At 45.4% G+C, this 144,179-nt stretch overlaps 1 protein-coding gene and 1 long non-coding RNA gene across 4 annotated transcripts; one reads left to right on the top strand and one right to left on the bottom strand.

Annotated features, from left to right (window-relative positions):
- Nucleotides 1–26,423: 26,423 nt before the first annotated feature.
- NTF3 (neurotrophin 3) lies at nucleotides 26,424–93,314 on the bottom strand. Of its 3 annotated transcripts, none has more exons than XM_042945591.1 (2): nucleotides 93,226–93,275; nucleotides 26,424–27,583 (listed from the first exon to the last, which is right to left on the bottom strand). In XM_042945591.1, the coding sequence occupies exons 1-2, from the start codon at nucleotides 93,241–93,243 to the stop codon at nucleotides 26,789–26,791; spliced, it is 813 nt and encodes a 270-aa protein (XP_042801525.1). In that variant the 5' UTR covers nucleotides 93,244–93,275; the 3' UTR covers nucleotides 26,424–26,788. The 3 variants fall into 3 exon arrangements, 2 of the variants coding, with proteins under 2 accessions (XP_042801525.1, XP_042801527.1); XM_042945593.1 differs by lacking the exon at nucleotides 93,226–93,275 and adding an exon at nucleotides 74,867–74,953; XR_006204661.1 differs by lacking the exon at nucleotides 26,424–27,583 and adding an exon at nucleotides 75,611–75,783 and having other exon boundaries at nucleotides 93,226–93,314.
- LOC122224136 lies at nucleotides 52,383–55,629 on the top strand. Its single transcript, XR_006204662.1, has 3 exons — nucleotides 52,383–52,446; nucleotides 54,038–54,144; nucleotides 55,577–55,629. It is a non-coding gene; the product is annotated as an uncharacterized LOC122224136 (long non-coding RNA).
- Nucleotides 93,315–144,179: the final 50,865 nt, after the last annotated feature.

Below are 144,179 nucleotides of genomic sequence, written 5' to 3'. Positions count from 1 at the left end.
TGGCCGGCTGACCACTCCTCGTGAAAAGATGCGGCCCCTGGAGGCGCCTGCTTATCTACCAAACAGCCAGTCTGAGGAGGAATCTAGAACCGGGCACAGTGCCTTGCAAGTTATTTTCAGGATGCAGAGGAATCGCCAGCAAAGATCAAGAAGGTAAATGTAGTGTTTGGGGTTTGCTATTATTATAACCTTTTTAGATCAATTAAGGTTGGATTTTATGGGGGTGATATGGGAAATTGTGGTATCTGAGGCAAGGAAATAGTCAGGAAAGTGTGCTGATTTCACATGGTGATAACAGTAAAACCCACCCAGGACTCAACGTAGGCTAAAAGAGGTCCGGGCCTTTGCACCTACTGTAGTCATCCCTGCCCCATCCCCAGCCAGGGAAGCTCTCTCCCTCCATGCTTTCCATGACATTATGCTCCAAACCTACTGTCTCTATAGCTTCTACCCACACACTAAAAGGGCTGGTGGGATCCAGGGGACCATGGGGACTCATGGTTCCCAAGTTTGGCTTCTTCTCAAAGCCACTGTAGGTATCTGAAAAATTATAGACTCTGGGATTGTGCTACAAGTCTACTGACTCAGAATCTCTAGGGGCAAAAGTCCAAGAGAATGTATTTTTAAAAACTCCCAGGTATTCTTCCAAACACCCAGACTATAGTAACCCTGGCCCACCCCTATTCCCTCATCACACAACTGAGGAATGAGGCTGAGGGGTGAGGTGGCTGGCTCAGGGTCAGAGCCAAGCACGGCAGGACTGGACAGACCCCTGAGGGGTCCTCTGGCTATCACACGATCCCATCCCTATTGCCCCCCCCCCCCTCAGCTTGCTGGGTATTCCTATGTATAGGTGTGCCTGTGGCCATGGTGCTGGGCCCTGAGGTCACATCGCAGCTGTGCATCCCATCTTTCATCTGTAAACAGGGGGTGGGGGCAGGCATGTACTTTCTACTCTCCTCTGATCCTGTCCAGGGAGACTGGGATTGGGCTCCGCCTCGGGGGTCCAATTATGTGATCTTTCCAACTCATTTTGCCTCCAGGAGAACAGGCCATCGAAAATAATCTGTGCCATTCCAATTTTGGAACATTTGAGATGTGCCCATTTCCTCATTATTTTTGAACTCTACCATAGAATACATATTCCTCTTAGAACAGGCCACTCAGGCTGACAAAGCCTTGAATTGTCAAGGTGACTCACTCACTTCTCTTCTCCAAAGCATAAAACACTTACTTGAGCACCAAAGCTCCTCCTTGGCATGCAGGGAGGTTGAGGAACAACGAGGGGGCACGGATTCAAAACATCTCAGTAACACAGGAGAAAGTTGGTACTGGAATCTTTTAATTCCTTACTTCTGGATGCTAGTATTCTGTCAAACATGGACAATTCACATGGCATCCTAAAGTAAGGGAAATATTTTCTGCATCTGATTTCACAGTAAAGAAGACAATATGTCCACATGGCTTTTATGTGGTTTTTTGTTTTGAGGATGAAAAAAGCATCAGCCCTTCTACCCTAACTGAAAAATCAGCAGGTTTCAGAGTTTACAAAATGCTTTCACATGCATTATCTATCAAAATCCTGTAAGATAGGTATGTTCTATCACCCTCAGACTCTGTGGAGGAAACAGAGGCCATCCAATCACTGTGTTTCTCCAAAGGCAGGGCTGATCCTCTGGGGCCAGTCCTGCTATGTAGTCCCGTGTGGCCTCAGGACCCTACCACTACCCCTCTGTGATCTGGAAGTTCCTTGCTCTGCTGCCAGCAGTGGTTACTTCCACTACAGCTCTAATATTGGCTCAAGGATTGGGGCTGCCAAAACTTGGGCAATTTATACACATTCTTATTTTTCCCATATGAAAACCTTGTATTTTGGAGCAAATACACTGAGAAGGAAAGAATGTCCTATAGACTTTCCACGTGCCCCTTCCAACCTCTTCTCCATCCTATGCTACAGGGCTGACCCACAGGGGCACACAAGGACCACACCAATGGGCTCCCTTGCCCACCAGCACGTAGTTGGGTCCAGTCCATGCAGAACACCGGCAGGAGATGTCAGAGGAGAAGGAGGTTGGGATGCTTTCCTCGCTTTTCCTTGTTGAGGTCCCAGCTCCTGTCAATTAGTCCTGTCCACTCTATCTGCAGCTTCCAGGAAGCCCCTCCTAACTTTCCCCTCCAGGCCAGGGGATGGGCATGGTCGTGTCCTGCACAGCCACATTGGAGCCTGAGGTCTCAGGAGAACTAAGGGCCCTTATATACATACTTTTATATTGTTTTTAATGGTTATTTTTTCTAGAACATTAGCTGAAAAATACTGAAAAATTGAGAAGTGGATGTATCAAAACTCATGTTATTTTCATATATTTTAAATATTTTATTTATACACCACACTGAATGTATTCTAATTTTATTTCCCAAGTTTGAATGGAAGAAGCTCATCATTAATATTTCGAAAATCTATTTCTTGGCTTATCTTATTTTTAATTGAGAGTTGTGAGTTACAACAAATAAGAGGAAATGACTTGGGATATATGTTTGATGAATATAAGACTTTATCAGCAGATATAAACATGCTTTCTGAATTTAGGAAGAAAGGAAATAAGAACTAAGGAAATTGGAAATGTATGCATCACAGATCAGACTATCAGGATGAGGTCAGTGCATATTAAATAGAACTTAAAATTTTAGATGTCTTACTTCTACATTTGAAATGGAGATATGAAAGTTATCTACAATGAATCTTTGGATTTCAAATTTTTAACTATAAAAAGTAATTTTCCATAACAGGATCTGATTTACAAAAGGAAGTCATTGGTTTAGTTCTTAAACATACTGATGATATGAGCATTATAGAAATTTCATCTGGGATAGTTTTAACTAACATAATATATCAATCATTGACAATATGAAATTTGTATTGGCATTGTATTTGGATCTTCTAAAACTGATTCACACATTTTGCATAGTGCAGTCTTTTCCAAATTTGGAACAGTGGCCTTGAACTTTTTTTTTAATATTTATTTATTTATTTTGAGAGAGAGAGAGAGTGAGCACGCATGCGAGCAAATGGGGGAGGGGCAGAGAGAGAGAGAGAGAGAGAGAGAGAGAATCTCAAGCAATCTCCACACTGTCAGTGCAGAGCCCAATGTGGGGCTCAAATTCACACAAACCATGAGATCATGACCTGAGCCAAAATCAAGAGTTGGATGTTTAACCAACTGAGCCACCCAGGTTCCCCCTGAGAATTTTATTTTAAGCCATCCCAGTTAGTGTTGCCCTGCAAGAGACATTTTGGTGAGCTGAAATTAACTGAAAGTTATTTAAAATAGTCACTTGGTTAGCAGATACTGTCAAACACAGTAATTCTCTGAATTGAAAATGACATAAATCAACAAGTAGGCTCTGAAAAAATTACTGATGAAGTTGCTTTCATTTTAAGCCAGGGAAGTAAAAATATGATGCAATCTGGTTTGATGTGAATAAAATATTTAAGTTTCAAAGAATGCTGAGTTATATCTACTTACTTTTAATTTTCAGTATTTTAAAAACAATATGCTCTGGGAAAACTTAACCATTATAAATACACAGAGACATGTATCTATAGGTGTGCACATTTCCTTCTGCCTTGGTCTTTCATCATGGCTCAGCATGGCATCGCTGGAGCTTGGTTTTATTTAGGGATTTTGATATTTTGTTCACTATGGGTTTTTTAAAAATGCTCATTTACTTATTTTTGAGAGAGACAGAGAGAGAGCATGTGCACGTACAACTGGGGGAGGGGCAGAGAGAGAGGAAGAGAGAGAATCCCAAGCTGGCTCTGCACTGTCAGCACAGAGCCCAACATGGGGCTCCAACTCACAAACCATGAGATCATGACCTGAGCCCAAATCAAGAGTCAGATGCTTAACTGATTGAACCACCCAGGCACCCCTTACCATGGATTTTCTATGTTGACCTTAATTTGAAAAGCTATTGCTTTAAGATATTGTCTGATTTCTGAGTTGTTCGGTGTCCCTTCACATGCTCACACTCGTCCGGTCCGCCCTGGACGGTGCCCCACTGTTCCCAGCCCAGGCATGCTGCACCATCTCTCATCCCTTAATACAATTCTCTTCAAATTATCCAATTTGACTGTTCCTCTGCTTCCTGCTGGAGTCCTGGCTAATACAGCAAGGTCAAGGAATTTGCCCAAGGTTGCACAGCTAGCAGGTAGCAAAACCAGGGTTCAAATTCGATTCTGTATGACTCCAGAGTTCTTGCCCACTGCCCTGTGCTGTGTGGAGTCTGTCGTTGGAAGGAGGACTTGGAAAACGGGAGGCTGTCCAGGAGACAGCTAGCCTATGGAGGCACCTGTGCTTTCTTTTCCTGTCTGGAAGCGCAGCCCGTGCCAGGGCAGGATTGCATAAGCTGTGTCCCCCGCTTCCTTCGTGGGCCACACTGCTGGCTTGGGCTGTTCATCCTCCACCTGGGAGTCCCCAGGCCTCAGGCAGGCAGACTTCAGGAGGAGATTCCACACTAGACTTTTTGTTCTTTTCTAACTCATCCTCTAATTGAAAATGACCCCATGCAGCTATCAGCCTGAAGGCCTTGGGTGTCTGCACCCCAGCCTGTGCCAATTGCAGAGATCCTTGTGACGACATCAAGCGCATACGCCCAGGAAGACATTAACAACTGGTTATTTGCCCCTGACAGGAAGGCGCTGGAGAGCATAGCCTTGGGGCTCCTGGAGACTGGCAGTGCTCCTAGAAACCAGAGACCCACATGCCTGGTGTTTGTTCCCAGACACAAGCAAGTCTCAGCCCGCCCTATGAGGGGCGGGGATAGCTGGACAGAGGCAGCTCCTGGGCAAGGGGCCCTTCCCGTGTTGCAGGTGTTGAGGACACAAAGTGGTGCCTTAGAAGGGAGTCTCAGAGTGACTTTCTCTGGCCACAATTTTGGGACAGAATTTGTCTTCTAGAGGCTCGCCCTATTGAGGAAGCAAAGACTAAGGCTGACTTACCTCCTTGGTAAAATGGAAGTAATGACAGTGTCTCTTAGGAAGGGAGGGAGGAAGGCATGATTTGAAGAAAGAAAAACAAACAGAGAGGCAATGGGATTTAATTCACACCTTCTGAATTCCAAGAGTAATGTTTGAGTTATGCTGGAGACTTGCCCATTCAGTTAATGATTATTTTACAAATCAAAACATCTAGAAAGATTAAAAGAATGAATGTGAACCCATGGGCATCCATTCCATAAATGCCTATCGTGCAGTTAGGAAGGACAAGGTACTATTCATGGTGCTGGGATATGGAGAGATGCAAGGCAGTTGGGACCGCTGTGCCAGGTGGCCCACATTCAGCATCCAATCAGGAAGTAAACAAGTACAAATACAACATTAATATGGTGGTAAACACTGTTCAAAGGGATAGCAAATGAAGGGCATTGCAGAAGAGGAATGGGTAGTGGGGATGGTGGGTTTTAGCGCTGGTGATCAAGGGAGTTCTTTCTGAAGAGGTAGAAATTGAGTAGAGATGGAAATGTCATAAAAAACAGTCCATGAAGAAAGCTGGGTCAGCAGGGTCCCAGGCAGAGGGAACAGGTAGTGCAAAGGCCCTGAGGTAGGAATATTTGGCAGACGTAAGGAAAAGCAGTACTTCCCAAGTGACTAGAGCAGGGCTGGCTCTAGGGGGAGAGTGATGGGGGGATGTGGTAAGAGAGGTAGTCAGGGCCAGGTCATCTGGGAACTGGTAGGCTCTGATGAGAAGTTTGGATTTTATTGTAAGTGTGGTTGGAAGTCACTGGGGGGTTTTGAGTTGAGAACTAACATAGTTGGACTTTTGTTTGAATGGGATCTTTTGGCCCTCTGGTTACAAGAGTAAGTAAGGATGGAGGTAAGAGTAAGAGAAGATGGAAGTAGGAAGACCAGTTAGATTTGTGCGGAAGTCCAGGGGACAGGTGTTGATGGCTTGTACCAGGGTGGTAGTGGTGGAGATAGTGGGGAGTGGCTGGCTTTGGTGTACATTGTGAGGGTAGAGTTATAGCATTTATTCATTTTTATTTTTTTACATTTATTTATTTCCTCTGAGAGAGCAGGAGAGGGACAGAGAGAGAAAGAGAGAGAATCCCAATCAGGATCCACGCTCAGTGCAGAGCCCGACTCCAGGTTCGATCTCACCACCATGAGATCACAACCTGAGCAGGTATCAAGAGTCAGATGCCTAACTGACTGAGCCACCAAGGAGCCAAGAATTATGGCACTTACAGTGGATAAGATACAGTGCAAAAGGAAGAATAATAGATTTTATACACAAATATATATGGTTTTGCTTTGTTTATACATGATGCCCCTCTATTTTTGGCCTGAGCAAGTAGATGAACAGAGGAATCACTTACAGAGGTGGGTAAAGATGTGGGAGATGGGTTTTGGGAGAGGGCTGGAAATCAAGAGTTTGCCTCTGAGTATTAATAGCATATGCATAGAGAAATGCAGTTTGAGTATAATTTAAAGAACTCTAAACTCAAAAGTAATACAAATGTCCTACTAATTGATCTTTCTAATTGCTGATCATTGATTTGGCTTTATCGCCAGACTTTTAGAAGGAAGAACTAAATCTGAACCTAGTGATATATTGGCATATACTCCTAGGGCTTTTCTGATTATGAACTAGCAAGCTCCTTAAGGCCAAGGACTCTGCTTTATTTATTTTTGTCATCTCCTGGGCTTAGCCCAGTATCTACCTGCTTTAGGTTAGACTTCTAACAAATGGTAATTAAACTCAGAAGGGAAATGGAATGCTTGTACCAAAACAGGGTCAATCCACAGCAAAGCTATGAGCACTCCTGCTTTTTCGGCCTGCTTAGTTCCAGTGACCCTATGGAGGCCTTTACTGGGACACCCAGCCAAATCTACAGCCCTGACAGGAGCCCTTCCCAACCACAGAAGTAGTAATTCCTGCATCTCATTCCCTCCTCACCTGCGAGCTCCTGCCACTGAGACCGAGGTGGGCTGTGTGTTCATCTACATGATGTGCAAAATCTCTATGGTAATTCAAGAGACGGATTCCTCAGACCATAGCTTCAGATACCATGGCTGGTCCAAGTGGCTGATACTCTATGCCACTCAGTTTTTCCGAGACCTTGAAAAATAAAATTACATCATGTAGACAGTTGTCTGTATGCCTTTATACATAAAGCTGAATTCTGGGGTGGGAAATTGTATTTTTAAGAAATAAAGCAGTCATTGCAGAGGCAGAAAGGGAAGCTCATGTACAAGGATGGCCAAGGGTGCAACACTAGGGAGAGTTGGGATGCTGTGGGGGATGAGTCTCGGTGTATCATCTATCAGCCACCGTGCAAGGACCATTTATCATCACTCACAAGTCTGTGGGTCAGGTGCATGATTCTGCTGATCAGAATCGGGCTTGGCTAATCTTGGCTGATGTTTGCCGGGCTTGGCTAGTCAGTTCTTCTGATGGTGGCATGGGGTCATTCATGTGTCCCACCCTCCAATAGGCTAGCCTAGCATGGCAGCTCCAGGAGTCCAGGAAGGAGAAAGGAATTGTGCAAAGCCTCTTGAAAATGCTCCAGATTTACTGATCGATACTTCTAGGGCATTGTTTTGGCCAAAGCGGCCACAAAGCCAGTCCAGATTTAAGGAACACAGGCACCACGTCTAGATGAGAAAAATATGAACTCGCATTGCAAAGGAGTTGGATACAGGGTAGGGTGTGGAGAACTGGGGCCATTTTTGCAGGGAGGCAACTCTGCTTCTTGTTTCTTGTCAAATATATTGGGTCCTCATGATGCGTTGTGTGTCCAAGGAAAGACAGATGCAGGGGGTAGTAGGCAGGGGGTCCGGGCACCAGGAAGGATGTCCTCTGCTTCCTATAATTCCCAGAGATGCTGAGATGCTAGGAAGTGAGGCTTTCATTGAAGAAGCAGCCCTCTTTGTGGATGTTATCTGGGCATGGGCATCAGAAACTCACTACTTTCTAACTTCCCCTTCCTTAAGAGAAAACTGAGGCCCAGAGAGGGAAGTGATTTGATCAAGGTCACACAACTACTGCTGGCTCCAGGAGAATCCAGGTGTGTTTGGAGGGACTGGAAGTGGGGTTTTTGTTTGTTTCCTTTTTTTCTTTTTTTAGCTTTTGTAATGTGAAATGACAACCCATTCCAAAGTGAGGGAGGAAGTTAAAGTCATTAGGTTTCAGGAAAGCATTTTAGAAATGAGAAAGGGATTTCAGGACCCTATAGGATAGGGGTGTGATTGACAAAGGGAGACAAAACTGGGGTCTTGATGTCACCATCAAGTGAAGATGACATCAGGACACCATCCGGTGCCTCTGAGCAGCCTGGCAGGAATCAAAAGGGCATCTGATCTCAAGGAGCAGGTGACCTTTGAAGAAAAAAAAAATCAGTATTATTTTTCGTTCCTGATTCAAGTCCCTCTCCTTATCTTCTCCTCTGCTCTACCGTGTTATATTCTCTCCATCTCTTCATCGAAACAAAATGCTTATTTCACATAATAAAGTATATTTCTTGAATGTCTGCCATGTGCTGGGTATTCTTACAGGTGCTAATAATGTCGCAGCAGAAAGAAGAGACAGACCCTGTTCTCAAGGTGCTTGTATTCTTGTGGGCACAAGAATACCAGGCGGAGACAGGTGCCAGGAGGGGGTACGGCAGGACAGAGACGGAGCGCAGGGAAGGTATCCTTGGAAAGGTGACCTTTAAAGTTGCCATCTGAAAGACAAGAAGGCGATGGCAAGTGGAAATCCAAGGAAAGAGCATTCCAGGCAGACAGACCAGCTAGTGCAAGACCTTCCGTGAGCCAACCGGCAGGGGAAGGTCCTGTCTGCAGCATAGCCTGAACTGTCACCTCTAACAGGGACCAGGTTTTGGTCTCTAAACAAAGAGTTTTTTTTTTTTTTTTTCTTAAAACCCTTTTCCTATTTGAAAACAGGCTGTCAGAATTGGCTCAGAAACCATTTGCTCGCCTAATGGGGAATAAACACACGGCCCTTGTGCCTTGATCGCCTTTAGTGGAGCCAGCGCCCTGGTGTGTGGGGCAAGAAAGATTTGAGCCCTGGAACCGCATCCAATTTCCCCCAACCCCAGTAACAAGATCTCATGTATTTGACAAGTGAGCCCTCTCCCCACTTCCCGCACCATCCCTGCCCCCTGGAATTCCTGGGAGGAACAGCTGCACTGGGGGCTCAGTTTTCAATGAAACAATAAAATACTCCTGCGTGTCCCTAAGAGGATGGCATTTATGACTGGGGTGGGCCAGATTCCCTGCACAGACACCCCCTCCCCGATTCCCAGGCTCACCAGCCCAGACGTCCACATGTCCCACAGCCTGTCTTTAAGCCTCTGGGAACTGCGGCCTGGGTGCCCCAGAAGGTCTTGGCCCTGAGCATGCTGGTGGAGAAGAAAGCCATGCCTATCCAGTAAACACAAGGACCTCTGCCAAGAAGTACAAAGTGCACTTTTGCATCGCGGGCCATCCAGCAGGGCACCCTCCTTGGCACCACACCCCCTCCCAGAACCCCAGCACCCCGCCCCACACACACACAGCTGCCTCAGGGGGACTGTCTGCTCTCTGGTTCAAGGACAGGAAAGTCCTCCCTGACTCTGAGAGGAGCGTGGGTGTGGCCCACATTCCACCAGCATCGAGAACCCCTCCCCCACACCCTGTTTCTGCCCTGCCGTTCTTTAATGCAGCAAGAAGTCCTTGACTTTCATAAATTTCTCTTGTACTCAGCATGCACGTTTGGTCACCGTGCACTGATAACCCACGGACTTCCTTCCGAGTGCCAGACTGGAGCTTCCACGCCTAGGGGCCAAACCTCGCAAGCTTCCACGTGGGGGCGCAGCGTGCCAGCCCGCAGTTCAGGGTCCGCCGCACCCTCTGCTTCAGAGTTTGTGCAGTTATTTTACATATTTAATTCAATTTTGAACTTACTGCTTTGTAAAAATAGAGCCGCGGAGATTAGGGGAAGGACACGTGAGTCTCCCAAACATAACAGATGAGACAGAGAGGCATCGTGGGGCATGTTCAAGGAAGAGCAAAGAAACGACCCTTAGGAGCTCACCCCGATTAAGACGACGCACTGTGTTCCAGTGGAAGCCAGATGTGTTCCCATTGTAGGCCTTCTACCCAGAATGCTCCTCCCCTGACCTTCCGCAGGGAGCTCACCCTCACCAACCTTGCAAGTCTTTGCTTAGAGCTCGGCATATCAATGAGGCTTCTGGACCCTCCTGCCCACCCTCCCCTGCCTTCTGGGACCTCTTTTTACTCTGTTCTGCTTTCTCTCTCCCACTCCCCATGACACTTAGCACCATCTAACACACTGACTTATTTATTATGTGCCCTTTTTATTATCTGTCTCCACCCATGAAAGATATATCCCAAATACCTAGACTGGTGTCTGGTCCCTAAGACACCATTTTTTTTTTTCATATTGACATTTCATTGTGCATGTAGCATTGTAAAGGAAACAAATTAGCAAATATGTTCAAAATATGGGTAGCATATTGCAAAATATTGCAAAAAAAGGTGAGGTGTAATCAAGATGTTACATTCTTTTTTAGATCCTTAGGAAAATGCTCACCTAGGCCATGTCTATGATCATGCTTGTGAATATTTGATTTTAATGCACAGTTTCAGAAACACTATACATGACAGTAAGGGACAACTCTTGAATAAACTGGGTCCAGGGTTAGAGCAGATACAGGCTATGACCAGAATTCAACGAAAGAGAGTAAAAGCCAGAAAGACTTCTTGGAAGAAGCAGCGGGCCTGCCTTTCTAGTGGTTGATGGGTCAGGTTTTGCAGTGAGCTCTCGTCAAGCAGGGATGGGCTGGGGATTACAGCCTGTCTGGAATACTCAGTGTTTGTCATCTGGCCTTTTTGGGGCATATAACCTCACACACTGGGCCTGATAGAGACTGGGAGACAAGACGTGTGGCTGTTCCCCAGGGCAGAAGAGCAGAGGGTGCAGTTTTCAATGGGGCCTAAGGAAGGGGAATGGGTAGATCCCCTGGAGCAGGGACAGGGTCTGTCCGCACTATGAGTTTTCCCTGATTCTCCCTATCACACCCTTATTTTTAAAGTTTATTCTGAGAGAGAGAGAGGGGAGGGGCAGAGAGAGAGAGGGAGAGAGAGAGAGAGAGAGGGATACAGGGAGAATCCCAAGTAGGCTCTGCACTGTAGTGCAGAGCCCAATGCAGAGCTTGAACTCACGAACTTGAGATCATGACCTGAGCCGAAACCAAGAGTCAGATGCTTAACCAACTGAGCCAGGTGTTCCCCATCACTCTCTTAATAAAAACATTAGCTATCCTGTAGTGGGCACTTGTGAAGTGCCCGGCCCTGTGCTAAGTGCTTTACCTGCAACAGTAACTCACTAACTTTTCACTGTAACAACTATCCTGTGTTATTGGGTACCTTTCCCTCCATTTTACAGGTGAGGAAAGGAGGGATCAGAAGAGTTAGTTTGCCCCTGTTGCACAGCTAGTACAGGATGGAGTTCGTGTCAGAGTTGCAGCTGCCTGGCTCCAGAGACCACACTGTTAATTACCTTGAGGACCACGAAGGACAGGGACAGGCTGGGCAACCAATGGGACCCCTCTCACCCACCTCTGACAAGTCCCTCCTCTGGAGGGAATGCAGCGGTTCCATGTGGAATGGATAACAAAACCAAACCCTTTCATCCTGCTGAAAAGGACAAACAGCACACCCTTACGTGGGAAACCAGAGAAAATCTTATTTTGGTTGACCAGATGAATAGAGTAGACAATGCCCTCAGAGTCACCTTCATTTTGGATTCAGGAAATTGTTTCCCTTTGTCTACACACAAACACAGAAAACGTGCATCAATTCATCCTAATCTCACAGAAATTCACTGCAGCCTAAGACTGTGGGACTGAACACCGTTGTTGCTGGCTGGGACAAGTGATAGTGACCGGCTTAGGGAGTGGGGTGTGCCAGAGATGTGTGTTGGTTCAGTTCTTCTGAGCCCCAGCCTTCGACCTTGACCAGAGCTGATTTACCAGGAAGCTAATGAAGCTTCAGTTTCCCTCACTTGCTCCAGCCCCTTCCAAAGACTGGGAGGCGCCCTTGAAATGCCTTCATATGTGACATAGTTCTTAAAATCTGATGGAAGTGAGTATGGTTATTCTGATATCAAGAAACAAATTGTAAACCCCTCCCCCCACCAAAATCCCTCAGATCACATTAAAGTATTAATTCATGAAGAGAAAGACAAATTTCCAATAGAAATGATAGATTTCTGTTAGGAGTAATGAGCGGGTCTTGGGTTATTACATAATCCAGTTAAAGGAAAGGAATGAATTATATGCTCACATGGGAGAGAGATTTCTTTTCTTATGCTGATTCAACAAAAACTAGCATCATTAACAAAGATAATGTAACACCGCAATGGGATGATAGACTGGTTAATGAATGTTGGCAATTCGGAGAGCAGGTAAGATCAATCACTGTATTTTAAAAAATGGACATTTTTCAGCTGATATGTGAAAGAAACCTAATAGGGGTTTTCCAAAATTTGATGATACTTCTTAAAAGGTACATGACATTACCAAGGAGAAATTGTGAGCCTGGAGGAGACTTTCCTGAATATCGCTATTAAAAAGCAAAATGTGATCACCCGTGCTACCAGCGAGGCCAAGTTCTCTTTCTAGTCTCTCTCTAGAAAATGACACGATGAAACTCTGACCAGATGTGAAGAATACTCAGACCAAAAATATGGGAAAGAAAGTATCATAGAAGCTTGATAGGCAATTAATGAGTTTATTTGTCTTAGGCTTCTCATATTTTCTGATTGTTTAATGGTACCTATCAACCTTTAACATTCATAATATGTTGTGATTTATTTTTCTTCTTTAACAACCTGTGCTGGTTTGTTCGGGCTGCCATAGCAAAGACATGCAGCCTGGGGCTTACACCATGGGACATACTGCCTCCCAGGTCTGGGGGCTAGAAGTCCAAGACCAAGGGTGGGCAGGGCTGGTTTCTTCTGAGGGCCTTGGGGGAAGGGCTGTTCCAGGTCTCTCCCCTTGGCTTGTAGATGGCGGTCTTCTCTCTGTGTCTTCACACGGTGTGTCTTCCTTCCATGTGTGTCTGTGTCCTCACCTCCTCTTCGTATAAGGACACCAGTCATATTGGATTCAAGCCCACCCTAATGACTCTCTTTTAACTTCATTACCTCTTTAAAGACCCTACCTCCAAATGCAATCACATTCTGAGGTACTAGGGGTAGGATTTTAACACTTTGGATTTTGGGGGCTGAGGGAGGTGTGTGCATAATTACGTCTGTTATGGTACTCAATCTTTTTTTTTTCAGTTTATTTATTTTTGAGAGCGAGAGAGACAGAGCGTGAACAGGGGAGGAGCAGAGAGAGAGAGGAAGACACAGGATCAGAAGCAGACTCCAGGCTCTGAGCTGTCAGCGTAGAGCCCAATGTGGGGCACAAACTCATGAGCCATGAGATCATGACCTGAGCCAAAGTCGGATGCTTAACTGACTGAGCCACCCAGGTGTCCCTTTACTCAAGCTTTTGTTGTTTTTAAAGAGGGTTTCAGGGGTACCTGGGTGACGCGGTTGAGCGTGCGACTTTAGCTCAGGTCATGATCTCACGGTTTGTGAGTTGGTGCCCCGACAGTTCGGAGCCTGGATTCTGTGTCTCCCTCTCTCTTTGCTCCTCCCCCACTTGCTCTCTGTCTCTCTCACTCTCAAAAATAAATGAACTTTAAAAAAAAAAAAGAAAGAGGTTCATATATTTTCTCTAGTTTCAAGAACCAGGAGATCTGGACATATGGGTATCACTTTTGTTTTTAGAATCACCTGTTGTGAAGTTTATAACCCCTTGCACACAAGAAGTCTTTTCAATTCAGTAATGTTTATTGAGGACCTACTATCTGTGGGCACTGCTCACACTGGGGCTCCAGCAAGGACAGCCACGGGCCCTGCTTGCCCAGCCCCCAGTGGTGGTGAGTGCTGGGAGAGAAGAACCCAGTGCTCTGGAGTCCAGACCAGGAGCCTGCAGGCTTCACAGGGTTCCACGCAGACAGTCACCCAGGGCCCTGCCTATAGAAGGGCTCTGTGCTTAGGGTTAAGATTTGTTTCTCATTTATGAATAAGAGACTCCATGTTTGCCTTTTGCATCGGGCCCTGCACATTCTGTCCCCAGTCCCGAGGAGGGAAATGGCAGCAGCTTCTGGCAATGGCCAAGTTGTCCTGATACTGGCTAGTGTTTTCCCTTCAGAAAAAGTGCGTCCCCCACATCCAGAAGGGGTCCGGTGCGTGCAAGACACGTGGGAGCACTGTGTATGCAATCCAAAACTCTCTCCCTCCTCATGAGTTGGAGGACATGAGTTTTGTATGGGGAGCATTCTGAGGCTTGTGCTCTGGAGTTGGAGGGTGCAGGACTAAGTGCCAGCACTCTCCTGCACGTACTGTGACTGCGGGCGAGGTACTGACCCTCCCTGGGGTGCAGCATCCTCGTCTGTCTCAGGCAGAAAGTCATACATTCAAGAGTCCGTACTTCACACCTGTGTCACGTCTCCTTTTCCAGGCATCACGTTCAAGTCAGAGCAGCGGGGCGGGTGGGGAGGGGGAACCATTGTATGTCAGGGAAAGATCCGCGTTGGGCATGTGCACCGCAGGTCTGAGAAACAGGGAGACAATCAGCGGGGCTGATCCCAGTGCCTGTGAGAGAAAGAAAGAGCCAGAAAAGAGGTTGGGCTGCACTGTCAGTGACCCCAAGTGCCCAGCCAGGAAGCTTGGATTCTAGCAATGGGGAGCTCCTGGAAGCATTTGGGTGAGACCTGATGCAAGTGACAATTGATGAAAATTCATGTCTGGGAATACTCTCGTTCAGCTCCTTTGAAAGCTGAGAGGAAAGCCGGCCCTGCCGCGGGGCTCCTGCTGGACACGGTAAGACCTTACCTCTTTTGATCAGCAGCACAGGATACATAATGCAAAGAAGTCCATGGGGCAGCCAGGAGCCTTGTGCTCTGAGGGCCACCAGAACTGTGCTGTCTGTCTTCCTACCCTTCTAAAGAATCATAGCCTTGCCACCCGCAGGCTGAGAAGGGAAGTGTGGCTTGCCTGCCTGGAACATGCCTGTGGGCTGCAGAGGTAGAGGAGGCTGGCTCCACTGGGCTGACTGTCAGGTTGACACGAAGCAGGGTTCATGTCAAAAGTTCAGGAGGAAGCATGACAGGATAAGAGGGAGAGGAAGCAATGTGGACAGTGTAATCATCCCGGGACTGCGACCCAGCATCTGGACTTCCAGCTGCAGGAGACCACAAAGGGCAGTAACCAGAGCTGGTCCTCCCACCAGGACAAGGGGACCAGAGAATGCACGCGGGATGCCGAGTGATGGTGCAGAGCCAGATGATGGCGTGAGTGATGCGGTGGCCCTGCCATATGCGGAGTCTTGCGTCCCCTTTCTCCAAACCTGGCTTTCAACCCACCAGGATGCCTCTGGGGCTTTCCCTTCAACCTGACTTTGAACATGTCTTTCCTCCAGAGAGGATGTAATAGCCCATTCTGTAATGTACACTGGGGCTACCACCTGGCTGGCCACATGTGCTCCTCCCACTCCAGGCAGGCCTGAGTGTGCACGGATACAGTGAAACAGCTGGTTCAGGTGGTCCAGAGCACCAGAGGGTAGAGAGACGAAGCTCAGGGCCCTTCTCGAACAATGAGACCCTTGGACCCCTCTTAACCTGTCTACTGAAGGCCATTCTTCTGCTTCGCTCCCACAGACACAGACTCCCCCTCTTCTGTAGGACTAGGTTCAAGTTCCTTACATGGCACAATTGGCCTCCATGATGGGACCCTTGCTGTCCTCACTATGTTCCAACAACACAAAGCTATTGGTTGGCTTGAGGCAAAGAGCCTCTTATCTTTGCCTAATCACAGTCTGCCATGGACTACCAAAACATTGATCACATTGCTATCTGTGCCTCTCTCTCCAGAGGAGTGCTGCAGTCTCAGGTGGGTTCCTGACACAGAGCCGGTCCTGAGAGAAGAGAGCATGGATGTGGCCAAGAGACCCTTGCCTCATCTGAGTTCCTGTGGTGGGACCAGTGTAGGAGGGTTCACATCTGTAGCTCCTGATGGGCGCATGAGCTCTCACCTGTGTGTGTTTCTCCCGCCTCTTGCTAAGCAGAAAGGACCAGGACAGGGTGATGTCTCACCAGAAGCAGGGTCAGACCTGAGCCCTGGTGGAGCTACTGTCTGCTAGACCACAAGGAGGAGAAAAGGTAGATGTTGCAAAAGAAATCAGGAGAAATGGGGAATCCTCTGCTTTATGACCTCCTCATCCAGTTGGTACTGGGCTTTTGGAGCCATACACACACACACACACACACACACACACACACACACACACACATATATATGGTTTTGTGTTTTTTACAAGGACTTCAGAAAGCTTTCAGATATGGTCTGGACTAAAAAAATCACAAGCACTGGAATTGGCTTGAGCTGTAGCCTGAAGGATTTGGGCAAGAAAAAGAGATGCCTCCTCAGAAGTGAGTGCCATCCTCAGAAGGATGCGTCCTCCTCACACGTGCCTCTGTGCGGTGCGGCCGGCTGGATCCCCAACCTGTGGAACTGCAGGTGCAGGTCCTGGGTCTCAGGGGGAGAGAGCCTGTGTTCCTGAGAGCATCCTGGACACCAAGCGTGCTGCCATGTGCCTCCCATGTTTGCCTTCCATCCTGACAACTTCCCAGTGGGGGAGGCAGAGTGGATGTGAGGCTGGAAGGTGTCGATACAGCAGGGCAGGTGTTAAAATACCAAATGACTTCTGCACCAGTTAGAAATAACTGCTGCCCCAGGTTCCCCCGAGGGAGCTCCCACCACCTTTCCTCTGGGGTCCTCAGGAATTCCTTTTACTCCAACACTCGGAGAAGATCCAGGAAGGCCCCCAGCCTCCCTGCTCCAGTCTACCGCCATCCGCTGGTCCACACTGCCTGCTCCAGCCACAGACATCTTTACTCTCTTCCAAGAGGCAGGTCCTACACTGTTTCCATTTTATAGGAAACTTGAGACTGAATGAGATCAGGGAACTTGCCCAAGATCACATGGTTATGAGTGGAGAGATCAGGGGTCAAGCGTAGGTTGGCTGGACTTGGGTCCCCACATCTCACCACAGATCTGAGGGGCAGTCTCTGGAGGGTCTGATAGCCATGGATGGAAGATTCCATGTGGAAGAATCTGGTCTCTGAGAAGTTCCTGGAAACAGCAGAAACATCTGCTGGCAGGGCAGATGCTGGGATGACATCTTGCAAATGCTTTTCTGCTGGCCCAGTAGAAGCTTTTAGGCTGCTCCTATCCATCACTCTTGCAGCTTGGTCAAGAAGAAGCCTATTGAGGCAGTGTGGAGGGTTTTCTGGACAAGATGACAGAAGATCTAGTTCTCATTTTAGCTCTGCCCTGCATATTGGCTGTGTGACCTTAGCCGGGTTGTCTAACCTCTCTGGAGCCCAGCTGACATAGTAGGGTGGGGAGGGAAGTAGTGCTAATGGCCTTTCTGGAGCTTCCCAGAGGCCTCCCCACTTGCCTCTCCTTCTTGCAAACTCAAATCCTTACCCCAGCCACTCATTTTTAAGGTAGGCTAGCATAGCATCCACGATATTTTATAATTGAATGAGGAATGTTTTTATACCCACTTTTCAGGAAAGGAAAACTGAGGGTTGCAGAATACAAAGGACTCAACTACAGTCTCAAGAAAAGTCACTGTGATGGGGATGATGTCTTGAAATATGACTTAAACGAAAAGAAAGCCCCCTTGGGGTACCAGAGCCAGAAACCTATCCTTGGGTGGGGCAAACCTCTCCCCCCACCCTGGTTGGGGACCTGCTAGCAGGAGCCAGAGGCACAGAAGTTCAGAGGGAGTGGCCTTGCCCACCCCCTGCGTTCCCCACCCCAGGACTTTCAGCATCTGGAAGGGGACCAGAGGGCCCTCCCTGGCGGCAGGAGGGAGTGACTGAGTCTTGTTTCTCTGGAATGGAACAGGTTTGACAGGGTAAAAAGTCCCTCAGAGCGAGGGGAGGCTGAAGAAGACCCTCTGGCGAAAAGCAACACCATGCAAACAGGAGAATGGGGTGCCTAAGGTCTCTGATAAAAAGCTTTGCCCAGAGATGATTCATTCATTGGGCCCTGTTTGCACTTCTATTGCCAAAGCCTGACTTTTGACTTTTGGTTACAGATTCTCTGCTTCAATTAGGGCCACTAATTGCTTGGATCTAGGAAATGTGCTTGGCTTCCCTGAGGTATACCAATGTTTGAGGCTTGAAGTTCAAGCAGCAAGCCTTTTTTAATCATGACAATGCATGGCATGTGAGACCACCATCCCCCTGCCCCACCTGCTCCCTGTTCATTCCTATCCTTTGCCTGTTTTGTGTTTCTTCTTAGCAGTTACCACTGCCTGGAACAATTTTATATACATATTTGCTTATTTCTTTGTCTTTTTTCTCTGTCACACCCTCCAGACAAGGAAGCTCCACTAAGGTATGGGCGTCATCTGCTTGTTTGTCATTATACTAATCAATGCCCAGGAGGAGAGCTGGCATGTTGGTAGGTTTTTATGAAAACCTGTTGACTGGATGTGTGCTTGAATGGTTGAATGACTGCTCAACCGGTACCTGATTGTGCTTTATTTAAAAAGTGTTGGGGCGCCTGGGTGGCTCATTCAGTTGAACTTCCTTCTAACTCTTGATTTTGGCTTAGGTCATGATCCTGGGGTCATGGGATCGAGCCCTACATTGGGTTCCTCGCTGAGCGTGGAGCCTGCTTGAAATTTTCTCTCTCTCCTTCCCTCTATCCCACTCCCCTGCTTATGCTCTCTCTCCCTCTCTAAAATAAAACTAAAAAAAATTTAAGAAGTGTAAACATAGCCCTGGTTCATGCCCTTGTGTTTTGCTTCCCTTAATTTATATTTAAAAGTTGTTTTCTTCCAACTCGGGTTCTCATCCCAACATTTCCACCAATGGAATAATGGAGTCTCAAAGCTTAGGACTGAAAAAGACATTATGATTGCAGAATATTGGATATTAATAAATTTAGAACTTTTGCCTCCCAAACATATTTTCCTAACTCATCATCAACATCTAAATGACTAAAGAGCAATACCATCATCCATACTAATCCACTCTCCCTTAGGTTTGACTGAAATCCTTCTTCCTGTTGTGATCCCAGTTTATGAAGGGGACTCCTTCATTTGTTTGTACTATAAATATTGATTGAATGCCTACTGAGAGCATAGTGCCCAGCGTTTGGGATAGGCTGTAAAACCAGTTTGGTATCTACCTACAGAGATTACAGCCAAATGGGCAACATATCCGACAAGTGATCACATAAATAACTATGTAGCTCATTTTGGTTGTGCAATGTGGTAGGGGATAAAATTCCGGGTGCTATGGGAACATAAAACGGTGGGGAGGGCTGGGTGATGAACTCAGGAGAGGATTTCAGGAAAGGTCCCACAGGGAAAAGGAATTTACAAACTGAGATCTGAAGACTGAGCAAGAGTGAATCAGACCGAGGGAGGGGAGAACAAAAGAAGAGCATTCAAGGCAGAAGGAATGACATGTCTGCACCTCCAGAGCAGAGGGTGTTTGGCTCCTTCCAGGATTTTCCTAATACTGAGAGAAATCTTTTATTTTCCTGATTGACCAAGAGGCTTTCAAGGAGGCATGTTAACAATTGGTAGAGGTCCTGGCCCAGAAAATAAAACCACAATAAGTCCTCTTTTGACAGAACCTTTAGATTTCAGCTTCCCAAGATCGGACTTCTCCCTTTAAAACGTACCCTGAATTGTCTGTGATGGTAGTATCCTCAAGCTGATTGCCAAGACACATCTCCAGGGAGTGACACAGCCCTGGGCCTCAGCATGTTCATTTGCTTCTCCGCAGTCATCTCCAATATGTCTGTCCAGCTTTCAAATTGATAAAGGAGGCAGGTGGAATAGAACACATGCAATGGAGCCCTGACTATAGATCCCCAGAAGAATCCAGATTCCACACCCTGATTTGCTGATGCGCTTCAACCCATCCACAGAGCTTTGACTAGACCCATTTACAAATGGCTCATCTATGCTGGATTATTCCTCAATAAGTAAGAATTGTTCTTTTATAACCCCAAGCATAAGGCTATCTTGAAAATCAACTCTCTGTTGGCTTTCTCGACCTTGATGTCCCATGGCCCCCTCAAACTCACTGTCTATCATTCCTGCCATCAAAACCACACATCTTGCTGTCCTCTTGAATTTAGAACCACAATGCCTTGAGAACATTGTGGTCATCTTCCTTAACACCTTCCTCTCTCATCTTCCACATCCATAGGTTACCAAATCTTACTGATGGCATTTCAAAAATGCTTCTCCAACCTGATGTTTCTCCCCAGTCCTACTGCCTTCTCCTTAGCCTGGGTTATTTATTTGCTGATCTACCAGCTAGCACTCTATCAACCTATCTCCAGTCTGTCAGTTATATTGCCACCAAATCATCTTCTTGAAAAAAAAAAAAGCTGAAAAAGCCCTTATTGACTCCTCATTGCTTAGCAAACCAGTGATTCTCAAAGTGTGCAGCACCATCACCTGGAAACTTGTTAGAAATGCAAATTCTCAGGCTCCACACCAGAGCTAAGGAATCAGAAAGTCAGGTGACAGGACCTAGCAGTCAGTTCTAAGAAGACTTCTTGGTGATTATTCTGGGGCTAAAGTTGGGGGTACCCAAGTAATCAAATACAAATTTCATAGCCTTTCACACATGGCTTTGAGTTATTTGGTCCCAGCTTCTCCTTCCAACTTCCTATAGTCCTGAAAATTCTTGTTACCCCAAGTTATTTACTCTTCTCTATGTAGGTCAGACCCCTTCACCATCACATACTTTTATAGGCTATTCTTCTGTCTGGAATATCCTCTCATTATTCCTGGTCAAACTCCTACTCATTCCTAAGAGCCAGCTCAGAGGTCACCTCCTCAGTGAAGCCTTCCTCAACGGTCCCAAGCTACACTTAGTTGCCGATTTTCTGGGCTCTTGTAGCCTTTTTGTTGACAATTTAGTTAGAGATGTATCTGTGGATGTGGCTTTCAACATAGGGAATGGATTTCTATCAGATAATTAGAGGAGGTGCTTATGGAAAAGATGTGGAAATGATAAAGGTCAGTCAACGCTGCTATGCCTTAAGGTCCCATCCTTTCCACTCACTCCTCTTCTGGGAAGGATGACATCTCTTGTGCTGAGTCCATATGGTTGGACAGGGTGCACGACATCTCATAGAAATTCCACAAATTAAAAAGAAAAAGACTGAATGAACAAAAGACTTTTGCCTTGGAAGGGAGGATGAGAGTTTCTAACTAAATTTGAAATTCCTGTCCCCAGAGAAATAATACAGCAATGCTGATCTTTATACTTCACGGGGAAGCCGCAACCACCTTCTCCCTAGCACAGTTGATTGTTAAGCGGCTGGATGGGGGAGGGAAAGTGTGGGGTAGGAGGGCCACTCATGTTCCCCAATCTACTGAAATTCTCTGCTGCTGAGAGCTGCTGCAGGAGTCTGGCAGCTCCTTCAGGTGGAGCGATTGTTGGGGATCTCCGCTGTACTTTAGCCCTTCAATCTCCCCTGTGTGCCAAGCACATGCCATCCTCCTCACGCCCCCCACCCCATTACGATTGAGCCATCAGGGTCCCCTGAAGCACTCAGCATCTTCTCCATTACTGTGTTACTCAGTTAAAAGCCTTGTGCCTCCAAACTACACAGACCTCCGGGGTGCCTATCTGGGTACTTTCCCTTACTAGCTGTTCAGCCTTGGGCAAGTGATAACTTTTTTTAACCAGTGTTCTCAACTGCACAAAAGAGTTAAAACTCCCAGGTGCACACGGTGCCTTACACAGAAAGATCAGCCAGTAAATGATCACCATTACTATTATTTATTCTTTGGTCCTTATCTTCCACCCACTAAGCCCAGTACCAGCTTCCAATGTTTTCCTACCAAATCAGAAAGCCCACGATTCCAGATCCTTCTGTTTTGGCTGGTGGAGGATGCCTGATGCCTTTTCTGTCTGTAAATCCTCAACCCTGATCAGCCTGTTTTCTAGCCCCAAGAATGTTCATTTTCCATATGCTCCCCAGCTGGCTACCAGCTCAGTCTCCTAAAGGTTAAACTTGTGTTCCAGGGCATTCTTTTCCAGCATTACCTTCCCTTAAAAAAATGCAATACATCAGTGGTTAGGATATCAAAGCAGCTACACACACACACACACACACACACAAATGCATGCATGCACACACGCCCATCCACCTCCATGCATCTCCTTGTGAAAAACCATCTAACTCTTTAGGCTGTATTTCACAATTTCCCAGTAAACTTTTATGCTTTCTTGCCACAGAGACCTCTATTATTGACAGGCAATGTCATTCACTGAACTCTGTAACAACTCTGCCAAACTCCTCAGTGATAGCCAGCTTCTAGAAAAGGCTTCTGTTATCTCTTTGCCTTCTACTTCCTTGCTTGTCTGCACCCCTGGCTCCCACCACAGGCACGTCTGTGCTTGTTTCATTGGTCTTCTGTATACTGTAGCCTAATATAGGCCAGGACTGAAGGAAACAAATCCACTGCCCCTCAGAGTGCTTCTGACCTGCTCGGTGGTTCTGCTCTTCTCAGCTGGGCCAGCCTCCATCTGGAACCAAAGACCCAGAGGTTCCAGTCAACACTGAGGTGCCTGCATTGCAGCTTGTTGTGAACATGTGTGCCTTTTGAGACATCCACTCACCCGGTGTAACTTGAGAAGGTATGTGTAAGGAGTCTGGGTCTCCTTAGATTTGGGGGTTAGTCTGAAGAAGGTCCCAGTTGAGGGACCTTTCTGATTCTAGCCTGCAGTGGCTGTGGCTTGTCCTGGGTTTGTGGAACCCCGAGCACATTCAAGGACCTTGGGCCAGGGTTGAAGACAGTGTCGGGGGGCGGAGGCACGGGTGGGGTTAGAGTGGAAGGAGGGACTGCTGTAGGCTATTGGCTATTCTCCAGGCTTCAGAGCACCCTCCCTGGGGTTGAGCAGAGCTGGAGTTCTGGGAGGCAAAGCCAAGCCTAATCGAGGACCTGGCATTGGATTTGCACACCCAGGGCCGTCAGAGCTTGAAGTCTGGGGGATGCGTCTTCCTGGTGAAGCCAAACAAATCTCTAGGTAGCCATAAACTGACTACACAGATTTCATTTCTGAACACATGTTCAAAGGTGATAAAATAAATGCAGATGGTTCCTCCAAGCTGCAGTGGAGCGTTTTTACATTGACTAAATAAACTAAAAAGCACACATGAACACATATAGGGGAAAGGGAACAACAAAGAAATCCTCAAAAATGCCAACCCTCATTGGGTACAAGTGTAAAGGAGATGTAGCAAGAACAAGGTTATCTCAAGAATTTGCGAGAAGGAACAAAATACGCACTCATGCACATCGGAAAAGCACATAGTTGCTAGTAGTTCCACTGAGGAGGGTTAGGAATACCTTTCTTGGTTTGTCAACTGAGGATTCAAGTCCAGTTAGGAAGAGTGGGCCAGGGGAACTAGGTAAATGTTACCCTGAAGACTGCCTCCTGGGAGTTGGTGATTAACATACTTTAATCAGGGTCAATCCTCCACTGTGAAGTTTAGAAATTCCTACCAGAATTCCAGAATGAGGACTCCTGCAAATCCCCCAATAGCTAATCATCATCATTGTCATCATCAGTAACACTCAGAGGGACTTACAAGCCAAGAACTGGATGATTTGATTACATTGTGAAACAATCTTATGAAGTAGGCTCTATCCTCATTTTATAGACCAAGAAACAACGGTTCAGAGAGGTTAAGCAACATGCTCAAGTTCACACAGCCTGTAGATGGAGGCAGCCTGTAGACTTATGAGAGGGCAGAGAGAAGCCCCCACCAATGGCCAACAGAGCTTCTCACTGTTGCCATTATTAAGAAAGTGAGGAGTGTCCAGTCTGGTCACAGCTCTCTGTGCAGGAGAATCTCATGATGCTGAAAGGCCCCATCAGGACAGGTGAGCTATCCATGGACATGTAGATGCTGGCAACAAAGCTCAGCCAGAGCCTGTTTCCTCCTATTCAGTGAAGCTTGTCACACTGAATCACACCTCCTTGTGTCATGAAGCTCCAATAGGAAACCCGGCAATAAGGGAAGATGAAGGTGAGTGTAGAGTTTTCCTGGAGCCAGACACCAGCCCGCCAAGTCTCCTCAATCACAGCGATGAGTTTAACTTTGGAGCTATCTCAATGGCAAGTATTGACGCTGGATAGAGACGTGCCTCCTGGGAACCCTGAGGAAGGCTCCACCCTGGGCCCACAAGCCCAACATGTTGACTTTGGCAGCACTTGAATGCCCTCTTGTGCCAAAAAAAGTTACTGGAACCAGGTAATGCTTCATTACTCTGCCACCCAGCACAGGGGAGGCAGAGCCGTTCCAATGGGCTGAAGGCTGGAGTCCTTTCTGGAAGGTTTTCATCTTATCCTCAGGCTCACTCTCTTGCCAGAGCTGCCCTTAGCCCAGAAGCACACTGCTTCAGACTTGCTCTCAACGTGCAGGCAAACTTCTTCCGCTAGGGATCTATTGTTTAGGGATGGTGCCTTCCCAGACTGGGGTCTCTGTCACCCAAGCCCGTCTCCCCAGGTGGCCAGGCCCTCTAGACAGGCTCTACACTGACTTGGAATAGCAGTTCTAGAAAAGGAGCATTAGTTCCAGCCTGAGAACTGGGCTTGGCTCAATCATAAGACAGCTACTACTCTCAACTGGTCGGTTGTGTTCTTCTTCATGAAGCAGGAGCTACAAAAGGTTTCCACGCAGGCAACTAAGCTCTCCTTTTCCCTAGGGCTGTTAATGTTCATTCTGAAATGCAAAGTGTTGCACAGAAGGCGGGGGCCAAGGAGGCTTAGAGAAGAGGAAACAAGACTGTGTCCTCATTCAAGCTTGGATTTACCTCTTCACTCTGCCACCTGCCTGCTCAATGACTGTGGGCAAGTTAAACCCTCAAGTCTCAGTGTCCTCATGTGTAAACTTGAGGTTGTAATGCCTACCTCAAAGGGCTTGTGACAATGAAGGGTGGCAGTGTTTGCAAGTGCTTAGCAGAAGGTGGGCACAAGGCAAATTCCTCATGTCCTGCCTTCATATTTTAGGCATCCAGAATCAAGTGTAGTATAATGATGCTCTTAACCAAAGCCACTGCAATTTGTTGAATCTGTTTCAAGAGGCTCATGCCACATAAAGAACATATATTTTATTAGGCATGTGTTAGAGAAATCTTGGGGCCTGGGCTGCTCTAGACAGAGTACACACAGGCCCTGAAGGCAGGGGAATGCAGGAAAGGCACAGGACTGGGCTCCAGAGTGGGAGAGTGGGTATTTGTGCCTCAGACAAGATGGGAGATGAGAGTCCTTGGGCTCTAGCACCAGGGGGAAGGTCTGCTTCCCAGTGGGGAAGGGCTTGGGAGAACCACCTGGGGGAACTCCTTAGGCTTGCCTTTGCAAACTGGTGTGGCTATCACCATGGCAATCTCTTTGGGACTCAGTAGCACCTTCCTTCCATCTCAGAATGATGAATCCACCAAAAAATGTTACAGAGGGATACAAGAGCTAAGAAAGAAGAGGAAGGGAAGGAAGATGGAACTATGTTGAATGCCTACCCTATGCTAGGAAATCTAGTCTATAGTGGTTATTTAGCTGACTCTTCATGATAGCCCCATGAGTTGGCAACAATCCCTATGTGGGGACCTTCTGACCCTAGGAAACAGAGGCTCCAAGAGGCTTCAAAGCCTTGCTCCCAGTCACAAGGAAGTGAGGACCTAGGATTTGAACCCAGGTCTGACTCCAAAGTGCAACCATTTTCTAATTCCTCATGCAGCTCTGGGAGGGGCCCCGATAGGAGTGGGGAGGCCATGTGCTCAGAGGATCTCTGATGAGGAAGGAAGTTTGCTGCCGTGTGTAGATTATCCATGATCCACTTCAGCTTGCTTTTGGGTAACCGTACAATTGTTCTGTTACAAACAGTTAAAACATTTTTTCCTATATGCCTAAAAGGATGAAAACCACTTACAGAAAGCAAAACAAAAGGCAAAGCCAAAAACCAAAAAAGAATCCAACCCTTAACCCCAAACCCCAAAACAACAAATGTGCTGAAAAGAAACTTCCAAAACTAAAATTGCCAGGTTTGTTATTATTGTTCCGTGGCCGTAATGTTGGAGCAGATCATGATTTTAATTGGCAAAAGTGACAGCAGAGAAAGGAGAGAGCAAGTCCTTGATGGTGAACTTGCTGGCCAGAATTAAGTGTGGAGCTCAAAGCTACTGGGTATCATTTCAACGGACGTGGTAACAGTGCATTTAATGAACTAATCAAACATGAAGTATACCAGAAGGGGGGACATCACTGTGTCTACACACAACTCTGACAGCATCTGATTTTAACAAGTTTACTAAAACGACAGTCATGGCCTTGACAATACTGAATGCAGAATACTGGTGTACACAGATTTTACAGAGCGGCAGAACGGCTCCTGAGAGCCGGGTCACAAAATAAGGTTTAACAGATGGCAGAGGCCTGAGGGAAGGCAAGCACACTGATTTTATTGAGAAAAAAGCTTATATACTGTAGGGTTGCTGAAGTTTAATAAATAAAGGTCAACTTATAATATATAAAAACAATATAAACATTTATATGCTACATGCATATCATATAATTTAAAGTAATAATTTATATATGGGGAGAGATGCCAATTTATGTTCTTCCAATTTTTCTCGACAAGGCACACACACAGGAGGTGTCTATCCGTATCCATCGCCAGCCTACAAGTTTATTGTTTTCTGACGTCAGTGCGCGGACGTAGGTTTGGGACGTTTTGCACTGAGAGTTCCAGTGTTTATCGTCAATCCCCCTGCAACCGTTTTTGACAGGCCTGGCTTCTTTACATCTCGTCTCATAAAAATATTGTTTGACGGGAGAGTTGCCGGTTTTGATCTCCCCCAGCACCGTGACCTGGTGTCCCCGAATGTCGATGGCTGAGGACTTGTCGGTTACCCACAGGCTCTCGCTGTCGCATACCGAGTACTCACCTCGGTGACTCTTGTGCTCCGCGTACCTCTTCCTCCGCGACGTTCTGTTGGCCGCCACGGGGTTGCCCACGTAATCCTCCATGAGATACAAGGGAGGGGGCTCCAAGGGGGTGCTGTCACTCAGCAGGACCCGGGGCGAGCTGTAGCGTCTCTGTTGCCGCAGGAGTTCTGTGTCCATTGCAGTCACTGGCTGGAACTCCGACTTGGTGGGCTCTCCCTGCTCCGGCTTTCGGGGGGCTTCTGCTTTGGGCAGGGTGCTCTGGTAGTTTTCCTTAACGTCCACCATCTGCTTGGAGAGCTTGTTTTTCAAAATATCTGCCTGGATCAGCTTAATAATCAGGGAATTTAGCGAGTCTTCAGGCAAACTCCTTTGATCCATGTTGTTACCTTGGATGCCACGGAGATACGCGAGAAATATCACATAAAACAAGATGGACATCACCTTGTTCACCTGTAAGATCTGAAAAGGAAACGCAGGTGTTAGTGGCAGGCTGTGGCAGCTGAATCCATGTCATTCTGGGTTGAGTAACCCTGTGAGAGAGCAAGCAAGAGCAGGGTGTCACCTTCCAGAGTCTTCTCTGATGTCAGGGACCAGGGCTGTCAATTTCTCTCCTTGGGAAATACCGTCTCAATAGGAGTCCTCTGAATCTTTAAAGTACCTTTTTCTCTTAGACCTCTCAAATCTTCCCTCCAGCATTGTGGCTGTGTGATAGGGAAAGAAGTGTGTGTGTGTGTGTGTCTTGTGCAGGTGAGAGACAGAGAGGGCAAAATAACTTTTTTTAAACCAAATACATGAGTGGCGGGATCTACAGTACACAAGAGTCAGGGCTCTCCCCAGGACCCATGTTCCTAGGAGCCTCAAAGGCAGAGGGACGATGAGGTGAGCACTTTGGACTTCTGTCTCTGCTCTCAGAAATCCCCCACGGCATCTGCGTTTGATGTGTGCTCTATCTGCAGCCGTCTCTTCTGTGTGGACGACGTCCTGCTACTTCTTTAAACATCACTTGAGGGGTGCCTGGGTGGCTCAGTTGGTTGAGTGTCTGACTTCAGCTCAGGTCATAATCTCACCATTCGTGGGTTTGAGCCCCGCATCGGGCTCTGTGCTGACAGCTCGGAGCCTGAAGCCTACTTTGGATTCTATGTCTCTCTCTCTCTCTGCCCCTCCCCCATTCACGTTCTGTCTCTCTCTCTCTCTCTCAAAATAATAAATAAACATTAAAAAAATTTTTTAAGTATCACTTGAGCCTGAAAAGACCAGAGTCCAATGTACCTTGGCAAATTATGAAGAAACTGAATCTAAAAATTATAAAGGTGTGTTTACATTCTTTTAGCAACAGGAGCAGACTTGCAATTGTCTCAAGGAACAGAGCTCTACCGCCCTCCCCCACACCTGATGAAGCTTCTGGGTCTCTCAAAGAAATACCTGAGGATGGGGTCAGGTCGGCTGCCTGCATGATGTAGCCTCAGAGATGGGCTCCTCCCTCGCCAGGCCATGTCTGGTGGACCTGTTCTCTTGACCTTGTAATGAACTTGTGGGCTGCTCCCCACTCTGTGAGAAGGCCTAGCCAAGCTCTCCAGTGGACATGCTTCACCAGGGTGCCCAACTGCTTCACAGAGAACCCCCCTCCCCGCAAACCCTTCACAAAGGGGAGGCCCTGCCAGAGCGCTGCTTGTAGGAGATGGAGACAGAGCAACAACCAGCTCAAGTTAATGGGCTGGACTTGCCCTGAACAGCAAGCTTCCCTGTGGATTCACTTTTGTTTGTTTGTTTGGCCTTTTAAGTTTCTAGTACAAAAGGTTTCCTTTGGTGGCTGTGTCTTAATTTTGCTATCTCCTTGTTGAAGTGGCATTTTAACCCATCCACACTTTCCTTCCGTTGCCACAGCAGAACCTCTAGACGTGGTTTCTGTCGGGTCCTTACGGAATTATAGGGCTGGCCTCAAGATACCTTTCTGGCTGGTTCTCTCTCACTAGAGCAAAGCCCAGCTTTTCCGAAGGTCGGTGCTGCAAGGAGGCGCTTCAGGTGGGGAGGGCTGGCTACAGGAGTGATCTCCACCTGTACTCTGTGATCCACACCACTGCCTTGAGGTTTCCATCCCTTAGTTACCATCACTACCAACTCACTGGCCTCCAGGGCTTCTCAGTTTCCCCTTTAAGGCTCTAAGCATGGAAAATAAAAAGCCTTCCCTCGGTTCACCTTTGGTATTTGCAAAAAGACTTTACTAAATCCAGGGGGAAAATAGAAGGGAAATAAACAAGAGCGGCACAAGAAACAGAAGCAGCCCTGCTTACCAAGTACCCATGCCCGAGCTTGCCCACGCTAACTAGCTCCCGGGACTTCCAGACGCAGCCTCTTTCCCGTCTTGTCTGAAGCACTGCTCTCTCGTTCCCAAAGGCCAACAACGCTGCAAGCACTTCGCTCCAACTTCCTCCTCCTGGCCCTTGGCCCACCTCTTTGATAAGGGGACCATCTTCTTTCCATGGGAACCACTCTTGTGGGACAAATGACTCCTTCAAGGTCAAAGCCAAAAGAAGGATTCTAGCTTTGCTGCCCACCCCTAGAGACTGTCCCAGGAATTGTATTATCCTAGGAAAGTGGTTCCCACAGGATAACTGCTCTCCCTCCCACTCTGCGTATCACTGACATTTCCTTCAATACTGCAGGCTTGACAAACTGAAACTTGAGCCCAAAATGAATGGCATACGTGTAGCTAGAATTGCACGCTCATTCCCCGCCCCCAAAATGGAATACAGCTGCAATAAAATAATTGGGGACTAAGAGTCTATCAAAAAACAATTTATGAAATCCTCTAAAGGCCCAGCCACTGTAAGCTAAGAATACATAGGATACCTGCTCGTGGGGAAATAGATCAAGTAGGGTCAATGAGAGAGATCCTAGGGACATGGAGAGTAGATGTGTAGATTAGCAAGGTAATTTACAAGGGGGAACGGACAGGAAGCAAAGTGGATGGTGCCAGTGGATGGCCTTGAGATACAAAAGGAAGAATCTTTATGGTGCTTGAACACGGAAACAAAAGCTTGTAGGAGTAGAAGAGAGATATAAAGCAAGCATTTAATCCAAGTCCTGCATTTTATAGATGAGGAAAACTTAATTGCAGTTGAAAGAGGAAGAGAAATGCACAGGGTAGAGGGATCCCCTGCACTTCTGGCCAGGTGGCCCTTTTGGTCAGATTACAGCTAGGCTCACACTCCCAGGACCCAGCCTTGTTTGCTCTTCCAAAAGCTGCCAGGACAAGCTTTAGGAGCCGTGTGCACGTGTCGTTCCTCTCCCCGGCACACATTCATCACCTTTCCTGTTGAAGTTATTCTCATTCTTCAGTGCCCAGTTGGAAAGCTAACTTCTCCACAACCCTCCCTCCCCCACCCCAAAGTAGTAACCACCACTTTCTTTGCAATCTCTCAGTGTGTTTTCCAATTGCCTGTGGTACAAGGTATCACAGGCCTCAGGGCACTCCATGCTTTCCTCACAAGATCCCCTCTTTTCCAAGGCCAGGAGCCCTTTCCTGTCTGTGCCTCTCCCCTGCAACCTCTCCATGGTGAATATGAGGTGGAGGTCTGGGTGCAGTGAGCCAGGAACGGAAGTGAGGGTGGCTGAAGTCAGGACAGCTACCTAAGTTGCAAAGCCTTGTGTGAAAATAATGGTGGCAGGAGGTGTGACTGTATGTGAGCAAACCCTCCCAGCCCTCAGGTGTGTGCTCCATGGTCCCACCAGACTTCACATATAAAACACAGATTTGAAGATAAAATTCTTAAGAACTTCAAAATGGTAACCATAGAGCATTAAAGCGTGAGTGTGGGATCCCCTTCTTGAGTGCAGGACCTTGTGCTATGGCACTTGCTGCACACCCAAGAAGCCAGCCCTGGCTGCAGAGATTGTTTGAAGGTAAGAGTAGCCATCCATTTTTGGTCAGGAGGGACGGGCAGAGCCCAGTCCACCAAGGACTGCATGGGAGGGTGTCCTGTTCAGAGCTGTGGACGAGGGCTATAACGTCAGCTGCAATCTGGCTGGGAGAGCCTGGGGTTGTGCAGAGTGAAAAGGCCCTCATGACTACCTGTTTTCCTTCCCTGGGCAGTGACAACCAAGGAAAGTGGGAATTAAATGGGGGCAATGGGAGAAGTCAGGATCACCAGGAAGGAATATTTTATCACTGATATGGCTAAAAATCACCAAAGCATGCTGACCATAAAAAGCAGACCGACTTTTAGTTGATCTTATTACTATTTTTAGGTTCTCTCCTGACAATATTCACTGCTGTACCTGGGTGGACCTGCTCCTACCACCCCTACCTTGTTTGGCATTGCCTCTGGGAGCCCAGGGCATGGGGGGAGGGGGTTAGAACACAGGTCTCCTGACTCTTTTAGACAACTCTGGCTCTCTCTCAAGTCCCAAGCACAGAAACTCAGCACAGAAAAATCAGGCCATCATGGGTGGGGGTGGGGGTGAGACCAAAAAAAAAAAAGTGCTAATATAACAAAGCTTCCAAATGCCTCTTAGCATCAGTCTTACCTCTTTCTGGAGCTCCACTGTTTCTTACCATCAAATCCAAAACCTTATGATGATACCTGGGAATATGCAGTGGGCGGAAATCATCTGCAGGCTGCTCAGTGTTTCTAAGGCATTTGCAAGGCTGCATTAAAAACCCAGCAGGGTGGGGCACCTGGTGGCTCAGTCAGTCAAGCATCCGACTTCAGCTCAGGTCATGATCTCATGGTCCATGAGTTCAAGCCCCATGTCAAGCTCTGTGCTGTCAGCCTGTGCTCCAGCCTGTGTCTGGAGCCTGCTTCAGATTCTGTGTCTCCCTCTCTCTCTGTCCCTCCCCTGCTCATGCTCTGTCTCTCTCTCCCTCTCAAAAAATAAACATTAAAAAAAGATTAAAAAAACCCAGCAAGGTGCCTGTGGCCTCCACCTTGATAATCTGCTTGTAGATTTTCTGTAGAGGGCAAGTCTAAGAATGGTGCTAATAGAACTCTCTAAAACACAGATGTTTGAAGGAAACTGAGGCGTGGCGTGGGGTGGAGGGCGTCTTCTAAGGTTCGACGCCTCAGTTAACAGTAAAGAGTGACAGAGGACACCTGGTTCCTAAGCTCAATAAAGATCATGTGGCTCATGCATAATCAACATTATTGTGAGAGGTACATAATGAAATCTGTATGAAAGCACTGAGCACAGTATCTGGCATGTTGCAGTACACTGGAAATGTTATTGGGACATGAACTTGCATTATCTGTGGCAGCAGAGTCGCTGAATGCCTGTCCTCGAGGCACACATACAAGGTACCGAGCAGCTGGAGTCAGGAATTCCTTTTCCACAGACAACCCACAGCAATTTGCACCAACACAGAGCTCTCTCCCAAATGCCACCACTAGCAAGTGCTTGGATCTCAGACCAGCCACACTCGTTGTGGGAGAAGAAAAGATTATTGTGAGCTGGAAGCACAGAGAATAGGAAAATCACAAAAGCAAACAGGTATGGGAGGCTGGGAAGTGGTGTTTCTGAATAAGCCAGGGGCAAGAAGGGCCTGAATCTGAGCTCTGGCTCCTTCTGGTCACCAGAGCCTGCATTTTCCACCCCATCTTCTGGGGTGGGCTTTCCCCAGAAGACGAGTTCTCTGGAGTGGGGAGTAAGAAAAGGAAGGCAGCGCCAGCTTGACCCAGGCATGGCATGTCAGTGAATTTTTCAATTTAGAAGGATCTCTATGCTCCTTCTCTTTCGGTCAAGTATCCAAGTATCCTAGTGTGTTATCATCATCTGTATGTTCCTCTTGGTGAAGGGCCCATGTCCCCTTCATGTACACATGCCTGCTGCCTAGCACAGGGCTGGACCACTGCAGAGTCCCCATGTCTCCTTAGTGAATGAATGCCTACCATGATCAAGACCTGCCCAACACACTGCTCAGTGGCCTGAGATCCTGTATGGGCTTCTGCCAAGCCTGGTCTGGAAGCCACTCAACTCGGCCTTCTTTTCCCAAAGAAAATACAAGGCCTGGCTCTGAAGTAGGCCATGGTCCCCAGGCTCTTCTTGGCTATAATTGGAAAAAGACCTGTTAAAGACCTCAGTAAAACCCCCTTCCTACACTCTCCCCAGTGCCCATTTCCCCTGCTCAGAGTTTTCCAAGATCCTGACCAACTAGCAGATGCTATTTTCCTCACTTAGAAATGCTTTCCCACATATGGTGTTTTCTCAGTCCCCGGAGCAACATTCCTACAAGGTTTCACCATCCCTCAAAATACTCAAAAGAGAGCAATTTCTGATTCCTCCTTTCTGGCTCAGTTTACAACACACACAGAGGGTTTTTGGGCAAAGCAGCACAAATGGAAAAGAGAGCTGGGTAGAGAGCCAGGGTGGGACAGGACCTGAGCCCACAGCCACTCATGTCTGTCACACACAAACACCTGGGGGCGCTCTCTTTTGAGCTCCAATTTCCCACTCCAGGACTAGCTTCCCAGCACCTGTGCCTCCCCCTGAGCCAGCACCTAGAGACCTTGCTTGCTGCACACGTGTGGAGTACATTGTTAGCCTGGATGGAATGGGAGCATCAGGAACAAAAATGCTACGTGCCAGGGGCCGACATACATTAAATCTTTAATCTCAGTAACAGCTCCTCTGAGGTATGGACGAACGTTCCCCATTTCAAATGGGGGAGATTGAGGCACAAGACGGTGAGTAACCAGCTAATAAGCGGCAGAGCCAGGATTTGATCACAGTCTGGCTCTGGAATCGATGCTCTCAAAGATTATGCCATGTGGTCCGTCCGTCCCCGGCCTCAAACATTCCAGAGAGTTTATTTCCAGAGGAAGTTCAAGGTCCACGGCTGGGCAGAGTTTCCAGGTGTTTGAGGACACTGTTCCTATTTCTTCCTCCCCATATTCGCTATGAAAGTGTTCACCATGAAAGTAAGCAAACTCTGTCCTGCTGGGGCCTGATGCCCTCCAAGGTCAGTCCCTCTGAGGGTCACCCGTCTCTGCAGAGGCCGTGTGCTGTAGTGGACAGGGCACCAAACATACCATCTCAAGTCCTGGCTTTGGTGCCAGCACTGGAAACCAGGATGACTTACAAACAAGGCATAGAGGCTATGTTCTAGCTGTTCTCAAGGAGGAGGCATGAGATCAAATGTGGCGGCACTTTTTAATTTGCCAAGTTTTTAATATGCAAATTCAAGAGATTTCATTATTTCTGGTACAGCCACATCCTCTGGAGGCAAATGCATTTCTCTGGCTGGGTTAACAAGGACACTGTCCAGCTGTATCCAAAAGGGTTTAATTCTTTGGAGAATTTCTGAAGCTATGACATGGTCTCTGACTAATACTAAGGGCTCAAAAGACTCCATCCTGCCAGATAACCCTAATATCTTGTTCAGGGACTGGAAAGGGGGAGAGGTGGGAAAGCGATAGATTTAAAGTAGAATGACAAAAGGGAAAGGAATGTGGTGGAAATATTAAACTAAGGCCATATAAAAGACTGGCAAAGCTTGCTCCCCATATCTTAATTAAAAAATTAATTTAAATTGGCTTTGTTCTGAACCCAGGTCCTGGGGCCTGAAAATTAGTCAGTGGGGCCACATGAAGATGTTCTGACCCATGACAAGGCTTGTTGCTGGAAGAGAGAGCAAGAAAGAGAGAGAGAGAGGGAGAGAGGGAGAAAGGAAGAGGGAGAGGGAGAGAGGGAGAGAGAGAGAGAGAGAGAGATCCTGGTGGAGCCTCTGCTGGGGATTGGTCTGGTTTTGGTTAATCTCTTTATTAATGATCCGGAAGCAGGAGAGAGGAAAAAGTGGCAGATTAATTAAAATGCACAGATGACGCTCAAAGGGAAGGTGCTGCAAACAGCGGTGAGGACAGACCAATTATTCCCCAGCACCCATGGGGGTTGGCAACCTGGAAATAGCATGATGAGATTCAAACTGGAAACACGTAGGTTAACTCACTGGGGGCAAGATGAATCCAAAACCAACAAGGGAGGGAAATGTTTGTAAAGGGATGAAGGGAAGGAGTGACTTGGAATGGCTACAAGGAGCAAATGAGAAATGAACTCACATGACCAGGGCTGTGTGGGTTTCCACAGCACCGTCTTCTCCTATAACCCTATGTTCTTTTCTAAATCTCGCCTCATACATTCTGAGCTCGCCTCTGCAGTGGCAGCAACTCTTCCGTTCCCTGTCTCATGAAGCATAAAGAATACATAAATTGAGCCTTAGAGAGGGCAAGAAATGGAGCCAAGATCAGAGAGCAAGTGGATGGCTGTTCACAAAAGGTGCTGATGAGCATGCTCTGGCTTCCCCCAAACCAGAAGTGATCAGGGACCCAAGGAAGGAAGACGCACCTCTCCTTGCTTCATTTGAGAGGCCCAGTCCCTAGGCAGACCCACACCTACACAGTCAGAACAGGTGAGAGCAGGGGGAGGGATTTGGATTGCTCTCTTGTTCCTCTTGTTAGAACTTACTTAAACTCAGGGTTCTGAACTTGCCTGACTTGGACAACACTTGCCCCGAGATCTGGGACAGGACAAGGTCCTCAACTTTCAGGAGATGCTGGCTCCCCAGGGGCAACAAGGCACACAGTCATCAGGGAAGGCACATCCCAGGATGAAACAAAACAAATAGAGAACTTCAAAAGTCTACTCACCTCCCTCGGAAAGGAATCTCTGACACTGGTCCCTCTTGGAGGCCAGTAAATGAGGAAGAGAGACTCTTGAACTGACAAGGAGCCCATATTCAAAACCCAAGCTCAATGCCCTGAGATGGAAGTTGAAAGCTGTGAGTTTGCTTTTGCACAGCTGTTGGAAGAGGAATTTTACGTTATTCAAAGCATACCCTCTCCTGTGGCCCCAAGGCAGTGAAAGACGGAAGGTATGGCACATGTCAAAACAATGTGCATCAGCAGCTCCAAGAGCAAGGTAGTACAGTTATTCCCCAGGCCAAGGAACCCTCTGGCATGGCCCCCATCTTGGCAAAGAGATCTGAAAGAAGCCTGGTATGCCAACACAAGCCCCAGGAAATCCAGATTTTCTTTATCCTTTGCATACGACAGACTCTCATTTCATGGCCAAAGGGTGGACAAGGAAGGATCTGCAGAGAAAATCTGAGTCAATCCAGCTACTAGTTATAATGGCATGTGTTTACAAATTTAGTTTTCTTTGTTCTGGACACTAACAATCCCCCACCAGTGTACATAAAAGTGTGCATATATGGGCTCATGTGTGTGGGGGGCATGCTGCAGCCCCCTCAAGATGAGGATGGGGTACAGCCAGGCTATTTCTAAATGACCGTATCATTTAATATTCTAAGACATTTTGGTTTTGCTTTCTGCATCTGGGGAAACTCCATTTTCCAAGTGTAAAAACATGCAAGAGAAGGTTGCTTCAGTTATACAGACAGTTGGGGGTACAGCTGGCATTAAACTCTCAGCATCAGAGAATAATGGTCCAAGTCAACTTTTTGTTTTAGATTTATGCCTTGTGTTTGAATTGGGTTGATGTGTCAAGCATCTGCATTACCTGCAAAGTGCTATACAGCTGAAAGGTAATATTATTACAAGGTAGGGACTGCTGAGTGATCTTTAATAATGAAAATAGATGATGACAATGATGATGATAAATTACTTATCTTGTCCACCTGGCCAAGAATGAGTCTCAAAATGGCAGAAAAAGAAGTTGGCTTCATCTTGAGTGCTGGAAGCTAAGGGAAATCCCAAAGCACGACTTCCATTCACACTCCGGATGCCTCTTCCAAACCAAGACCGCAGCTGACTTGGCAATACCCAAACCTTTGTGCATCAACCAGGGCAGTGGCAGCAAGACCGGGATCAACCCAAACCATAATGGTTTGGCCCCATGAGGACTTGGCTGCAGTGTGGTCAGATGGCAGCCTTTCTCCTCCAGGCTTGGCAATAGGGCTCGTGTCAAATATAGCCTATGTCTCCCCCTCAGCCTCTCTGCTGGCCCCACAGCCAACCTCCTTTCATGAGAATAAGGGATTGGCAAATAGTCCGTGGCCATCTTTGGTCTGGATCCCCTCTCCAGGAAACTCATGGCTGAAGACTGAGTGCCACGGCTTCTGCCTACTTTCTGGGCACCTCTTCCCTCTGCTCACCCTGGCTGCCATCATTCACCTGAACACCCTGGCAGACCAGGAAACCGAGGCAGGAGAGACGTCTATGTGATTTCCTGGACCTCTGCTTGCCCCCTCGTGAAAGGCTACGGGATGTGCACACAGTAAGAAAATCAATCTTCCACCAAAGCTGGAGTGTGCGGTAGGCACTTTGTAAACATTACAACTCCAATCCCAAACAGTCTACTGACTCTCTTTCTGGGCAGCTGGGCGAGACTGAAAACCAACCCAGAGCTTGTCCTCTGAAAGCAATTTTGGCACCAACACTCTGCACCCGAAGCTGTCTTTGATCACAGACACAGTCGTAATAATCGCTTGTAATAACAGCTAGCATTACTGAGCCGCGCCATATGCTAGGGACTTTGTGGGACACTTTACATGGATTATCTCAATTAATCCTCACAGAGACGATTATTATCCCCACTTTTCAGTTGAGGAAACTGAGGCTCAGAAGGATTAAGTCATTTTGTCTGGGATCACATATCAACTGAGAGGCTGAGCCAGGATGCAAACCCCTGTCGGTGTGACCCCATGGGCCTTACTTGTAGCCAGTACCGCATAATGCCTCCCAATTCATTCCAGAGAGTCTAAGGCACCTGCCACTTGCTTGCAGTGAACCAGGCAGTGAGTGCCACACTGATATATTATTCCTTTCCTTTTTAGAGAAAGGGACATCCAGGACAGGGCCTCCGGAATGTAAAGAGTACATTTCACAGTCTAAGCCTGGTGTCACCAATTCACAGTGGCTGAAAAATATATCTATGGCATGTGTGGCTAACGGGCTCATTTATACACTCCCTGGCTTCCCAATATGTAAAACACTTCTTCCCTCCTTCCTTATTTGATGGTAAAGAAGACCAAGAACCCAGGGATTTCTTTGGAAAATTGCTGGATTTTCGAAGGTGAGACAGATTCCGATTCTATGGTTTTCTTTGTAGTATATTTGTGGTTGGCAAGCAAAAATAAAATAATGTGGACTCCTGGCACATTTCCTGCTCTGATTCATGAATAAAACCCACTCTGCCACTCATGAGCTTTGTGGCAACGGGAGAATCATTGCTCATCTTTGGGTCTGAATTCCTGATGATATTCCTCCACAGGGTGCTGCTGGTATTTGGGCAGGATAGTTATTCATTATTCAGTCTTGTCCCCCACACATGAAGCTCTGGTCCCCATCTACTAAATACCAATCATGTCCCCCAGTCATGGTGACAACTGAAAAAATGTACTCACACTTTCTGAATACCATCTGGGGAGGCTGTATCCCTCCCGGTTAAGAATCACATAACATAATGCTGGTAGACTGAAGCAGTGGTTCTTAACCATTTTTGGATCATTGACCCTTTTTAGAATGTGCTAAAAGCTAAAGCATCTTTCCCCTGAAAAACATGTTCACATAAAAGAACAACTTTTCAGAAAACTTTCAAGGCATTTCAGACTCCCTGAAGTCTAACCCAGAGGTCCACAGACCCTAGGTGAAGAATTATCAAACTAAAGGGTTTTAAAGCTTCTTTTGAGCTAGAGTCCTCCATTCTTCTATTATCCTCTGCCAACCCTGAGCCTCATTACTGGTCTCATTTTCTGGTCCTCCCCATTCTATGGAGCCAGCACCAGCATCCTAATCCACTAGGATTCTCATAGCATGGGAAGATTATGGCAGGAAAGTGATCTGCCCCAAACGGAACAACAAAATTAGTGGAAGAGCCAGAAATAGAACCCAGCTCTCCATGGGGCACCTGGGTGGCTCAGTCAGTTAAGCATCTGACTCTTGGTTTCAGCTAGGGTCATGATCTCCCGGTTCGTGGGTTTGAGTTCTACGCTGACAGTGCACAGCCTGCTTGGAATCCTCTGTCTCCCCATCTCTGTCTGCCCCTCCCCCATTCCCTCTCTCTTTCTCTCAAAATCAATTTTAAAAAAAACTTAAAAAAATAAAGTTTAAAAAGGAAAAAAAAGAACCCAGCTCTCCAGAGGACCAGCCATGTGTTGCTCATCAGGAACCAGCACAGGGCAATATATTTAAGAACACAAGGAGGGGTCCTGTCCACAAGGCTCACTGATAGCAAGGCATCCTTGAGGGGGCAGAGGGGTCCCGTGTGAGCCTGACCAGCATGGCACCTTTAACAATACAATGTGGGTCGTCTGAGGTGCTCATAGCCTGACCTAGCCAATGAGGTAGCCCATGGAAGCAGAATCTTTCCCTTCTTCTTCCTTTTACAAATATCTGGGTAGCATCAACACCATCCTCCATGTGATATCCACATTCCTCAAGGGCTTTAGGATTTTGTGCATTTTCCTTCCCATGTGTGATCCTGTCATTACTCTGCATGACCTCACCTCCATGCTGATGGCTTTTCCATCCCTTTGGTGTCCCTGTTCCTCAATGTCCTTAAGACCAATGCTCTCCATTATGTTTGAAAACTTCATTGTTTCTGGAGAGCCTCTCTGGAGTCTGTCATTATGCTTCTCAGGATGCTACTGAGTGTGGCTGCACATTCTCAGAGGAAAAGCTGGAGGTCAGAGGACTGCAGGCCAGTCACAGAACCCTGGACGATGGAGACAGTGGAGCCACCCTGGAAGCTTGAGAGGGGATGTTTAAGCACAAATAGAGGCTCTCTTGATACATCAGGTATCAAAAATGATTCAATCTACAAAGAGGGTCTAGCTGGAAAATACACTGGGGCCAGATAACATAGACAAGTATGTTGCTAGTTTAAAACACAGCTGCCCATTTTTGACACTCCTATCTAGAGGTGGTATCTGTGTGCCCTCGTATGTGGGTGGCCTGTGGCTGCTTGACCAATATAGTAAAGCGTAAGTAATGTTATATGACTTCCAAGGCTGTAAGAGGCCATGCAGCGTCCACCTGTCGCTGGAGCCCTGAGCTACTGCATGAGTCATCTGGCAGGTCGCAAGGCCACCATGCTGGAGAGGCTCCCCTCGATGGTCTTCTGTCTGGCCCTGCCAGGGCACTAGCCTTGCAAGTAAAACTGACCTAAATAATCCAGACCAACCCATCACCCAAATGAATACCACCAAGCGACCTCTGTTAAGGCCACATGGCACAGAAATATCACCCAGCCCAGCAGTCCCCAAATTCCTGACCCACAAAGTCACGAGAAATGAAAAAATGGCTGCATTTTATGCCACTAAGTTTGGGGTGGTTTGCTACATAGCGAAAATAAGCAAACACCCAGAGCTAGAAAAACTATACAGGATTAAATGTGTCATTTGTTAGTTTCAATGATGACATTTCATGAAATTTGCCCAGAAGCATCTGAGTAAACTCCTGGAGGACAGATCTAAAATGAATCTCTAGGACCACTGTTGGCATATTGCTGATGACTTGAGGTGGAATTGTGAACAGGAGCCTTGGAGCCACCGATCACCTGAAGGCATGCTCAAGCCCAGGTGCTGAAATCCCGAAGGGTCTGACTGCAAAGTGCCAAAGCAGGGGAGCAAAGCCACCCTCTACTCTTTGAGGCTTCAGGGTGTATGTGTGTGTATGTGTGTGTGCGTGCGTGCACAAGCACATGTGCGTACATGTGTGCCTCTGTGTGTGTGTGTGTGTGTGTGTGTGTGTGTGTGAGAAAGACAGAGAAAGAGAAGGAGGGAGGAATGGAGAGAGGGAAGGAGGGAGGGACACAGAGACAGAGAGGTAGACAAGGCTTTCCTGAATGGGAGTTTTCGACTGAGTCAAAGGCCGCTAGATGGGTGGCCTTTTTCCTGGCCAGGGAAAAACAGAAGTGGGAATGAACGTCCTCTCCAAAGCCACCACCACTGTAACCCCAGAGGGTGTGTGCACTTAGATCCATGTTAGAAACTGCTCTACCCTGCCACTGTCCCCCAGATATCCTGCACCAGCTTACACTTTCTTCCCACCCACCAGGGAAATGGCGGGCAGGTAGCCACAGACCAGGTACTACAGGAAAGCACGAAGGCAGGAGAGCTCAGCTTCAAAAGGAGCTTCTGGCTATGGTGTGGAGGCCCACAAAATAGGCCATAATCTTTCAGGCCACTTGTACTTTGTTCCAAGAGTAGGTGGGGGCAATGCCAGCAGCCCTTGGTCTTTAGAGGTGGGGAAGAAGAGGAATTCCAATCAAAGCATGTGCTGTTGGGAAACAGGCCAGGCAGCGTGCAAGCGCACATGCGTGTGTGTGTGTGTGTGCGTGCGTGTGTGAATGTGTCCGCATGCCTGTGTGAACATCTGTGTTATGTCTGTGTGTGTATGCCTGGGTGTATGTATCTGTGAGTGTGTGTGTGTGTGTGTCCGTGTGTGAGTGTGTGCATCTGCTCTGAGTGTATAGTGTGTATGTGTGAATATCTGTGTGTGGGTGTTTAGTGTGCCTACATGTGCATGCCTATGTGAAAACTTGTGTGTTTGTGTGAGTGTGTGGTGTGTACATCTGTGTGTGAGTTAAGTGTATGTGCACACTGTGTGTGTGTCTATGTGTCTGTGAATATCTGTGTGGTGTGTATGTCTGTGTCTGCATGTGAGTGTGTGGTATGTATGCATGTGTGTGACTGAATATTTGTGTGAGTGTGTGCTTGTGGTGTGAGTGTGTACGTGTGCTGTGTGTTTGGGTGCTTGTGGGAATGTCTGTGTGTGTGTGGTGCGCACATCTGCGTGGACATCTGTGTGTGAATGTGTATGAGTGTGTGTGTGTGGGGGGGGGGTTTACGTGTCTATGTGAAAAGCTGTGTGTGGTACGTATGTCCATGTGTCTGCATGTGAGTGTGTGGTATGTATGTGTGTATCTGACTATGTGACGACTTGTTTAAGTGTGTGCATTGGTGTGTCTCTGTGTTTGTGGGAATGTGTGTGAGTGTGTAGTGTGCGTGTCTGTGTGGGTATCTATGAGTGTGTCTGCATGTGAGTGTGTGGTGTGTGTGAGTGTGTGTGAATGTGGTGTGTGTGTGTGTGTGTGTGTGTGTGCACACGCGTGCACAGTACGTTGGGAGAGCAAAGCCAAGAAGGGGAGAAAACCGAAGGGTTAAGAGGACTCCAAAGACGGGGCCCCCTGCTCCAGCTTCCCACGTAGTCACTGTGGGACCTTGGACAAGCCTTTTTTCCCCACCTTCCAGGCACTGGTCTGCTCTTCCACAGAGTGAAGGGATCAGAACAAATCATCCTAAGATCATTCCGCTATCAGGGTGCCCCCCGACAGGGGTCTAAGGCAAGGCTCTGGGCTGACACTCTCTTTCTGGCCCCCGTGGACACAGAGAATCAAGGGGTGGCCCCGGGGGTCTTCCATAACTCTGCGCCCCACTACACACCCACCAGCTCTGCTCATTTAAGGAGTAAGGCACATGGCTCCGGTGGCCTTCTCTGGTCCCTGTGAATTGGAAACATGTAAGGACAGGCAGGGGAGAAGCCCAAGAGATAGAGAAACTCTGGGTCAAGTTTGCATTTCTCATTATTTCTCCAACCCTTCTCAAATTCCTTTTGTTTAGAAACCTCCTTGAGTTTCTGAGGGCTTCCCCCTCCCCCATCCCACCCCTGAAAAACTCTAGGAGCTCCTCCAGCCTGTAACCCTTCCCGATAACACGTTCCATATGTCGGTCACTCTCTGCATGAAACGTCTGCACTCCCTTTTCTGGTCACATCATCCGTGGGCTCCCCGCACTGCCTCTCCCGAGAACAGCCCATCAAGCCCCTCTCAGGCTGGCTATTCAAGAAGCATGGGTTTGGGTCAGGCTGGCGCGCTCTGTGCTTTTCATCCCGGGGCCGGTTCCCGCTTAGGATTCTTGCAGGTTTGCCTCCAGAGCTCTTCTGCCCCAGCCCGCCACGCCCGCCGCCACCGCCAGCTGCAGGGAGACCCTCCTTTAAGCACTGGGGCTAATTGAGCAGTGCTCTGACTGAGCTTGCCACATTATTTGCTTAGAGCGTGCTTTTATAGCAAGGCAACACAGCATTCTATTGTCTTCCTTCCCCAGCCCGGCTCCCCCCTCCTCCCGTGGCTAGCCACCATGGTAAATAAAGGCTGAAGAGATTTTTCCAACATAACTTCCAATGCTCCTCATGGGGATACAGGCAGCCCTTCCATCCGTCCTCACCCACCCTTACCCCATGCACCCCAACCCCTCACACCAGCCCCCTTGTGACTTTCTGATGCATCTTCTGATGGTTGGGCTTGACTTAAAAAATGGCTTCACGCTAGTTTTTGTGGGTTTCCGAAGAGACAGAAAGTAGGTTTCCATAGCTCTGGAGGGGTTGAGTTGGAAGGTCTGAAGACCTCAAACTGGTCAAGGGAGACTTGGAACTGTGTATAGCTCCTCTTCCTCAAAAGCGTATTTGTACTTAATGGCTTCATCCCTACAGGTGCTCTGGGGATGTAGAGCATCCCCCTCAAGTAGAGGCCACCTCGAGACAGGCAGTGAGGCAACCCCTTGACCTAAGAGGTGCATGCAGGGGCAAGTGGGGGAAACATGAGACCCCAGGGGCTAGAAAGAAGGTTCGGGGCTTTCCAGAACAGACACATGGATCCAAGGCAGACAAACACATCTGGGGACATGGCAGAACCATCAACTCTCTTACAGGAAGGAAGGATGATACACTGAGCACCTGTTATAAGCCAAGGGCTGAATTTAAAACTTCTATCCTACTGTCTTTGGGCTTTTTTGGTCTAGATGGAGTTAGGAAAATTAAAAGAGAGGGTATTTCTATTTTAAAGCTGAGACATTTAGGGCATAGAGGTGGTGAGTGATGGGCTCAAAGTTGTCATGGCTGGAAGTAAAACTATAATCAGAATTCCGGCTCCCTGACTCCTGGTCCTGCACTCTTCCTAAAAGACAACCTTTTCTATTACCAAAGTCTTCCAGAGTCCATAGGGCATACCACATGCCTGTGATCCCCCAGGGAGCAGAGATCCTTCATCTGTCTGTGAACCCTGGGAGACCCCTCTAATACGAAATGCAGACCTCACTTTTCTCTAGGCTCACTGGATCCTGGATGCACCAGCTTATACGAAGTGGGTCATTTCTGAAGCTGGGCCCCCTCTGGCTGCAAGCCATGAGAGCATCCTCCTGTCTAAGCAGATGGATGGGACCTGCCATTGGCCCAAGTTTTGTGCCCACTTTTTTATAAGCCACCCCTACCCCCACCCTCCCCAACCTGCCTCTCTTCAGTGGGAAGATGGACTGAATTCTGCAGATCAAACAATAGTTTAAGCAGAAATGTGTGTTAAAAGCAATCTTTCTCCACAATACCTGTATTAAGAAAATGACAACAATGAAGGAAAACATGTCTGACGATGGGTTTGGATGATGCGTGGTGGCTAATGAGACAGCTGAACTAATATAATTGGGGGACCGACTTCAGAAGCTCCAATTACGCTTGATGGGTTTGGCAAGGGACCCTGTAATTTGGTGCTAATGAATGGATTAATACGGAGGGTAAGCTGGAACCCAAGAATGTGCAGGAATGTGTCCTGACACTGTGCTGGGCATGCCGTGGTGGGGCCAACAGGGACCCGATGAACTGAGGCGGAAAAGGTCATAGGCCTCATTATAGGCAGTCATTTCTGGCCAACCGACTAGCTCTTCCGCCACTGGACCAGCTCACAAAACACTAGAGCCATCTATTTCAGGGAGATCTATTTCAGTTTACTAGAAAGCATGCTGTAGTGAGTTTCCAGGCATGCAGTCTAAATGCCCAGATTAACTGGATTTAATAGAGCCGATGGCAAAAAAGTTTTCCTTCCAGACCTGAGGCTCTGTGATTCTATGTTGATGTTGTGAAGGCACAACACTTCACCACAGGGAGGCTGATGGGGCCGCACAGATGTGTGGGAGCAGTGAGTGACTTCCACCCCAGTGTGGGTGAGTCATGGTTGGAGGGAGGGGGTCACTGCAGACTGCGGTCAAACAGAAGGGTCTGGAAATAAACTGGCATTGACTCAGGATGTGGAACTTTTGATCCTATAACATGATACATTTTAATTCCCCTTGGTGATGTTAATAATGTAGTTGGCTAATGCCACACTAACAGAATTTATGAAGCGCCACTCATCCAGGAAAAGGAAGAAGTAATGACCTCAGTTTGCATCCTACTTATGCTTCTGAAAAGGTTGAGTGCAAATCAAAGTTTTGTGAACCGAATTATATTTTAAAGAACACTAGAAGGGCTTACAACAAAAAAAGCTTATTGTGGATTCCCATGGAAAACAGTAAAACATCATTCTTCAATTAAAAAGAATGTATATATTAGACTAGTTTCAGCTTTAAGCAAAGTAAATCTTTTAATGTAGAACAACTGTGCTGTAAATATGTTAGAATTTCACAATGAACACATATGCTTTGAGATTCAATTCTTTACCAAGGCAATACGGCCTATTTATTTGATGAGCTCTTCAACTATCTGGGTGCCCTGTTAACATGCCCTATTTCCTATGGCTTCTTCTCCAGGAAACTAGAAATCTGGAAGAAGGAAAGAGGCATGAGAACTTCTTGAAATCTGGAAGAAGGAAAGAGGCATGAGAACTTCTTGCTGGAAGTTCCCATTTTTTTCCACTCTTGGGTGTTAAACAATGTCAGCTTAAGTTCCCATAATAAACCACACTTCAGTCTCCTCAAAGGTCCCAATAAGGAAGGGAACAGAAGAAAAAGAGGGCAAGCAAAAATCATGCACTCTACTTAGTGAAGGTTCCAGAATAATTAGAATGTCAATAATGATCATAGTCAACCTCACGGAGGTTGACTCTGTGCCAGGAATATGGCTACACGCTCTATAGTCATAATTGATTTAATTCTGCAATAACACGCCAAGGAAGGCCCTCCGGTTCACAGTCTCTTCTCTGAAACCCTGTATTTTACTGTATATCATCTAATACTCTCAATGGACCTGGGACAGTACCCCATGATTAAACAAACTAAGATTTTCACTGCAAAATTATAAATGCTCATTGAAGGGAGTGTCCATTCAGGTCGTATTTTGTAGCCAAGTGCATCTGCTGTAATCTCAAGAAATGACACTGGGTTTTGGAGCTTTTTGGGGTTTGGATTTATAAAGAAGAGACTGGGGGGCATTTGCTGGGCTCCCTCTTTCATAAGTAAGAAACCACTCCCAAGAGAAAGTAGCTTGCCTGAGATCACACCATGGCCATACCACATAGTTAAGTAGGCTCTGAAGATGAGTAGCAGACCTGCAGTTCGAACCCAGGCATGTCTGACACCAAAACCGTGTTCTTAAACACGAGGCCATGCTGGTGGTGCTTCTTGGTTAGGTCCTGAGAGAATGGAGACTCCCTACAATGCTTTTTTGAGAAGACAAAATTAAACTATGATTGCATACACCCTTTCTTATGTTTAAAGAATTTTTTCCTTAAATACATTTCTGTAGAGAGAATCTTTTTCTTTATAAAATAAGAGCATATTGAAGAATATTCTAAAAATGCAAAAGTATATAAAGACATCTATCAGCTCCCACAAGTATCATTATGGAATATTTGTGTCCAGCCTTTTTTAAACACATGCAAAGTGTTCCTCTGCAGTACATGGTGGAGAATGTTTAATATACATCATCCTGTGACTTTCTGACTTAATCTTATAATTGAAGCATTTTCCCATCATATTAAAATTCCACACAAACAAAATTTTGATGGCTACATAATATTCCATCATCGGAATGTGTTGTAATTTACTGGATTACACCCCTTTGTGGGAAATTTATTGTTTCCAATTCTCCGCCCTCATAAATAAAGCTGCAGTAAACGTCTCCATGCGCAGAGCTGACTGCTGGCGTGAGTTAGTGCCTCGCACGTGGCCTCAGCCGTTCCCTCACCCTCAGGCACATCTGTCTTACATAGCAGGGCTCCGGGCTCAGGTGGACTGGAGCCTCCCTCCTCCCTGCCAGCGGCCAGGCTGCTGGGAAGCAGGAACCCCACGTGTGCGCTGCCTGCTGCCCAGCAAATTCACCTTCCCAGGTTTAACTCGGCCCTTGCTGTGGATCCACAACACACCGCTGTTGTTTCCAGGTCCTCGGGACGGCTTTTTCAAAACTACACTGGTCCCCTGAGGTCCCTTAGAACACTGAAAACCTTGCCTCCTACTGCACCAAAAAAAGAGTCCCTCAGACAGGAATTCCTTGGCTCCCTACCCGCCAGACTCTGCTCCAATGCACATGGTTTAAGGGACTGGTCCTGTACCCCCCAAACCCACTGCACTCCCGAAAGTGATAGGGGGTGCTATTGACCACATGGGTGGGGTAGGGCCTGCCCTGTGTCAGCCATCATTTCCTCGGAGTGGCCAGTCATCCCTGTCACAGCCCCCTCTAACAGGACCTATGGTGACATGCTGGTCCTACTCCCTCCCATTTTCTCGGGAGCCTCATTCCATCTGGGCCTCCACCTGGGCTCTATCCTCAACCTGTCCTTTCCCCACCATGGGTTTCCTCCCCTCAGTACACAGTGTCTACCTGTTGCCAACCTTAAAAAAAAGGAAAGAAAATAGTTGTCCTCCTCCCAGCCCAGCTTCGCAGAAGAGCACCTGCCATTTCGTCCAGCTCCATTTCCTCAGCCCCCTCGCAACAGACAGGATCCCCACCTTCCATCACCATCATCGGGGCGCCAGTCCTACCAGGACACCCCTGAGCACCTTACTGAAATCGGACAGAGCCTGCAGTCCTTCCTGAATCTGTCCATCTCCCTCCTTCCTCTACTGTGACAGCACTCTCACAGTTTTGTCCAACTGCCACCAGTACGTACCTTCTTACGCATTCAGTGCTGTCTCCCCAAATCCTCCGTGTTCTCATCTGTGCTTGCGATGGTGCAATTGTGCACACCTGTCCACGTGTGGGTAACCCCCATAATCCCCACCTCCGGCACAGACCTCAGTCCTAGACTCCACACCTGCAGATGCAACTGCCCACTGGACATCTCCACTTGACTGTTTCCGAGGCATCTCCAGGGAGATATGTCCCCAAACGACTTCACCACCTTCCTCGAAACGCTGCTTCTCGGGCCTTCTGTGCTAGCTCTCCGGCAAGGGCACCAGCATTCACCACATTATCATGCTTGAGTCTTCACTCTTCCCTGCCCCCCACATCACTGATCTTTAATTCCAGGTGATTCTGCCTCCTCTGTTTCTCCAAGTACATACCCCTTTCCTGCTAGCCCACTCCTCTATGGACTGGGCTGCTTCTCTTGCCTAGGTGACGTCAATAGAATCTTAGGTGGTCTCTGAGCCCCTACTTTTGTCTTCTCCCAGACTCCCTGGCATTTCTTGTCCACACTGGAAGGGAATGAGCTTTCTCGAGTTAAGCCTTACCGGGTCACTCCCCAGCTGCAAAAATTTGTTCTTTACTAAAACCTTCAGGATAAAGCCCAAATCCCTTGCCCAGGCACGGGGCCCTTCCCAGTGGTTCCTGGCTGACTCCTTTCTTGGCCTCATCTCTCACTGTTCTCCCCTTACTCTATGCACACTACCCACAGGGAGGGGCTTCAGTTCTGTAAACACACCCTATGCCTTCTCACCTCTGCATGGACTCTCTTGTCTCTCCTCATTTCCTATTTGTCTGTCTGCCCCTGTTCTTATTGACCCCCCCGATGACTTCCCCTCTGCACTTCCCACAGTCCTGTATAACCATGCTTTCACTGTCTGTCTTTCCCAGCAGACCAAAAGCTCTCTTTCCATGTCTGATGTCCCTAGCACCTACAGTGGTACCTAGTTCGTGGTAAGTACTGTATAAAGGGTTCTAGAAACAAGAAGTCCCTGGAGCCAAAGGATGAACCTCTTAGGAAGCATGACCATTTATGCTTTTTCCCTGGTGTAGTTATTATTAGGTTCTTTCTTTCATGCTCACTCTTCTCCAAAAGCCCTTGATATGGGCTACTTGCATCACTGATTGATTGATTGAGTGAGTGAGTATGTGCTTGTGCACACTAGTGACGAAGGGGCAGAGAGAGAGAGGGAGCGAGAATCCTAAGCAGGCTCCATGCTCAGTGCAGAGCCCAACGTGGGGCTTGATCTCACAACCGTGAGATCATGATCTGAGCCAAAATCAAGAGTTGGATGTTCAATTGACTGAGCCACCAAGCCACGCCTAACAGCACCCTTTAAAGACACTTGTTCAGAGGCAAGACCAGGAAGGTGGATGGGTCAATCAGTTGAGGATGGGTCAATCAGTTGATTGAGGATGGGTCAATCACATGAGCTCATGTGATGGCTGGGAGGAGTTTCTGGATGTACTGGGAGATGGTGCATGATGGGGGTGATCTCTCATACAAAACTGTGTGTCAGCGACTGCCAAAAAAGGATTCAGATGCCAAAAAAGAAAAATAAAAACTTCAATTCTAGTAGCCCCAGCTTACTGCCCAGGAGCAGCATGATCGCCTCTCATTAGGAGAAGCAAAGTGGAAGGCAGCTGTCTGGGGTGTGGAGAAGGACACTTGCATTAAGCAGGAAGGAACTTGCCCCAAAGTCCAAAGCCCCTCTGGACCTGAGGCTCCTTTTCCTCCCTCTCTACCTGCTAGTAGACCGTGATGCTTGCAGCAGGGCTTCCTGGTCCTGTAGCCCTGGCATAGCCAACGGATCAGATTGGGGATTCCTAGGGATGGGAGGGAATGCACAGGACCGGAGAACCTGCAAATAAAAGCAAGTCCAATAGGACTTGCAAATGTGAGATTACAGCTGGGCCAAAATGCCCCGTTAGCCACTGCTGTGATGGTCTAGTCCAGGCTGGGGCAAGGCCCCAAGAAGACCACTTACCAGGTCAAGGGGCCCGTGCGGCTCTAGGTGACTACTGGGCGTCAGTGGTCCTGAGGGCAGTGCCCACATTTCAAGCATCTCGGCAGCCTCAGCGCCTAGCACCATGCCTCATGCAACATGAACAACACAATTCTGTGTATGGATCATACAGGATTTACTCTCAGGAGAGGCACAAGGATCTGGGAAGAGCCGATCAGGGAAAAGGTAAAGAAAAAGAAGGCCGAAATCCCTCATGGTGGCAAAAGAAGGCTCGGGCTCGTGTCTTTAGCAAGACCACTTAGGGGAGAGAAGGCTGGTTTTGAAATGAGTAAATGTTGGAACCCTACAAGTAAACCTCAGAGAGGGCCCAAAGAAAAGTAAAGCTCGAGGGTTTTTTTCCCCTTAAGAAGTTCACTGAATAATAGCTCTTGGAGTAAACTGATACAGATATCAACAGAGAAATCTGAGGTCAATGATACTCTAGAGCAGAAAGCAAAAGGTTAGCTCTCAGACTAGCTCCTGGCAGTGGTGGTCTCTGACCTTGCCATTTCCCTTAGCAATACCCTCCCAGGAACCTTGGACCCAGGGGGGAACAGGTGCACACAAGAAGAGATCAGGGAAGGTGGTGATGCCAGCCTTGAAAAATTGCCCAATTGCCTGGCATCATGGGAGATCAGTGCTTCCTCACCCCCACTCCCAGGCTGGTTCAAATCATAGCAACAAAAAACTGACCAGAACAAGGGACAGAGTAAGTAACTACTGAGGGGGGTGGCAGTGGTGGATCCCAAATGTCATCATAGTGCCTAAGTTATACACTGTTCTGTGTGTTTTCAAACTGATTGGTACAGTAGTTCAGTGAGATAGGAGGACCAATACTCTTTTCATTTTAAACCTAAGCAAATTGAATTGCAGGAAGGTTAAATGAATCGTCCAACGGCCAACAGCCAGGAAGCAACACAGCTAGGATCAGATCCCCCAACCCCAGACTCGTGTTTTTCCCTAAATACTCACGTACGCTACATGCCTAATCACGCTTTCCCTTCCCACTGCACAGCGCCCAACCTGCTTTTCACCAGTGCAGTCCTAGAATTCTTACCCATTCCATGAAGATTTTTCAAATTATTCCCATGAATAAAAAAAAAAATAATAAAAACTCGAAACTTCTGAGAGCCTTATTATGTATAGATGGCAACCTCACTGTTAGCTGAATAACATACCTCTCGCCAGGTGATGCTTCCTCGATAAGACCTCAGATATCACATTTGTCAAAATGAAACCAGGTTAAAATTGACAGTAGGCAAACAAAGGTCTCAGGGCCTCCAGGTTGGTTTTCTGTCTTGTACATAATACATTCCTGCATCAGACTTATAGGGGTTGTGCCGTGCACTGGGGAGCTCATTCCCTGTCTCCTTGCGCTCCAACCACCCCTCAAGACAAAACCTCCAGGACGCTGAACCCTACTTTCTAACTGCCACTGGGAAGCAGAGACTTCCCTGCCAAGACATCTATCTGTCCCTGAATTCTGTAGAGGTCCAGAAATCTCTCCCCAGTGAACAAATTCAGATCTGTGCAGAGAGCCTACTCACTCTCCAATGCCTTTTCAAGTAGATTTCTTACCATTCTTCACCACCATCCCTGTCCCCGCTCCCGACTCCTTTGTGTGTCACCAAGAAGAGCTCCCTAAGAGAATGGCCACAGCGAGAGATGTGCACAGTAAGGGTCATCCTCGAGCTGACCCTTCTGAAAGGCCTCTAGGAAGGGCCATGGCTTCCCCTCGGCTGTCCGTGTCCCTGCGGTCTACCCAGAAGCTTCTCACCACAAAGTTAGTCCCTTCTCTTTCCGCACGCGCTGGGTGGAAATGGAGCATCAAGATCCTGCTTCGATATTTCAGCATTAATTTAAAATTTCAAGATACTATTGCATTCGAGTTTTCCTAACCCACATAGTGCTTCTGTGTGACAGACGAGGAAACTAAGGCCTGATGAGGAAAGTGACATATTTAAAGTTACTCCCTGGTTGATGACATAAGGGGAAGTAGGAATCCAGGTGCGCTGACCCCCTTGTGAATTGCTGTTTCCAAAGGCAGTCTGTTCTGCATTAATAGCCCATGAAACAGTCTATAAAAGCCAGAGGAATTTTTAGTGCTACAAAAGACCTTCAAGTCAGTAAGTCCACCTTCCTCAACACAAAGTATACTGTGGAAGAATAAACTATTGAAAGCTTCAATTGCAAGACCCAGTAACAGAACAGGAGAGAGGAGACTAGTCACGGAGGAAATGAATTGCAACTTGTGTTGCCAAATAGAAGGGTGGGGAAGGGAAGCAGCTCAAAGCAGGTGTTGACAACATGCCCAGCTTTTGTGAAAATCAGCACTTGGAAGACACACATTTTGTATTTCAAAATAACAGCCCTTATCAGATGTCACCTGGGCTGCACACTGCTTTTCCAGTCAGTGTGTGTTTTACTGAAAAGCCACCCCGGGGCGGGGTGGCATGTCCTGAGGATGCATTTGGATTCTGTAAGTGTCTTCGGGTCTTTGGGTCTCTGCTGGCTCTGCTGGCTGGTACGGATGGGCAAAGGCAGGGGAACCCATTATGTCACCCCCAAGTCCCCTTTCTCTAGTCCCCACTGCACCAGGACCCAGGAGAAGGCAGGGGCATGCCTGTCCGGGATAGGAGGAGGAGGGCACAGCCCCTGCCCTGTAGCTGAGGGAGGATGGGTAGTGGAGGAGATTTACCGACGGGAACTGCACACACCGACCGTCCACTCTGGTTACAGAGGGTCTCTAGGCACAATGCCACCAGAACACGGATGTCCCCGCTTCCACTTGGGCATCCAGACCATGACACAGGATTTAAGAATAGACTTCAGGGCAAGGGGGTGTTTCCTGCTGCAAAACCTAGATGTGCTGGACATTCCCTCCTGAAGCCTGTGGTAGTTAATCCAGCTTCCTGCTCTGGGTGGAAGATAAGAAAGGGCTCTTGTCTCCGTATCAGAGAAGGGGAAGAATCCCAACTGTAGATTTCCTCCCCACACAAACCTGTCCACCAGAAGCCCCTCTTAAAATGAACTCATGAACAACTAATAGTGCAAAAGGGAAATGGGGTTCCTCTCATTCTTTTTTTTTTTTTTTTTAATGCAGGGAATCTCACTAAATCAAAGACATGCGTAATTAAAAAAGAACAATGGAGGCCATGAGTCAAAATTTATCTCACAAAAATTAAATGTTAAAAAATGCATGGTTCAAAATTATTTTTCTATTATGTTGGAACGTTTTGCTTTGGACAGAGACACACTTTCACCAAGATTTGTGACCTTCTGGTAAGGCTTGGCCACTGTTCCCACATTTTGCCTTACTGGTCAGGGTCAGTTCTGGATTAGTGATAAAATCCCATCCAATTCTATGTTCATCCACAGCCTATAGGTAAGCAAAGATGAGGAAGCTTCCCCATTGTGCTGCACACTGCAAGATGGTGAAGCCTGGGCAATGTCCAGTGCCCTCTGTTGTGGTGCCTCCCAGTATAGTTCTCTGCCTGTCTCTAGAACTCTACTTACCCTAGCTCCCCCATCCCCCCCAGCTATGCTCCAAAGAGCAGGTGTAAGCTTTGTTCAGCCCCACCCCCCCCAGAAGTCTCCTCTCTTCCCCTGCTGTTTGGGAAAGTGGCTCTGTAGTCACCATCCTCGGACTCTTCCAGCTGTGGCTCTGAATATTGTAAAGTTAATTTTCAGATTCACAAAACACTTTCCTCTCTTCAGTGCCTGGCTCTGGAAATTAGAGCCATGACTTGCCAGAATCGATTCTGCAATTTAATTGACTTCCCTGTTCTAGATGGTGTCCACCCTCCCCAATGAGGTGATGAGTGTTAATGACCCCACACGTTGCCGGGGTGGGGGTGGGGTCTTCACTATCACTGGGAACATTGTCCTGCTTTGCTATATCTGCATAACCAGGCAGCATAATTACTGGGCTAGTAGAATTCAGTATGTGATGCATGTACCAAGATTTTACCACTAAGCTTCCATTTCTGACTTCATATCCATGCTGTAACAGACACTTCTAGGGCCTCCTTGTGCCAGAGCTTCCCCAGCGCCTCATACCTTTCTTCCAGACAAAAGAAGGGACCTGTAACAGGTGGTGAATGAAAGCTGTGAAAACACTCCTAGTAGTGGGGATGCATGGAGATGCAAACCACCCACCTCACTCTTCACTACCCTGGTACGTGGATGAGATTTGGGGCTGGGGATGAAAGAAGTCAGCCTTCAGCTGATTGCTCATTTTTGGCCCAGATTTAGATACCTCTTCTTAAAAAAAAGTTAATGTTTATTTATTTTTGAGTGAGAGACAGACAGAGCATGAGCAGCAGAGGGGCAGAAACACAGAGGGAGGGAGACACAGAATCTGAAGCAGGCTCATGTCAGAACAGAGCCCAATGCGGGGCTCAAAGTCACCAACCTTGAGATCATGACCTGAGCCAAAGTCGGACGCTCAACCCTTGAGCCACCCAGGCGCCTGGATAGCTCTTCTTAAAAAGTAAAAAGAGCCCATGGGATTCTCAAAAGGAACCCAGTTTAGGTGATATGCATTAAGACACTGATTTAGAGAAAGATGAAAAGAAATTAAAGGCATGATGGAAAATGTATCGCTCCTTCAATCTATAATACACATACATTACATGTAATATATACACATATATATGCATTTAAGTGTGTATATATAAAACAGCCCGAGAGGTGGAGGACACAGCGTGAATTACACGGACAAATCAAGGCAGAGTTGATATCACGGAACAGACTGTGATTATGTTGATTGAAACCAGGTTTAAAGGGCCAGGGGAATTTGTTTGGGAACAGAGAACAGGACCAAAATATTCCCTGGGAGAGGAAATCTCATCAGAGGAGAACCACGGGGGGTGGGGGCAGTGGGGGAGGCGGGGGTTGAAGCGGGTACAGTGGAGAGATGGCCGTGTCTGGGGAAGTGGGAGGAAAAAAGATTCCTCTGTCCACTTGCAAGGGGTGTGCGAGGTCTACAGCATGAAAAATCCAGGGGAGAGGATGGTGGGACAAAGGGGAATCTGGGCAGGGAGGGCGGAGAACAGGAAAGGCAGCCAATAAGCACCGGCCCCTCTATCCCTCTGCGGCTGCGGCTGTGTGCTGGGAAATAAATCCACTGCGATGTGGTAACTTAACAGTGAAACATACCTCATTTCTAATTGTCGGAATTCAGGGATGGACGTTCATCATGGTTAGGTTTGAAAGAAGCAAGATTAATGGACAGGTCTAGCAGGACGAATCAAAAGAATCTTTTTAGGTGCAACCATTTGAGGAGGGGGAGAGGCGGGAAGTAGAAGAATCTGGCATTTGGCCAATCCCTTAGAGAAGAAAATGGCAAATTCAGAATTCTTACCTTCTAGGCTGGTCAAAGCCACTCACAGCTGCAGGTGGCCGCAGCCTGACTAGATGACAACCTCTCAGATACATGACAACAGGAGGTCATGCCCCCCCTGGGTGGGGGGAGGGGGGGTGTCTTCCTAAACACATGCTTTGAAATGATGGCGGCATTTAAAAAACAGTCATCACAGAAGACGAGGATTTTAGCACTTAGAGGAGCAGAGAGGTCATCATCTAACTCCTCAGCCTTTATTTTACAGCTGAAGAAACCAAGGCCCAAGGAACCAAGGTGAGCTGGCCCAAAGTCACAGCCACTTAACAGTCCAGCTGGCACTGGGTTCTGTGTAACCAATTAAATGTAAGTTTGTACCAATTCTTTTTTAGTTTTTTTCCCTTTCTTTTTTAAAAAATTTTTTAATGTTTATTAATTTTTGAGAGACACAGAGAGACTGCAAGCAGGGGTGGGACAGAGAGAGAGGGAGACACAGAATCCAAAGCAGGCTCCAGGCTCTGAGCTGTCAGCACAGAGCCTGATGTGGGGCTTGAACTCACAAACTGTGAGATCATGACCTGAGCGGAAGTCAGATGCTTAACCAACTGAGCCACCCAGGAGCACCCCCCCACTTTTTTCCCTTTCAAGTTGTGTCCTGCTTTTATGACAAAATTATAACCTTCATCAGATCAATTAAATCATAGAGAGGACACTCAAGGGAATCTGGCTTAATAATAGGTTAAGTTAAATACAGAACAGAAATAAGCACCACACTAAATCCTTCTCCTTCCCAGGCACTGGGATGTGTACATTTGGGAGGACAAAATTCTGCTCTTTGAATGCAGTCACTGATAACAGGAAGGACAGAGGAGAAGTTCTGGTGAAGATCACATAACCCAAATCCCAGAACCAGCTCTTCCTAATTTCCTTCCAATGCTCCCAGACAGCCCGGTAAGTCCTTACTCTTCAAGGTCATGGAAGAAAATTGTAGAGGTGGTATGTTCCTGCTGCTCCCGTTCTCTGCCTCACTTCCCTAAACAAAACTAACAAGTACAGAGAGTTCAGGTTCCCCAAGTCAGTCCCAGGGCAGACGGCTGCCAGTCCTCCTGGGAAATCCCAACCTACAGCATTTCTCGCCTTGTTCTTTCTAAAGTGGAGGAATTTTTATTTTCAAGTTCGAACAGGAGACTCTACCCAGGGGGAAAGAAAAGGCAAATAACATTTCAGTGAGTAGGCAGTACTTTCTGGATATATTTCTCTACCACATTTGAGCAGATTCAGAGTTTTCATTTCCCCTCTTATCCTTTTCCCTGGACTCCCCTGCAGCATGTATGTGTGCACACGCATGTCACTTCTGGAATGATTTGATGCTTAGGAAAGTCTGGATCAAAAGGAGAATTTGTCAGAAGAATTATGAGGGAACAAGAAGTTGTCATAAAAGACACCCTTGGGGCTGGCAGAATATTCTTCTGGCCTTATTCTTGCAGGCTGGTTTTAGAACTCAGCCGCACAAGAAGGGACAGCCCCATTCTGCTGTCCCAGACTGGGAGCTGCCCTCACCATGGTGCATCCCACCACTGGCCACAGGGAACAGGGCTGGCCCTTCAGGAGGGACACCGAGAGGTGCCGGAGCTGGCTTCCCAGACATGAAAAGCTCCAGTACCGACCTGTGCCCGTGGCAGGATAGAGGCACCTGCAGACTGGAGCATGGGCCTAACCATTCCCTCAGGCCCTGCTTCTGGCTTCCTTGGCCTGGTGGAACTTACAACTCCCAGCGATCTTCAGAGAGGCTGAGCAACAAATGGTATGAGGATGGCTGAGTCAGAGGACCTGCCTTTCAGTCTGGGCTCTCCCACACATCGAAATTGGGTGGTCCTGACTGACTCCTGTCACCTCTCTGAGCCTCAACAAGTTTTTCTGTGGCAATGCTTCATAAGTGGCCACAGGTGCTGGTATGAGATGAATACCAACCTTTCCCGGAGATGCTACTGCTGTGGTGCCCTTGTTGGAGCAGCTTAGTAGGTTCCCTGGACTGGGGCTCCGGAGATGCAGTGCCACCACATGAACCACACAGTAGGTGGCTCTGATACAAGTGGGCTGGCTGGAAAGTCAGATAGACCCACACGGGAAGGCCTGCCCTGGCATCTCTTAGCCATCTGTGCCTGTATCACACAACGTCTGTAAGCCTCAGTTGTCCCAGCTGTAAAACCAGGCTAGCGCTGCCTACCTTGCAGAGCAGTGAAGAGGAATAAATGAGGCATTTCATGGCACACTGCATTCAATAGATACTAGTTCCATTCACTTAGGAAAAGTACCAACTTTGACCTTAATCCTCCCACTGGTAAGCTTCTGGGTAATAAACTCTGCCTTCTTTCTGCCTCAGGTGAATTCTGTGCAGAGGAAACACCATAGCACATGTCATGGTGCCACCACCTTAGGAAGCAGATCTAAAGAGCTGTCATTCTCAGCAGCAAGGGGTCATTCTAGATCAAAGCTGTGGCAGCTGCTCTGCTCTGGGCGACAGGCTGCAGCCAGTCCTCTGCCACCTTGAGTCTGGCTCTCCATGCAGCTGCCCCCAATGACCCCAGTCCACACTGGCCTCTCCCAGTTCCAGAATGCACCTCTGAAGGGGGAAGGAGATGCTTCTCACTTAGCATGGAGTGCGGAGCAGCACCGAACTGAGGGCAGGAGTTATGCTCTGAGTGACAGACCTCACACTTGCTACTTCTGTGGGTTGTGTGCACTGATTCACCTTTCTGAGCCACATCTGGAAAAAAGAGATGATGGCACCTGACCTGTCTACTATAGGGGCCTCTTTCCAGTGTCAGTACATATAACATGACTCTCAAATGAAAGCTCAAGAGAACGGTTGGTGCAGATGCCAATGACAACATTTCCCAGGTGAGTGGCTTGCCTTCTGGAGGTTGTAAGCTATGCAGGCCCTCGGAGGTGGAAGTCTTCCCATGTTCTAGCTTACACCCTCCATCTGCAGCCCCCACCTCAGAACACAGATGCCTATGTCAAGCACACAAGAGAAAGAAACGGATATTGAATTCAAATAAATGCACAGGGTACAACATGGTCATTCTGAGTAGTGATAATTGAGAATCGTCCTTAGATTGGAGCTCTCTAAACTTGGCCCAGCGTCACAATCATCTGGGAGAGGTTGACGTTACAGATTCTCAGGCCCCAGTCTGGGCTTACTTTATCAACATACCAAGGAATGGGGCCCAGGAACCCACATTTCAAATAAATCCTCTGCAGTGGCTCTAATAAGCATCAGGTCTGGGGACCACTACTCCTTCCATGCCTGCCTGTCTGCCTCAATATTGGCGGGAATCTCTACCCTACACGACCCCAGCACCACACCCCACACAGGAACTGGTCAAAGAGCACTTACTGGACGGCGATGAAATTCCAAGTAGTGGCTCTGCAAATACAGAGCCCACTGGAACCTCCCAGATGAGAAGACGGGCGAACTGTCTACCAGTGCCAGGGCAGGAAACAAAGCGTGGCTTAGGCCAAGCCTAGATCTCGGCCCCTGCCTTCTACTTTCATGTGGAGACAGATACCACGTGGCAAATAAATAAACAAATTCCTATCACCTCTCATCATCATCACAAAATTAAAAGGGGCCAGACCTAGAATAACCCAATTCAGCTTCCTGATTCTACACGTATGGCAACTGACGTCCAGAGAGTGAAGCAGCAGCTTGGCCAAGTTCTCACAGCAAGTGGGCGCCCCAGTGGTACAGTGTAATGGGAAGAGAACTGAGCCAGCCGTCCAGTTATCCAACCTTTCCGCAGACCCGCCAAGATCCCACACTGGATCTGTTCGAGTACCTGTACGTATCAGACTTCTGCCTCTAAAATCCAACCTCCGCAAAAGAGAGCATGTTGTCTCCTAGGCCATGTCCCTTGTCTAAATCCATCCTCATAGCAACCTGTACCCATCAGGGCTTTTTATTTGTGCAGCCTCACTCTGGGGGCTCCTTCTGCCTTTCAGTCCTACTACCTCACCCCAACCATCCCTGCCCACCCATCCAGTGCCCTAAGGCAAGACTGATCCCAAAGACTACAATCGCTGACCTCCTCCACAAAGCCTTTTGGCATCTGCCTCCCAAGGCTTTTCGATGATGTCTTTAGACTTTCTATTTTGCCCTGACCTTTGTATATTTCTTTATCCCCCACCCCCCATGACAGTTTTTAAGCTGTGTAAGGGCAGGGACAACATTTTTATGGCATTCAATAACCCCTACATTGTCTAGTACACACTTAGGTGATCAATATGTATTTTTTTCACTTGAACTGAATCTTGACCTGATGAAACGATCTAGGTCCTGTCTCTTTCATTCCAGAAGAAAGGGCAGAAAACCCTTGACTGACCTTTGGTATGGAGCACCCATATTTGAATGGAAAGATATGGGCATCTGGGTGGCACAGTCAGTTAAGCATCGGGCTCTTGACTTCAGCTCAGGTCATGATCTCACAGTTCGTGAGTTCAAGCCCCACATCAGGCTCTGTGCTGACAGCACGGAGCCTGCTTGGGATTCTCTCTCTCCCTTTCTCTCTGCCCCTCCACTGCTCGTGTGCTCTGTTTCTCTCTCTCAAAATAAACAAACTTAAAAACATTTTGAGTGGAGGGGCGCCTGGGTGACTCAGTCAGTTAAGCATCCGACTTCAGCTCAGGTCATGATCTCGCAGTTTATGAGTTTGAACCCCGCATCGGGCTCTGTGCTGACAGCTCAGAGCCTGGAGCCTGCTTTAGAATCTGTGACTCCCTCTCTCTCTGCCCCTTCCCTGCTCACATTCTGTCTCTGTCTCTCAAAAATAAATAAATGTTAAAAAAAAAATTTTGAATGGAAAGATGAGTCAAAATCCAAAGAGAATTTGAAGCCACGTGGAAAAGGTTTACTCAGCTTGCCTTTTTCAGTGCAGTAGGATAAGAAGTAAAATGCATGCATTACATATGACATATATATGTATGTAAACTTGAGAGGGCATTTTAAAGACGTCAATATCTCAGGATGCATAAATTTATGATAGCAAGGGCCCAATTTGCTCAAAGAATGGTCCCTGAGGTTGCTGCTCTGCAAATACTTCCTTCCCAGTCTGGAGGCAAATCTGGATTTCAGTCTGATATCATCTTACTCCTGGGGATGCCCTGCATACCACTCTGCAGTCATCTGACCTTGGAATGAGGTTAGCACAGCGACACCTCCTCCAACAAACCCTCTCCTGCCACCTTCATCCATGTCAACCAGTTGTATAAAGATCTCTACTGAGATCTCTGCTGGTGCTTTCTTCAGTCACGGGAAGATGCCTGGAGAGCCCAGTACTAACACAGGTCTGGTGACGGCACGTGGCCACACACTCGGCGTGTCAGGTCCTGACACATGGGTGTTAAGTGTGCCCTCCCAGGGCAACAAGGGAGCATTATATTGGCTCCTGAAAGAGAGATTTCCTGAGCCCTGTGCGTATGAAGTTAGAGTGCGGCAGATTTAGAGGGCCCAGCTGTCCTCCATGTGCCCTCCCTGAGGACACAAAAGCAGCAGCAAGGGGGAAAGAAGTACTGTTCTCTGTTCCACACATTGGGAGGTGCACGTGGTGCCTGTGCCACTTCAAATCATGTTTGCTTATCATGTGCTGAGTGCTTACACTGTGCCAGGCGCTGTTCTAGGCCCCGCCACATACGCCATCTTATACTTTATACGTTCTCCTACTTAATCCTGACTTCAGACCTCAGTGGTGAGCATGTTTTGCTTATTATAGAAGTTAGACAAACATTATGAGCAATTAATTATTGGTAAGTTATTGGTCAGGGACTAGAATTCAGATATGTTGATTCTGAGCCTAATGTTCTATTAAATGAGAGGTTTCAGTGGGTTTCAATCTAAGTTCCAAATCCAGTTGATGGATACATATGGCTACCTAAAGGCCTGTGTAGAGGACTGAAAGACTTGGTGAAACTCAGTGGGAACAAGTGCTATGATTGATCAGCAATGTCTGCTATGGGCAAGAGAATGATAGTAAGGAGTGCTGTGATTGATTAGTGAGGTCTGATATGAGCAAAAGTAGAGAGTGTCAGCGTGTGTGATGAATTTGTCACCCTTGCACTGAAGCATACTTCAGTGAATGACCTAGTTACCCTGATACAAAGTTTTAACACAAATCTAATTCCCCACCACAACTTTTGAACAATTAACCATACACATACCCCTCAAACATTTTCAACATTCTTTTGATTTTCTTTTCCCAAGTCTTCCAAGTTCTCCATATTTTTAAGTTGCTAGCCCAGAAAACAAGTCTCAGATCAGCATGGCTTATGGACACAGATTTCCCTTCTAAGGGCTTCTTCCTGTAGGCTGCCCCTGTTTGACCTTCCTCATTATCTAGAAAGGCCCTTTGGGGATGGAAAACATTCTCAAAACACTAAGGGTGGCATGTTTTACATGACCCTTGACAATTGTTCCCTGGAATGACCATTACTGACTGAGGGCTACAGCTGATGGAACGTGAGGAATGGAGTCCAGGAGAGTCGGGTGTGTGAGGACATGGAAGGAGGATGGCAAGAAGGCAGGACTACACACGGGGGCCAAAAGGCAGAGCACAGGCAGCTGACCAGGCACTTTCCAAGGGCAGGCAAAATAGCACTGCCTGTTTTGAGCAGGGAGCTAAGGAGTACAAACAGCAAGGCTAATGATCAATAGCCATCCAGTCTAAAAGTGATTCACTGCCTTGTGCAGCCAACCATTGAAAAAATAAAAATAAAAAGGGAGAAGGGAGGGGGAAAATGTCTCTTCTTCATTTTAGCTCCACTGTCTTAATCACTGAAGTCATTTGGACGTTGTGCTTCAGGCAGAACTGACCGCAGCTGAGAGCCTGGAGAAACCGGATCCTACCCTGGGCCCCCTTTAAAGCGATTAAACTCGTATCAGACCAGGCTGGACCCCCTGATAGCAAAGACGTCATGCTTGGAGCAGCAACCCTGGGAAATGCTCATTGGGCAAATCAAGACCTTAAAAAATAATTACAGTTCACACATCCTGAAGCAATAATGACTTCAAAACTCCCTTCACATGTGATTTATATATAAGCACATTTCCCCTTGAACCTTCTCCCCCATTCCCATTCTGCTCACTCCACCCAAATCCAAGTGGTTAGAAAGTCAATATTCTTAGGTCCTGCTAAAAAGTCCAGATGGAGAAACCCTGGTCTGTATCAGGAGGGAAAGAACTGCTAACACCACCTGCCATTAAAATTCTTATACACCCAATTGTGCATGAATGTGAGTATGTGCATGTATTCCAAGAAGTTCAAAGGAAAAAAGAGAAAAATTAATTAAGCCTACACCTCTCTGCCAAGGAATCAAATGCTCTCTGGGGCCTGGTTTTGAGACAAAGAAATGTACTCCTGCAGAGCTGCTGGTTCTGATCCAGTTTATTGTAGAAAGAAGAGAGAATGAGGTTCAATCTGGGGTGGGGGCACTGGAGTTGACCTTGCCCTCTTTTGTTGTCCCTAAGAAGGTGTCCCGGGTTGTGAGAGGGAATGACCACTAAATGTTCAACTATTATATGCCAAGTCTGCCATGGGTAGAGGTAGAAAGGAACATATAAAGATGGAGAAATCCCTTGGGTGGTTGGCCTTGTGGTGACCAATCCTGCTTCCATGAGATCCCAAGGGGGGACTGATAAGTGGGATCAGGAAAGGGGAAATGCAAGAGGATAAGCTGGCCCCTTAGGACAAACTGCAAGTTGGAATGAGCATCTGGGATGACTAATGTCAGTTGTAAAGACGTGAACTAAGTGCTCAGACTGAGCTCCCATGCGTGTGAAGAAGACAGAACGAGAAGCCAGACACCCTGAAGAGAATGCAGATGAAGAAAGGTGTCCCCTCAAAGGCCCTACTGATGGGATCTGCTCTAGGATTGCGGCCCCTTCTGGAAAACAACCCAAAGCACCTTGATAACCTGGGTCTGGGACATCAGCTGAGCTCTGGTCTTTTCTTTCTCATATTGCAACTGCAGGTGTAAAGAAATGGAAATGAGATTTCACAGCTAGGCAAAGATCCAATCCGTATGTTCCTCCCTGAAGATAACTGAAACAGAAAACAGTCCCAATGAGGATGGAATCACTTATAAGACTTCTGGGAAATAGCCTCTTGCTGAGGTGTGAAGGGCAGGAGCCAGTGCCGGGGGTCACTCTGTGGGGGGGAAAACAGCAACATCTTTGAGAACTAAGGGCAGACAAGTCCTTAATTGAGCAGCCTGGGGGCAGGCACTGAGCCTTGAGCTTCTCAAAGCCTCCTCCTCCCCCACCAGCAAGGACTGGCTGCTTCCTGGGAGCTTCCAAGAAACTTGATGGGTGTGGTCAGTCTCCATCCTCTGACTTCATCCCATCTGAGAATCCGGAAAAGGAAGAGATGATGAACTCTAAGCACAGAAAGGAGAAAAACAGTTTGGGGGGCGCCAAATCAGGTGTTTGCTTTGGGAGCAAGTAGAGTGCTCAGTAATGAGAAATGGGGACAGGAAGGAAATCAGCAAAGACTGAGCTACAAACTTGACTGTTAGAGTCAAACCTGGTTCCCCAGATTGAAGGTTGATGGGATTTCCCATGGCATGCCAAGAGACCACAATGAAAAGTGAGTTACCATTTTGTAAAACAGAAGAAGGGTTTGGGCATGTCCATGTGTGAGCATGATGTGTGTGTATGTGTGCGTGTGTGTGTGTGTGTGTGTGTGCATGTGTGCGCATGCATGCTCCCTTTTCCTACATCATTGGTCACAGAGAAAGATGGACCAGTTTGTCTACCTGCCAAAATCATTTCAGAGCTTGCTTCAAAGAAGGAATAAGCTCCTTGTGAGAAGGGATTAAATCTCATTCAACTTTTTACCTGGCTGTGTGGCACAGAGTAAATGTTTGCCAGAGTGAATGAGGGTTAGTCACAATTCTGGGAATTCCTAAATCCTAGGCCCGACCTCAGATCCCATTCCAGGTTTCTGCAGGATAAATACCTTCCATTCACTCATCTATTCATTTGACAACTACATAAGTCAGGTACTGCATTAGGTGTGTTTGGAAATGATGCTATGAACAAATGGGGATAGTTCCTGCCCCCAGGAAGTCTTGAGTCTAGTAAAAAGGTGTTGAACAAGTGGTTAGAATACGAAATGCTGTTGTTAGGAAAAATATGAGAGGATGTAGCAGGGGACCCTAGCATAAGACAAGGGACTGGGGACAGACTCCCAAAGGAAGTGATGCTCAGGCTGACACCTGAAGAGTGATAAGAATCAGGCAAGAGGCACTGAGGGTAGGGAGAGATTGTTCTAGGTAATGGGAGCAATTACCTAAATACTGAGGCTCAGAGGCAAAAAGGCACACTTGTCTTCCGAGGAACAACAAAATCCAGTATGGCTGAGGAAGAGGCAGAGGGATAGAGGAGAAGAGAGAAAAGGAGGAGAAAGAGAGGGGAAGAGAGGGAGAGGGAGAAAGGACGTATAAAGAGAAGGGAGGTTATGAACAGTCTTGAGAGTTGTGATAAGGACTCAGAAGCAATGGAGAACCAGTATAAAATTTCAAGTGGAAAAATGGCCCAATTAGCTTTGCAAAGTGTGAATAGCGAGAGTTATGAAAGTGGCTTTGACTAGGGCAGTGGCAGTGGAAATTAGGAGATTGGGACAAACTTGATAATTCAGAGCTTAGAATTAGGATGACGTGGAGGGTGCCTGGTCATGGGGAATGAGAGTAGGGCAAGCTGGGAATGACCCCCAGACTTCTGACTTGACCAAATGCTGTAAGAGGTAGATCCATTTACTAAGCTGGAAAACAATGGAGAACATTCACTGGAGGTAGAGCAGGGTTGTAGCACATGGGAGCCCATGTTGAATTTAAGACGCACTGAGTGTTAAGTACCCTTAAGCCATTTGGGTGGCGTATCTGCTGGACAGCTGGATACATGGGTCTGGAGCCTCAGAGAAAGTTCCCGTGTGTTTGGGAGTCAGTGTTGAGCAGACAGGAGAAGCCACTCGAATGCCTGACATTGGCTGCGGAGAGTGTGGGGGGAGAGGAAAGCCCAGGTCAGGCAGAAGAGAAAAAGTCAGCTAAGGAAAGTATCACGGGAGAACAGGATTTCAAGAAAGAAGACAGCATGGAAAAGGGCCACGCAAGACGAGGCTGGCTCTCTTCACTGGGTTTAGTGACACAACGGCCACGGGCCAGAGAAGGCTCTGTGGCATGTCAGTGGTGACAGCCAGACTGCAGTGAGGTTGAGCACTGAACAGAAACCGCAGAAATGGAGACCCTACTGAAGAGCTGAGGTTGTCAAGAGGAGGAGAGAATCAAGGCAGGAACTGGACTGGAGAAATCCCGCAGTGGGGAGAAAGACACTGGTGGCCTGAGGGACCCTGAGGGCCTAGCCTCTAGTTCAGAGACCCCAGGAACTTCCTGGCAATGGCACTCAATGACTAGATTAGATTGATTTCTAACTTCTGATCGTGCAGACCTCAAATCCTAATATGCCATCAATTTATACAGTTCCTGGAATTCAAAACACTTCATAAATATTTTCTCTTTGTTCTCACTCTGTACATGTAGCGAAAGTAGCGAGATGATTATTTTCTTCTTTTCGCAGGTGAGCAAACCCGGGCAGACACTGCCTTGGCCCCGGGACTGTGTGTGTGGGTGGCAATGGGAAGGCCGCTCAGCAGACCCCTTCTTCCTCCCGCAACCATTTCTCCTGGACCAGTGGCTCCAGGATGCTTGGCACACTCGTGCTACTAACACAGCAGTTATTCAAGGACTCTGATAAACTTGGACCCGAATCACTTGACCTAAGGAAGCTTGCTCTGCTTCCCTGTCTATTTCAGGAAGCCTGGTGAAACTCTTGGCAAATATCAGAGCGCAGAAATGGAATCTGGTCCTCGTCATCCCATCTGGGCTGAGCTGTGGAGGGAATCTTACACAAACCTCTCCTCCAACAGTCAGACACTTAGCTGACTAATGCCAGAGCTCTGACCCCAAAGTCACGGCTCCAAGGGGGAGGGGTAGAGGTGGATTCCCCAGGCTCACAGCCGGGGCGGGGAGGAGGGGCACAAACGAAACAACCTAGACCACCTCTGCACAGAGAGCTTTCTGAAAAGCGAGCGGCAGCCCTGCCTGCGGCAGTTGGGTCCAGTCAGCCCCAGCAGCAGGGGGATGGATTAAATAACGCTGGCAAGGTTCCACCTAGGGCTGAAGGTTCCAAAGCTCCCAGTGTTCAGTACGTTTCTACAGTGAGAAAAGGAAGCTGAAGTGTGTTGCAAAATCACAAAAGTTGGAGATCATTCATTCGTTTTGCACTCATTTAATCAATGTTGATCAACGTAATTCTCTGAAAGGGCTGATACAGCCCCTCCTAAAGGGCATTTGGGACTGTGTGGAGGTGGTCCTGGTTGTCATGGTGACTGGAAGAGGGAAGACGCTAGTGGCACTTAATCACCAGGCACTGTCCTGTGCAAACTGCCCACGGCATCCCTGCTAAGAAAGCTCAATGCCCATTGCAGACCTACAGCCCACCCATTGACTGTGGACTTCCCAGGACACTGGAAGGAAGAAGCCATCAACAAGAAAACAGCTGGCCTGTCCTGCAGTGGGACCACACCCCTCCTTTTTCTCTACTCCCAGTACTGACATGTATCCTGTCTGGGGTGGGAAATTATGATCCGTGTGTGCCAGAGTTGGCTCTGTTTTCCTAGACTCTGCAGACCGTCTAATTCTTCCCACTGACCTTCATTCCTGACCCTTCTCCCTGCTCATCCCTGCCAACCACGAAAGGGGCTTCAACAGAAGGATGCACAGGGCCAGCTTCCTGCATCAGCATCTGGGGGCCAGCAGCTTATTCTGCTGGGTGCCCCTAAGCGAGACACTCACTTCTCGGAGCCATCCCTAACTTCCCCTTCCCCATCTTCCATAGAAACATACACAGGATGCAGCAGGCTAAATCGGACGGCATGGGCAGGGCTAGGGTCTTGTGAATACAGGGCAGTGTGTGTGTATGTGTGTGTGCGTGCACGTAAAGGAGAGCTAAACAGGTGATCATGGCCCTAAGATTCACTTAACCTGTGAGGGCAGGACATCTGCAGTGGGACCTGGAGCCAGGCCCGGCACTGCTGCCCCATCCCAGCTTTCAGGCACCTTCTTCCACTCAGCTCCCAGTGAAAGCATGGGATAGAGCCCCGGCAGTCGCAGGCTGTGTTCAAGAAGCTTGGCATAGCCTCCCAGAGCTGACAACGATCGAAGACAGATGTGTGCAGTCAGAGAGTAATGCGAATCATGAAAAGGAGTAGCAAGCTTACATGTGGAAAGAGACAGCAGTTGTGGGGGAGGGGGGCAGAGGAGAGAAGTGGGAGCTGTTTAAAAAAGCACTGGGTGACCCTGTGGGTGGGGCAGCTCTGCTGTGAAGATACTTCCACAGGAAGAGGGGCTGGACTCTCTGCAGGGGGCCAAGAGCTCCCATTTGCTCCACCTATTAGGCTCTAATTGAGAGTTCTGTTCTGGCCAGGAAGGGGCCCTAGGGAGCAGCCATCCACCTCCCAATCTCACCCATGGAGAAACCAAGGTCCAGAGAAGTTGAATGCCTAGTCTAAAGGCACACAGCCTAGTGGCAGGACTGGGACAAGAATTCAGGCAATCTTTTGCCACCTCCTCACCAATCTGGTGCTTCACTCCCTGAACTTTCCTCTTCTCTCAACCCTTTCCACACTTACCTCCACCTTCTGCTTTCCCAGACCCCCATCACGTCCTGCTGTTCCCTACCAGCTGGCCTCCCGCTGTGCGTTCTCTCTGTGGACCCTAGAAACTCCCAAATTGGTGGAAGAGGGAGACAGGAGTCATGTTGAAAATAAAAATGGTTGGATTGAGACAAGGAAGGCAAGACACCTTCCTCCTTAGCTCTCAACTATTGGTGAGACAGCCAGAGACTCTGCTCAAAGGTCTTACCCCACTTCATCGTAATCCTGAAAAGCACTGGCTGAATATTTGCACAGAGCCTACTCTTCACAGCATGAAAGTGTGGAGGAGTGTGAATCCTTAACATCCTTCCTTCCTCTTATGGGTTGAATTGTGTCCCCCCCAAAGATACATTAAAGTCCTAAATCCCCAACACCTCAGAAATACAACTGTATTTCGAAATAGGGTCTTTACAGAGGTAATCAATTTAAAATGGGGTCACTGGAGCGGGTCCTCATATAACTGGTACCCTTATAAAATTGGGAAATCTGGACACGGAGAGATCTGCACAGAGGGAAGACAAGGTGAAAACACACATGCGGAATACCCTGCAAAGATTAAGGATCTGAGTGATGCATTTACAAGCCAAGGGACACATCAAGCTACCAGAAGCTGAGGGAAAGGCATGGGACACTTCCTTCCCTAGCACCTCTAAATGGACCACGGCCCTGCCAGCACCTTGATTTTGGACTTCTGGCCTCTTGAACAGTAAGGCAATAAGTTCTTGGTTGTTTTAAGCCACCCAGGTTGTGATGTGTTGTTATGGCAACCCAAGAAAACCCATACAGTACTTCCCAGGTAGTCGTCTTCTCAGCTGCCTGCCCTACCCTAGGGCCTCACTCTGTTGTCCACAACAGATAATTTAGGTTGAGTTTTTGTCAAGGTGCCACAGAGCACAAGCTGAATCACGTATATGTCGTGGATCCATACAGCTCCCAGAACATGTCTAGGAAACTCAAACTGATGTCCCCAACCTTCCTCCCTCTACGCAGGCACTCCAGGAAGTCCTTGGTCAACAAGCCACTGCAGGTGGGCAGGCGAGAGGAGAGCTTCAGGACAGATGTCCCTGGTCTGTGGTCAGCTGGCAAAAAACCCCAAACTAGTGGGGGAGCCGGAAGAGGCATGAGGCTAGGCGAACGGGATAAGAAAATCTAACTACCCACACATCTGCTGGGAGAACAAATCCAGCTCGACACAGATCCAAGAGGTTTCTAAGTAATAGGGAGAGTGATTGTGCCATGCAGTGCAGAGTCAACTGGAAAAGCTGCCGGCCAGGTTCTGAAGTGGAACAAACTGATAAGGAGGGCGAGCCCAAGAGGGATGGGAAGGAGAAGCATGCACACGCAGCTGGATCGGGACGTGGGGAGAAGTCCACACTCTTTAAAATAGTAGGTGACCAGGGGGAGGGGAGAGAGAAGGAAAGAAAAACACTCAAAGGGAGGAGGGAGCTGGTAACAGGGACTGGAGAGGAAGTCACCAGCAAGTCACACACAGCCGTGCGAACACGCTCCTGACAGACTTTATGAATTAAGTCAAAACCATATGGACACAGATGTTGAGAATGACAGTCTGTTTATCCACCTTAAAACTTATTTAATAAATCGCCATTTATTAAGAGCTTCCTGTGTGCCAGGAATTGTCTGCAGCACTTTACAGGATTCAGCTGTTTCATCCTCACACAATCTGATGAGGTAGTTCGATTATTAGCCCCATTTTACAGGAGAGGAAATTGGGGATGGCAGGCGGGCAAGGTATCTTGCTCAGGTCACCCCACTAGTAAGTGATGGAGCTGGCCTGGCTCCTGCACCCCGCTTGGTGGTAGGTGGGGTGGGGACAGAAGACAAGAGGAGCAATCCAAAATTAGATTAAGACCACACATATGCCCGAAAGATCCAGCTAACGGAGCAAAGGGTAGGTGACAGTCTTTCCCATAATTCAAACTGTTCTTCACTAGTGCTGCTCCTGGGGGCAGGAGCCAGTGATGTAGGGACATGGGGCTTGGGTGAGGAGCCCCTCTGCTGCTCAGATCCCTCTAGGGGCTGATAAACCTTTTAAAAATCACCACTATTTAGGGGCATCTGGGTCGCTCAGTTAAGCATCTGACTAAGCGTCTGACTTCGGGCTCAGATCGTGATCTCACAGTTTGTGAGTTTGAGCCCCACATTGGGCTCTGCATGGAAAACTCAGAGCTGGGAGCGTGCTTCAGATTCTGTGTCTCCCTCTCTCTCTGTCCCTCCCCTGCTTGCAATCTCTTTCTCTCTCTCTCTCTCTCTCAAAAAAAATAAACATTAAAAAATTTTTTTTTTAATCACCACCATTTAAAAAAGTTATCATCTTGGGGCACCTGGGAGGCTTAGTTGGTTGAGTGTCCACTTTGGCTCAAGTCATGATCTTATGGTTTGTGGGTTCGAGTCCCATATCAGGCTCTCTGCTGTCAGCACAGAGTCTATGTCAGATCTTCTGTCCCCCTCTCTCTCTCTGCCCCTCCTCTGCTCATGCACTCTTTCTCTCTCAAAAATAAACAATAAAAAAATAATTTACAAAATTTAAAAATGTTAACATCTTTAAGCTGAGAAAGATAACTTCCAGAAATCTATTCTAAGAAAATAAACAGATATGTGTATAAAAATCTACATAAAAACATAAAAATATGGTTAACTGTGGCATAAAAACAGTGGCTAAAATGAAAATACACCACAGCAATGAAATGGTTCAGGTACAGTGCATGATGGACTATTATACAGGGAAAATCATCTTACAAAGGATACTTCAAGACATGGGGAAATACATACAATACGTAGAGGTGGAAAAATGCCACTTAAAAATAGTTTATAAGGTGTGAAGAGCTCCCTTACTAAGAAGAAGAAACATACACACAGAGATACATTAACATACACACACACACACACACACACACACACACACACACACACAGAGAGAGAAAGAACTGCAAGGGATATATACTAAAAATTGTCTTCCTCATTTATCCTAACATTTTCTTAATTCTCTGTAGTTCACATGCATTGGAACAGGTACTTATTTCACAATCAGAAGACAATGTTGTATGTTATAACTACTTCTGGGAGGGTCCCAAAGCTTTAGCTGTCATTTTTAGCTGTCTGTCTGATGAGACTTTCCACCGACCAGGTGCACCAAGGAATTCCAAGCAGCCTCAATCAACTCCATGGTACTTTTTTGGCCCTGATCTTAATTTAGAGAAAAAACAGAAATTCTGAATTAAGGAGACAATTGTTTTGTGTTTCTAATTAGATAAAAGAACTATAAATATGTTAACGATACCTGCTGATTTAATAGGGACTCAATGAAGGATCATGTTCAGGAGGTCAAGTGGGATGAGGGTGTCTATGTGGCGGGAGACTGTTGCTTACTGCATCTAGTAAATGATAGATGTGCTGTTTATTCAGCTACAATGAAAGGTGCTAGAGGGGGGGGAGAACAGAAGGGAAATTATCTATAAATAAACAAGAAGGCAGTGTGATGTAGTGGCTAGGAACACAGACTCTAGAATCAGAAGAGTGATTCTAAGCTTGGTGCCACTGCTTCTGAGCCATTTAACCTTAGGTGAGTTATGTGGTAATTTCAGAAATAGTTACTGAACAACTATCATCTGCCATGTCATATTCCAGGTCTTGGAGATAGAGCAGTGAAGCAAGGATACAAAAATGCCCTGTTCCACATGGAATTTACTTATAATTGGGGAAAAAAGATAATACATTAGGGAAAGCAAGGAAAATACATAGTTTCTCAGATGATCTTAAGAGCAATGAAGAGAAACCTGTCTAAGCCTCAGCAGCCTTGTCTACAAAATGGTGTGGGGATATTCAAATAGTTATTCCATTGAGTACTTGTGAGAATTCGTAAGATCACACATATGGCACTGAACACGATTCCCACTTTAATAAATATTAACAATTACCACTATTTTGAGATTAAAGGAGCCAAATTTACTCCTCTTGTCTGAGTAATGACACAGGGAATGATAAGAAATGGTTGCAACCATTCAGAAACTGCAGAAGCAAAGGGGATTCATCCCGAGCGATGGAGGAAACATTAAACCATCATCAAGTAATAAGGTCTTGAGTTTCTTAGTGACTGAAATAAAGAACAAAATTTTTCTCACTTGGGGTTTATCCAACCCCATAAGAAGTCAGAGGAATCCCTGATCACTTCTATCATCATTTAATACAGATAATATCTGCCCTTTGGTTTCTCCCACTTCAGGATTTAACAGAAGGCACACAACCCAGGGAACTTCACCTGCTCCCATGCTGGTCTGCCATCATTTCTTCCCCATGTCTATGGATGGCAGAGGCCAAGAGGAAAGGAGGTCTGTTGCTCCTTTAAGTCCACATGGCCATTTGGGAGTCATGAGATTGGTCGAACACTTCAGTGGAGTTCGCCCAAAGCCAGGTGGAGCCAGATTACAGACCACAGTACAGATTTCCATCCAGACTTTGGGAATGAGCTCCCAGAATACAGGGGTGCTTCTGATCCATGCCCCAACCACTCGGCCAATGGCCAGTGAAGAAGGAAAGAAATGGTGCCCTGGCTAGGCAGGAGGAAAAGCTTTCCAGAAGTCTATTTTATAAGCTTTGGATTCTAGCTTCCTGGAGAGGAGAAAAGTCATCAGAAGTTAGAAGGGGGCACAAAGAGATATGTGTGTTTGTATGTACATGTCCCAGCACATGCATGTGCAAGAATGTTTTAAGTAACTAAACGCACAGCTTAAACCAGATGGATTATCCTGCAGTTTCACAGACCAGTAGCTTATTTTGGGTGGACCTCAGAGGAGCTAAGTGATTTGTTTGCACTTGACATCAGAGAGGATACTTGTTGTTAGTGCTTTTCCTCTTCTCTGTGAAGTCAGGTTTGGCAGAGCTCTGGCTCTAACTCAGGACTCAGAAGTACTAGGATTTTCCCCGAGGCCCCACTGCTATACTTATGTCCTTCTTTTCCCGGGACTGGGGTGACAACATGCACCTAGTGTGGAACACAGAGAAACACTTCGGGAACACTGAACCTCAAGCACTACAACCTATAAAACAGAACCCTGTGAGCTGGTGCATTGTGTTAAACTAGGAACAGATGAAGACCCCAAGAGGAGTTTCCAGAAAGTTCAAAGAACGCTCTAAGGGGGGAAATAATGCAAACCAAAAACAGAAAAAGGGAAGGGAAGCCATAAGGGGATGCAATAGGCCCTTTCCCCCAAACCGCACTGCCCAAGAGAGGAGGAAGCTACCCTGAGACACAGCTTTTATTACTGCTTTGCATAAGCTCTCTCTTTCAGGCACATTGGTCAAACCCTAAACACTCCATGCTTTTCCCCGCCTCTGTGCCTCTGACTGTGCCATCCACATCTACTGCCCAGAAAATTCTCTTGCCTGATCCACAGGTCTCCTCAATCGCCTACCAAAAGTCTTTAGAGCTCTAACTGCCCTCCGTGTGCAAAATGCCCATTGCCTTAAGCCTTTCTCTTGAGTTTTATTTAGTCGAAGATGTCTTATTTCCCTAGATGTACTATATGTTCTTAGAGGTGGGGAACCACACATTTTTGTACTGCCCACAGCACAGGACACAATACCTTACCATATCAGGCACTCAGTAGCTCACTGCCGAATGAGTGGTTTTTTTAGAATCAGAATTTATGCCCATTAGGTCACTGAGTAGAGTTCATTTTTCAGAGGAGAGAAATGAAGCATACTGAACATTCTGACTTCTTTTCTTTCTCTTGTGCTCCTGATGGTGGCACACACGGCAATCGGGCATGGAAAGCAAGCTCTTTCCTGGGGGGACTTCCAGAACCCCACAAGAACAATGGCGTTGGGGTTCCGACTGTCCCTTCTTCCATCACAGCTTTCCTCCCCTCACCCTCCACTGCTCGTCCATCAGCAAATCCTGCCAGTCCTGCTCCCAAAACAGATCCCCAATCTTCTGGCTCCCTCACATCTCACTCATGACCACCCATGTCCAGGCCACCATTCTCTTTGACCCACGGTGCTGTCATCTGATGGTCTCATGGCCTCCCCAGCCTGCCCTCCAACAAGTAGGAGAGGAACCTTTTAAAAAGGTTAGCCAGATGACATTATTCCCTGCTCCAAACTCTCCCCCAGTGGCTTTCCACCATACTTGAAGGGGAAAAAACTCTGGCTTCCCGACACATTTGCTGGGGGCATGGGGACATCCTGGCTTCTCATTACACGCTTCAACTCATCACACAAATAAACTCTGTAAATGGCCCATGAGGTCCTACACAATCTAGCCGGCCTCTCTTGCTCTCTGTCCCAGCCACACAAACCCTTCCTGCTGTGTCTTGAACACAGCAATCCAAAATCCCCTCTCCCACTGTGTAACATCACTTTGTTTTATTGTCCATCCTGGCCCTGATCCCCATAGGAAAATGTCATTTTTTGAAGTATTTCTATGCTTGTTTGTCTCAGCATTTATGGATTGTCTCCATTGGAATGTAAGCTCTGTGAAGGCAGAGAGTTAATCTTTTCCATTCACTGATCTATCTACCACATCTGGAACAGTGCCTAGCATATAGCAGGTGCTCACTAAATATTTTTGGATGGAAAAATCTTTCAGGATACTGATGTAAGAATTATTGCCAACAGAGCTCTTCCAAATGTCAATATTAATGCCAAGAGAAATTCCTAGAGATCAGAAATTGAAAGCCATGATTTTATAGCCCTGGCCAATCAGCCTGCTTTTTAAAGTTATCTAGTTGAAATTTCTCATGGAAAAAAATAGAAGGCTTTTAAAAATGACCACAAACCTTCCCACAAAGATGTGTTCAGCAAAGATAGATCCTGCAGCGCTGAAAAGAGTCTTGCCAAATTCTGTTACCCATTGTCCTGCTGTAGGTTTGCCTTGGGTTCAGTTCAGTGTAACCAACATTTCTGGAACACTGGAATTAGTCCTGGTGAATATAAAGATGATTAGAATAAGGCTGTTACCAGCAAAACGCATACAGATACACAGGAGAGACAGACACATGAGCAACATATTTTCATGGGACATGTAGTAAGGCTGTAAATGGTAAGCCAGAGATCTGTTTTGGGCTTCAGGGAAGGTTTCCTGCATGAGCAGCTGTAACAGTCTGCCAGGCAAACAAAGGTGAAAGAAATCCTAAGCTCTGGGAAAAACATAAACAAAAGTATGGCTGTGAAAACCCTGTGGAGGCAGACAGAGTATGTCATGGAGGGACAAGCAGTCGTATTCCAGGAGCTTGGACTGTATTTGGTGTGTGATGGAGAAAGCCTTCTATTGCACCTTATTTATTTAAACATACAAGTGTTAGGTGGTTTGGGGTGTGTTGACACTTTTCTTCCATAATCACCAAAATTGTCCATCAACAAAAGTCCCGGCTAATGTGGGAAACAAAGAAAAGAGAGGCAAGACAATGGCTGAGACTTCTGAAGTTCACTCAAAAGTTAATCTAACAATTAGATCAAAGGCTACAGTAAAAGAATTTCACTAATGAAATTATATATTTCTTACAAAAAGGTATGTAGCTTTATTGAAAGGATGGACAAATGGAAGCCAGATAGACAACAACTGTAGTTCTGAACAGAGAGGATGCAGCGTAGGTGGGCAGCCCATGAGGTTGGGTGTCAGAGATATCTTGCTTCTTTCTGATCAAGGCTCCACTGGGCAAGCCGCTTTATTTCTCTTGAGTCTCAGTTTCTCCATCTGTAAAATGGGGGAAATTATGGCTGTCTTATCGAGTTGCTATGGGGACTGGGATTGTACCTAGCACAGTGGATACCTGGTGTCATATCCCCATATGCAAATAAATCCTGAACAAAATTATCACACTAAAAACCTTCCTCAGGGATCAGAAAATGGTTATCTAATTGTCTAGGGTTTAAGGATTTGAATCTTTGCCATTTTGGAGATCCTAAGCCCTTCATTGTTTAACCTTGTGTTCAACTTAGAAAATGCAGGGAATTAAAAGTAAAAGGCTCACATAATTGGGAACCTCATTATACAGGGAAGGTCTGCACATTTTGACTCTATGAGGAGAGTCCAGAGGATCTTCAGAGAGAAAAGCTAAGATCTGTGCTTGGGAAGGGAAACTGAGCAGCAGACTAGCAGCCTTTCATCTGGAAGGCAAGTCCCAAGCTCCTGGTGCTGCACAGCATGTGTGAGGCACAGGGGAGGACCCACCTATGAAACCACCCCCAGCCTTCCTAAACTACAAGCAGAATTCATTTCATGCTTGTCAATTCCTGGTTGAATTGCTACCCAAAGATAAAGACATGGTCTTTGGCATAACCAGAGGCTCAGCAAGAGTCTTGTAGGAACATGCCAACCAGTCCTTTTCTGAACAGGATGCTCCATTGTGGTCTGCTTCTTTGTCACCTGTATCAGTCTGCATTTTGTGAACTGCTTCTCTCCTCCCTGGTGCAGAGTCTCCTAAGGAGGGGCTCTGCCCTGTAATTCAGCACAGGCACTGTGTGTATAGCCCAAAAGAGACTGGCTTCTTCAGACTGTCCCTGTCTCCACTCACTTAAGAATCCTCATGTGCCTCACTGCTGTTTTCAGTTTGGACGTGATTTATTGATCATTTTAATGGATAATATGGGGAGTAAACGCTCAGTCCACAGGCCTGCACTCTGAGAACAGTTGCACCTCTGTTGAAAGGCTGGGCTCCTGAAGTTATTTATGCATATATATTAAGCATTCAGAGAACTTTGAGGGGAATCCCTTTCAAGATGGCAGACTGAGTACCCACTGCAATTCTCCTCTTACATCAAATCCACGTATAGAACAGAAAATACATTAAAATAAATTTCTACCTGCCTGGGCTTGAAAACAAGCAGGGAGACTTGGCAAGAAACTGTAAGGAATCCCTTTCAAAGAAGGTAAACATTCAGGAAGCCACAGACAACTTGAGAAGTTGACACCAAGCACAGAAGCCACATGCAAGGAATATTGTAGAATCTGCCACAGAAGATAAAGTGGCAATAAGAATAAATGACCCCCTTTCTGAGGAAAGCCAGCACCATGAAAAGAAAACAGCAAACTAGTACTGGGAAAACTCAAACCCAAGGAAGGAGTTAAAAGACGAATCAAAAAACTGAGCAAGAGGCATAATTCTTTGCAATACCATTTTTCTATTTTATGTATATAAAATAAATCAACAAAATGAATTACGGGCAAAACAAAATGCAATCAGAAAGGGACTGTGGATATTTCATAATCTCGAAACTATAAGGTGCTGCATCCACAAAATGAGACTAGGATGTTTCAAGGAGATTTTCACAATGAGAAGATAACTGAAAGGGCAGGGCCACTGCAGGAGGGAAGGTCATCCATGAGCTCTGCAACCAGACCCACACTGGTGCTGTTAAGAAACTTGTATTTTGCAGATACAGATGTGTCCTTGTGGAGGGAGTAGAACACCAGCAAGCAGCTGTACACAAATTGGGTGACTGGCCTCACAGAAGGAGTGGGCAACCTGTACTGAAATAAACTCAAAATTCCTAGATGACATTCTGACTGCCTGGGGCATGTCCATTCTCAACTTTGTTTCTCCAGCAGCCCTTTCACAAATGGCGGTACCCTGAGCTTAGACCCTCAGATGACATCATCAGAAAGAGGTAAAGGAGGATTCTTTCAAGCCACAGCTGGAACATTTCTTCCATTTCTTATGGTGCCATCTAAAGGCTACCTCCCAAAGTCCCAAGGCTGCACAAACACCCCGGTGCTGCAGGTTCTTGCTCAGGAACATTGCCTGACTTGGAGGACAGCCATCTTTCAGACAGAACAATGTCCTATTAGCATAAGAATATACCTGTTTAAATCATAACAAATATTTGTAAAGTAATTTACAGCTTGCAAAACACTTTCCTGGGCATTATCTCATCTGAAATTCCGCATTAATTACGTTAAGTGGGGAGGGTGTATTATCCCAGTTTACAAAAGAGGAGACTAAGACTCCAAGAGGTGGTGACTATTAGTGATTGACAGAAGTGGAAATAGAACTGGGTCCTGTTGCTTAAATGTTAGTTCTCAATATAGTTCGCAGTAATGAGGTTTACATTCCTTCACCATTCGCTCTAAGGCAGAAATAGCCTGAGGAGCATTTTCTCCTGAAACTCCTGTGCATAATCCTATGGGGAGGGGGAGATTGGAGGACCACTCTTTGTTCTTACTGTCAAATGTACTTAATATTCCTCAATACTAGTGTCAACTTTCTACTTAGTTCATGGTCCATTATGAACACGATCTAGATTGAATTTGGGAAAACAATATAAATTGCCCAGAGTCCAGAAATAAATGCCTCAGCTCATCAATCTCCTCTCTCCTTTGAAACATTACTGTCCCTTGATTAAAAAAACAAAACAAAACACTGTTGAAGGTGATTGCTGTGCATATTTGGGGTGGGGGGATGGTGGCAGCTGCACCTTGCCAAGAATGACTTCAGTTCCACACACAAGATACACAGAGAGAGAGGGCCCTGGGCTCTCTGCCTCCACTGCTCTTTGCAGGGCCTGTGTCTGGCTGTGACAGTGCAGTCCTTTAGCAGTGCCCTGTGCAGGCTGAGGCCTGTCCCCACCTCACTGCCCACTGCCGCAGATCAGGGTCACACCATTGTCTGACCTCCTTCCTTGAACCACCTTCCCAGTCTTCACATCTGGATAGCGTGGCTCACTCCACCTCATTATAGTTCCTAAACCACCCTCAGGCTACTCTGCTGTCGGGGAATCCCAAGTCCAAAATGCTTCCAGAAGCACACACTTAGCAATGGATGTTAGATGTCCAGCCCCAGCATGTCTGACAGCATACACGGTAATATCTTTTTGTAAATGAGAAACCCAGAGATTGCAATGATTCCAGATGGTCCACTTTACAATTCAGGAATATGTGGTTGGAAACGTAACTTTTTCGGACCTTATTAATTTTTTCAAACCTTGATTTTTAGCTTCCTTCTCTGACCCTCTGCAACCTGGCCCTCCTGCAAGCCCTGGCTTCCTAACAAGAAAATGTCAAGGGAGAGAACAACTATGTTCTTGGACACAGAAGCCATTGGTTAAAGCAGGGCCTCAGGCTGAGCCTCTTGGAAGCCTCATCCCAAGACTGGCACTTGGGCTGGATCCCACAGAGTGAGAGGGAAGAGAAGTGCTTACTTTCCCAATGAGCCATCGAGCAGAAATCAGCAGCCCCGATCCACAGCTAAGCCTAGAGGAGGGCCTCTGAGTGGCATGCATATTCCCAGGGAGAATCAGTGCAGGAAATCGGATCATTCAGAGACCACAAACCATTTTGCATCCTAAACGCACTGTGGAAAACTGGTATAATACCTGCTCCTGAGGGCTGTTGGGGGAAACTAATGAGATGACATATACCAAAGTGCCTGTACAGCATTACTGTCCTGGGAATGTTGGCCTTTCTTTCTCCTGCTCTGCACCATTCACCCTCAAAAACCCCTCCAGTGGATGGGGCATGGTGGTGCACTTCAGAATGTGCTGATTACCTGCGATCTGTCTCCTGATTGCCAGTTTCTGGGGCAAATGTTGGATAGGTAGGGAGTAGGAGAGCTCAGCCCAAACTCATTAAACATCCTGAACTAGGTGAGAAGTCCACACAAGCACACTAAGGGTGAGGATGGGCACAGATGGGGCAGAGTGGGCTGGTTCTGTGAGCCAGGAGTTCTCAATCTTGGCTGCATGTTGGAATCCCCTGGCAAGCATTAAAAAATACAGATGCCTCTGTCTCAACTCTAGACATTCAACTTCAACTGGCCTGAATGTCATCCAGAACAACAACAGAGCCAAAGGGAAAGGATGTGCAAAGTGAGATGAGCACAGCGAGAATGTGGGCCTGTCTCTGTTGAACAAAGCCCTTTGAGATGACACCTGAGGTTCACTTGGGCTCCCTTTGGCTTGACCAAGGGGAGTTCTTGAATTCCCACACCCCAAGCTGCTGGACAGTATGCCCAGTGTCTGTCTGGGTCACTGTCACACACACTCTCCTAATAATAAGCTGGACAATGTGACCTTGCAAGTGACTCTCTGTACAGATCCAGTGCTGAGGAAAGTTGCAAAAACCTCTTGAAAGAGGTTCTGTGGAATTTGGTATTTTTAGGAGACTTTGAAACACACACACACACACACACACACACACACACACACCCATAATAATCATGTATAGGTGGATCTGATGTTCAGGACCCAGGAACCTTGGCATCTGTTCACACTCTACCTTACACCTGTAAAAAGGTCTGCAACACAAGCAGCCCCCTCTGGAGCAAGTCACTATCACAGTTTCAGATTTTCTGGGGGTGCAACTCCAAAAGCCACCTTCTTTTTTGATTTAAATGGAATCCAATTAAGATGGAAATGCATAGAGAAAGAAATGCTGCCAAGCACCCTCAACTCTGAACGTTATGATCTCTTGCTTTAGTTCCTATTTCCCCACAGTCAGAGCCATGCCCATCAGTGCACTGCCCCCCATCTTCCCAGGCTGGGATCATCTCCTCCAGCCAGCATAGTCAGAGTCGCCAGGGACCAAATCAGGCTATGGCTCCTCCTCTGCATTCCATTCATTTGTTCGCTCACTCATTCATCCTTCCATCAATCCAACCAACAGTCAGGCTTTCATTGAACAGCTATATCGTAAGAGCCATCCTCCACATTGCAGCCAGAGTGATCCTTTTTTGAAGCAAAAGCCTGACTGTGCCCTCTCCAGGGCTGACTCCAAGTCTTCAGTAGTGCCCCATCACTCTTGGGGTAAAGAGTGAGCCCCTGTGGGCTCCTGCCTATTCCACACCTCTTCTACACATCATCCCACGCTGGTCTGTGCACCACCTACCCTAGCTTCTCTGCAGCCTTTTCCCACCTGCTTCCTCACCTGGAACTCTCTTACCCCTCATCTCCTCCTGCTTTCACAGATGCTTACAAATCACATCACAAGCCATCAGAGAGTCCCCCCACTAGTTGTCTGGCTCAAACTGATGATCTCCCTCCATACTGGCTGCTCTTGGAGGAATTTTCCTTTATATCTCTATTGTAGCCCTTGCTCACTATTTGTCTTTGGACAAGAGTCTCAGACATCCTTGTGCCTCCAGGAAAACACATGGAAAACAACCAGGATCTTTCTCCAAACCCCGAACATTTTTTTCCCTTTTTAGTAAAAAATTGGACCTTCTCGAATGGCCCTATCCTTAACTGTGCCTCTGACAAGTGGTCCCCCAAAAGACTCAGGACTTGCAGCAGACAGACGGTAACTTTATACAGCAGCCCCAAAAGGAGATGTAAATACCGAAGGGTGTGCTGGGAAGACATGTTCCCTATTCATACAAGAGCCAAAAAGTAAAAGGGAAATATCAGAGGATTAGAGTGACAAGCTGAGGTATCTCTGCCAGTAACCCAACCACATTCAGCTTGATTTCCTAGACTTGCTAATAGACCACAATCTAAAATATCTTTCTCTTATTCCCCTTACACACACACACACACACACACACCACAACACAAGAACATGAAATGAACTGAAGGTTTCCTTGGTGATTGTTTACATGCTAAGAAAAGAGGGAAGAAGAGTATGAGGGTGAGTGATGAAAACAACTTTTTCCCACTTTAATCCACAACCATCAAAAAGTCACAGATACTTAAAACAAAAAACAAACACATGGCTCCTTTATAAAAGCAAAGGTAGGCTGAATTCTAGTGTGAGGGAATCCCACACTCGAGCTATGACCAGTGCTAGGGTACCCACACAGTTTCCTTTGGGGGAGAGATCTTTGACTCAAGAAGATAGATTTTCAGAAGGAAGGTCCAGGACAGAGATGGAGGGGAGGAATGTGGCAGACGCCTCATGAAGCCATTCACCTCTTCACATTTGTGTTTGTGTAGGACCCAAGATTCTTCCGGGAACTTCTCTCTCTCCCACTGTGTGTGGGGCTATCAGGACAGGCAGGGACACATCTGGAGGTGCCCCTCCCTGCATGGGATCCAAGTGGGACTGTGGCATTGCTGCTTCCTGACAGTCTGGACAGCAGGGGCCACCTCTCAAAGTCATGCAAGCATGGCATGTAATGTAGAGTCAGGGACAGGGTGGCCCTCAGACAGCAAGACTGGAAGCCCCAGGTCACAGCCCCTAGATCCCAGAACTCCCAGTTCAGAGCCAGGACACTAGGCACCTCCCTCAGGAGACTCTCATTGAACCCTGGAGTTGCTAACAGCAGAGCTGGTCATGCTGGTCCACATGTCTTTCCAATCACCCAGCCTACAAGGACTCCTCCTTCCTCCAAACTCTCAAAGTCTCCGTGGCCCCTGCCACTAATGTGCCACTTCTCACACACACCCTGCACCCCTGCCCCCACCCATCTAATTCTCTGCAGTCTGTCCCAGACTCCCAAACAGACTGCAAGGCTCCTGAAGACGGGGCCCTGCCTTTCACCTCGTGGTGTTCCATCTGGTTCTTGCCTAGCATGGTGGCTAAGAAGAACCAGGTAAGGCAGGAGGCCCCCCAGAAAACAACACTTTTGTTAAGCAGGTAAGAAAAACATGGAACAGATGTGTTATGTTTTTTCTTAAAGGTCCCTCATAAATTCCCAAGAAATTACTAAATAAGGATTCACTGTCTATTCTCTTTCTCCTGGTATCTGGACCAATTAAAAACAGGATAGGAAAAAAAATGCTGAGGAGCTCCCTGAGCAGGAGGGACTTGGAGGACAGAAGTGGACAGTAGATGGCAGTCTGTCCCTGTGGTCACAGAGACAATAACTAAGCACTGAGGCTACAGGGAGAAACAGAGAGCTAGGTTCAAGCAGATGCACCTCCCCTCTCCCCTGTCTGTGCAGACTGAAGCCAGGAGCTGGGAAATTTCTGGAAAGCACACCTGTGAGCACACACACTTAAACATCTACCAAGCCCCAACACCTGTAGAACATGCACCTGCCCCAAACTCTCCCCACAAAGAACCCCGGGCACGCATCCGAATGGGCTCTGAGCACCCACTGCCAGAGCCATGGCCTGGCATTGGGAACTCGGGGACAAGAAAACCACTGACCTACAGGAGGGAAGGCTGTGCCTGACCAAGAAGATTCCCGATCATCATTCAGGCTAAAAAACAGCACTCCAGTCAGGAGCCCTGCACTTGATCGCCCATCTTCACACTGCTCCTCCCTGGAGCACAAGGATGTAAGCCCTCCGTCTCCCTCACCAGCTCTGTATCCTCAAGGTCAGAGGTGTGGCATTCACCGCATCTTCTCCAACATCTGGCACAGGGCCTGCTCCTCAGCAGCCATCAACACGATGTTTATTGAATAACCTTTCTACATGTACTTTCCAAGTGTCGAGAGATGGACTGTCCTAATTCGTGGGCAATGACAGCCGACTCGTCTGTGACCAAGAGCACAAATTTGCAGAAGAGCTTGGCAGACTAAGACATGAGGGGAGTCTCTAAGGAGAGCAGAAACAGCCTTTCTCAGTGAGCAGGCAGGGAGCACCATGACTCCAGTCTTGGGACAGGCCAAAAGGAGACACAGAGAACACAGCTCGGGACCCTCGGCGAGGTACATCGCCTCTCTAAGCTGGCCCCTTAGCGCTGCAGCCTGGACTCACGGATGACCTCTCTTGCATTCATTCACCAACACATTTCTGTAGCAGACAGGGCTCAGGTGTTGGGGGACACAAAGATGAAAAGACCAGACCCTTTCTTCCCAGAGCTCACATTCTAGTGAAAGGTAAGAATGCATATAAAACGCAGCCTGCTAAGTGCTATAACACAGGGAGGCTGGGGAGGGAGCCACGGGGTCTCAGGAGAATACAAGGAGGCTTCCCAGAGAAGGCAAAGATGTGAGGGATGACTTCCATAGCCCTGGTGAAGAAGGAGGGGAGGGCATTCTAAAGACAGAATATATCCTCCAGGGCCGTCTCAAATTCAAGTAGAGAGTATACGTCTGCCACTTGTGACATTTAAGCCACATCCCCTTAGGCATCCATCCATCCAGGTTCTTCTACTAATCCCCATTCCCACCACAGAGGATGAAGTAGGAAAGGCTTCAGGGATCACTAAAGCTAGTAGTCCTCAACTCTCTCACTTAACACATGAAGAAAGTGAAACCTGGTGTGACTCGGGACCCCCTAAAATTGCACAGTTTCTGCTGGAGTAAGAGGGTGGAGTCTGGCCTTCTTGCACATAGCTCAGGATCCTTCTGATTTAGCTTACTGAATTCTGCTACCCACAAACTACTTTATCCCATATAAACCTTTCCCTATGCTCCCAACTTCCAATCCAAGATCTGCCACAAATCTGGCAAGCTTGCTTCTTCAGCACTTTATAAACATACACTCATCCATATGTTCAATAACTTATCTGGCATCACATAACTTAATTTCCTCCTCCACCCCCTCCACGTTTCTGCACATAAGTCCTCCAGGCCAGCAGGGATACCTGGAAATCCCAGGCATGGGCCACAGTGAGGCTTAGGGAGCAGCAGAATCACAATATGTGAACTGTCACAACTGGCAGGGTCCTTTGACCTTCTACGGAATCCAATTCACTCTCTTTCCAGAAAAGAAAACAGAGGCCCAAGGAAGGAGAGTGATTTTGCTCAAGGTCACGAAGCTACTTTGTGTTCTTCTCCAGGAGATATGGGGCAAGCTGTTTCAGGCAGAAGCTAGGTGTCAGGAGAGCCAGGCTCCTTCCCAATTGTGGGGCACACTTGTTGGCAATCAGGTGATTCCCAGAGCTGCATTTTCCCGTGGAACCCAGTGGAAGCAAGGGACATGCCCTATGAACAGTCAGGAACAGGTCTGCTAGATACAGTGTGGAAAGAATCCCAGACTACACATTTGAAATACATTCCCTCAGGTGTAATTTAGAGCCAGAGGGGGAGGATGTTTTTTTAATTCTAGGGTCTGAGACCTAGAAAGAGAGGGAGAGGAGGCAGTAAATTGCAAGGACCTGGCTGTCATAAATAAATAAAAATAAAAGGGCTATGTCCTCTTACATAGAAGAAAAGCATCACCCTACATATGAAAAGCTGTTTAAAATAAAGTAGACACATATTTTTGAGCAACTACAATCTCACAGGCATCAAATTAGTGTTCTACACTTATTTGCATATTGCAAATACCTTCAGCAATAGAACAAAGTCATTCGCATTAATTGCCTTGAATGTACTGATAGTGGTGGTGGGGAAATCAGCAAAGGGAGAGGAAGAATAAGAGCCTGCAGTCACATCCTTCAGAGATAGCAACATGCACCCCAAGCACCCCTCTGGTTTACCTACTTCTGGTACTTCCCAGAGAAGGGCATGTGGCAGGCAAGTGCCAGGGCTGGGGATCTACAACTGCATTGCTGTGCATCAAATACAGTCTGGGGATCCCAGTCCTTAGCAGCAACCTCTGCCCCCAACCTTTCAGCAAGAAATTGACATCCACTTTGGCCCTGGTTTAAGTGGAGGGAGTTCTTGAGCCTATCAGGGAAAGCCATTTTCCAAATTCTGAAGAGCCCTCATGTTCTCCATTCTCCCTCTTTTACTTTGATTGCGTGCAACCCTCATCGCAGGACTCAAGAATGCTGGGACCTACCACCTCTCGTGGGCGTGTGGATCAAAACCAGATGTCCAGATCCAATCTTACAGAGTTTACAAGGAGGCAATTGTGGCTTAAATCAATACCTCCATTCTGGAAGGGCAGATACCCTTGTCAACAGAAAGGGGAAGTAAAGAGGGAGGGCCGATGGGAGCTAAGACAGATCTAACACATGCTTGCCAGCAGGTGGCTAAAAAGCCTCAACACATGAAAATGTGTTGTCTTGCATATGAAAATGAACCTTCCAGTGGAGCAGGTCACCCTGCGTGCGGGGTGAGAAATCAAACAATCTCTAATCTGGATGACATCACAGAACTCAGAAAACAGAATCTGACTGGCGGGTGATGGACTTGAGATGGCCTCAGGCTTCAGGATGGAAAGCCAGCACATCAGCATCTACTTGTGTAACCATGTAAGCATATCCCTTAACCTCATGCAACCTCAGTCTCTCCATCTGTACATGAGATCGCCCTGGGCATTGAGATACTGCCATGCAATTGTAATAATGCCTAGAACCTAGTAAGTACTCAAATATCAACCACCACCATCATCATCATCAATCATCATCAGTCATCTTTTTCTTTAAAGATTTTTTTTAAGTTTATTTATCCTGAGAGAGACAGAGATAGCATGAGTGGGGGAGGGGCAGGGAAAGAGGAAGAGAAAGAGAATCCCAAGCAGTCTGTGTTGTCATAGCAGAGCCTGAGGCCGTGGGGTTCGAACTCACAAAACCGTGAGATCATGACCTGGGCCAAAAGCAAGGGTCAAACGTTTAATTGACCGAGCCATCCAGGGGTCCCAATCATCAATCATCTTAAAGGTGGGTACTTGTCTTAGTCACAAACACTGACACCAAAAGGCACTCATGTAGAAACTGGATGATTTGCATCAGGCCTACCTGAAACCAAACCCAACCCCTCTTGGCTCTGCACATGCTGTGCAGGGTAAGCCAACTTCATGAGCATTCTTGCCAAAACAGAACACTATGGTAAATTCTTTGCATGCCTTTCCTACTTTGACTAAGCCATTCCCTAAAGATACAAAACAGGAGTTCATTTAGGGTGTGCCAAGATGCACTCCAGGCAAGCCACTGATTGTGTTGGAGGATGGGGCCACTGTAGAAACCTAGGATGGTGGAATTGGAATGGGACTTCGAGATCTTCTAAATTAAGCCATTCATTTACAGATGGGTGAATCAAGGCCTGGAGAAAATGCCCAGGGTCACACAACAGCTGATTAGTGACAGAGCTTAGTCTCAAGCCAGATCCCCCACCTCCAAGTCAGCAGGCTTTCTGCTGCCCTGGGGCTGCTTGACATCACCTTGTTGGCCTGAGATCTTTTGAGATCAGTAAGCTACCATTTACTCCTACAGCTCTGGCCTTAAATGAACAAGACCCTTAAGATTTTCAAGAACCTTGACTGAGCAAATCCATAAAAGATTTGGGTCTTTTCTAAAAATGCTGTTAAAAAGTGAGCAATCACAACAGACCACACCAAATTTCACTTCAAAATCTGCTCTTCTCCAGCTAATCACCACTTGTACTCAGAGGTTTATCCTGTGAGGATGCTGAGAGCCAGAGAGAGCCTCTGGTGGTTCCCAATTAAGGCTGCTTGAGAAGGACTGTGGCATCAATGAGGACATGAAACAGCCAATGCATTCTGATTATCCAGGGGTGCATGCACTCTCTAGCCCCTTGGTATTTTTCAGTAGAATGAAAGGCTGAGTTACAGAAAACTATCAACAACAGCAAAAAATACTTTAAAGATCTCAGGCATCTGTATGTGCTTTCATGTGTTCTAAAGTGAGTTCTCTGTACGGTTTACTTTTGTCCAGCCTTGATTTTAATAGAAATCTGTCCAGCCAAGAGTGAGGTACCATCTATACTGGCCTCATACTTCTTAAAAGTTCACACATCTTCCATCCCTGTATACAAATGATCTGAAAGAGGCAGCTACCAACTTTTCCCATCAGCTGGCCCTTCTGCAAGAAGCAATATGATGATCATGTAATCTGAGCCAGGCAGCCATGTACCTACCACCCATGACATAAGCTCTGCAAACGCCTCCTGCCTACCCAGGCCCCTCCTGAGATCACGTGTCCCCCAGCACACGCACATATATCCTGTGCTCTCCTCTGGCTCTGCACATGTCTGTCCATGCACAAAGTACATCCACAGACCTTATCAGCAGCACCACACGGGGCTTACACTGGTCTCCAGTAGATTTGGTCCCTCTCCAACAGACTCAATTTTAAATAAAAATAAATCTAAAACCCTGGCAACGGTCATTAGTTCAACATCTCCACTGCCAGAAACTGCCTGCCTCATTAAAGAGTAAAACAGCAGCTGGTGAGGTCTTGAGGCAGGGTGGTGGGTCTTAAAGATTTTCTGTGTCGGCCTGACTCCCCTCTCTCACTTCAGCCAACATGGGAATATGCGGATTTACATTCCCTCCAACAGGGCCAGAGCACTGCAACTGCTCAGAAGAAGGTCTGAAGGAGCCTGGAGCAGAAGCCTCCACTCAGTTAGTTGTCTTGAATGGAGGGAAGGGGAGAGGCCTGAACATCTGATCCATCTGGGAGAGGAATTGCAGGGATGGGAAACGTTATGTAATTAAACTCTGCTGGCCTGTCCCGCCTGGGGAATGTGAGACCCATCAGCAGTGACCTCTTCCAATCAACTTAATTGGCCCAATCTCGCCAAGAAAAGCAACAGAATTGGTTTAGTGCCTCATGGAAATAGCTTAGCTCCTGACTATTTATGGCCACTGAACTCGAGGATGGGAGCCTGAGTCTGAGCCAGGAGTTGACAATGTGTGCTGACTTCTGGGAGGACCGGGAGGCTACAGTGGGTTTCCCTGCCTCTCTCTGCCCCCCACCTCTGTCTCAGGGGAAAGACGTTTTAGCAACTTGCTGCATTGGGCTCACCGCACTTTACAAGCCCAAAGCCTCTTACGAGGCAGGGTCTTGCCTCCAAGGACCCGCAGTCTAGAGCAAAACAGACCTTCATTGCAACCCAGGATGGCTGGACTTTGCTCCTCTTTTATTCAAATATGCCAAGGACAATTACTATTTTCTCTGTGTTCAAAGTCACATTTATTTTCAGGTCGTGGTCTACATAGCTCATGTTAAAGAACAGGAAAATGTCTCTGATAATTAATAACATCGATTTTGGGGCCACCTTTCTTCAGAATAGTTCAAGGACCTTTCATGAATACTGATTTCCAACTACTGCAATGTCGGTTAGGTTGCCTCCATTTCTTGGATGAGTAATCTGAGGTAGTTATAGAAAGTTCTCTTTGCAAAGTACATGAGCAGTAGACATGCAGTGGGCATTAAGACTATGTTGCCAACTTGGGAAGGGGTATAGATCTCATTTTTACCATGGTCACAGACATGCTAGTGCCTGTATTCAATGAGACTTCACTTCTGAGTAAAGCTTTGTACTCCTCCCCATACCAAGCTTTGACTGGGGGGAAAGCAGAGTGAACTTTTCTTCTCATTGAGTCATTCCTGGGATTAGAACATTTTCCCCAAAATCACACCGCTCCAAAGGGGCACAACTGAAGTAGAATCAAGGCATTCCCACCATCCTCTGAAATGTCTGCCACCAGGTCTTCTGACCAATGGTCACACCCTATTTATCAACTCTCTCTTACGCAGATGAATTTCACCTAAAAATAAGGTAGAACTTCAAAATGACACAGCTCTGATGTCATGAATTTTAAAATGTCAGGAGTCAAATAAAGTCTCCCCAATTATATGCCCTCACATGATTAGAACCTAATAAATGAGGTTCCCTATCATCTGGTCTGGGCAAGCATGTATGTGCAATCAAAAGCACCCCCCTCCTGCTCTGTTCCAGGGACCTCACTAGCTGTCTCAGAATACGAACGCAGTCAATGTCACATTTCCCTCACTCCTCAAATGCTCCCGGAAGCCTACAGCTCTTCTTTTATCTATACCTTTTGTACTTAAAATACACATCTGAGCATCCAAGACAATTTTCATCTTTCCTCAGGCACACAGAATTCCTGCAAAAAAATATGCCCTACCCCCTCGTAAGGGCCAGAACATATATTCCTTCTATCCTCTGACTCGCCTTCTCTTAGTTACTTAACTTCAGCCTTACTGTGTGTGTGTGTGTGTGTGTGTGTGTGTGTGTGTACATGCACACACACATACATGCACCCTGGGTTAGCTACACACTCACAGCACAGAAAACATCAAAGATTAATAAGACACTCCCAATCCGATATGTCAAGTCTCATTCCTCATTCCTGCTAGTGAGGAAGTACTGCACATTTCCAGAAACTCAGTCCTCAAATGTATCAGGACCTGCTTTCTGCCCTGGATCACAGCACCCACCCCCCCATGCCCAGCCCACACCTACTATGAGGAACAGGAACACCCTTCAGCTGTATCCCCAACACACAAAACCAGACCTCATCCCTATCCTTGTGCCCCCTTTTTACAAAATCACAGATATATTTCAGGTCAGGTTCCCTTTGGCCCCTAAGATCCATAAACATCTCTAGACTGAATTATGGTTCTTGAAGAGGCCTCAACTGGCATCCAGCTCTTTTCAGTCCTCTTGGCAAAACTGCAGCAGTCAGCTGAGTCCGAGAAGGAATGTTTCCAGGGCACGGTGCCATGCCCCAGTACCCAGTAATGGGCTCAGCATCCAGTAGGCATTCCACAAATATTAACTAATAATCAATATTAATTGGTAACAATGAATTCCTCTATTAAATAAGAAACCCATCAAATAACATAATAGAACACGCACCTCTGCCACCAGTAATGCAAAATATATTCCTCCCCTCACTCCAATTTTATGTGGACGTCCTCCCTGATCGTCACCTAGTGCTGACACACAGGGCTTTTCTCCTTAAATGTATACCCCTCATTCTAAGCCTTGTCCAATTCCTTCCTCTCTGAGGAGGTAGGGAGGGGGAGAAGGCAAAACCCAACCCAGCATCCTTCTCTGTAAATGCCTTGTTTCTCCATAAAGAGTGCCTGAGCCCTCACTTTCCTATCCTCTGCACACCCCAGTGCCATCCCAGCCACATTTCCCCATGCACACTCAAAAAGTTCACACTCGGCTCTCTGCAGATAATCTCTCCCCGCCCGCCCCCCCCCCCCCACTCCTTCGGTAATCCTCAGGAGCCCAACCTTCCACACACACGTCCACCTTTCGCTGCTACACACAGCCACCCTCCCACGCCACACCCACTCCATGTGTCTGTGCAGGCATGCACAAGCCATCTGTCTTCGACACACTGTACCTCTCCTCCTGCTCTGACACCCTTCACAGGCACAGATTTCTCATTAGCTACACCTATGTTCCCACATGCTCTCATCTCCTGCCAGTCACACATATGCGCATCCAACAGACTCCTCAGAAACGCACACCTCCACTGCGCACAGAGCAGGGTGGAGCTCCAGCCCTCTGGCCACCCGCAATGCACACCCTGGTGCAGAGACTTTCCAGAAACCTCCTTCCCTGACCACACAGAGCACCCAAGGGTCCCACTCTCCCTCCCTAGCAAAGCAGATCCATTCACACAGAACCCAGCCCTCCAATTCCAGCTACAGTCCCGTCCTTACCAACTGCAAAATCTTATACGCTCCTTGCTGCAGGCCCGCAGACTTGCTATTTTCCTCCAACACTGTTCACAGAGCCTGCTTTCTTCTCCTCTCCCCCTCCCCACTCCCAACACCATACCCAGGTCTAAGGGTCTGAGCCCAAGGCAGAGGCGGTTGGATTTTGTCCCCTAAATTCTACCTCTCAACTTTCTTTGTGCAACATGTCAGGAAGGAATTGGGGGCGGGAGGGAGCCAGGCTGAGTATGCTGGAGAATTTCTGGGTGTAGGGAAAACGGAACCAACTGCAAAGTTCCCTCTGTGTTACAACTTTCTCCCCTCCCGACATTTAGGGCAGAGGGCTTAGGTGTTGTTCTTGCTCTCAGGTCTGTCGGCTGGGAGAGGACATCTCTTTATGAAAAAGCAGGTTGTCTAGCACCTTCTCTAATAGGCTCCAGGAGTGACACCCACCTCCTTTCATGCCAAACCTCCCAGCTCCCGCCCCCTGCTCTTCGCACACATAAACAGCCCCCCCAGCCCCCCTCACCCCCCCGCGCAAGGCGCCCCAGCTCTCCTGCTCTGAGCCCAGCGCTCCGGCTGGGTCCAAGAGGCTGTCTCCACTCGGACTCTGAACCTGCCGCCCGCCGCCAGAGGTCTAAAGGAGGCGGTCCAGTTCAATGTTTCCTCCACCTGGAATGCTCCCAGACGTGGGAGGAGCCCTTACCGGTTAGCAGCCCCCACCCGGTTCGGCGCGAGGGTCTCAGTTCCGTGCATTTAAAGCGCAGCTGAGGAATGCAGCAGCTAAACTCCCCCCAAAGAAGCAGCGCCTCCTCGCCGCGCACCCACTGGCGCCCGAAAGCACCAGAGTCCCCTCCCCCACCCCTCCTTTCCCGAACCTTCAACTTCCAAGCGCCCCAGATTCATTTGGAGTAGGAGTAGCGCTTTGGGGCAATGGGGTAATTTGGCCCACCGGGGGTCCTTTTGACTCCGACCTAGTTCCGCTGGTCCCCGGTCTCCCAGCCTTCCCACACCGCCGCCTCAAATTCCGAGAGCTGGCTCGGAGAAACGGCGAGGAATTCCCCAGGGACTGCCCGGCCAGCTTGCCCGCCGCTCCCCGCGCGGTCCCAGATGCACGGAGAACGCGCGGAGCTCCTACATCTGCGCAGAGACCCGGGGTGGGGTAGCCGCGGGGTGGGCGCTGGCCACAAGGAGTCCGGGGTGCGTGGCCGTTGCCGAGAAAAGCTTTCGGAAGAGGCAAGAGTATTCCAGCACAGGTACGCCGCGCCGGGCGAGGAGTTGCAACTCCCAAACTCGGAAGCCGGCGTCCCAGTCCGGAGCTCCGAGTCCCCTCCCCCAGCCCACGCCCGGGACCAGGGAGGGGGAGGCATGCAAGGAGCCCCGCGATGTTGGGAGCCGGGCGCCGGGCGCGTGCCGGGGAGCCGTGGTGACACGCTCCACTCTTCCCTGCGCGGGATCTGTCTGCCACCCCCTTTTGTTACAGGATGCACGGGGAGCCCTCTCTGCAGGAGCAGACGGGTGTGTTGATTGGGGGTTGGAGGGCGGTTCTGCTGAATCTCTTCGCTGCCCTTCCGTCGTCCCTATTTCCCCTCGCCTCCGCCCCCATTTCCAATCCAGGTCCCTTAAACCTGATCACTTTCCCAGATATTGGGCGGTTTCTCGGGCAGCCCAGGGACGGGAGAAGAGGTGGGGAGGAGTGTCCGTGTGTGCGTGTGTGTGTGTGTGTGTGTGTGTGTGTGTGTGTGTGTGTGTGTTTGAGTGTGTGGTGGGGAGGGGGTGGTTGCGGTTGCGCCTCGGCCTGGGCAGATCCCAGCGCAAACTTCGGGGAAGGCGCAAGCCCGGGAAAGTGAGCCAGAGCCGAACGATGGAGGTGGGGGCGGGGTGCAGAGTTGGGGACCCCCGCGCTGGTCCACTGGAAAATCCCCCTACTCAGCTTCCCACCCCTGAACGTGCCCACCCAACGTACCCGCCTCCCCTTACCGTGGCAGAAGTAACCATGGCATCCGTGTGACTGTTTCCAGGGACGTCGACATGAAGAGAAAGGTGGAAGCAAACTCGGTCATTCAAAGTCTCTCCCACCCCGCCGCCTCCACTACCCAGCAGGGGGAAAAAAAGAGAAGAAGAAAGAAAGAAAGAAACGGGAAGAAAGTAGTTGCGCCGGGCTCTCTCGCGGGGCCGCGCGCGGAGCTGCTCGGTAGGGAGAGGAGCCTTCAACTCTGAGTCCCGCGAACATAATCTGCGCGGTTATAACCAGCCAACCCGGCCAGATGGCTCCGCGCTCAGCGCCTTAACCCCTTCAGCGCCGCGCCACCCGCCCCCGCGCCCGGCCGCCGCGCGCCTTGCCAGCCCAAGCCCCTGTGCCCCTCCGACTTGGGGCTGGCGTGGGGTGGGCAGTGGGGCGACGAGGTCATCTTTCCTAGCCTCTCTAAAAGAAAAACACCTAAAACTTCCAAGTTAATAGTAGGCTTCACTATCCCCTTTAGAGATCCAGGAAAAAACGAAATATTCAACTTTTCACTGTATTTTACATGTTAATGTCTTCAGCCTGTCTTATTTGTTTTTTTTTTTCTTGAGAAACTTCCTTTTGATCTTTTTTTTTTTTCTTTCTTTTTATTTAAGATTTTCCTCTCTAGGCAGAAGGGCCTTTCTTGCCCCTTCCCCCTGGCGGCTTGGGTCTAATGTGCAAACTCCTCCTCCAAACCTTAGACCCTTCCAGCTCTAGATCTCTCCCCACCTCCTATCAAGCCCACCCGTCACTCCTTCCCCCACCCCACAACGCGAACACGCCCAAGGACAATCACTCCCCAGCGAACTCGCTGCTCTCAGGGACCAGTACCCAGGACGCTGTGCGGGAGGTCAAGGACAGCGGAGTCAAGAGGTAGGGGGAGGCGGGGTTCAGGGGGACCTAGGAAGGGGCGGCCGCGTGTGTGTGTGTGTGTGTGTGTGTGTGTGTGTGTGTGTGTGTGTTTGCGAGAACGTGAACGTGGAGGAAGAGGGGGATGGATCGGAGACTCCCATTTCACCCAGCCTCCAACTTCTTCTAAGCACCTTCCTAGAATGGGGCCCTGCAGCTGAGCACCCGCCCAGCACCCACCAGTCTGCACACGGGGACAGCGCGGGGAAGCAGAAAAGGCAAAAGCCACAAACAAACCTCGTAGTAGCGCTTGGAAAGTTGTGACGCTCACTCCCCCACCCATAGATTATTCGAGGAAAGGATGGGAGGGAGGGGGCAAAATCTCTTATTTCGCGATAATTTTAGCTGCCCATTAGACCCCACTTGTTCTGAGATCGTTCTCTCTAAATTTACCGAGTTAAGTCATCTTGCTTTCGTCCTTTTGCCATCAAGAGAAGTGAGAGTGGGGGGGTGGGGGGGAGAGAATGTCGCTTAGGGGTCAAGGAGAAATTCAGAGCCTTGGAGCGGATTTTTGTGCTCCTGACCGCCTCCGGCTCAGCTCCCCGGGCCAGGGCGTGGCGGACTCCGTCCTTGAGCCCCCTACCACTTCCTCCCTGCAGTCTCTGCCACTCTTTGGCCCCATCTCGTGCCAGGACCTTTTGATTCACGCGCGACTGGGGGAGGGGAGCAAGTAAGTATCCCGTCTCGTCTCGTCATGCCCTGCCATTCCAAGGTGGGTAAGAAGCAACCCACTCTGTTTCAGCCGGCGTCAGGTTAAAAAAATCCAAATTCCTAAGACTTGTTTGAGAATTTGGTCAAACACCGAGAAGCACGGGCACTGCGCCTACCAGATCAGGCCGAACCCGACGCAGAGCAAGGCTGCGGGGTCCGAGCGGAGGTAGGAAGGGATGGGGAGCCTGGGGGGCTGCGTACTAGATAGATTGTACCTGCCTCATCATTATCCTGGCTGCTGGAGGCTGCCACATCGAAAACGGCCAGAAGCGCCCACTGAGGCCCAGGGGCCGCACCTCCCGCAGTCCCTGGAAAGAGTGGGGTCCTCCTTCAGTGCCTCCCTCGTGCCAAAATGTTGAGGTCCTCCTCCGGACCAGATTAAGCTGCCGAGTTGTTCCCTCCACTCGGCACACACAGCACCATGAAGGTTTGGATTGGACGTGATCTGCTGGGTTCTGGTTTTCTCCCTGCGCTCTGGCCCGCCTCCCTGCCCTCCCCCACTTCCCGCACTTCACCCCCACCTCCGCTGTCAAACGAAGGGTTCAGGCCCAGTTTCAGCTCCACTGGCCAAGTTCTAGGGGCTCCTTTCTGGAGCTCCAGGTCCTCCAGTAACGCGGGGGTTGCAGGGAAAGAGGTGGCTGGCTCCTGCTGCAGCAAGGAAAGGGTTAAAAACATGTGCGGGCTGATCCGCCTGCAGCTCCTCGGTCACTGGCAGTCTGGAGGGAGGAGGGGGAGGAAGGGGGCAAACTTAAATTTGAAAAATCAGAAGAAAAAAAAAAGAAGAAAAGGCAGCAGTGAGTTTAAGACCCGATTTGTTCTGCAGATGCTGTGCACGGACTGGCCGCCACACTTTGCCAGGACCTAGGCAAGCACAGGAAGAGTTTGTATTGTTTTCCAACTGGGAGTTGGGGGGGGGGGGGGGGTGTCCTGCACTGGTGGGTCTGTCTTTGCTTGCAATCAACACGCCTTGTAATATGAGAGGTGACACCTTAATCTTGCCAAATATGTGTGGTGCCTTTGAGAGGGGGGTGGGTAGAGGGAGGGGCTGAGGGAAGGAGAGAGGGAGAGAGAGAGAACCAGACAGAAACAGAGGGTAAAAGATGCATTTTCCTCACTTTTTTTTTTCCAAATGGAGAGCTACTGGTCCTTTCCTTTGTGGAAGACCTTTTTCAGAAAATCTCCCTCTAGCCGGCAAGCTGCCTTTTCCTTCACTGTTTTCCTTTCTGTTTCAGAGTAAAAGATTCTTCTCTCCTCTCTAAAGAAGACTAGGGATTGATGCCTAGGTCTCTCTCTTGGCTTCCAAGAGTAGCAAGGTGATCAAAAAGGAAGGTGACTGGAAAAAGGAGTAGAAGGTGTATATTTTTAAAAAGAGTTAAAGATAATTGTATGTAATGTAGATTCATTTTGGAACTGCAGAACATTGGGACTTCTAAGCAAATCCGTTTCTCTAAATAGAGGAAAATCTTAGTGGTATAGACAGCTAAAGCAAAGAACAGAACTAGGAAGTAAGCTGCTGAGTTCATGCCCCATAGACAGTGCTGGGTGTGGAAGTCCATCTAGGACTAGGTCTTTTCTGATTAGCCAGGTAATCGCTTCTCTTCAAGTTGACTCCTTGGTCATGGCCTTGGCCATCCATCTGTTGACTGTATTTTTAGGTTGCTGAACTTTCTTTTTCTCCTTGAAAGTTGTTTGTGAGGGCAGGAACTAGATCCAGTGATTGAAAGCCCCCTTACAAAATCTCTCCTAAAGCAGATTTCTGGAGCATGCTTTCTGCCCACCCTTATCTTTTGCAATAGCACCACTCTGTGGTTGAAACACTGAACAGAAACCAAATGGAAATGTTGGAATGAATTATGCCCTTACCTTGTGAGAAATAGTATTGATCTACTGGATGTTTCAGTTAAATGGATTGTGTGTTGCAGGGGCTGCTCAGCATATGACAAGGGAGGGGGTCTTGTGCAGTAGGGGCATGCAGTTAATTCGTTATGACACAGTGACCCAGGAAATGAGAGAACTGGGACGAATGGCCTCCAAGGACCCTTCCCTCTGTGACCGCATGTGGCAAGGCAAGCTTGGTTCTTTTCCCCAGCACCATACAGCTAGCCTTGAATATTTGTCCTCTCCCATTGTGTGTGGGTTTTTTTCCTGCCTTAGATTGCTAAACTGTACTCCACACCTTAGCCTATCCTAAAGTATCTGCAAGTTGCCTCTTCTGCTGCTGGAGGGCACTGTGGAGAGGTTTGCAGAATGCTTGCACCTACTTTCTCTTGCTCCACCCTGTCCGTCCATCCCCACCCCCACTCACTCAGACAGCTGCTTGAGCTCCTGGAGCCCGAAAGTCTATGTTTCTGAAACAATTAAAGTGCCTGCAAAAGGTGTTTGCATAGGGATTGCTAATTTAAGGGCCCAGTAAGGCTGTGTGTTACCTTGACTCCTGGCACTCAAAAGGTTCCTGGCTGCCCACCCATTACTACACACTTGTAACTATAGCATTATTAGCCAACAATCATGTGAGCCCGTGGTGCCAATTAGCGACTCTGCCCAAATGTCCTGAAGAGTGGTGGGAGCCATTGTTCTTTTTTTTTTTTCAAAGTGGGTACAGATGTCTGTAGAAACTGAGTGACTTTATGTTTATTCAGCGAACGCAGGTCTTCCCTAAAATGTCCATCATCTTGAGGAAGTGCAGCTTTGATGCTATCAACCTTGAGCTCTAAACAGAGTAGGGAGACAGATCTAATTCTATCAGCCTCTGTGTCCCCCCACCCCCTACATTTAATAGTTAAGGATGCTAAGGCTCTGGGTTCTCCATAAATTTCCCCAGGGAAACAAACAAACAAAAAACCAAACATAGTAACAGATCAGGAAGTAGAACTCATTAAAAGAGTGGGTCTTGGAATTGTACAAACCTAGATTCCATGCTCCCTTCTTCACTGGTAGTTGTGTGTCTTTGACAGGTTCCTGAACTTCTCAGAAACTGTCTGTAATTGGCAGAAACAATGCCAACCTCATAGGAGTATTATGGGGACCACATGAACTAATTGATTTAAAATGCTGGGCACAGTCCAGCACAGTGAAGGCACCAACTCCCAATCTGATAGCCCTTCTACCGGAAACACCGCCAACCACATGGGTGGGGGATCTTAGCCTTTAGAAAAAGCTCCGGAATGTCCTCTTTGTTACTTGTAAGCTGTCTTGAAACATTTCATTAATGTAGCTTTATGGTTATATATTTTTCCCTTGGACAAAGACAGAAAGAACATAACAGAATGAAGTAGTGGACATATTTGGAATTTAGTTTCCTAATGCGGGCCTCAGAGAGCATGAAAGACGTAGTTGAAGGATTTCAGAATCTCATCTTGTTTGTTCTTTGTCTCTAAGGCAGAACTGCTTCATCATGTAAAAGGAAATTCCACCATGTCCTTCAACTTGTAACAGATTGCCTAGTATATTATTGGTTTGTTGTTATTGCTAATTATGTTCTAGGGCTTAGATTGAACAATATGATGAATTGCATTGAATAACAATGGATCAACTCATTTTGTGAAATAGCATACATATTCATAATTATGTTTCAAGAAATTACCCATAATGATAGAGGGAAGGTATGTATTCCTACCACACAGGTGGATCTAGAAATCATAATAAAGTCTCCTATTTCACCAGTCATGACATGAATTCCTAACCACCCTATAAATTAACTTTATGCTGCACCAAACTCCACTCATATAAAAAATGACATTAAGGTTTCCTAGGTAACTAATGCACTTCCAAAGGGAATAGGCCTCAGGAGACAAAGAGGGCAGGGAAAAGGGTGGGGGGTGGGGAAGTGAAGAAAAAGAAAAAAAAGAACATTAGATTAGACTCATGTGACATAAACAAAATATTTCATGGGGAAGGACTCATAAAGTTTTATTGCCTAGGTTTGACATAGATATGGCACAGCTATTAATTCCATCTTTGGATAATAAAATACTCAGTAGGCTAGCCGTCTCTTTAGGGATGCCAGCATTTCATATTGGAAGTTCAGATTAACAAATGGTGAGAGAAATCAGTCTTTTTCATTTATCTGCTAAGCTGTGTCCACTCACCAGCCAGCTGTTTCTTGAGCCCTCTATGGTTGTATTTAGACATAACCAAATTTTTGATATGAATGTGAAAAATAGGACTGATTTGGATGTTTTGAAATATGCAGATGCTTTTGATCTTATAGACTGGGAGCAGGTTGAAGCTCCAGGTCAGGTTTCCCACCACTCCTACTCCCACCTGCTGGTCTTTTTACTGTGGCTTCCTTCTTCTGGGGAAGGGCCTGGGGGCAGAAGAACATTTGAATGTCTAGGAGGAAATGGAAGATGGTAGGTGGAGCATAGATTTTAATTTATGCTGGAAGAATTTTGAGCAATTCTGAAAGATGGTGAAACCCAGATGATGTCTATGAGCTGGAGCCTGGAAGAATTAGAACATGAACTAGATTTGTTGCTGCTTTGTGAGCTGGGGGACTTCACTAACCTTTCCAGTGTCTTGGTTTTACCATGTGTAAAAGGAACTTAACCTCATTTTCTTGTATAATTGGGAATATAGATAAGAAAACAAAGAAATACATTAATTTGAATAAAGTTGGGGGTTTTGTATTACCTGCTTTCCACCTACAGTAGCCGCAGAGTGATGTCTGTGGGTGGAGACTCCCAACTGGTTACAAGCCACATCCAGGTAATATCTCTGTATAAAGTATGGTTGAGTTTCCCTGGTGGTCCATATAGTGGAAGTGTTCCTGCCCATAACCACTGGGACCGTCAGTGTTGAGTGCAGCCTGCCTTTTGCCTATTCCATGACCTGCTGGAAAATGGACACAAGATGCTGGAAAGTTGAATGTTTGCGTCACACAATACCATTGAGTATTGAAGTCATTTTGGTATTTTCTCTAGTTGGGTACTTGGGGTAGGACTGAGGATTAGAAAAATCTCTGCCCACACCTTCCACTTACTACCCTTAGTAGGAACTAAGAGGTGGGGGGGGGGGGGGAGGAAAAGTCTGGGAAGCAAATGTATAAAAATCCAAAGGTGAAGATTTCCCAAGTATTTAAGGCTAATGGGGACCCAGGTCTCCTTACCCTTAAATAGGCGTAGGCCAGTCTAGCTATGTGTATAACAACATATAATAACACATCCTATGAGTACTCTCTTCATACCCATCTCTCCTCAGAATTCAAGGCTGGGGGAACCTGGAAAAGGTCACTTCATCCATCCTCCTGACCTTGAGACCAGTCCTCACTCTCCACTGGCAAGTTAGGTACTGTTCTGATTTTACAGGGTAGAGTGAGGGGCAGAGAAGGTTCATTCTATTACCCATGTATCCTTGAAAACATTCTCTTCACTTCAGTGGTCTAGGAAAACTGAGGAAGGGGAATTAATCATAGAGTTTTTTACTTTAAAGACCTTATGCCCAGAATTCCCACAAAACACCAAAAAGAGGTGTTAACAGTTCTTGGGGGCCAAGAAAAGCTGAGTTCAAATTAAAATAAGCTTACATACTTCTACTTTCCCCAACACACACAGACAGACAGATATACCCATGTAGCCAACCCATCTGATGATTTTCTATATTTACCAGTCAGTTCACTGGCAGTTCTGCTCCTGTTCTCACCCTCAGAGCAGGCTGTCCTCAGGCCCCCTTCAGAATGCAAATAATGCTCAAACAACAATGAGTACCCAAGCTGGGGCCTCATAGAAATATAAATGCCCAGTGCAGGAAGGAATGTTAGCAGGTAGGAACTTCTTTACAAATCATCATCATCATAATCATCATAACAATAGGTAACATTTATTGAGTGTTTACTGAATACCAGGTACTGTTAATAATATTAGCATAATATGCCAGGCGCTGTTTCAAGCACTGTGTGTATGTATAGATGTATGCACACGTGTGTTTGTGTATGCTGGTCTTAATTTAGTACTAGACCAGAGCCGGTGTTCGTGTCTCAGCTCCTATGTGATTGATCTTAGCCAAGTTAGTGTCCCCTCCTAGATCTCAATTTTTTAAATCTGTAAAGTGGAAATAATAATATTATGTGCTCTGTAGGGTTTTTCTAAGGATTAAATGATTTATAGGTAGGTACTGTTACAATTCCACTTTACAGATTTAAAAAATTGAGCCATAAAGAGTTTATATAACTTGCCCAAGTATACATAGGTAGTAAATGAGGGCCAAAACGAGGTTTGAATCCAACTGCTTGTTACCTTTACACCATCCAACCTTGAGACAGTGGTGTTTTAACAGATGAAGAAACCAAAGCCAAGAAGGGGACAAGCAACTTGCTTAAGAACACTGGGAGGAGCTCAGATGTGAATTGGCTCTCCTGTCTATAGTCCAAGGCTAAGACCAGCAGTAGGAAGGCTGCAATATCCAGAGTCAGTTCTCCTGGGCTCAAGGTTGTCCTGGGGTGGTGAGGGAAGGAAAAAAATGGAGGATGAAGTCGAATAAGTTTAGGTCCATCTGTGGGTCCTTTGTGTGTCTTTCTAGGTGCATGTAACACACATCAGAACGGTGATTTGGTACATGGAAAAAGGAATGGTTTCAGCATCTACCCGTCTCTTCAGCAGGTTCCTTTGTCAGGATACACTTGTATAATTACATGACCGCCTTGAGTCAGGGAGCTTCCACAAGAGCAGGACAAAACCACATAGTGCCAGGTTACCAAAAATTCTTCTAAGGGTGCAGGCCGTTGGCATGGTGCCAATGATTAAAAAGCTTATCAAAACTACTGTTTGCAACATCAAGATACACAAGAAAATAGTAGTGCCTCAAATCTCTCATAAGCAATAAGTCTGTAAATGCCCACTCAGAAACTATAGAATCCTGGAGTAGAACATTATGGCCAGTTGATGTTTTATTACATATATTTCATTTGAATCCCATATAGTCACCAATTTATAGTCATGCAAATGACTTCCTCTAGCATAGACATAAACTTAAAGACCACTTGGAGCTCAGACTGAGCAGGGAAGCCAGTGTTCAAAACCTGCCTATGAATGGGCTTTGAATCTGGAGCTGCTGCCAAGATAGCAAGCATGAGGCATCAGATTTGTGTTTCACTGCTTCACCATGTCCAGCTTCTCTGCCTCCACATGAGGATGAGAGAGTTCCACTGGTTTTTCTCCCACTCAGTAAAAGAGGCATTGCCAAAAGCTTTCAACAATGAGTCCAAAAGTTACAAATTAGCTCCTTAGGGTGAATAGAAAGAATAACATTGAAAATGACAGACAGCAATTGTCTTTCTACCTGTATTGATCTCCTCCAATTGACTGTGGACATATTAAAAATGAAGGGAATGAAAGAAGTACACAACCGAGTTGGAAATAGCTTTCTATACATAGAAATTAATAAACCAAAACCTGTTTCCCCCCCCTCCCCCCAGGGTAAGCAGGGAGTCCATGGTTCAGATGAGAATGGAATCATAATTGGCAGCAGATTCGAAGTATGAATCACTGGTCCACACTCCATATCTCAAATTGGAAAACTGGCGACAATGTCGAATCAATGAATGAATGACTTATGTTCTTTCAGATGGGAAAGTGCCTGAGATTCTTCTGATCAAATCCCCCATTTTACAGAGGAAGTTATTTAGAGGCTCATCAGTGAGAGTATGGAAATCAAACTCTTGATTCCCAGGATGCTGTTCTTAGTCTCCTTTCTATACAACTCTCAGGAAATAAACATATCTCATGCTTTTCTTCTGGAAATGTTTTCCATTTTCCTCTAATTTGTTCCCCACCTTTTCTTCTTTCCTTTATTTCATAACTTGCTTCAACTTAGTTTAATATTTCATTTCCTTTATTTTGTTACCATTGTGCACCACTGACAAAACAAGAGAAAATTAACTTCACATGCAGAAGCCAAGGTTGCAGTAGGAACAGGAAAAGACTTTTAATCACAGGAGAGGTCAAAGGACAACTTTAATAGTGGAATAGATACTTTCCCATTGGTTAGTCCTTTCTGAAGAGAGAGAGGACTAATTAGATGAATTCTATTTTTCAATAATGTTATAGATAACCTTTTCAGACTTTTCAGAGTGAATCTTTTTTTCCCAAAATTATTCTTCTTGCTTTTTAAAGTCTTCTTTCCTTTATATTAAAGATGGCAAAGGATCTATTTTGATGTGGGATTATTTCTTTGGTAGATTAAACAATTTTTTTTCTTGCAATCAAGGTATCCATAAAACCTAGAGTCAAATTATTTACTCTCTTATATATCTCCTAATTCCTTCCTTGTAAAAGAGCTGACTGCAATATCTGTCCTTGGCATTATGGATCTCTGGAGCCTAGCAGCATCCAATAAATAAGAGCTGAAGAAGACCACATATCTACAGGGTTATGATGTAAATGAAAATGTGACTATTCTAGAAGACTTCAAGGGGTAGAACTAGGATTGATGAGTGGAATTTACAAGGGTGCATATTTCAAGTCAGGATAAGGGTGATGATTCTTACACAGAGAATTTCCAAAAATGGAGTCAATTGCTTCATAGCTAATGAGTTTTTTTCTGTCACTGGACAAGCTCAGGCTGGGACCACCTTCAAACAATGTTGTGGAGGGGCTTCAGATTTGGATAGGTGGTTGGACAGTTAAGATCCCTTCCAAACTTGAACTATCACATCTCAGTGATCTGGTCACTTTAGCAAGTATGTATTTTGCTAAAACATGATGTATATAAGTTGATATTAAGTTTATAGTTGATATATTAAGATTTTTTTTTAGTGGTACATAAGTAAACATTTTATTTTTTATTTTTTTGACTTTTTAAAAAATTTAAATCCAAGTTAGTTAATATATAGGTTAATAATGGTTTCAAGAGTAGAATTTAGTGATTTATCACTTACATATAACACTCAGTGCTCATCCCAACAAGTACCCACCTCAATGCCCATCACACATTTAGCCCATCCCCCGACCCAACACCCCTCCAGCAACCCTCAGTTTGTTCTCTGTATTCAAGAGTCTCTTATGGTTTGCCTCCCTCTCTGTTTTTATCTTATTTTTCCTTCAATAAACATTTTAAATTATAATAGTTACATTTAATTTTTTTAATGTATCAATTCAAAATTTCTTTTGAAAATACATTTACCAGGGACTTTCACTTCCATTTATAGAAGACCAAATTCTAATATACCAATCTTTCCACCAAAAATACCTAGAAAAGCTGGAAAAAATTTTTTAAAAGCCATCTGAAGGTCTTATTTATGATATGGTTGTGTAAACAGTTATATACTGGGGACAAAAGAGTGGACAAAAGCTAGCAGATTCTCAAGGGGAGTTGACATTTCAAGAAAGAACAGGATGGAGGGAGTTTTCTGTCTTTTACAGTTTCTAGCTAGAGGGCAATTCCCAACTGGTACACTTGAGGTAGCAAAAGCTTAAAGGGAGAAATAAACAATTCCCAGTGATAGCTTGAGATTTTAATACTTTATGCATTTAGTAGAACTTACACTAATCTAAATACCAATAAAGGCAAAGATGATACTATCAATCACCTGGACTTAATCATTATTTGTAGAACACTACACCCAATAAATACAGAATAATACACATTATTTTTCTTTTTTAGAGAGCGAGCAAGCACGTGAACAGGGGAGAGGGGCAGAGGGAGAGAGAGAGAATCTTAATCAGGCTCCACACTCAGCATGGGAGCCCAACACAGGGCTCTATCCCACAACCCTGGGGTCATGACCTGAGCCAAAATCAAGAGTCAGGTGCTCAACGGACTGAACCACCCAGGCGTCCCCAGAATACACATTCTTATCAAGTACATGGTTTGTTTACAAAGAAAGTCTATATGCTGGATAATAAAACAATCCTCATTAGATTTAAAGAACAAAACCACACAGAGTATATTCTCTAACTACAGTGGAGTAAAACTCAAAATCAATAATAAGATATGTAGAAACCCTTAAGTAATTAGAAATTAAGCAACACACTTTTAGCTATTCCATAGGTCAAAGAAGAAATCATACGGGAAATTAGAGTATATTCTGATATCTATGGTAAAAAAATACAACATATCAAACTCTGTGGGATATGGATAAAACAGTGTTTAGAGGGAAAGTGACACACTTAAATGTTATATTAGAAAGAAAAAAGGTCTAAAAATCAATGACCAAATGTTTCATCTTAGAAATTTAGAAAGAGAAAGGGAAAGTAAGCCAAAAGCAAATAGGAAGAAGGAAATCATATAGGTAAGAGAAAAAAAGAAATGAGATAGAAATTAATAGAGCTAAAATTTGCCCTTTGAAAAGATCAACAAAATTGGTTATCTCCTAGCTAGATTGGAAATGAAAGAGAAGGAAATAACCAATATCAAGAATGAAAAGGGATTATCACTCAGATCCTACTGATATTAAATAGAAAACAAGAGACTATCATGAACAATTTCATGCAATGAATTTGACAATGTATATGAAATGGACAAAATATTTGAGCAGGGTAAAATAGAATATCTAAATAGCCTTTTATCTATTAGAAAAATTGAATTAGTTACCATAAACCTTTCCACCAATGAAACAATAGAGAAAGATGGTTTCACTGACAAATTCCATAAAAATTTATGGAAGGAGTAGTATCAGATTTAAAACACTTCACAATTTGTTATATGTGTAATGTTAATACCAAAGTTTGATAGGGACTTTATTTATTTATTTGTTTGTTTGTTTATTTATTTATTTATTTATTGTAAGATCAATTAAATATATTTATTTATTTATTTTTAAATATGAAATTTATTGTCAAATTGGTTTCCATACAACACCGAGTGCTCATCCCAACTGGTGCCCTTCTCAATACCCATCACCCACCCTCCCCTTCCTCCCACCTCCCATCAACCCTCAATTTGTTCGCAGTTTTTAGGACTCTCTTATGTTTTGATGTTTTGGCTCCCTCCCTCTCTACCCTTTTTTTTTTTTCCTTCCCCTCCCCAATGGTCTTCTGTTAAGTTTCTCAGGATCCACATAAGAGTGAAAATATATGGTATCTGTCTTTCTCTGTATGACTTATTTCACTTAGCATCACACTCTCCAGTTCCATCCACGTTGCTACAAAGGGCCATATTTCATTCTTTCTCATTGCCACGTAGTACTCCATTGTGTATATAAACCACAATTTCTTTATCCATTCATCAGTTGATGGACATTTAGGCTCTTTCCACAGTTTGGCTATTGTTGAAAGTGCTGCTATAAACACTGGGGCACAAGTGCCCCTAAGCATCAGCACTCCTGTATCCCTTGGGTAAATTGATAGGGACATTATTTAAAAGGAAAGAAAAGAAAGAGAGAAAGAAAAAAGAAAAAAGTGAAGAGATAAAGAAATACTAAAGAAAGTTGTAGACCAATATCTCTTATGAACATAAATGTAAAAATTCTTAACAAAATATGAACACATAGAATGCAGTAATATATATTATCGCCAAGTAGGATTTATACTAGTAATACAAAGTCAGAAAAACAATCAATGTAATTCACTCTGTTGATAAAATAAAGAAAAATACAGTATATTTTTAATAGATTCAGGAAAAGCATTTGACAATATTAAATCCAACATCTATTTATAATTCACACACACACACACACACACACACACACACACAGCAAACTAACAACAAAAGAGAACTTCCTTAATCTGATAAAAGGAATCTATAAAATACCAACAACTGACATAATAATGGTGAACTTTTGAACACATTTTCCTTAAGATCAGGAACAAGGCAAAGGATACAAATATCTTAGATATCTTTCAATCGGAGACTGAATAACCAAGCTTATCCAAAGTTTGTATATTCATGTAATGGAATACTCTTCAGCAACAAAATAAGAACAAATTATGGATACACAGAACAATATGAACTTCAGAAATATTATATTGAATTAAGCCTTACACAAAATCATATGCTGTATGTGCTTCCATATTTATGAAGTTTTACAATAAACAAAAATAATCTATTGTACAAGAAAATTGTAGTAGCTGTTGCCTATGGGGTGGTTGGAGTGGGAAATAATGGGAAAGAGGCATGAATGCTAGAGATTTGGATTATACAGTGTATACATTTGTCAAAACTCAATCTGTGTTTACTTAAAATTTACAAAATTCATTTAATGTAAATTTTTGTGTCTAAAGAAAAATGTCTGTAAAGCAATATTGAACTCTAGTTAATGAAATGCATGCTGACATATTTAAAGGGGGGTGTCTCATGGCCTTAATATATTTTAAAATGCATATAAAAAGTTGAATTGATGGATGGACAGAAGGATAGATAGATGAGGATACATGAAATAAGCCAATCATGAAAAAATGTAAATAATAGAATCTGGTCTATGGGTATGTGTCTGTTCACTGTAAAATAACATTTTCTTTATATTTGAAAATTCCCATACTAAAATATTGAGGGAAAAAATATGTTTGAAGTAATTGGAAAGCTACCACAGCAGCACGAACCATGAGGGGACAAGATCTAAGAGAAAAGGGGAGCATAGAGAAGTGAAACTGGTCTTCAACTGCATTTTTCTCTAGAGCAGATGCTGATTTTAAGTGGCAGCTGAGAGAATGAAAAACTGAGGTGAACTTTCAGTAATCTCTCTAGACTTCAGAGGTAAAAATTGGAGTTCAAGAATCACTGAGAAGTGCTTTCAATTTTGATTGTTGAAAGGCTACTTCTTAAGATAAGGGGGAACCAAAAATAGAACCACTTTTGCAATGACAGAAACCCAAGTTTCAATCAGCTCAAAATAGGATTCAGATAATCTTTTCTTAGCTCAAGTGTCTAACAGAAACAAAAGAAAATCCTTACTGAAGTACACCATGCTTCAGTTATATGCATAACTGTTCTTTTTACACACACCAGGAAACATGTCCAAATGAGTAAGAAACAAGAGGAAAAAAATCAGACAACTGGAAGAAAACCCAAGGATATCAGTATATTGAAGTTAATAGACACAGATTTTAAAACAATGTTAAAAAATTAATAGTAAGATGAGGAATATCATGAATCTATTTAAAAGAATCAAATATAAATACTAGCACTGAAAAACACAACACAAAGTTAAGAATGTTGTTTAAATACAACTGAAGAGGAGATTAGTGTACCCCAAAAATCCAGTTAGAAGCGTGGAGTGGACAAATATTAGGATTTCAAAAACACATGATACATAGAGGAGAGAGCAAATACACATATAATTGGTGCCTGAGTAGGGAGAGGAAAAGAGAATGGTGCAGAAACAATATCGACAGACATAAGGTCAAGTATTTTCAAAAGTTGATGAAAGACACCAACCACATATTCAAGAAGTTTGGCATACCTGGAATGGGGTAAATGGCAAGAAAACTGCACTGCACATCACAATAAATCTGCTGAAATCAAAGACAAGAAGAAAAACGTGAAAGTACGTACCAGAGAAAAAGACACATTATCTTCAACTGCAATAAGATTTCCCAATGACTTATCAGAAAAAACAATGAGGGTAAGAAGACAAGAAAATATCAAAATATAGAAGAAAACAACAGTGAATCTTGAATTCTTTATCCAATAAAATAGCCTTCAAAATATGTGAAGTTGTGTTCAGCTAATTAAACTTTGAGATAATTTGTTATTTAAAAATCTGTTTAAATATTAAACGGAGTTATTCTTACATAAGGAAAATGAGTTCATACAAAAGTAAGAAAATATAGGAAAGAAAACAACAAAAAGCAGTGACAGAAAAGTTAAATATGTGGCAAGTGTGAAAGAATACTAACTGTATGAAACCATAAAGTATCTTACAGAATTAAATTCATGACAACCAAGCACAAGGGATAGTCAAGTTGTAAATGAGTAAAGTGTTCTAAGATCCTGGCATTCTTTAGGAAGGGATACTAGTACTAATGTGTATTAAACTCTAATAATTCAAGGTTACTTGTTGTTGTCTCTATGATAACCACAAAATGAATAACAAAAGGTTTGTTTAAGATGTTAATGTTGGGGTTGGGGAAAACAGTAGTTCCAAAGGCCAGAAAAGAGAAAAACAGCATGCTGCAGGTGAGACAGAACTAATAGTGGAGTAGTAGGAAACTGAACCCAAACACATGTTATTTGCAAAAAAAATCTTTTCATTTATTAGCAGTAAGTGATTATAATATGAAATCTAAAAAAAAATACCATTTCAATGGAATAAAAACATTTGTATCTAAGTAAAAGTCTAGGAACAGATGTATAAGAGCTTTATATAGAGAAATACAAAACATTATTGACAGAAATTAAGGAAGATTTATAAGAAAGGATGTACCATGTTCATAAGTTAGAAGACTCAATACTATAAAGATGTCAATTCTTCTCCAACTGGTTTATTCATTTGATATAGTCCCAAACAAAATAAAAGGAAAGTGTGTGTATGTGTCTGTGTGTGTGTAAACTGATGAACTGATTCTCAAGTTTATATTTTAAAATTTTCTGAAAACCACCAAGTTGAGCCAAATCGGTCTTAAAGAACAGCAAAATTAATGACTTATATACTACTAATATCCTGGGTCATTGTGAAGTTACATTACTTAAGACATCGTGGTATTTGCACAAGAACATAACTAATACATTGGGATGCCTGGGTGGTTCAGTCATTAAGCATCCAACTTCAGCTGAGGTCATGATCTCACTGTGAGTTTGAGCCCCCCCGTCAGGCTTTGTGCTGAAAGTTGGATCCTGAAGTCTGGAGCCTGCTTTGGATTCTGTCTCCCTCTCTCTCTGCTCCTCCCCCACTCACACTCTGTCTCTATCTCTGTCTCTCTCTCTCTCTCTCAAAAATGAATAAACATTAAAATTTTTTTTAAATAAAAGTTAAAAAAAAAAGAACATACTAATATGTTAATGGACTGGCATAAGGAATGCAGCAGCAGATCCAGAGTATATGATCACCCATGGCACTGAAAGACGTGGAGAAAGAATAATTAAAAAAAATAAACTATGTTGGATGAATGAGATATTCACATGAAAAAATATGAATCTTGCCTCTATTTCATACTATATACAAAAATCAACTACAGTTGAATTGCAAACCTAAATGTGAAAGGTAAAATTATAAAGCATATAGAATATATCATGAAAAATTTTTCATGGCCCTAAGATAGGAAAAGATTTCTTAAGACATAAAAAAAAAAAACCACTAATCACAAAGGAAAAGATTAATAAATTGGACTACATTAAATTTAAGGTTTCTCTAAAGGTACCATTAAAAAGTTAAAGGACAAGTCAGAGAAGATTTTTACAACACTTATCAGGAACAAAGGACTTATGCCCAGAACATATAAATAATTAGTACAAATAAATTAGAAAAAGTAAGGCAATACAATAGAAAAATGGTTAAAGGCTTGAACTTGAAAACACTTCATTAAATAGAATATCTAAATGCAAAGGTGTACAATCTCCTTAGTCAAAATGGGAATGCAAATTAAAACCACAAAGCACTACCACCACATTCAATCCATAATGGCTCAAAACCAAAACCAAACCAAAACAAACAAAAAACAAAAACAAAAATGAAACAAAAAAACAAAATAAAACTGGCAATACCAAATGTTGGTAAAGATGTAAAGCAACCAGAAGTGTCACATACTGCTAGTGGGAATATAAGTTGGTACAATTATTTTAGAAAACTGTTTTATCAGTACTTATTAAAGGTGAACATACACTTATCTTTGGCCCAGCAATTCCACTACAAAATGTATACTTAACAGAAATATGTTATGCTTCTGCACCAAAAGACTTGCAAAATGTTTGTAGTAGCAATATTTTGGGAACAACGTAGATGCCCCTCAACTGTATGTGGCATATTCATAGAATGGAATATTCTATAGGAAAGAAAAATTATGAATTATTGCTACATGTAACAAACATAGATAAATCTAACTTCCAATATATTGAACAACAACAACAATGAAAAACAAACAAACAAACAAGGGGCACCTGGGTGGCTTAGTTGGTTAAGTGTCTGACTCTTGGTTTTGGCTCAGGTCATGGTCTCCTGGTATCTGGGTTCCAGACCCTTGACCAGTTCTGTACTGACAGCATGGAGCCTACTTAGGATTCTGTTTTCCCCTTTTTCTACCCCTTCCCCTCCTCTCAAAAGTAAATAAATAAACATTTTAGAAAGGCAGACAAAAAAGCTTACATAGTATCATAATTTCATTTTTAATAAGTTTCTAAAAGAAGCCAAACTAAGTTGTGGTTTTTGAAGGTAGGATAGTGATTGCCTTTGAGGAGAAGACAAGTGTCATGCTTAAGAAAGATAAGAAAGAGGCAAGATGAAGTGTGCCTGAGTGGCTCAGTGGGTTAAGTGTCTAACTTCGGCCCAGGTTATGATCTCACAGTTTGTGAGTCTGAGTCCCAAGCTGGGCTCTGTATTGACAGCTCAGAGCCTGGAGCCTGCTTCATATTCTGTGTTTTTTCCTCTCTCTCTGCCCCTTGCCTGCTCACATACTGTCTCTCTCTCTCTCAAAAATAAATAAACATAAAAAAATTAAAAAAATAAAGAGAAAGAGGCAGGAGGAGGGCTTCTGGAGTGTTGGTGGTCATTTCTTGATTTGAATGATAGTTACACAAAAGCATTTACTTTCCAAAAATTTATCAGGTTATATATTTATAACTGGAGAACTTCTCTACATGAATATTGTACTTCAGTATTTTTGTAGAAAAAGAAAAACATCTAAGTAAAATAAATTAATTAATCAATTTAAAGAAAAATAGTAAGTTTATAATAGTTTCAGTAAGATGCATTATGGGAAAAACGTGGTTAGTGTAAGATAAAAGTTTAGGAAATATTGGGCTTGTAGTAACTTATGTTCTACATTTTTCATTTTTGGGCTATCTTTCTGTCTCTAATTAGGCTGAAGCCAAAGAGAAGGTCTGTCTTGACTTTTTAGATATTTCCTACCCTTCACCCTCCTGCTGCCTGTGGGGCCATGTCACACTTTTAGATCTCATCTGTCTAATCCCTTGAATTTTACAAAGGTACTAAGCAACAGGGGAAGTTTCAAATGTTGTAACATGCCTTCAGTGTCTAAGTGCAGACTTCATTCCACTCGAATTCCAGTAAAGCTTGGTGATTTTAGTATATACACCACCCTACATCTGTGAAATCCCTTCATCAGTTTCTCTTGGATGGCCTCCATTCTAAAATGGGCTAATATGTGTGAGACAGCAGAGGATAATTAAAAAGAGAATAGGAAAGAGAAGGAAAGGAGAGGAGAGGAGAAAGGAGGAGAGGAGAAGAGAGAGAGAAAAAAAGGAAAGGAAAGGAAAGAAAAGAAAAGAAAAGAAAGGAAAGGAAAAGAAAAGAAAAGAAAAGAAAAGAAAAGAAAAGAAAAGAAAAGAAAAAAGAAAAGAAAAACAGGCCCCACAAAGTCACAGGGTCTGCATTGCCTCAGCGTTCAACTGCTTCAGGAAAGGGATCAAGAGGGAAGATGTGATCTCAAGGTATTGTGCATCTCAGACACAGGGTGTTATTATTTATCACACAGTAGGCAGATTGCTTTAACATGTGAGAGGAAAGGTAAAGTTAACTCTCCTGAGAACACCTGTAATAGGTCCCTCATGGGGCTTGTACTCAAAAAATATTGGTTGAACTAAATTCATGCAAAGTCATGGTCTCCAGAAGGCCTCTGTCAAAAAGTATAAATTGAGGGGCATAGTTTGTTTGTGCTCATTAGCACATATCAGTTTATCAGATGAGTTAGATCAGGTACAGAAGGCACATTCTGTTGGAAAGAAGTAGTTAGCCCTATTGGGGTGGCAGCCTGGTTGGTGTACTTTAGAAGCCATAAGTGAATGGGAGAGATAGTTTTGTCTAGTGGTTAAAAACTCAAATTCTAGAGCCACTCTCTTTGGATTCAAATCATCTCTAAATTTAGAAAAATTACCAAGCTTTTTGTGCCTGAGTTTCCACATCTCTCAAATCAAAATAATGCCTGAGTGGAAGGAATGACAGGAAACAAGTTATGAGGACCATTCTAAGGAACATCTATGAGTTGTTTGCTTCTATTTGGGCTCCTTACTTACAGTGCCCTTTCATAAAATTACTTAGTCTTGTTACTGTTTTGCCAAAATCAGTTGCACCATTAATAACTGTTTCCTCCATCTGATATGCCAATTAGTGTTTAGAAAAGTGATCCAGTATAATTGAAAGGACATTAGATTAGGATTGTTTTGAATTTGCATCAGGGATCTACCACATAATACTCATTAAGCCACTGTCCCCCTGAGAGATTCACTTTTTATCTGCAAGATGAGGGGCTGCACTAGACAATTTCTAAATTTGTTCCCCGTTATAAAATTTTACAATCCATTTAAACTAGCCAATTAGGTTCAGGCTCTGAGCTAATGGAAGTGTTCAAGATGCGCCATGACTTAGGTGATGTTGTCACTGACTTCATGAGACAACTTTCCCATTCCTCATCCTGTGGTCTTGGGTGAATAACTAGAGTCTTCTGTTCTCCTTGATAAATAGATAATGGGGAAGGTTTTCTTGTGTGTGTGTGTATGGAGTACTAAATAGATTCCAAATCTATTTGCAGCCTCCATGGGAGAAGAGACAAAGAGAGAAAGAGGTTACCCAGTAACTTTTTAAACTCAAATCTTCGGCTTCACTAAACTACACATTAGCATATGAAATGAATTGGCATTTACAATCATTGATAATTGTTTATAATATTTGAGATATCATGAAAAATGGATCAGATACTGGAAACAGGCAGATATTTTTGTTTTTAATATAGGAGACAAAGATGACCTCAAGACACTATAGATTAAATTGAACATTCTGGGGTGCCTGGGTGGCTCAGTCAGTTAAGCATCCTGCTCTTGATTTTGGCTCAGTTCATGATCTCAGGGTCGTGAGATAGAGCCCTGAATTGACTCCATGCTGAGCATGGAGTCTGCTTAAGTTTCTCTCTCCCTCTGTCCCTCTCCTCTGCTCATGCATGCTCTCTCTAAGAAAGAAAGAAAGAAAGAAGAAAGAAAGAAAGAAAGAAAGAAAGAACCGAATATTCTGAAATGAGTCTCTTGTAGGCAGCTTGCATATGGTTCTTGTTTTTAATGCATTCTAACACCTTATGTCTTTTGATTGGAGCATTTAGACCATTTAGAAAAGATGACTAAATAGATGGCTTTGAGTCCTTAGACTAGAAGATGACAGTCTCTAGGATCTAGAAAGGATTCACTGAAAACTTGCCATAGAAGCTGATCAGTCACCAGGGAGTCTAGCTTTCTCAGTAGGTTGAAGTCCACCTGTAGTCAGGTCTCAAGAGACATAAACAAAGAGCTGGGTCCACGTTCTGTACTTCTCATCAATAACTTGGAAGAAGATAAGATTTCAAGCTTTCCAAATTTATGGATTAGTTTGATCTTGGAAATATTTGTTAATATGATGAACAGCAGAAATAACATTCAAAAGTATTTTGAAAATTGTAATATTGGGTAAAAACTGGCAATATCAAATTAAAAATGAAATAAAAGGACAAAAATATTTAAGGCCTACATTTAGATGCAAAGGAAATCTTGCCAGGATAAGAGTTTGGCCATCTGGCTTGACACTGAGTAGTTCATGTGGAAGAGAGCAGGAGGTTCAGTAGAACACGGACAGAACCACGATGGCAATAATACAGTCTTAGGCTGCATGCATCCAATGACCTTTAGATTCTTGAAGGGAGCTAATTCCCTACATTTGGAGATGTAGGCGAAGTCAGACTGGCAGAGGCCTTTGGGACCCAAAGTCTCTTATAACCGATTAGTTGATTGTCCTTGTGAGCCTCAGTGCAATTTCATCTTGGTGTCTTCTAGCTCCAAGTGCAAGGAATTTCATTTTCTCTCCACTGGATAGTTTATCTTGTGCATGATTATGTCCGGAGCACCAGCCCATTAGGATGACAAATAAACTCCACTGAAATCTCCCCAACTTATCGAATAGTTCCTTTTAAAAGCATTCTAGCAGCAGCTCAAAAGAGCTTTTGGAGGCAAGGTGCTTTATCACTCAGAGAATATGCTCAAGGGTCTTTTCCACAAGATGAAGCCAGGTTCCTATAGGAAGTTGCAGCCTGGAGTCTGACAGCATCAAGAAGGCAGAATCACAGTTTATCAAGTGAGAGAGGCTAATGGTTAAGAGCTGAGCTGTGCGGGTCAAATCCAGGTACAAGACCAAACCCCTGCTGTGTGACCTTGGGCAAGTCACTGAGCTTTTCTATGCTTCTGTGGTCTTGTTTGAAAAATAGAGAGGATGATGATAATAGTACATACTTAACAGGAGTGCAAATGAGCATTCAATGAGCTAATATATTAAAGAGCTTGGAAACAGCTGTGTGACCTTGGACAAATCACTTGATATTTCTGAGCTTTGTTTTTCTCGTCTCTTAAGTGGGGATGATAATATTACCCACTTACAAAGCTTCCATGAAACTCAAGATTATGTACAATGTCTTTTTCATAACATCTGGGGCTATAACCTAGACAGATACTAACCAGAGGGAACCATACAATTTCTCTAGTCCTTTGATGCATAACCTATTCCAAAATGATGACCGTGGTCTGAGGTCAAGTAATAAAACTGTCATCATGTCCCATACAGAATAGTGACAGTCCTTCTGGTATCCATTAACTAATATTATCTATGATTACAGAAAGACACAAATCCAAAAATTCCTTTAAATGGGTGTTCATTTTGATAATATTATCATGTACATTCACCTGAAAAATGGTAGCACATGTGTGTACAAAGCACGTGCATCTTACAGCAGCCTTTAATGATGACCCAGTAAGACCACAAATGCAGCAGTGTGTGGACATACTTTCATGTGTGCATAGATGAAGCTGGAGGTGTGCTCTATCCCTGCACCTCTGGAAAAATCAGGCCATGGTGAGCTCTGCACTGGGTGTCCACCCCCCCCCCCCCAGATACCCATGCTACTTGCTCCACTTCATATTAGGATTTTCCTTCTCCCCTACCTTCCCTTGTGAAATGTACCTCCAACACTCTTGCCAGCCTACCAGTGAGTGATGAGTTGGTCATGGGCTTTGGAATGGCAATGACTTGCTCTTTGCTGTCTGTGTGAACTTGAGAAATTCACATCACCTGCTTCTTGACCTATACAACAGAGATTCCAATAATGCCTTCCTTTCAAAAATAAGTAATGTAATATGTGTCAAATACCCAACGTAATGCCTGACAGTCAGCAGTTGCTAACTGCCTTACTTGTTTCCATTTCTCCTCCTTACATGCCTTTCTACCTCACTACAGTGCCCAAGTCCAGTACATTTTGGATAAGAGATAGTTAATAAATGGGTGATTAACGGATCATCTGTCAGTTCTATGTCCTTTCATATTGTTTGAGTGAATGGTCATTTTAAGTGACTGAGCTGAAATATCAGGATATGATTAGAATAAAACATTCTTATATTTAAATATGTCTTAACCCAGGGAATAATTAATGTAGGAATTCCAGATACCCATACATGCCAATGAACTACATATTTGGATCCAGCATCTTCAATGTACATCATGATATGCTTTGTCTGAGGACAGAAATCACACAGGTGTGGTTCTTCCTCTGTGGTCAATTAAGTATATGTTATAAGGCATTTTGATTCATTTGTATATGCCCGGTCCCTATCAGACAGCAAGAAACTTCTCTGGACTATGTCATGTTCACCTTTGTACCACCAGTGTCTATCATTAGTTTGACATATACTAGGTGTTTGACAAATGTTGAGTGAAGGAATGAAAAGCTAAAAGAAAAAAAGTCCAATCATATGGCCCTCTTGAAACAGGAAAGTGTACATCTTGCATCTGCAGAAGGCAAGTTGTTATTCCCCTTGGTGGAGAAGCCTCATCTGATCCAGTGGGAGGGACCTACCTTGACTCACCTCTCAGACGAAATGTCTCCAGCACTATTTTCAGGACTTGGCCTTGACATTTAGAATTGGACACACCAGGCAGCCAGCAGAAGGCACACATTTCTCTTCCAAAAATACTATACTGGGAAAGAGGAAATATATCTTACTTTTCTGAGAAGTAATTTAATTATCCAACAGCTAACATGACCATGGAGACTCCCCACATAGCTTTTGGGAGACTCTGATCTCATTCCTTTCTCCCTTCAGTGTGGCTTTGGTTCAAGTACAAGGTAAACCAATGGCACTGTCTGGAGGCTTTACAAATAAGGTGCTTACCTTCTCTGGCTAGTGACCTTTCCCCAAATCTGACCTCATTGGCATTTGTCTGTTCTTACAGATTAAAAAAACATTGCCTAGAATCTTTTGAGGGGGGAGATTCCATACCTTTGTAATGAGGGCAACCTTGACCCTCACCTCTATGACTTACTTACTCACAGAAGCACTGGAAAATGTCTTAAAGCATTGCAGTCCCTTCCTAAGTGGGGTCCCTCTTTGCATCTCTCCCCACTCTGGTCTTTCTTCCTGCTGTTGCTTCAGTAATATCTCTAAAAAACCTAGAGATTCAAGTCAAAATATTCTGTCTTGTCCAAGTTGGAACCCTACTGTTGAGCCTACAGGGTAAAATTGAGATCCGTAACCTAAATTCCCAGTCCTTTTCCCGCTAGGCCTTTCCTGCCTTACAGATTTTCTGTCTTATCTCCTAACCTTCCCCCAGGAGATGCCATCCTATACATCCTACTCTTTCAATAGGAGCTGTCATGATTGTGCTTTTGCATCTTCTGTCCCCTCTGCCTGGAATTACTTTGCATATTCAATCTCTACTGGGATAAGAAGCAGCTTGAAGTTGTGGAGAATTCCCCATCCCCTAGAAGAGCAAACTTACATGAAGGGACCTACTCTGGCCAAAAGACACATTTCATCTGTTGGTCCTTTATAAAAATGGAAGATTTTGGGGGTTCTTGGGTGGCTCAGTTGGTTAAGCATCTGACTTCGGCTCAGGTCATGATCTTGCCGTTTGTGAGTACGAGCCCTGCATCGGGCTCTGTGTTGACAGCTCAGAGCCTGAAGCCTGCTTCAGATTCTGTGTCTCCCTCTTTCTCTGCCCTCCCCAGCTTGCACTCTGCCTCTTTCTCAAAAATAAACAAACATTAAAAAAGGAGTGAGAAAAAAAATGGAAGCTTTTTTTTTCTTGTGGGTTGGCCTAATATATATGTTTTCTTAAGAGTATAGGGAGCTGCCTTGCTATTGTGGGCTGAATTGTGTGTCCCTCAATATCATTGGTTGAAACCCCAACTCCCAAAACCTCAAAGTGGGACTATATTTGGAGATAGGGACTTTAAGAGGTAATTAAGTTAAAATGAGGCATTAGGGTGGGTCCTAATCCAGTCTGACTGGTGTCCTGCTAAGAAGAGGAAGTTTGGACACACACAGAGACACCAGGAGAGCATGCACATGGAAGAAAGGCCACGTGAGGACACAGTGAGAAGATGGCCATCTGCGACTCAAGGAGACAGGCTTCAGGAGAAACCAAACCTGCTGACACCTGCATCTTAATCTTGGAGCTTCCAGAACTGTGAGAAAATACATTTCTGTTGTTTAAGCCACTGAATGTGTGATATTTTCTTATGGCAGCCCAAGCAGACTAATATGCTTGTAACAAGAAGGGTTTTCTTAATAATCTCTGGATTCTTTAAATTCTTAGTACTTAGAGCTTCTTGGAAAATAGAAGATAATTAATAAATGTATATCAAATGACAAAAAGAATCTAGGATTGGCATCACCCAGGAGGGATTGGATGTAAGCAGCATGTTCTGAGGGAAAGGACACACCCAGCCACAGAGAGACCTGGGGAATTTGTAGGAGTTGAGGGCATTAATAAAAACATGAGGGGATTTAGGTACTGCTGCTCACTCCCACATCAACAGCCAGGCACATGCCACCCTCTGAAGACATCTCTTTCTTCCTGAAGGCCTTCACATTACTTTGACATGACAGTAAGTTTCAAGATTCTTGGCTTAGTTTTCATTTATTATAAGGACATAAGAGGTCTCCTTTTTTCCATGTCAAAATTTATTAGTATAACCTCCACCCCACATAGTGCCTTCCACCTCTTAAAAATAGGACATTCCTCTTTAGTGAAATAACATGCCAGCAACAAAGACAAATGGAGAGCAGTAAGAAAAAGAACTAGGGAGGCTGTGAATTGCTTTCTTTCTTTCCCATACAAATATAGCAAGAGAATGTCCAAATGCATTATAGTGCTTTGGGGAAAGATCTCAGCCCATTTATAGGGGAATAGTGAGGACTCTGGTTTTTACTGAGCCAACTTCTACTTGACGGAAAATTGACGTTGGAGCCAAGTTATACCCAGAGCAACCTTTTCCCTGTCTTCCTCCTCAAACTACATCTCCAGACTGTCTTCTGGGATTAATTTTCCTGTGTCATCCTACCTATTACAATGTTTCTTTTCCTCTGTGTGGATCCCCCATGCACTTGCATAGTCCTGTTGCATAAATCCAATTTATATTTGTTAGTATACATTTTTTTTGAGAGAGAGTGAGAGATTGCACAGGTGCATGAGCAGGGGAGAGGGACAGAGGGCAGGGGGAGGGAGAGAGAGAGAGAAAGAGGGGAGAGAGAGAGAGAGAGAGAGAGAGAGAATCTTAAGCAGACTCCTTGCCCAGCACAGGGCCCAATGCAGGTCTCTATCTCATGACTGTGAGATCATGACCTGGGCCGAAGTCAGGAGGTGGATGGTTAACCAACTGAGCCCCCAGTCACCCAAGTATACTTTTTAAAAATCAATTTTATAAAGCTTTTGTTTCAAGGTGTGACTTCCTGGCTTAGTGTCTGATGCCGATTTGCTTTGCAAATGTTTGCTTACCATCTGAAAGAACAGATGAGATTAAGCTTGTGTCCCTAGGTAGGGAGACCTACACCCTAATACATAAACACACACACACATACACACACAAATAATTCCCCATTCAACACCCTTTTCTTGGTAGACCACCAGCCTCAATGAACTGTCAAACTTTCACCTGCCTGACGGGGTGTCTTTGCCCACATTTGCCTTTAACAGGGCCTCATGCCCTGGACTGCTAATTCTTCATCAGTCCTATCAGAACTGCCCAGTCTCAGCTCTTGTCATGTCAGTTGCACCTATTCCAGAAAAATATTTATTAGCCCAATGAAGTTAATGGTGTCATGTCAAATATTGCCAGAAGGCCAATGGGTTAAAGATTATTTTAAGGGAAAGGGCCTCCTTAGATTACATCACAAATGTTTCCTGTATTTTAAACTGGCTCTACTTGATGCCTTGGGGCTATAGACAGTCTGCTGCAGAATTTCTACCTTGATAAGCATTTGGAGAGAAGCCTGATTAGACTTAAGTCTTTAATATGGTAAAGGGAACATCTCAACACTTTGAAAAACATGTTCTCTTATAGCTCTATGCAATTTTAACATTTACATATGGGCCAATCTGATCATTTCATATTCAGTCAATAACTCATTTCTATTCTGATTTCCAGTTTCTCAGTGTGCAACTCTGCAAAGGAGCAAGACTGTGCCTCCACTTCTCCTTCAGGGTGTAGAGACTAATGATCTCAACCCCATATAAGCCCTCCAGAGTTGGAGACAGCTGGTCCTCTAAAGCAAATTGGACAGTACAGCTGATGAATGAGGCAGCGTTAATTAATGAACCTAGAATAAATGGCTTATGGTAATTCCTTCATTCAGCATATATTTACTCACAAAACAGCTTTGTTTTGATTTTTCTCAAGGAGACTCTGACATCTCCTTGGAGGTATAGAAAAGTCAAAATCTGTTATTTTCAGAAAGAAAGGGCGAGGGAAGAAAGAATAAAATTTACGTTCCCAGTTTGAAGTCCTCTAAGCCAGAGCGTACCATATGTGATAAAACATAGGTATTAATAGTCCACTTCTCCTCATCACTTTCTTATGTGGACCCAAGGAATCCCTGTTAGTCCTGAGCCCATCCATTAGCAAGGCTAATGCACTGATTCCTCCAATTCCTCCAAATTTGTAGTTGTCCCAGGCATTCATGTAGAATGGATTTTTTAAAAATCTAGCTTCATAAAGGAGTGCAAGGAGAAAGGATTTAACATTATAAGGAGGCTTGTCCCATTCTGGCAATGTGGGAACCATTGGCTTTGTTAAAAGCTCGGGTTTCATAATTAGTAAGAAAGACCTGTGCTTCAATTTTCTAGTTTGAGCAAATCAGCTCACCTCTCTAAGCCCCGCTGTCTTCATCAATGAAGTGGGGATAACTACACCTACCTCAAAGAGGTGTGTGTGCATATGTGTTTTGGGTCAAAAAGAGAAAATGTCTGTGAAGTGCTTCTCACTGTATGTGGAACATAGTAGGTTTTTAATAACTTTTAACTGCAAATGTCTTCCAAGTTTCAACCCTGAGAATTGAATGAAGCCACATTCACTTCTCCTTCTTTGCATAATGCCTGCCTCTTCAGCTCTGAAAGTTCTTCCCTCCCCATGGACCTGAAGGGTGGTTTAGGCAGAATTATGGGAGCCCCCAGTGCCCATTCTGTGCCCCAATTGGCACCCTCATCATCTCAGAAGGCTTCATTGAAAAAGATTCCTATCTCAATTCCTTTTCTCTCTCTCTCTCTCTCCACACACACCCACACACACACACACACACACACACACACACACACACACTCACCCTGGGATGGGTTCTCCAAGAGGCCTCCCAAAGCTCCTATGCAGTCTCTAGTATGCTGTGAAAAACTGTTCAGTGTCAGCTGAAGGTCAAGGCTTCCATAGCCTTATGTAATTAAAATATGGTTGTGGAGATATAAAAAATGAATCAAAGAATCAATGCGCTTCCTTGCACCAAATGGAAAAAAAGCCCTTAGTCGAGAAGGAGTGAAGGGGAAGCCCAGGCCTGTTCTCTACATCACTGAACTTCTTTGCTTCATGCTTAAAAAGAACTCAGAGGAAACTCTGGAGGACTGCATAATCCAGCCAAGGGCAACTGTGCATGAACCTCCCAATATCCAGCAATTTCCCAGGCTCTCCAGTGAGGGCCTGCTTGGTTTTCACTAATTTAATCAGCTGTGCAAAGGAAACAGAGGGGTTGCATTTGGCTCTGGGGAATTTTCATTACGCTGTATTATTAGAAGGGAACACTACCTTATGGAATAATATCAGGGAGAGTCTCATGTAACATCAGACCTAGAAGTGTCCTTAGAGACAATCCAGTTCAACCCCAGACTTTAAAGAACAGGAAGCTAAGGCTCAGAGTGGGAAAGTGCCTTGCTCGAAGCGAAACAGGTACTGTAGTCAGTGACAGATCTCAAGCAACAACCTGGGTTTCTAGGTCACGTTGCTGCTTTATCTGTTTCGTTCTGGCATAACAATTCCATGAACTTTGGAATCCAGTATGCTGAGGTTTGTATTCATCATTTATTTTTAAACATTGGGGATTCTCCTTATTATTCTTATTTCAGTTACTACTACTTGAGGGAAGGACACATTGAAAAATAGGGATGAGTGAATACAGTCACTGAGTGCTTCTCTCAGCTTGCTGTCTGGCTACCTGCATTGGCTTAAATGAACTACACAGTGGACAGTTATTGGCTTCATTTGCTTCCAGGCAGCCAGTGTTTCTTCCCCCAGTTCCTGGGAAAGCAGGCAGTCCCTTCTTTCTCTTCCTCGCTGTGCTTCCTGTAGATTAAGGGTTCAGTGACATCTTGCCGAAAGAAAGGAGAAATGGATAAATGAGCAAGTGAATGAGTTGGTTCCCATCTGTTGGAATTCCATTCTTTTTACCCTTACTCTCTGTTGTCCTTGTTCTTTTTTCTGCAGTGTCTAGAATCACAGATTTTTAGAACTAGAAAGGAAACTCTAGGCGAATAGATCTAACCCAGTCACTTTCCAGAATGGGGTTTGGAGAGAGTAAGTACTTGGTCAAGGGTCACAGAGTGACTCTGTGTCAGGACTGGGACTGGATTGCAGCTTTTGTGACTCTTGGTCCAGGAGCTAAGTTTTCCTATCACTCTATTCCTTCTATTCTCATGTCCTCCCCCAGAACATCCCATACCTTGGCTAGGAACCTAGAAAATGTGTTCCAAGAGCCACCTCAAAAGCTCATGATATGATGTGTCCCAGGGTGGCATTCTCATTAAGAAAGAGCCCACATAGCTGGAATAATGGCAAGCGTGCAAAGCATGGCTAATCCCCTGTACTGAAAGATAAACATCCACTTTCCCTCTAACCAGAAGGACCAGTTTAGCTCAGCTGAGACCCATTTGTGAAAGTGGTGCTCCCCCAGGCTTTCTGAGGTCTGGGGCCAAGAAAGGGGGTGGCAAGGGTCTTCATCATTTCTCACCATGGATTATTATTCTCTAGACTATTCTTCTTTCATATGATGCTCACAAATCTCTGAGTCTGGTGGGAGTAATATAATACCCATCCTTAAGGACGTGGACACGAAGCCTCAGAAATTAGAGTGACTTGGCCAATGTTTTGCAGTTGCTACTGCAGAGTGAGGCCTCAGGTGCCTGGTGGTGGATTTAGGATGAGACATTAAAGTGGGTGGATATTCCTTAGTCTCTAAGGCTGACCTCAGCAAGAACAGCCATTACTTTCCATATCACATTCCTTGGCATCACAGCTCAAGAGAGAGAATTAGACTGAAAAAATTGTGAATCTCAGTGCAGATATTCTGTTTTCTCCTTAAGACTTTCAATGAGAGCCATGTAATTAGGGCACTTGCTATAAGAAGGCAACTTGAAAATGCAGCCCCTTTCACTAAGAAGTTTTCTTCTATTTCATAACAGTCTGAGGTGAGTGGCTCAGACTGATAGGGAAGCTTCACTCCTCAAGGTTGCACAGGGACTTAGGTTTCCCTTGCATTGTGGCTGTGCTGTTGCCTATGGTGTTGTCTTCCTTTGCATGATAGAAACTGGGTCTTGACCAAGTCTCTCTTCCAGGCTATGGGAAAGGTAATGAAAAGAAGTGAGGACAAGCATTTGTCTCTAAGCAAGTGGCATGGAATTTGTGCCATTTTATTATTGGTAAGAACTTACGGCATAAGGCTACTTCCATCTGCAAAATCTTGGGAAATACATCTTGTAAATGGGTGTGTGTGTGTCCAGCTAATTTGTGTGTGTGTGTGTGTGTGTGTGTGTGTGTGTGTGTGTGAGTTGGGGTGTGGTTCTATTACTAAAAGAAAGAAGGGAGGTGTGCCTGGGTGGTTCAGTCGGTTAAGTGACCCACTCTTGATTTCGGCTCAGGTCATGACCTCATGGTTCATGAGATGGAGCCCCGCCTTGTGCTCTGCACTGACAGCATGGAGCCTGCTTGGGATTCTTTCTCTCTCTCTCTCTCTCTCTCTCTCTCTCTCTCTCTCTGTCTCTCTCTGCCCCGCCCCCACTCTCTGTCTCAAAATAAATAAATAAACATAAAAAAAAGAAAGAAAGGAAAAAGATACCAGGGACAGTTAGCGGTCTCTGGCACAGTGGCTGAAAGATCAGGCACTTCTCTGAGACTTACTGGTAATAAGAAAAATAAGACTACTGCACCTTTACTGACTACATACCGAAGGCCAATGAGTAGGTTAAGTAGTTTATGTATGTTGTCTTATTTAATGCTCAGAATAACCCGGTACCTACTAAGAAAATATCCACTCACCACTGTTCTTCAACTGTTAACTATGCTTAATGTAAAAACAATCCAAAGTGGCATTTGCAAATGGTTCATTCATTCATTCAGAAAGTAAAAAAAAAAATATTGAACACTTTCTCGGTAGCAGGTTCTAGGCTTATCTTTGCTTATTTGATGCTGAGCAAAGCAGACATGGTATCTGTCTGTAAGGAGTTTATAACTAAATAAGGAGATGGGCATTAACTATGTAAAAGCAGCAACAACAAGTAATAATTCCACAACTACAAGTTGTGGGAGGTGCTGTAAAAAATGCCATGAGAGAAAACAGTGGGAGGAGGCACTTACTCTAGACTGAGTGACTTGGAAGGCTTAGAAGAAAAAGTAACATCTCAGCTGTACTATGAAATATGGACAGGAGGCATGGCAGGAGTGGGGGTGGATGTCTCCAGGGAGAGAGGACAGCCTGTGCAAAGACCTTCAGGCAGGAGGGACCTTGGTCTGTTTAAGGTCTAGGCAGGAGACCAGCTTAGCTGGAGCTTAGTGAGGGGGAAGAGCCAGTAGGAGATGAGGGTGTTCCAGAAGGCCCAGGGCAGGCCACACAGGGCCTTGAAGGCTGTGTTAAGACAAATTTTCATCTGGTACCAATGGGACATGTTCAGGAGTGAAAGCATTGATTTATGTTGTATTAAGATCTCTCTTGTTGATATATGGAGAATGGAGAGGGAAGAAGCAAGAGTGGAAAAGGAGAAAAATTAGGAAGCTATTGCAGTAGTTCAGGTAAGCAAGGATGGGGGCTTGGGCTAGGGGTGGATAATGGAGGTGGAAAGGATCCCGTGCGCTTGGGGTCTGTTTTGGGTTGAGTGATGGATTGGATTGGATATGGTGGAGAGGTGTGGCCCTGAGTGAAGTTAAGGAAGAATGGCTCTCCTGGGTTTCTGGTTGAGGGATGTGGTAGATGGCAGAGATGGTGGTGAGCTGGTGATAAGCAAGGTGGGCTGAGTACACGTTCTGGAAAGTCTAGCGGCTAAGGGACTACAAAACTAGGTTAGTTCTGTTCTGGGTGAATGCTATACATGTGTGTCACAAATGTGCATTGATAATTACCAAATGAGGAGCTCTTTGGGAGCTATAGTCAGTTCACCAGATCAGTCTGGGGTGCTGTGGGCAGAGCTTCTTAAACTGTCTGTCAAGGGCCATCCCTAAATCATGGGGAGAGCAATAGTGCACCCCGGGATCCAACACTCCAAAAAAAACAAGCTTGGAATTATTTTGTCTTCTGCTTTATCATAAAAGCTAATGTGAAAAAAATTTTCTATTCCATAATACATATGCATATATATAATATATGTATATAAATGTAAATAAAGTATCTGGAAAACATTTATAAATATATTGATACATATATATCTTGTAAGTATCTGTGTATATATGATGCACTCATATTAATATAAATTATATCTCAAATTGCTTATAATGAAGTGAAATTGACAATCCAGGAAGAAGGGTTTCATTTACACTGAGGTTTCCTGTACCTCCTGGCATAAAGCCTGGCATTCCCAAGGGGTATGTACCCCCTTTTTGAGGAATATGATTGTCAATGAATGCAAATTAGGATAGAAATTGGTAGATCTGACTCCAGGGTCATCTTCAGTCTTGAGTGAGATGGTTTTCCCATTCCTCAGATGGTGATAATACTGTCCATCTACCCAGCCTACAGTGGCTGACTGACTCCAAAGTGCCACATACACACGGCATGGCATTGTACTGATCCTCTGAGCAGCATTGTCTGTCTTGACAAGGGTTGCTGTGCCTTTCCGTTCCTAAGCTGTCTGCTGTGTAAAGACCAAATTAAGCTGAGCAGTAATAGCAACTATGATAATACACTATACTTCTGGAACTGACCCAGGGCACACACCACAGATAAGCACACACACACACACAGGCTTCTTGTTTGAGGAGGAAGTACCTCCCCAGTCCTGGGCTCATTTCACAGAAGGGAGATTGGGAGGCCTGGCTGGGAGGTGACCTTCATTAGCTCTGAACCTGTGCTTCCTCCTCTTTCTTTCTCCCCTTGGAGATTTATTTATTCATTTGCTTTGGCGTAGTTAATGGGGACTCAGGTTGGGAATGGCGGGTGGCCAGTATACTGCTGCGGGTGGTGGAGGATGTTATATATTGCTTCCTGAAAGGTGACATCTGGGGGCGGAAGGGCGACATCTGGGGGAGGGCAGGGCGGGAGGAAGGGAGGGAGTGAGAAAGGAGGAGATGGGGTGGCTGAGGTCTGCTCTAATTGAATACCTAGTGAACAAGATGGATGATGCCCCCCAGGGAGCAATTAGAAAAGAAGTAGCAGGAAGAAAGCAGAAGGAAAATGCTGGATGGGGAAAGAGAAAAAGAGTCACAGAGAGACGAGGCCCAGTGGTGGCCAAATCTCAGAATAATGTGGATAAACCAGGCAACCAAGGTGGGGATGGGGTGGAGGGTGGAGGCAACATCCAACAGCAAGCACACCAGAGGGCAGGAGCAGCTGGGTGTGATTTGAGAGAGGTCTTCTTGTCTCTGCTTTGCATCTCATATCTCCATGTTTGATGATGCATGGAATTCATTATTTAGCTTCAGGGTTTTGAGTCCCCTGTGGGAGGCAATATTTTAAGCTGTTGTTATTGTTTTACACCACAGTGTGAATGAGCTGTGTGGTGGTGGGGTTGTTTAGGAGCAAGTGAACACCTGGGGTGGGGAGAAAGCAAGTGAGGGATAGGAGAGGAGGTGTGAGGAGGAGCAGATGGGACCCAGGATGAAGAAACACCAGTTTTGTCTCCCTATCACCCTAATCCTAGTGCTCCACAGCTGAATCTGGATGGCTCTGTGCTCTGCTGCAGAAACACTGAGGAAGTGACATGGGGGTGGGGGTGACACGGGGAGGTGAACAGGTGTAGCTGGGGCAGTGTAGGGAGGAGGGCAAGGGAACATGTGTAAATATTGGGAAGACATAGGTGGAAACCTGGTTCAAGAAAAGTAAGTGTCAAAAGCAGAGGCTCTTAAGGAGAAGCTAATGGACAAGAGTTTTTGGAAGGATGGTGGGTGGGTGGCAAAATGTGAAGGATCTTAAATATACACTATGGAGTTTGGACTTGACTTTGTAGATCACCAGAAAGAACACTCAGAGCTTTCTGAGCACGGAGAAGAGAAGAGGAAGTTGAGAGGGAAGAAAACCAGCACTCTGACCTTCTCTTAATAACACCCTGGGAAGGGAGGTCTTACCTCTGCTTTCTGTGGATGAGGAGCCTATGACCTGAGAGGCTGCACAACTGGCTCAAGAACCTTGCACTGAAAAGAAGCAGAGCCAAGATTCAAACTCAGGTCTGATTCCCAGATCTGTGCCTTTCTTTGACAACACATTGGAGTGTGTTAGTAAGACTGAAATTTTCTACCAATATGTCATGTTTTCTTAGTGAGTGTATGAGCTCTAAGGCTGCCAAAATGAATGACCACAGGCTCAGAGGCTTATGACAACAGAAATTTATTCTCTTTAGGTTCCAAAGGCCAGAAGTGTGAAATCAAGCTTCCCTCTGATGGTTGCAGAGAAGAATCCTTTCTTGCCTCCTCCAGCTTCCAGTGGCTGCAGGCATTTGTTGGTGTGGACAACACCACTTCAGTCTATGCCTCTGTCTTCACACAGCCACACCTGTGTATCTCTGCTCCTTCTCATCTCTTATGAGGACACACGTTATTGGAATGAGGGCCTATCTTAATCCAGGATGATCTTGCCCTCTGATCTTCCACCTTATTACATCTGTGAAGACCCTTTCTCCAAATAAGGTCACACTCATGTTCTAGGTGGATGTATCTTCAGGGGGCCACTACTCAACCCATTGCATGAGTGTGTGAGGACTATAGAGACCAGGGCTCTGGGATGTGCTTTTTCCCTTTTCCCCTCAGAATCAAACCGGTGTGGGTATGACCTCCTATAGTTTTACCCTCATTGGTCTTGTTTTCTTCTCAGAACAGCCCAGCCAAGAAAGGAGAAGGGAGACATGGTGCTTGCCCTCTGTGTAGATGGGGAAACAAGGCCCAAACTCAGAAAAGCTACCCTGTGGGTCCACAGTCAGGCTGGAACTAGTCCCAGCTGGTGGTAGGGCAAGGGAGGGGGCCAATTTCTTTACTGACAGAAACAGCTCCTGGTTCCAGACCATCTGAAATAATAGTGGCATCTCCTCTCCTGACTGTCAAGACCAATTTCTTGTCACCACAATTTGAGCCTGAGCCCTGTGGTAAGTAAGAGACTCTTAGCTAAAAAACCCTCAGTAATGGCTGAAAGTGAAGGAAGGTTTTAAAAACTTTGGCCATTAAGGGAATTGGTCAACGGCTTTCAGAGAGCTAAGGGGGCACCTTTCCTCTATTTCAGGTATTCCTGGCTGGCTGGTGCAATGGCTGTAGGTGCCCGGGGCTGCTCTTTGCTGGCTACCTGAAGGGCTCACCACCAAGCCCTAAAGGCGGCAATGGGTTACATTTGTGAAGGACCCATGCAGGCCCTGCGCCCTGGGTTCTGACACTGCCCTTGGCATGGCTACAGGAGAGGAGGTGCTTTGAAAGCCCTGGGCAGTGGTCACTGAGTGAGCCTGGGGGATACGACAAGGAGCATGCTTTAACACGAATGTGTTTTATGTGTCAGGAGAGAGATTCCAGGAGTATTTCAGAGGCCCCTCAGTATCCACATCAGGTGTTGAGCCAGCCCCACTCCTCTGCTTCCCTGTGCTGGGACCCAGATGTCTGACATGTGTTTGCTGGGAAGGAGAGTGGGAGAGAAGAGCAGGGAAGGGGAATGGGGGAAGGAGAAAAGGGAAAGGGAGAATGGAAGAGAAATTGGTAAGGGAGTAAGGACTGGAGAAAGACAGAGAAAGATAAACAAAATGAAGGGAAAAGAGAGAAAAGCTGATTGGATGTTGTGTAAGGGGAAACTAAGGTGACTCTTGACTGATTTGTTCATATGAATGGGTAGCCTCTGATCATTACATGTCACTGCCTGGATGCTCTTTGAAGCCTTGTGCTGAAAAATGTTGGATGCTCCCAGCCGTATCACTCCAAGAAGAAGAAGAAGGAAAAGGAGAAAAACATTCACCTAAGTTTTTATTTTTGCATGATAACTTTTTAAAAACAGCAAATATGAATTTATGATACTTTAGAATAGCAAATATTATCTTATTCCAAAAACTACATTTTTGATGACCTTCCTTTGCTAATGTCCCAAGAGCAGGCTTAAAGCTATGCTTATCAGGTAGAGCTCAATAAACAGATAAGCATCTGCAAAACAAAATGACATCATCATGAGAGTCCTTGTATTTGTTTGGTAGTTCAAAATGTACAAAGCTATTTCCCATATACTGTATTTGTGGCTCCTATGAGAAAAGAAAGAAAAGTTTTTTCATTTTTAATTGTGAGAATATACAGTTAAACAAAAATGAATCCTAGAGTCTCACCATCCAACTCTTCCAACTCCTTAGGTTTTTCTCCAGGATGCTGATAATTATGCAGATGTGAGGATGGTTATGTAACATGAAGAGGAACATTCTACTTCAAAGTTGTCCAAGAATGGAAGTTGTTAGCATCAGGAAGAAGCGAGTAGCTCTTTAGTAGAAGATATTGTGATTCCAGCTGCATCCCCACCCACCCAGCTTAACATATATCCACCTTCTAACCCCCAGTACCTATGAATGTGCCTTACTTGGAAATAGGGTCTTTGTAGATGAAATTAAGTTAAGGATCTGGAGATGATATCATCCTGGTCTCAGGGAAGGCCCTATATCCAATGAGTGGTGTCCTTATAAGAGGAAGGAGAGAAAGATTTGACACATAAACACAGAGAGTTGTATAGATGTCTCCCAAGAAATCTGAGGATCAGAAAAGCAGGTTGTTGGCCAGGCAACTTTTATCTAGTCCTCAGATTTTATGACTCAGAGCATTTTAGTCAACTGCATTATGTATTTACAATTTAGTGTTTTGTTTGTATGTTCAATATAATTTTATATGAATTTTGTTTGTGTACAATTTCATATTTTTACCTGTAATAGCTATATGCCATCAAATGAATATATCACAATTACCTGGCTCCTCTCTGTTATGTGAATTGTTATAGTGGTTTTTACTATTATATATAATGCTGCCACAGACCTGAATTCTTATGCAGCCATCTTTCTTTTGATATCCCATGATGGTGCTTCTCAGCTGGGGTGAGGTCTCCCTAGAAACATTCATGTCTGGAGTGTCTGGAGACTTTGGCTGTCACAAGTTATTGGCCAGATTTACTACTGGCATCTAGTGGGCAGAGGTCAGGGGTGCTGTTAAGTGTCCTACAATGCACAAGATATTCCCAACAAATACTCCTCAGTCCAAAATGCCAGTAGTGATAAGATTGAGAAAACATGCCTTAGGATAAAATCTTCGGAGTGGCATCAATCGGTCCTTGTGTTTGACTCTTAATATATGTTGGAGGAATATAAGCACCATGTTTAGAGAACAGGTTCAGAGAGGTAAAGAGATTTGGGCCACAGTCCATGGCTACCAGTGGCTGAGCCAGGGCCACAACTTTGGTGCACACTTCAGGCCAGAGCTGTCACTGTCCTGGCCCAGCTGTGAATCCTCCACAGTCTAACGCCAGGAAAGCATCCGACAAGCTGTCTCAGGACCAAGAGCCAGTGAAAGATAAACACATATGGCCTTTGGAGCTGAGGCTTTTGATGATATTGGGGGAATGAGTTTACTCCTCCTCTAAACAGAACACCAATTACCGCTGTGTCAGGAAGACCTCCCTAAATACTATGGCCACCTTGCCCTGCTGCACTGTAAGCACCTCTCATTGCCTGCACTGATCACAAAAGCACTTTAACATGTCTCGCACATGGTAGGCCCTTAATCGATGCTTGAAAATGTCTGGATGATGATCAATTTAATAGCTTTCTGTGAACCATCCTGAGTACACAATTATTAGTCTGAAATGGTGACTGTGGGAAAAGACATGCTTTTTGAAACGTGGAATGGTGGCAGAGCCTCTGAATGCTTCATTCCTGAAACTCAGGGGATGCTTTCCTTCAGATGGTGGGGGAGCCCATTCCATCAATACTCTTGGAGCACGATCTGGAGTGGAGACACCTCCATGTCATATCTGGGAAGCTTGTTAAGAATGCAGAAAGCTACTTTATAGGTTTAAAATCCATCGCCTCCCTGAAGCCCAGAGCTATGTTTATATGTAAGTAGTTGAAGTGAGGCTCCCCTTCCCCCACCACCATCCTGGAAGGAGCTTGAGTGTTCAAGAGAATTGATTGGGCAAAACATGATTCCTTGTCAACAAATGGGATGAAACTGTAATAAAGCACAGGGCAGAGAATGGGCAAATACTGCTTCAGCATAATAAGGTGAGGGTTATTATCTTGCAAGAAATAAAATTAAAGTAAAAGGAATACAAATTTCTCATGAAGAGTCTTCAGACATGAGCCTTCAGAATGACATTGGTCCTCATGATAGTATAAGGTGCTGGTTCCAGATCCTTTATGGGGTAAAACAGTCACAGTCCAGAGTAAAACTCCGTTGTCCTCATTTCTTTCCCCCAGGCATAGTCCAGAGCTCCTTCCCTGCTCCACCCCTTCTAGCTGTTGGAAACCAGAACATGCTCCTCTGTTTTACTGGGATTAAGTAGAGGTTTCAGGCACAAGAAGACTGAAGAGATGGAGATCCCATTACTCTATTGGGAGAGTGACACAGCCTGGGCTAGGGAAGGGGAAGGGACACCAAAGCAGAAGATCTTAAAGGAAAAGAGTGCCATAGGTCCCAGAGAGCAGAAGAAGACACAGACATACACATGTGGGGCTGTCTTCCTCAGGTGGGAGAGGACTGGGTAGTAAGGCCATGAGTTAATGCCTGATTCTCATTTCCCACCCCTTCCCCTCAGGCTGAATGTGATCAGATCCCTTCAGTGGGAGCTGCTTCGTTGGCACCCAGCATGTGTTCAGGTGGAAGAAGGCAAGAAAGAGAAAGAAGGAAAATCTCCATACCACCCTACCCTCAAGGTTGGAACAGGTATAAGCCACATTGCTTTATGGATTATTGAGTAGCAATAAGTACCCTCCGATGGTGACCCAGATGAAGAAGGGTAAATAAAATTCCCCTTCATTAGCGTCAGTGTCTGTGGGACAGTAAACAAGTGTCCTCTATGCAAGTTCTATTCAGACAAGAAAATTGAGAACCAAAAGGGTTGGTTAGCATCATGGTAAAATGGCACATTGCAGTCTCTTCCCCATCTGTGACTGTCTCTGTGTCCCTGTGAGGAGAGACAGGACCCACCTGTATGGTCTCTGGGGACCAGCAGTGTCAGGCAGGGGACACAGTTGTCCATAAAGCCAAAAGGGAGGGCATGGTGTCCCAATCTGTATACCACATGAAGCCAGTGAATCCCAGTGTGTGATCATAGCACTTAACTTCTCCCTTCCATGCTGCAGTGGAACTGAGTGAGGCTCTCAAAAGAGCTTCGAGAGAGTCTCTGAAAGGCATTGCTCATTTCAGAGGGCACATTGCCTCCCCGAAGGACAGTTTGGTTGCAGCGGAGCAGTAAAAGTGTGTAAAGTGTGTTGCACATAGAAAGTCCCTATTGTCTGATACACAGTGGAACAAGTGGCCTGGACTCCTTCCAGAGAGATCCTTCATATTTTTAAAGGAACAAAAATATCTTTCATGTGGCAAAAATCACAATCCTCTCCTTATCCATCAAAGCCCAATGAAAACTTAACCTCTTTCTTTCTGGTTTATTTATTTTTAAAGAAGTGAACATATTGGCATAGCCCTTTTTTTTCTTTCCTTCTTTCCCTCACTTCTTGCCAATTTTGTTTAAAGTAGTGCAGGCTGAAAGGTGGGTGTGGAGAAGGGGTGGCCATGGTAATAAGGATAGACTATAAGTAATAGTCAAACATTCAACACATATGTAGTTATGCATGCACTCAACAAATAAAAATATTTTTTTATTCACCCAACATATACTTATTGAGCACCTATCACGTTGGTACTATGAAGAATAAGCAAAATGAATAAGCAGGTCTAGTTAACATGGCAAAATGTGTATGCTAATTACTGCAATATGAAAGTCAGTGCTTTATGATATACATATATCATATATATACATATATATGTATATCATATGTATATCATATAAAATGGTATATGATTTGAGAGAAAACTTTCAGCTCAAAAGATCATGGAAGGCTCAGGGGAATCTGAAGATGACATTTTTGTTGGGCCCAAAGAATACACAGGATTGAGGCATGAGTGGGTGGGAAGTCGTAGAGATTACCGACAAGTGAACCTGCATAAACTACAAGATGGCAACACAGAATTATGGGTTAAATACTGAAGATGGTAAATCATACAGGTTGGATGAAGTTTGGATAAAGTGCATGATGAAAAGTAGTGGAAACTATGTTTGGAAAGATATGTTGGTATCAGATGGTGGACTATATCTGGTGGATTACGCTGGCTGCCTAGGAGTGGAATATAATGAGAGCGGTCCTTCACCCACACTCACAGACAGGTGCATGGAACTGAGGCAGGAATAGCAGTTACAAGGCTATAGCAGTGGCCCAGAAGAAAGGTGATGAAGACCTGAACTGTAACAATGAGTTGGGATGGAGAGGTTAAACCATGGAGGTTGAATTGATAGGATTTATAATTGATCATTTATCAAGCCAAAGGAGAAAGCAAAGTTCAAGATGGCTTGAAGGTTTCCAGATTGTGAAGTCCAAATCAGGGTGATCTGTTAAAAGGAACTGGAAATAAAAGAAAAGTAGCTGACTCTTGAGGGAAGATCAGAAATTCAGTTTTGGAAATAAGCACTGTGTCACTCTACTGGGATATCTATGTGTAGATGTGTATCAGCTCTTTTTCTGCAAATGCACGGTTGCAGTTTCAAAGTTGGGAGCTTTCAGAAGAAAGGTTATAATTAGTGCAGTGAAGCTGGCTGAGATTGTCACCAACACATCTGGATGAAAAAGAGGAGAAGAATGGGCCAGAGGAGAGAGAAGAGGAGAGGTAAAATCTTTGGATAAGCTGTGGGTTAAAAAAAAAAAGATTAAAAAAAAGACATTGGAGAGATAAGAAAACAGAGGAGGTGGGGGAGGAGGAAGAGGGGGAGGAAGAGTGTTCAAGAGGAGTAATTTGAGAAGCTGGTAGATAAAAAAAGAGTACTACAGTTTCTTGGGAGTTGAATCAGACATTATTAGGTTTGCTGTATGAAATGGAAAATCAAAATAACAGTGGTTTAAAATTTTAGAGATTTGGGGTTTATTCCACATATAATAAATCTTAAGTAATCAACTGGCTGGCATGACTCCTCCATGATGTCATCAAGGACCCTGACATTCTATGCATCTGCTCCATGACCTTTTGTGAATGTCTTCCTTATTAAAGTTTGTCTTACAGTCCAAATGGCTGCTGGAGCTCCAGCCATCATATCCACACTGCAATAAGTGGAAGAAGGGGGAGAAGGCAAAAATGCTTGTGTCTCCTTTTTGCACACTTTTTAGATGATCTCCTGTAAGTCCTATCAGACAGCTTCTGTACCCCTATTATTGGCTGCATTGAGTGGCAATAGGACTGGGAAATGTGCTATTTGCATTATTGCCCAGAATAAAATGTGAGTCTATTCATAAGTAAAAGGGGAAACAGATACTGGATAAGTAATCAGTAGGAAACTCTACCATAGAAGCCAAAGGTAGAAAATGTTTCATGTAGGAAAGTAGAGCCAATAGCAATAGTTTTAAAAATGTGGTCACCAAAACAGCTGCTTCAGCATCACTTGTGAACTTGGTAGAAATGCAGGCCTTTAGGCCCTACCTTTGACATATTGAACTAGAAACTTTGAGGGTGGGACCCAGCAATCCATGGTTTTTTTTTTTTTTCAAGGAAGAAAAAGCAAATTATTTATTGCTTTCCTGTATCCCTTCATTTTCTTACAGTTAATGTGTTACTTTTGTAAGGAAAATCACTTATAATTTCAAAAGAAATACAAAGAATAAAGTTAACATTATGTAGATATTTTTCTTTAAAAGGCAGTGAAACCTGATCTGGAAAGCTCTATGAGGAACAAAATGGAAGGTCAAAGGGAAATGTATCAATTAGATCTTAACATTGTGGGTTTGCAATTCAGCCATCATCCTCTCTTCAATTAAGAACAAGTGTTATGTGCTAGGCTGCTTCAACTTTATGAGTGTTTTCAGGACAGGCAGCAACAGAATTTACCTCAGCTGCTTTATGAGAAGGTGAGAATGGTTTTTATTCTATTTATAGAGTTGACCATTTAATATTGCAAGAGAAAATAAGTCGTGCAGAGCAAGCTATCACAGACCCGAAATCAACAAACTGAGCCACCCAGGTGCCCCTAGTCCTGCCCTGTCTTAATTACTATATTTAATTGTTAAATTATAATGCAGTGTGATCCATGGGTTTTAACAAGCCCTCCAGGTGATATCTGATGCTCCCTAAAATTTGAGAACTACCAATCAATAGGTTTAAATGCTGCCATTTATCTCAAATGGTTTGCTTCAATTATCATGGGTCAGGCAGAGTATCAGGTCCCTCCATCTATATTATATCATTCAATAGATGGTTTAGTTAAGGGACCATATGAGCAAATAATAATACTTAAAATTACACCAAAATGATTAAGTGTTTCTTTGGTCTTATTATAGCCTAATGAAATCCTTCTGAACATTCCTTTTTATTTTACAGGATTAAGCAATTATGTGACCATTAAATGATTATGTGACCATTTTGTTTATCTGCATTTTTAGATTAAGAGAGTTTTGACATGAATGAGTTCCCAACTTCTGTGAATATATCTGGTCACATGTACAGTGTGAGGGAATGTTCTAAGAGAAAACACACAATTATCTGCTACTAACTGGGGAAGGGAAGAGACACACTGAATAACCTTATAACTGTCAGGTGATATAACCATGGGCAATTCTCCTGTAACTTCTAGTAAGAGCTGTGAACAGATAGAAGTAGACTGCTTACAGTTTTTCTTAGTTCATATTTCCCCTATAAAAAGACCAATAAATAGGCAAATGATCCCAAAGATTGTTAGGAAACTGAGGTAGGAAAGATCATCGTTCCAGATAATCTTATTACTGGATGATCAGCCAGAAAGTTACCAATAGCCTATTCTCATTCATTCATTCATTCATTCATCCATTCATTTAAGCAACATTTTTAAAGTGCCTACCACATCAGGTATGGTACTGAGCGTGGGATACAAAGACAAGTCAGATCAGTGTCTGCTCTTGAGGAGTGCATGTGCACTCTATAAAGAGAAGAGATGGGTGGGAAAGACATATGTCATTGAGAGTTAAGTGGTAGACATGGGTGCAAGCCTGCGTGGAGCACAAAGGCCAATTCTTTCTGGGAAGGAAAGGATCCAGGATTTTACTCTTTCAAATGGTTTCTGCTCTAGATTTGAAGTTTTACAGGGTAGGGGTAACACATTACAGAAACTCTTCCTTTCTCTTACTGCATGTCAGTCAATGGGCCCTATAAACCTCTAATGATGATAGTTCTGTGGCGCTGTAGCCAATGATCCCACTGTTAGCAAAGTCTTGAATATTCAGAGCCTTCTGCTCTTGTGTGCTTACTCTAGTGTACAGACCCACATTAGTATCCAAGGGTCAAGCCTGAAACATAACCATTGTTTTCATTAGCTCTGTGTGTGTGTGTGTGTGTGTGTGTGCGTGCGTGCGCGTGTGTGCACTCATGTGTATGTGCATGCAACATCTGGAGAACATTAAGAGAGTAAAAGACCCAACCCGATCATGCTGTAACACACTATTGTTATTGAACCCAGGAATCCTATAAAAGTTGTCTTTGACTCCAGAAAGAATATATTTGTTCCTACACCTGTTGTTGGCTATTACCAAGTGATTTCCTATGGTCTTTGGTCAGATGCATTTTTCCCCCTTATTTTGACATTTTCTTCCCTAAGGTCATTCTGAATTTCTCCCAGACACGGTTCATCCACAAAACATGGTGAGACATTCCCATGACACGGAGGGGTTGGGCAGACTGCTCCCAGGAGTGGCAATCTGCACTGCTTCCACTACTCCTATTGTAAAAATGTCTGCCATGGGAACTGTACTGTAATCCAGCTCACCATCCATAAGGGAATGAAAAATAAGGCCTGCAAGGTGACAAAATTGTGTTGACCAAGGGACAGTAAAGAACATAGCCCTACCACAATACAGAGTGAACATTGTATGGGTAAGACAGAGATAGTGTAAGGATTTTATAACCATAGGCTAAGGAGTCTGGACTTCATGTGTCCTAACTAGCCACACAACCTTAATCATGTCCCTTACCTGGACCTAAATTTCTTCTTCTGTAAAATGAATCAGGTTGGATTAGAAGCCTCTTGTGACAGGTGATAAAGAGGAGGCACTTAAAGCAGTTCAGTGGTGTGTTGGAAAGGTCGTTAGGGAAGAGTAATCAGGACTGTAGAATGGATGGCATTTAGGAAGTATTGGATGCAGGGAATTCACCTAAGAAGTTATTCCAGTAGGCCAGCCTGCTTCCTGCTTGACACCTCGGCCCCTGACTCCTAAACCTGAAGCAACAGACATTGTGTCTCTGCTGCCACCACTGTTGTGTCCTTCCTCCATTGCTCAGAAGTCCAAGGCAGGGCTAAGTGTGACTTGCCAACAGTAAGTTCCCCAAAGAGTTCAGCATTATGTCTCCTCCTGGATGGTTGTAGGACGGGTCTCAGAGGTGGTGCGTCTGCTGTCTTCCCTGCTGACTCTCAAAGAGCCAGTTAAGTACGTCCTGCAGAAGCAAGTTGCTAGCATCGGTGTGGAGGATGCACCATAGTTCTGTCATGGAACTCAGTTTCTCAAGTGCACAGGCAGCTCTACAAGAGCCAAGGGGGCGGGGGCAGCGGGTGACTTTCCCCTACAGAACAAGGGCTAGTGCTCTCCTCAGCCTTTGCCACTGGCACTTGCCAAACTTACTTATCATAACATCTGTGTTTGTGTAGAACTTATGCCCTCAAAGGAGGTGGGACAGATGTTGTTTTATCCATTTTATTTACAAGGAATCTGAGACTCAGTGTTGGGGTGACTGATCCAGTTTACAGAGCTCCAAAGTCAGAGCTGGAATTTCCCCTGAGTCTTCCAAATCCATTGGTTGATTCTGGTAGATGGTCTAACTGGGGGTTCCTGGGAGTCCACCCAACCCTGGAGAGATTCAGTTACTGGAGAAAGAATACTCCAACCTTTCTCCTCTTATCCTCTTATCCTCTCTAGCCAAAACCCCCCATTTCCAGAACCCCCTAGGAAGCCTAGTGGCAAGATAGTTCTGGGTGATGTGGCAGAGAAGGGCAGAATGTGGCTCTGGAGAGGCAAATAGAAAGCACCCAGCTCACCTGGAATCCCATGCAGATCTCTATCTCTGGACTTACCACTTGCAGCCAGTTCCCCTAAAACAACATCCTAAAAGCCGCCAATATTCAGTGCCTGCTGCTCTGGGGTAGAAGGTCATAACCTTCTCTGACATAACTCAGGGGATCAGTGAACTTCGGTTGATGAAAATGTCATTTTTGTTCTCACTCAACTCTGACTGAAATTTAGTGTTGTTTCAGTTAGGAAATAAGTAAAAAGCCAAGGTGTATCAGTAATAACTGTGACATTGTCAGCAATAAGATATTTTTATGTATATTACAGATTTGACAGGTATCTGGAAATAGGCTTACATTCCTCACTATTCCAAAATTGCAGTTATTATTAGACTTGCCTATAGATGGTGTTATTTAATGTGTTTATAAAAAAAAACAAAACAACACATCTAGATGGGTGATGGGTACTAAGGAGGGCACTTGTGATGAGCACTGGGTGTCGTATGTAAGTGATGAATCACTGAATTCTACTCTGGAAACCAATATTGCACTGTATGTTAACTAACTAAAGTTTAAATAAATAAATAAATAAATAAGAAAAAAAAGAAGTAAAGAAAAAAAGCACATTATTGTATCACAGATTTGGGGTTTTTTTTTTATTGTTTTTGACAACAACTGTATCTCAATAAAGTTGGTATCCTTTTTAATCTCATGTATTTATACACTTAATTTTTTTTTCTGAGTCCATAGACGTCATTAGACTGCTAAAGGGGTCCATAGCACAGAGAAGTTTTAGGAAGCCTTACTCTCTGGGTCATGGCAGATCTTCTAGAGCAGGGATCTGAGAAAATCCTGGAGACACTGTGACTCAGTTGAGAAAAACTCTTTCCTACAGCTTTGGTTATGAAAAAAATAAATCTCAGATCCTATTCCAGAAGGGAAAGTGGTGACAAAGAGGAGCTGAATTGCTCAGCAGGGGCTGTGCAGAGATGCAGAAATTGTCATTTTGTTAAGGCTTCTTGCCTCCCCTGGGCGTTTGGGTCCAAGGCCTGGGGCTTGGCAAGGGGGAGGGGCAGGGCACCCCACCTACATATGGAGGTGGCATCCTGGAAAGGGCATGGCTACCTGCAGACCAGGTGTGTGTGTGTGGGGTGGGGGTTAAGGTCATTGCCACCCATGTTCATTTTTCCTTTTCTGTGCCTTAGTTCTCCTATGCTCTCCTCCACCCTCCACACACTCCTGACACGGCCCACAGTCAATTCCCACTTGGGGAATTAGGGGCACAGTAGTGAGAGGAAGGGGTGACAGCCTGGGGAAGTGAGCCTGAGGGGCTGGTGACGATGATGGCCAGAGAGAACCTGGACAGGGGTGGCAAGCAGGGCAGATGTGCTGGCCTTGGGATTCCTGAACAGTTCCGGAAACCCTCCCTAAGAAGAGCTGACAAAGACTGGATTCCTGCAGACATGCATACCGCGCTGGCTTGGCTGGGTTCCCCTACAACAGTGAATCCAAGATGCCAAATGACTGCAAGACACGTCGTGGCTTTGCACACCACCAGGAAAGAAAAAACGCTGCCAATTATAGTTGTGAGGCACCATCAATTGTAAGATGGGTCCTGATTTCAGACCTGCTAACCTGTGAATAAATGTGTTGTCAGAATTGATGGAATATGACAGTTAAATATTTTATTGAAAGGAGAATCCCCCCTCCCAGGGTTGGCAGGCTCAGGAACATTCATATTTCCTTTGGTGATTGTTGGTGGCCTTGTTTTTCTCCCCAGTGTGAGAGCCATGACTATCTCCTAGCCTTTCTCTTTCTCCAGCATCAAGCACAATGTCTTTCTCATGGTAAATGCTCTAGAGTGGTTCCTTGTGTTGATAACCACTGGCTGGAGGTACCAGTGAAATGGTGAATTGATGCAAATGTAGTCAGTGGCATTTCCAGGTGAGGTGGGGAGTGGAGGAAGCCATCCAACCCAGTGGGAAGGATTATTTTACCACTGACATTTTTAGGTTTTTTTTTTTTTTAGCTCATGGTGATAATAAAAAGAAGATAAACTTTTTCTTAATGTTTATTTATTTTTGAGAGAGAGACAGAGAGACAGAGAGAGAGAGAGAGAGAGAGAGAGGCAGACACAGAATCTGAAGCAGGCTCCAGGCTCTGAGCTGTTAGCACAGAGCCCTACATGGGGCTTGAAACCACAAAATGTGAGATTGAGACCTGAGCACAAGTCAGAGGCTTAACCCACTGAGCCACCCAGGCTCCCTACACATCAACTTTTAACCTATTTTATTATTATTATTGTTTTAAACCTTCTGCCCACAATACATGCCCTTAGTGCTTATGCCCAGGGCAGACCACTCCCTCTGCCCTGTTTGTGTGCCTCACATACATGTAGGAAGGGGTGAAAGTGCCAGTTCACTGCCTAATGAACCAAAGCAAAGTCAGCAGCCAGACTTCTCTGCTGCCCATGTGAGCAGTCATGGCCTCTGTTTGGGATTTTGTCCTGAAATCCTGCAGATGCTAAGGAGCTCTGAGAAGAGGCACTGAATGCAGAACTGAAACGCAGAACAAATGAACAGCTCTTACTAAGTATTGACATCATGCTCCACATGCTGTCCCTCTCCCTCGTCTTCCTATGACAGAATCAACACCACCATTCCCATAAGAAATGATTCCCCAGGGAACCACTGGGGAATTGCTTAATGGATTTGTTTAATGACTTCTGAAAGAACCTCTGATGTTGGTACCATGAATTGGGAAGGGAGGGTGTTCACACGGGGCTGCTACCTTTGTAAGCTCTTTATCTCAGCCTTGTATCCCAGGGACTGGCCCAGCAAGCTTGGTGAAGGCTGAGCAGGCCATATTTCCCCAGGGATAATAGGGATAGGGAGAGGGGGAGGGATGTGTTGACTGCAGCTTGTTGGGATAACTTGTGAGGCCTGGGACAGCCCTGTGTTCATGAGTCACTACAGCTAAGTTTAGTGCTGGCTTCAGTGGCAGAACAGATGGGCAGTCAGAGCAAAGACATTCTGCTCGACTCTAGCCCAGCACAGCCCTGTCCAATTGGTCAGCATTAAGGCTGATCCAGAGCAGCCGGGTCTGTGGTCACACACACACACACACACACACACACGCACGGAACAGTGCTCCCAGGTCCTGGGGATGACAGGCAGAGGCCAGGAACTGTGACTTCTCCATTGGATGACTCAAAAACTTTCACAACGCACCAGTTACGCAAAAGAAATACAAGCCCCCTCCCCTTCAAAAAGCGCACAGTCCGGATAGACCATAATTGCACTGTTGTATAAACAGGATGCCAGCAGATGGCAAGTGGATGGGAAATAACAATGACTGAAACTTGGACAGTGTTTTGCGATTAAGAAAGACTTCTCTCAAATCTATCATGGTATTTGCTTCAAATGGTCTTCACGTGAAGTTGTATTATCATCCCAAAGTTACAGATCAGCACAGTGGGAAGTAAAATAAGTTGCCCGGTGTCCCTCCCAGTGGAGACAGAGTGAGGGAGCTGGTGTCCAGCCTTCCTCCCTCAATTCTCAGTTCAGAATCTGTTTCACACCACTCTGTTGGCTTTTTGTGTCAGGTTTTTTTGTTTTTGTTTTTGTTTTTTAGGATGGGTTATGAAGTACGGGATACCCATTTGCTCTGTTAGGAGACAGTGTGGTTTAAGAGCCTTGGTTCAGAACAGTATTGGTAATTTAATGGTCTTGGCATCTCCTACTTTATCATTCCCTCAGCCTCTGTTGCTAACTTAACATTTCATTGGGTCCCCCAAGAAATAGTTGCTTTTTTTCCTTCCTGGGCCCAAATGTGCTTTATGCTGTATTTGTTTGTTTGTTTGTTTGTTTTTGTTTTTTTAAGAAATGTAATTTTAGGGGCACCTGGATGGCTCAGTTGGTTAAGCGTCCAACTTTGGCTCAGGTCATGATCTCACTTTTCATGGGTTTGAGCCCAGCATCAGGCTCTGTGCTGACAGCTCAGAGCCTGGAGCCTGCTTTGGATTCTGTCTCCCTCTCTCTCTGCCCTTCCCCTGCTCCCACTCCCCCCTCCCCCAACTCTCTCTCTCTCAAAAACAAATAAACATCATAAAAGTGTAATTTTATTGCTTTTATGTTCACAGAGTATCTCTGCTAGTAGAAAAGAGAAGGTAAGAATACATTTGATTATTCTACTTAATAAATATAGATGTAGAAAAGACAGATTGATATAGATGTACAGTGATATTCTTTATTACCCCGTAAGAAGATAGGGATCGCTAGTGATTATCACATTAACAGCATGTAGTTTAACAGCAATATTTGTATGTAACAATTTTCTAAGAGCTCCCCATGCTTACTTATTTTTATTTTTTAATCGAGATATAATTGATTGATGGCATTATATTTAGTCTCAGATGTACGATATGATTTGATATTTGTATATATCATGAAATGATCACCACAATAAGCCTAGTTGACATTCATGACCACACATATTATGCATAGTTATGAATTTTTTTCTTGTGTTGAGAACTTTTCAGATTTACTCTCTTAGCAACTTTGAAATATATAATACATTATTATTAACTATAGTCACCATGCTGGACAGTGCATCCCAAGATTTATGTATTTTATAACTGGAAGTTGGTTCCTTTTGACTCCCTTCACCCATTTCCTGCTTTATCCTCTTTATACGCTTCCCTGCTTCTTCAGAAATCATATTTTTCTCGACCCCTTGAAAAACCTGTGTCCTGGACAAGGTGATAGGCAAGTAGGTGGGAAAATGTTGGTATGATTTTTACGGAGTTGAGAAAGTACTACAAAACCTCACTGAACCACTTTGCACCTCCCCAGTGCCCCTCAGGACAATGGTTAGATTTAAGCATAGTGGCATCCCCTTCACCCTGCATTCTAGAAATTCAGGCCCACATGCAACCTCTTCAAGGAAACCCACTCATCCCCTAGCCAGGGACAGCCCAGGATTAGTCACCCAGGTGGGAATCCAGACTGCAGGTTGTTTCAAGTCTTTTATATGCTTTTTCAGGCAAGAACTTTGGAGATCTTATTGTTCTAGGATCTGTTATAATCCTCTGATGGCCACTTCCTGGGTGTTCTGGCCTGAACTCAAACATACTCCCTATTTTCCCTTTAGACATGGCTTTTGCTCATTTCCAAATTCCAGCTTTTAACACAAAACATAAAGGTGTCTGTAAGGATGAGTTCTGGCCACTCTTTGGATCAGGAGCAACTAATCCTGTTGGATGTCACCTCCTAATGAGATGATTTGGATATCTTTGGGA

This window comes from Panthera leo, chromosome B4, assembly GCF_018350215.1.
Source record: "Panthera leo isolate Ple1 chromosome B4, P.leo_Ple1_pat1.1, whole genome shotgun sequence".
Taxonomy (NCBI): domain Eukaryota; kingdom Metazoa; phylum Chordata; class Mammalia; order Carnivora; family Felidae; genus Panthera; species Panthera leo.
The sequence above is the reverse complement of the archived record's forward strand: the minus strand, read 5'-3'. Positions and strand labels throughout refer to the sequence as shown.